General features: G+C 39.7%; 1 protein-coding gene across 2 annotated transcripts; it reads left to right on the top strand.

Moving 5' to 3' along the window:
• The first annotated feature begins 17161 nt into the window (after window positions 1–17161).
• RAB2A (RAB2A, member RAS oncogene family) lies at window positions 17162–106310 on the top strand. 2 transcript variants are annotated; one of them, XM_032315557.1, is made up of 8 exons: window positions 17162–17264; window positions 48879–48950; window positions 57250–57317; window positions 66123–66205; window positions 66612–66704; window positions 77398–77509; window positions 102876–102944; window positions 104986–106309. In XM_032315557.1, exons 1-8 carry the CDS (start codon window positions 17219–17221, stop codon window positions 105079–105081), a joined length of 639 nt encoding a protein of 212 aa, XP_032171448.1. In that variant the 5' UTR covers window positions 17162–17218; the 3' UTR covers window positions 105082–106309. The 2 variants fall into 2 exon arrangements, with proteins under 2 accessions (XP_032171448.1, XP_032171449.1); XM_032315558.1 differs by lacking the exon at window positions 17162–17264 and adding an exon at window positions 36002–36056 and having other exon boundaries at window positions 104986–106310.
• The last annotated feature ends 37869 nt before the right edge of the window (window positions 106311–144179 follow it).

The following is a 144179-nucleotide window of genomic DNA, read 5'->3' on the forward strand; positions in this document are numbered from 1 at the left end:
GAGCCCAATGCAGGACCTGATCCCAGGACCCTGGGATCATGACCTGAGCTGAAGACAGACACTTAACCCATTGACTGTGCAGGCGTCCCAGACTACTGGGACATTATAAACACAGAGCCAGCAGAGGCTTGATGCGCCTGCATAATGGGACTAGACCCCTTGGAATGCACTGTTTAAGAAGCCAGTTGCCACTCTGTGAGGAAGCTCCCTAACTAGTCGCTTTCTCCACCTGGGGCATCCCCCAAGGTCCCAGCGGACAACCCCAGTGGAACTCTCAGTCAGTGGCCAACATGATATGCCTGTCTCCTGACCATTCAGCTGTCTCGTCACCTCAGTTAAGACCACGTGAGTCAGAAGACCCACCTGAACCCAAGAATCATGGGAAAGAATACTGTTAGTAATTACACCATTGAATTTCGGGGCAGTCGGTAACCCAACAGTCGACAACAAAAACAAAGGTTCTGAAAACAAAAACAAAAGGTCCTATCTAGTCTGCAAAATTGGGAGGCCGCCCAGAAAAACTGATGCTTTACATGGACTCTGAAAGAGAAGTATTATCCACTAGAGAGAGAGAACAGAATGTACCTGTGTTTGAAAGGCAAGAAGATGCACTAGAATGAGGGGAATTACGCATCTTTACCTAATTATGGAACATATAGAAAGGCAAACATATGTGTGCATACATATTTTATTTATTATATATAGCAATAGTATATTTAAGAGGGAAATGAAAGCCCAAAGCTAAAGCTGATATGTCTATTCCAGCTTATTAATACAGATTTGCTATTATGAACCATCTGTGACACGAGCACATCGTACAGGCACCATCTGTAATGTTCCTGATCTAATGGTTTCAATGACAGCTCATGCTTTCATTAGCAGATATTAGCACCTCAAAAAAAAAAAAAAAATTTGTTGGAAACAGCAAAGTGCTGATCCCTTCAGATACTATCAAGTGGGTATACTATAAACTAATGCACGAAAGTCCAGGAAGAAAGGAAACACGCTTTGAATCCCTTCTGTGGCCCAGGACATTTGAGACTCTTTGCATCCATTCTCACATTAATCTACTCAGTAGTCTATGGGGTAGCTATTATTCTATTTTTTTTTTTCTTATTCAATAAAATAAGGCTTTTGGGGCACCTGGGTGGCTCAGTGGGTTAAAACCTATGCCTTCGGCTCAGTTCATGATCCCGGGGTCCTGGGATCGAGCCCCACATCGGGCTCTCTGCTCAGCGGGGGACCTGCTTCCTCCTCTCTCTCTGCCTGCCTCTCTGCCTACTTGTGATCTCTGTCTGTCAAATAAATAAATAAATAAATCTTTAAAAAAAGAAAAGAAAAGAAGGCTTCTTTTTTTTTTAAGATTGTATTTATTTATTTGACAGAGATCACAAGTAGGCAGAGCGGCAGGTAGAGAGAGAGGAAGGGAAACAGGCTCCCTGCCTGATCGAGCGAGCTCGATCCCAGGACCCCGTGACCCCAAGCCAAAGGCAGAGGCTTTAACCCACTGAGCCACCCAGGCAACTCAAAAATAAAGCTTTTAAAGACTCATTAACTTGCCCAAGATCTTATAGCAACAAAGAGGTAGAGTCAGGATTTGAACCCCAGGCCCTCTGCTTCTGAGATCTGTGATACTTAGAGTAGTTGCTCTTGATTGACCACGTTGTACCTGCTTATCCCCTCCTTCCAGATTATTGTTCAGATAGCCATATCCTTTTGGGGTGTTTTCCAGCCCCACCAAGGTGTTCTGCAATGCCTAGTAGACATCAACGGGATGTCCTAAAAATTTCACTTGATTTGGTCACTATGTACTCAGAGATACCATCAGATCTTACAGTTTGAGGACTCAGACCCACCAGACTTCCCCCACTTTAGACGCCAATTGCAAGATCCAGGATGACCTTCCTCCAGAAACTCAACTGCCTCCAAGTTAATGCTAGAAGCAAAAGGCAACCTTAGCTTGACATTAGCCCGAACTCCAGGATCCTGTAAGTCTTCCTTAACATATAAAAATCCCTTTGAGGGGCACCTGGGTGGCTCAGTGGGTTAAAGCGTCTGCCTTTGGCTCAGGTCATGATCCCAGGGTCTTGGGATTGAGCTCGGCATCAGGCTCTCTGCTCAGCAGGGAGCCTGCTTCCTCCTCTCTCTCTGCCTGCCTCTCTGCCTACTTGTGATCTCTGTCAAATAAATAAATAAAATCTTTAAAAACATTTTTTTAAATGCCTTTCGAAACTTCCTTTATCTCTATCCTCCCCCACCCCCTGCAAGATACATATTAGCAATCCTCCTCCAAACACATGGTCCACTGATAAACATCTGAAGGGTAGCCTAAGGTTTTTTTTGTTTGTTTTGTTTTCTTACGTTTTTACTAGACAGTAGTAAATGACCCCTCAAGGTCCTAGAAACCTTGCTTCCAAATTCCTTAGAGATTTATGCTATCCCTAACCCCCTCCGAATGTGAAAATATATATTCAGTTACTCCTGACAACCCCAGTGCATCTCTTTCTGCCCATGGGTCCTGCTCTGTGCTTTAACAAAACCACCTTTTTTGTACCAAAGATGTCCCAAGAATTCTTTCTTGACCGTTGGCTCCTGGATCCCAACCTTTCACATCAGTTAGCATTATAAGGTGTGATAAAAGGGGGTCCTTATTGGGGAAAAAAAAAAAAAGACACTCCTATTGCTCAGGGACTTCCAAGGGTTGTAGGAGCTCTAGGTCAGGAAGCAGGGACAAGACCAAACACATGTTTTATTGTACTGCACCTACTCATGAAGCCAGTGAAATTCAAGGGTGGACCCCTTTGTCTATAGCAGTATTTCTATAGCAGTATTTCTATTTCAGGCTGATCAGTTCTTTACTCCGCAAAACCTTGCCATACATCTTAGCATGTTTTTCATCTCGGCTTCCACTGGAAATCATTCTAACAACTCAAAATAACCAACACGCACCTGCGTGTCAGTGTTCTTACTTGAGAATGTCTCTGTCATGGCAAGTGCAGTGCCTTTTGCCGGTGATGGTTCGGGAACTTACTTACCCTGCAGTTGGTAAACCAAGCATGGGACAGAATTTCCCCCCACAGGGCAATGTCCAGGAATGGGAATGCAATTTGGGCCAGTGGGATGCAGGGGGAGGTTTGCTAGCGAGTCCTCAGAAAAGAGCCCACCCGGAGGAAACAGCTTGTTTGCCAGGGAACCTTCCAGGTACGGTAGTACACCCCAGCCTTCCTCAGCCACCGGGCCACCAGCCTGTAGATGAAACCAAATCCTGGAGGCGAGTGGAGCTGAAAAGCTCTTAGAAAGTCAGCGGGGTCTACAACTGACTGCTCACTCATCTCCGGACTTTCTCAGTTGAGCGAACCAATAAGTCATCTTGATTCCTAAAGCTAAGGAAGTTAAATAATAAATCCCAAATGCTGGGCTTTCTGTTGTTTACAGAGGTCAACCTCCTGCCTGATATATCCTTTTGAGGCTTTGAGTTCCTACTGTTCTACCTAAAGTAGAGAACACGTCCCTGCAGGCTAGCGGCAGCAAAGGTCAGGACAAAGGTGTAGATTTCAGTTTGGAAACTTTCCTTTCTGGTTGCTACTCCAGCTTTCTTTCTGCTCTGGCTTCCCCGTCGCTCCGTCCTCCATAGAAGCAGTGTTCCAGTTTCGGTCTAGGGTGGATTCCTCTGCTTGCCCTCTGGGTCTCCATGCCTCCTGCTTCCTCACATGTATGTCTCCTGCTTCCTCACATGAATGTCTCCATCATGTGATTTCCCTCCCTTGACTGTCCAGCTTCTCCCTTTCTACGGCTCTTTTCGCAAAGCACTCTCTCTGTGCCCAGACCTCTTTCCTAGTAACCCAGCCCTCCCTCAGACTAGCATTAGTCTTTTTACACGCGGCCTCGTATTTGCACTCCCGTGCCCCACTCATCCTTAAACTACTGTTATCTGATTTATGCCCTCAACTGCTCTAATGAAACTGCACTGTTTGCTGATGACCTCCTAAATGATAAACCCAATAAACATTTCCATCTTTATAATTTCTAACCTTTCCTCAAAGGGTATTAATCAGTTTCTCTTTCAAAAACTCTGTCTTCTTTTGGTGTCTTCCTACCATCCTCTGATACATAGTTTCCTAATGTGGGTCCCTGAGCCATGTGGATATGGAGAAACTGCATCTTTATTTGTATTAACTCTAGTTGAAATGTACCTTTCTTCCATTATGATTGTTGTTAACAAACCATGGTGGTCTTGGTATCCCTTGCAGCTTTTCACCAATAGAAATACAGATGTTTTCATTATACAATATAATTGGCACAAATGTCTTGTTATATTATTTATGCTCATCCCCGCTGCCACACTATGGGCATTATTAGACCATAAAAAGATGTTAGATCTTTTCAATTAATGTATTAATAAGGAAGCTCATAGATTCTCTAACACAAGTTTGGGGAATATTTGGGTAATAATTCCAATATCATTTAATTTTTTATAATCCACTTTATTTTATTTTGTACCTTTATTTTTTTAAGATTTATTTCTTTATTTTAGAGAGAGAGAGAAAGAGAGAGAGTGAGTGGGGGAGAGGCAGAGAGAGGGAGAGAGAGAGAGAGAGAGAGAGAAGCAGACTTCCCACTGAATGTGAAGCCCCACGCAGAGTTCAGTCTCACAATCCTGAGAATCATGACCTGAGCTGAAATCAAGAGTCAGATGCTCAACGTACTGAGGCACCCAGGGGCCCCTATTTTGTACCTTTAAAATCACTATTTTGAAACGGCATCCATGAGATTTACCAAACTGCTAAAAGGGGGCAATTACAAAAACGAAGGAGGAGGAGAAGGAGGAGGAGGTGGAGGAGCAGAAGCAGTAGAAGGAGGAGGAGGAGGAAGAGGGAAGAATGAGGAGGAGGAGGAGAGGAAGAAGAAAAGGAAGAAGAAGGTAAAGACGAAGGGGAAAGGGAAGAAGAGGAAAGAAAACACTGTATGTTTCCTGCCTAATTTTAAAACATTTCTTTAACTGTTTCTCTATTCAATTTTGAAGCTCATGTACAAAGCCACTGTCCCATTTTTTTTTAGGCTCAAAACCATCTGGGACTGCCATCATAGTGAATGGAATTTAAGAAATGGAAGTGTAGATGGAATCGAAGACTTGGCTACATCACATGGTTGGTAATTAATGAGGCCGAGGGCTTAATATACTGCAAAATAAAGTTATGGGAGTGACCTAAAAATCCAGATTGGATCCCAGGGCCATGGCCTGATTATAATTTGATTGACTCTGTTAAAGTGTCTGAAGTCACTATATCAGAAGGAAGATGGTCAGCCTCTAAGGCTCAAAAAGGAAGACCTTAGAGATAAAAATTGGCCTTCTTTATTGAAATACTACTCAGAGGAGTTTTCACTCATCAGAGTGTTTGATACTTGGTTAAGTCCATTGGGCCAAGGTCATAAATGCCATCAAAGGCCAAACAGATATGTCATGCAGGTCCAAAGGAGACACAATCAGAAGATGAAATGAGAGAGCGAGTGAACTGAGAAGCCAGATGTTCTTCCATGGAAAGCTGATCCCAAAAGTGAGATGCATAGCTCATATCCTCTTAGCTTAAAGGTATTAAATATTTCCATACACTTTATTCATTGTCTTAAAGGTATTAAATATTTCCATACACTTTATTCATTGGATAAGCAAAAACTAATTGTGTGGATTTTACATAGTTGTGTTTCTGGGACAGTGATTTTTCATTGCAATTTGACTTTCTGCATTTAAAAACCAGACTCATAAACTAGGTTAATGGGAGTCCATTCCTGAAAGATGGATTCACTCTTGATATGCAGAGAAATCAGGCTTCTAATCCTGATTTACTACATATACCATCCTGTGAGTTCTCTTGGGAGACCCAATATATCCCTTCTTCGTGAGCAGAAAGCGTCCATCACCTCCTTGTGGAGGACAAATCCGTTTCTCTTAGGTGTTACGTGCTGATGACTTCTAAATTTGTGTGTGGAGGTCAGATCTCTCCTTAGATCCATATATCCAGCTTCCAGCCCTGCCACTTACAAGCTGCCATGACATGAGAAATTATTTAATCTCTCTAAGCCTCCACCTCTTTCTCTTTAAAATAACAACAACAAAAAAAAACTGTATCAGATTTGTTGTGAAGATTGGGTGACTTGGCATGGTTTGCCACACATTTTCAATGGTATTAAGCTGATAGGGAATTTTTAACTTGTCAGAGACTTGGTAAATAAGTAGATGATACAAATACATAATCTGCAATAGAGGAACTCCAAATGTCTGTCGAGCACTTGAACAAACATTTGTCCCCAGCGATCGTACCAGCTGTTTGGTATTTCTCTCTCTGGCTCAGACCATACCTCACAAGCTCCAGGCTCAGATGTCCAGTTGCTTGTCAGACAAGTCCACGTGGATGCCTGTTGGTATTTCAATTCTATATGCCCAAAACAGAAGTCTGATTCTGTCCCCTCTTTCCCACACACCAGGTCTTCTACCTCAACTCGTTGTATCACCCTGTTCATTGGGCAAGATACCTAGGAACTGTGCTTAATTTTTCTCCTGCCATGTCCTTCCATATACACTGTGTTGGCAAGCTGGGGATAGCTAGACTTGGCCTCTTTGGTGGTGCCTGGGTCTACCTGGATGCCAGAGAAGAGTCACCTGGTCAAGTTCCTCAGGGAGCTAGGATGGGCATCTGTCTTTTCTCCTTCCTCACAAAAATCCATTCCCTCCAGAAGTTCACCTCTCAAAGCTACACCACCGGGGCAGAAGAGAGGGGAAAAAGAGCAAGTTCTAGGGACATTGATCTGCCTGGAAGCCCACCTAGTAACTTGGGGTGACCAACTGGAAGCAGCCCCCCTTTCCATGGGCTGGGTTGCAGCTTTCCTCCTAATCCAAACCCTCTCTTCTGCTCTCAGTCACTCTACTCTGGCCTTGGGAACAGGCTTCTTATGCATCTTCTTCTCATAGTGTCTGGTCCTCTGCTGGTTAGCAAACTTTCCTATGAGGTCAAAAAGAACGTTCTTTTTGATGATCTCTGCGCTTCAGTATTTGGGGTTTTGTTTGTTGGTTGGTTTTTTAAAAGATTTTATTTCTTTATCTGAGAGAGAGAGAGAGAGAGAGAGAGAGAAAGAGAGAGAAGGGTGGGAGGAGGGGCAGAGGGAGAAGCAGACACCCTGCTGAGCAGGGCTCCATCCCAGGACCCTGGGATCCTGGCCTGAGCTGCAGGCAGACTTTAACCAACTGAGCCATCCAAGGGTCCCTGTGCTCCAGGATTTGTAATGTGCAAGGTGCTCTCAGGTAGAGGGATCAGGGCAGGGCCCCTCTCCTCTGAATCCAAGACAGGTACTGAGACTACTTATTACCTCTTTTCCAAAATTTACTTCTTCTTTGTAATAAACAACTGGTGTGTTCTGTAAGACTCTTTCTTATAATTTAAGAAAGATACTTTTGGGGCGCCTGGGTGGCTCAGTGGGTTAAGCCGCTGCCTTCAGCTCAGGTCATGATCTCAGAGTCCTGGGATCGAGTCCCGCATCGGGCTCTCTGCTCAGCAGGGAGCCTGCTTCCCTCTCTCTCTCTCTGCCTGCCTCTCTGTCTACTTGTGATCTCTCTCTGTCAAATAAATAAATAAAATATTTAAAAAAAAATTAAAAAAATAAGATACTTTTGATTAATTCTAGCATTCATCTTTATTACTTTTATTGTATAATCTGTTAATTTTTCATGAATGCTTTGTTTTTAATATTTAAAAACCTGTAGGTTTCTAATAAATAAATTAGGAGTCCGTAATTTTGTGTTAGTTGTAATCAAAACATCGCAGTTAAAATTGTATATCAGAGCTGTGTCAAATTTTTGAATAAATTTTCATTTTATTTATGCTGGAATTTTTCTTTTAGGTCTTTGAAGAGATTCTGAGTTGAAAATGTGGGATGTCTGGACTTTTGATCTCAGGGATGTGAATTCAAGCCCTGCCTTGGGCTCTACATTGGGTGTGAAGCCTACTTTAATTAATTTAATCAATCAATTAATTTTTTAAAAAAGCTTTATAAGATGTATACCTTCCAATATCCCACATATGTCCAGTACTAGGCATAATAAGTATGGTAGGCAGAAATAAGAAATAAGATAGCCCCCAATGCCTCCACTCCATTCTATACACAAACCTTCTCCCAGTTCTTCATTCGAATATTTTTTTTTTAAGATTTTATTTATTTATTTGACAGACAGAGAGCACAAGTAGGCAGAGAGGCAGGCAGAGAGAGAGGAAGGGAAGCAGTCTCCCTGCTGAGCAGAGAGCCCAATGCAGGGCTCCATCCCAGGACCCTGGTATCATGACCTGAGCCGAAGACAGAGGCTTTAACCCACTGAGCTACCCAGGCGCCCCTCTTCATTAATGTCCCAAGTCGGTTGCCTTCAAGATAGGACAATTATCCTGGGTGGGCCAGACCCAATCATTTGAGTCCTTAAAAGGAACTGGCCCTTCCTGACAAAAATAAATTCAAAACAGGAGGAACTAAAAACGAAAAGCAGGGACGCTTGGGTAGCTCAGTTGGCTAAGTGTCTGCTTTCAGCTCAGGTCATGATCTCAAGAGTCCTGGGATTGAGCCCATATTGAGCACTCCCCTGCTCAGCGGGGAGTCTGCTTCTCCTTCTCCCTCTACTCCTCCCCGCTGCTTGTGCTCTCTCTATCAAATAAATAAATAATCTTTAAAAAGAAACAAAAAGAAAGAAAGAAAAGCAGATTCTCTATTATTGGCTTGGATGATGGAGTCAGCCTTGTGGCAAGGGACATAGGCAGCCACTAGGTATTAAGAGCAATGCCTGGATAAGAGCCAGCAAGGAAATAGGGATGTCAATCCTACAACAGTAAGAAACTTAATTCTGCCCTACCATGTAATCTGGGAAAGGGACACCAGATGAGAATGCAACTAAGCTGACATCTTGATTTTAACCTTATGAGACCTTGAGTAGAGAACACATCCACACCATGTTCAGACTTCTGCCCTGCACAACTATAACATAATTAATAGGTATATGTTTTTGCCATTAAGATTTATCTGTTTGTTTGCTTATTATTCAGTAATATAAAACGAATCCAGTAGAACTTGCTTATATTGAGGTCTGACCTTCACACCATTTGATGTGGTATGAATCAGCCCAGTAGGGATAGCAATGTTCCTGGAAACCGTTTCTACAATGGGTATCTTAGAATAATTTGGCTATACACACAAGTGATTGAGTAAGTACATTCCATGAGGCCAAATGTGTCCCATTTCAACTCTCCCTTAATCAGAGCCAAAAAAATAATAATAATTGTAGATACTCTAGTGCCCCCCAACACAAAGGCAAATGTGATAAATAGGAACTGAGTGAAGAGCTGACAACCTCATTTATAGAATAAGGTTTAAATGTCTTACTTTTGCTAACTTTTCTCCCCCCTCCCCCACAAAAGAAATTTATCCTGGGGACATATTTGCCTTGGAAAGTTTTCACACAAGTAAGGGACCCTGAATTTCAGTTTCATCAGCTTCATGGTAAATCTCTCTCTTTTTTCTTAGTACCTGGCATCAGAATGGCAGGTCTCAAATAATTCTTTTTCATGTAGCCATATTAAATTAATCATTAAATAGTTGCCTACTTCAGTGACTTCCCAATTTTTAAGTGACTAAATGTTAATTGAGGAATGCCTGTCTATGGAGTCCACTTCCTATTTCTTGTATCCTGCGTCACTCATAATGAGACATATTATGTATATTGACTTCCTCATCTCTGCTTGTTTCCAAGAAAGAAAAGGTAAGTAATTCAGTTTGGGAGTTTCAATTGTAATTAGTTATCAGCCTGTTCTATAGATAAGCAGAATGGCTTATCTCTGGGTTCTGACGAGACAATCTTATACTTCATGTCGGGATTTAATGTCCTTCGGGGTGAAGTGAAAGGATAACCTTCCAGAATTGCAGTCACTTGATTGATGGAGAGGACCCCTCTGGTTACAAAGTTCTGATTATAATCAATTTTTCAAAGGAAAAAGTTAAAGAAAGTATAGTATAACAATGCCAAATAATCTGTTCTTGCTAGAAGACACTTTTGTGTAATTTGTGTCAAATGTGGTTTCAAGAAAATGTAAATATCTATTTACAAGGAGTAAAAAAATGCTCTCCATTAAGTTTAGTAATGAAAACTTCAAAATATGATTTCAAAATTGATTGAAGCTTATAGTTCTTCTAATGAAGATTACTAATCTATAGTATCAGAAAAGACTACTATCAGGGAATAAGATGATGGTCAAATTTCTACTTGTCTGTATCTCAAACTTGCTAAACTAAAGGCTTTCCCTACCCCCGCTTAATCTAGATTTTTTTAAACTTGAAACTTAAAATGAATAATCAACTGCTGTAATATTTGGATACAAGAGGTTCTGTCGGTAAAAAATACTGAGCTCCCATAAAATTATTCAAAGAAGTTAATGAGAAGTTGAAATATAATTTATGCTGTTGAAACACATGAATCATTAAGGATTTGGGATAGGAAGCAAAGAGCAACTTTAAAAAAATCCTATTTGGGAACTACTTTGTCATCATATTGTGTCCTCAAAACAACTGCTCTGAAATGCAATTTTTTACTTTTTTTAAAGATTTTATTATGTATTCGAGAGAGAGTACATGAGGCAGGGAGGGTAGGAGGGAGAAGCAACTCCCCACTCAGCGGGGAGCCCAATGTGGGACTCAATCTCTGAACTCTGGGATCATGACTTGACCGAAAGGCAGACACTTAATGACTGAGCCACCCAGGCACCCCCTCATTTCAATTTTAAAGAACATATCTATTCTTTGAATCACTTTTATTTTGAAAAATTAGAAAGTATGGAAAGTATACTTATGTGTTCTCCAGATTACAAGTGAAATAAAGATTCTGTGGTGGTCATTTTCCCCTCTTTCACTCTGTATGTTAAAAATTCTGATAGTGAGATTATTCAAAGCGGAGATAAAGAGTGCATTGGAGGGAGGGGGGATAACCGAGGGGTGAAATGTGATCTCACAATGCCCTGTACCACTTATTTTCTAAGATCCCTTCTCATTCAAAAGACATCCATGACAGAAGGTTTTCTGTGTCTATATCTCCCACTGGGACACAGCCTGCTTATCATTTCCTCAAAAATGGAGAGAAAATGGATTTCTCTTTATCAAAATTTGAAGACCTTCAGGGATCGAGATTAAAAGAAATTGAGTCACTCATGGGACAGAAAGTGGTTTTGTCTTCAGCCATTGCTCATGCATCGCCTTTCTCTTTCCAGCTCCAACTTGGCCAAAACAAGGAATGCCTACCAGTTAACACAAGGCCTATAACACATTAGAGGTAAATGGATAGCAGGGTCAGAAGCAATTGCATGTTCCAGTTTCAGCAAAGACTAATGCTGCAGATAATAAAATACTGCTGATGTTCTACTATGCTGCAGGAGTTAGTCTTTTATTTACTTAGATACATTTGCAAAAAAATCATTCACCTGCAATTTGGCATCCACACTTGCTCCTGGTAATGACATGCTTTTCAGAGTGCTCTCATGTCCACCTCCCAGGAATTTTATTATGTAAGCAACCAGAATTATTATCTCTATAGAACAGATGTGACAAAAAGTTTCAAAGAATTTTCTTGAAATCAGCTAGATAGTGGCAGGGAAGACTGTAATGCGGGCTTCCTGGAATTCAACACTAGGCCTTTCTCTAGACCACTTTCCCTGCTGAAAACACTGGGCAAACGTAAAGGACTTACAAAAGCAGTTAGTTAGAGCTCCTGGGTGGCTCAGTTGGTTAAGCGTCTGCCTTTGGCTCAGGTCGTGATCCTGTGGTCTTGGGATAGAGCCCTGCTCAGCGGGGAGTCTGCTTCTCTCTCCTTTTGCCCCTCCCCCTGCTTGGGATCTCTCTTGCTCGCTCTCTCTCTCTCAAATAAATGAATTAATAAATAAAATCTTGAAAAAAATAAAAAGGAAAAGTAGTTAATTAAGACCACTATCCTGGGTTTTAAGTCACTTTAAAAGTGTTTAAAATTAATTATTAATTCAAGGTATTTTATGTAATTACAATTTTTAATCTATTATTTTATAACATGAGCTTATTGTTCCAATATTCATTGTTTCATCTGTGCACTTATGTAGGTCTCTTATTACAGATCATCAGTCCATTGGTAAAAATAATAGCCTACATATAAAGCAAAGTTTCTTCAGACACCTACACGCACATTGACTAAGGTTATGAATTTGTAATCATTAAATTTATACTCTTTAAGTAAGCTTTGGAAGGATAAGCAGAATGAATTGGAAGAGAGAAAACAGTAATTTCTGGCTTTGACAAGTGGTCAAAAATGGGCCACAAAGAGAAAATAAAATGGAATATTAAGTGTGTTACCCAGCCAGAATATAAGTGGCCGATGAGGTGGATAAGGTGAGCAAAAGAACAAACGAAAGGGCTGTTGGAACGCCTGAAGGGAATCGGTTAAAGCAATAACTATGAAAGATGATGCCCTTTAAGGCCCAACTTAAATGGCTCTCCCTCTGTAAAAATCTACTCTCATTTTCCAGAACAAAATTCTATCCTTTAAAATGACACATAACCTCTTCTGTGGACTTCATCAGACCAAAGCTATCCATGACTGAGCATAAAGAGACTCTACTTTAAGACACCTGGGTGGCTCTGTGGGTTAAGCCTCTGCCTTCAGCTTGGGCCATGATCCCAGGGTTCTGGGATCGAGCTCCGAGCCTCGCATCCTGCTCTCTGCTCGGCAGGGAGCCTTCTTCCCCCCTCCCTCTCTCTGCCTGCCTCTCTACTTGTGAGCTCTCTCTGTTAAATAAATAAAATCTTTACAAAAAAAAAAAAAAGACACGGTCTCTCTTGGGCTCATTCTTAGTGGCAGGTTGGAGGTGGAGAACAGGGAAAGGATGAAAGGAAGGAGGAAATAATTTTGATGTTTATGTAATGTCTACTATGAGATTAACATTTTGCTGGACACTTTGTGTCATCTCCTGAGACAACTAAGGTTTAGAGCGTTTAGTAATTTATCCATCAAATTATCAATTGCTAAGTACTAAAGTCAAGGTTTGAACCTAGTTCTTTCTTTCTCTAACACTGGTACTGAGCTGGTCAAGTATTTGCTGGAAAATTAGTTTCATTGTGGCATTTACAAACAGCTGAAAGAAAACATTTCACAGTGGTTCTTAATGATTTCTGGGTCACAGCTCTATGCAAGAATCTCTCCCATAAAATTACATATATGCAAACACACACAACATTTTCCATACTATTTCTGGAGGATCCCAGAGCCCCCAGAGTGCATTCAAGGACTAGCTAAGGAACCACGGAAACTAAAAAACCTGTGGATTACACTATTACCTCTCCTACCCCTCTCCTATCCCATCCACCTCACTGCTTCCCTCTTCCCACAGTCTGAGAGCAATCAAAACCAGAGAAAACGTAAACACATGAAACGTCTGATTGGGAACAGTAAATGCAAAACTCCAGCTTAATGCTGTATTTTAAAATGTCGTGGGGAACTTCAATGTGGAGACCTTAGAGAATGTATTCTAACAATCTTTAAACTTCACAGTTTTGACCTTCAGACCAAATATGATGTAAGACTGAGAGATGAGGTTATCAGAATTCATCCCCAAGGGAATGAAATAGCCGAAAATCAAACTGAATGGAAAATCCCAGGAAGTATACTACCATTTAGGGGAAAAGAGGTTTATTTCTGTCATTTTGCCTGAGGAATTTTTCTTGAAAAAATGTTCTTGGATTTTGGGGGCTAAATCAAATGCTTCAAATGAAGTTTGTATGGTTTTTATTTATGCACTGAATTGTTTCAAAGAGGGTTTGAGATGGTATATAGGCACAGAAAAAAATAGCAAATATTATGAATTAGGGCGCCTGGGTGGCTCAGTGGGTTAAGCCGCTGCCTTCGGCTCAGGTCATGATCTCAGGGTCCTGGGATCGAGTCCCGCATCGGGCTCTCTGCTCAGCAGGGAGCCTGCTTCCTCCTCTCTCTCTCTCTCCCTCTCTGCCTGCCTCTCTGCCTACTTGTAATCTCTGTCTGTCAAATAAAATAAATAAAATCTTTAAAAAAAAAATTATGAATTAAATGTAGGAAGAAAGTAAAGGTAGAGACATAAACCCAGGAATGGAGCTGATTTTCAAACATGAACTCTTGGGGCGCCTGGGTGGCTCAGTGGGTTAAGCATCCGCCTTTGGCTCAGGTCATGATCCTGGGGTTCCAGGATGGAGCTCCATGTCAGGCTCCCTCTCAGCAGGGAGTCTGCTTCTTCCCTTGCCCCTCCCCTGCTTGTGCTCTCTCTCTCTCTCAAACAAGTAAATAAAATCTTTTAAAAATAAAATATGAACTCAAAGTAATTTTAAATAATTATTCAGTACTAAGAGTTATATATTAAGTATGTATTTTTCATAGTTATAAAATATCTTCACATACAATATCTTAATTGATCCTAAATTGACTTTGTCACAGAGGCAGTTATTATCTACACTTTTCAGACAAGGAAAATGAGGCTCAAATGACGTAACATGGAGTCTTTGCTCTTTTCATTAGATTACACTGGTAGGTAGCAAGCGATCATCACAACACCTCTGCATCTCAGGAATGGAGGGATGCCACACAGTTCTGTGCAAGAACAACAAGCATTTGACTCCTGGGACCCAGTATTGTTGTGAGAAGATTTCTGATACTCTACAGGTAGCTTCAGATCTGGAGGTTGGAGACACACAGAATTATACTTCAGACTTGGGAATAGACCTTTAAGGTAACACTTAACTCCCTTCAGGTTACAGAGGAGTACACTGAAGCTCTGAGAGGCCAAATGATCTGGCACAATCATCTGATCAGTTAATGGTAGTGCCACTACTAGGGGCCAGCCCTCCTAAGGTTTTGTTTTGTTTTACTCCATAGTTCCACATCCATTTCTATGATTTTTTTTTTTTTTTACATGCCCAATTCTGATTTTCTTTCTCTTCAGTTTCCCCTGTATCCACCTGGCTAAGTACTATATGCGTACTGACATGGCTACAAGACCCTGCAGGACCTGGCACTACGACTTCTCTCCAGCCACTCACCCCCTCTAACAGTCTGGGAACACTCCTGACTCAAAAGGGTGCTCAGCTTGTGTGTGTCACCCGAGAGAGCGGTCCTGCTGAGACTACGAGCAAAGGCCATACCTCTGAGAGTAGAAAACGACTGAGGGGACGCTGTAGATGTCCATCACTCACGAATGACCTGAGTGAAGGCACTTGGATGGGAGTGACAAAATGGCCTCTGGAACCTGGAGGCCATGGGCAGGGACCTCCTTTCACCCAAAGTAAAGATGAGTGAATGCAATTCCAGGTAACTTCTCACGTCAAATCCCTGTGTGCTATCCCTGAAACCTTAGTAAAATCCCCCCCCACCCCGAACACACACATACAAAATACTCCAGAAACAACCAGTGAGTTCATACTTGGCAAGGCCATTCAAACTATGTACTAACCAACAGTAGCCAGCTTGGCATCAAGGTGTCAGTATAATTACATAATAAGAGACATCAAAAGGGAAAGAATATTGGGCCAGAGGAACCAGGGTCACTAAATCCCAGTGACTCTTCCCCTGCAAAGACTGTCCTTCCATTGCCAACGCTAGAGGATATGGGTTAGTAAATGAGCTTCCTCAAGCAACTTTAAATTCCATCAGCAGAGCCACAAACTTTGCACACTCTGCTGCTTTGCCTGAACTTCACTTCCCATTCCCAAACTTTTGTCCTTTCAGCAAACTCTGACTCATCATTCATACTCCTGGTTCAAACATCATTTTTCTCCAGATAACCTATCCTAAAACTTTAACAAACTCTACTACCTCCTCTTCCAAAACTGCGCTCCTTTAGAACAGGTTCTGCCTTCAGTTGCAACGCCTAGCAATGCAGAAACATAGTAGGTACTTAATAAATGTTAGTAGAATGAAAAAAAGAGTTACTTCGTTTTTCCTTTAAACATATTTTTTTCAATAGGTAATTCATGAACACTGCAAAAAAAAAAAGTTCAAACTGCACATGTAAAATTCTGGGAAAAGTAGATCTTTCCTCCATTCCTATCCACTCTCCCCTTGGTTCCCGTCGTGTTTCCTTTCAGGCTGACTACACACATAAGGGTATTTCGGTGCACCCCTGTCATTTTTTGAAAATAAAACTGTAAAATATACATATTACCTATATAACAATAAAATACGATTTACAAATACATGAATATATTTCGCATAATATAATTAATTACAGTAGTATATTGAGCATAACAACATAATTGGTATATATCTTATATATAAGTAATACATGTGATATAAATATGTATGTCTGCATCGATTTCTGTGCCTTGTTTTTGTCAGGCTTTTTTTAAAGAGCCGTGTAATATTCCACCATAGAGCATACCATAATTTACTTCACATCGTCTGATTTACGGTTTGCAATTTACAGGTAAATCCATTTTCCCTCTCAAAACCCCGTCCCCAAACACAGAAATACCACCGCCCTTCAACCCCCCGCGAGCGGCTCCCGCATTTTCAAACACCTTTTCATAACCCCAGGGCGGGGCCCTGCACCGAACGCGACGTCCGCCTTCCCACACGTGCCCCGCGCCTCCACTGCAAGGCGGAAAGACGCGGCGCCCATGCGCGTCGCGGCGACGGAACCGAACCTTCCACTTCCCTCCCCTCCCCCAGCGTCTCCCGGCCGCCGGCGTCGCCCGCTCAAACGTGCCGGAACAACCGGCGCCCGGCCTCGCCCGGCTCACGGTGGACGGGGCGCGGCCGGGGCGCGGCCGGCTCGGCGCTGGGCGGAGCTCCGGCGGGGCGGGGCGGGGCTCTGGCTGGGCGGGGCTCCGGCCGGCGTGCGGAGCTCCTCCCCTTTCCTCCGGAGGCGCCGGCAGCCGCAGCACTTCCGGGTCGGCGCGGAGGCGGGGCGGAGGCGCCGCGGCGGCTGTTATTGTTCGACTGGGCTCGGCCGGGAGCTGTCTCCATCGGCTCTGCGGGTGTCAGTTTGTCCGGCTTCCTCTCGGCCCCTCACTCCCGGTGGCTGACGGCGACGGCTGCGGCGGGCGGGGCCTGGCGTTTCGAGGCCGAGCGGCGCCGGGGTGAGGGGCGCGGAGGAGGAGGAGGAGCAGTAGCGGGAGGAGGAGCCGTGTGCCCTGGCACCGAGCGGCCGCGGCCATGGCGTACGCCTATCTCTTCAAGTACATCATCATCGGCGACACAGGTGAGGGCCCGGGGTGCGGCCAGGCGGGCGTCGGCGGCCTCCCGGCCCGGGCTGAGCAACAAACGGCGTCTGGCAGGGGCGCGGGCGCCAACGCCGCCCGGCGCCTCCCTCCCGGCCGCGCCGCTCCATTTCCGCAGTGCTGGAGCTGGTGACGTGGGCACTGCGAGCGGCCGCGGCCTGGCCAGGCCCTGTCCGCGGCCCCCGCCCTGGGCAGCCCTGCAGCTGGGGGCCTCGGCAGCCGTTTGCGACTTAAGATCTAGGAAGTGTGTGACAGGAGGAGCGGCCCAGCCGAGGGCCGTCAGGGTCTGACTTAGATGATTGCACCCCTTCTCCGGGGCCCCTCACCTTGGGCCTCTTCGCAGCCGTCGAGAAGGAAAAAGGCAGGCAGAGGAGAGCAGAAGGTGATGGGAGAAGGGTCTTGCGTTTCCTGATCAGTCGCTCCCACCTTTTCCATCCTACACGCATCTGTCAGAAGCCGGGCAAGGTGCTCCTGGTGTGGGACGGCCAGCTGAGGAGGAGAGAAGGGAACCTTAAAAAAAAAAAAAAAAAGATGTTTTTTTTAACACCCTCAAATCCCGGGTCAGAATAAGTCCTGTCCCGTCGCTCGGCGGCTGGGGAGTCCCTTTCCAGGTCACTAGAGCGTGAAAGGTCTGTCGATTTTGCCACGTGTAAACTGGGGTTATTTGGTAGTAATGGGAGGCCGTTCAGTGCTCTGGGTGTGTGCTTGCGTATGTGTGCCTGTGCGTGTTGGAGGCACTGTGATTTCTTGGATATATCAGAGTCAGGGTCGCAACTGCCCATTTTTAGGCGACCTCATGTACTTCTGAAGCAGAAAGAAATTCAGCTGTTCTCGCTTGAAGTAACATCTGAGTGTATTTCGCCGATAAGTAAACAAACTTGTAAAATATACTTAATACCTGTGATTTTGGCATTATTTTGAATCTAATAATAAAACTAAGACTTGTTCAGGTGTTACAACTATTTATATACCAGAGTCTGATTTCAGTGAGGACTCTTGCACAACTTTGGCCCCTTTGCACAACTTTGGAAACATAAGCAGCAGCTTGTGATTGCACTAGTGATGTAGCAAATTCAGTAAGTAATACAAGAAGCATGTTGATTGCAGCCTAAAAAACTTGCTGTCCCAAACCTGTCTTTTTAGCAAGGTTTTTTTTGATGTGTGACTGTACAGAATGAATGATTTTCTGTATAATGTCTTGGGTAGAGGAATGCTTTGCAAATGTTTAGTAGCAAATTTTTACACCTTTTACAAAAAGCTGCAGCATGTTTTGAGGGAGAAAGAATTGGTGAAAGCCTATTGGAAAATTTTTATTTAGGCTGTAAACCTGAGCTGGAGAGGAAATTTATGTTAATTATGATATGAATGTGTTTGAGAATTAAAAAGAGGAGTGAATATAGACATATAGAAGTGGTGAAGGTGCAAAATTATCCTTTGCAGGTTGCCTTCTTTCAGCTTACTAATTGAGCATCTACTGTGGGTAGAGTAGTGGAACTACAAATAGTAGAAAGCTGGTGCTGGTGCTTTTGGAACTTGCCCTCATTCAGAAACAACTCCCAGGCAATTTAAAGGGAACACTTTCCCCACTCTAGCCAACCTAGTTTTGCTGTCAGATTAGTCTTTCTGAAACCTGGCTGTTAGGAGACTGACAGCCTCTGCTCACATTCTTTAGTTTGACCTTCTAGGAACTCCAGTATTTTAGCCTCTGTTTGCTTTGGTAGCCTTCTTTCCCACTACTCCCTGCCTTCTGGCAGTGAGGCCTGGTGGCTGATTTCTGTGCTTTTTCCTGGTTCCTACTCTTCCCTCTGCCTCAAGTGCCTTCTCAGTGGAAAGTCTACCAATCTTTCAAAGTCTAACCCAGGTCTTCCATAATGCTCTCAGAGTCAACATATATTAAGCTCTTTTGATGTGTCAGGCTTTTTCTGGTATCCTGGCTGGCAGTGACTACTATTCCTTTATCTGGGTGCATCACACTTTGTATTTTTCTGTTATTAATGCCAGACTGTTTCATAGGTACTTGCGTAGGCATCTGTATTTGATTATGTGCCTCTGGAGGGCAGAAAAGCTGTTCAGTATTGCTTTGTATTTCAGGAAGAGCCTAGTAGAAGGTCTTGTACATTTAGTTAAATTAATGAAAGAATAGCCAAACAACCCACTATGTTCATGTTAATATACATTAATAACTTGACTGTAGGAGGTTTTTAGCCTGCTTCTGCCACTTTTTTTTTTTAAGATTTTATTTATTTATTTGACAGAGAGAGACAGAGAGAGGGAACACAAGCAGGAGGAGTGGGAGAGGAAGAAGCAGGCTTCCCGCCGAGCAGGGAGCCCAGTGTGGGCCTCGATCCCAGGACGCTGGGATTATGACCTTAGCTGACGGCAGATGCTTAACAACTGAGCCACCCAGGCGCCCTGGATTCTGCCACTTTTTTAACTGACTTTGGCCAAAATCATGTACCATGTCTCCTTAATTAAAAATATATGCACAGTTGTAAGTTACACTTAATGTGGCCCTCCCCACAAAAAGATATTAAATCAGTAGTGTGATATCCATCCTGGATGTCTTCAAAATTCATAGTATGAAAAACATATATCCTTAGAATGAAGGAAATTGCTACTTTTCCCATTTCTCTTTCCCTATTTTATAATGTTCTCATTTTTAATTTTTACGTTTCTCTCAATAACGAGATAAAATGGAGACAGATGTGGAAGTACCATGCACACTTTGTTTTTTGGAGTTTCCACTTCATAGAAGAGATTTTTAAAAACTTTCCATGAACATGATGATACCGTTGAAATGCTTGTTTTCTTAACTCTGGAGCCAAGTGCAGTTAAAATGTAGCTTTAATATTTTTCATTGATAGTGTCTTGTTCCTGAAAACTCATTTAGGTAAATGTGTCATTTAAATCTAGATATAGATGGAAATTGGTTTTTAACTAGCCTGGCCTAATAGCATAACCAGATAATTATCAAATAGGGAAAGAGAAAAATTATAATAAGCCTATAATTGTTGCTCCTAAAATTCTAGCAACTGCCTACCATTTTAACCTGATCACTAACCATCCTTGCCCTTTTTGCCACTCAGGTAGGCAAACAGATGCTCAAACCCAGTTGTATTCTATCTGAAGTGACCCTCTTGCCTTGCCCCCCACCCGAAAGGTTAGGTCAAAACTTTTTCACCTGACCAACTCTTGCTTATCCATTCTTTTAAGATTGTTAATAAACCGCACTACTCCGTATTGCATCGTTCTCATCCCCTCCACTGTTCCTTCATTCTTTGTTCCCCCTTCTCCCCACTCGCACATGCTTTTTTTTTTCTTTTTCTTAAAATCTTTTGAGGACAAGTGCTATGTAAGAAAATAAAAAATAATAAAATAATAAAAAATAATAGCTAAGTAGCTGGGCCCTTGGAAGACGTGCTGCAAGACTTTATTTGGAAGGTGGTAGTTGAGCTGAAATTAGAAGGATGCACAGGGATTTGCCAGGTGGGCATGGGGGAAATGTCTGGTAGGTAGTTGGGAGTGCATGTTTGCTGCTTGATCAATCTCACATATACTTCTTACTGGTTTTAGAAAATTAAAAATAGAGCCATAGTGTGAGCCATTTTATTGAGGACTGTGAAAGAGAGGGAAAGGGTGAGAAGTGAAGAGCTGACTGCAAGATCAGGTTGGCAGGAATATGAGGGGCTGGAGTGTGTGAAGGTAGGGGAGACTTGAAGTTGAAAGGTCAAAAACATGCGGCCTAGAGGCAAAATCCTAGAGGACTTGGGGAACCATGGCATTAGATTTTGTAGAGCTTTAGAGCTGTGACAGAAGGAAGACCTATCCTGTGGGAGACTCAAACTTGAGTTTCTTTAGATTCTCATGAGTCACCTAGAGTGGTTTTTCTTTTTTTAAAATAAAGATTCAGTGGTCCAAAGCCCAGAGATTTTGATTCGCTAGGTCTGAGGTGGAGCTCCTTGTCGCAAAACCTGAGGCCAGAAACACCAACCATTTTATTTCATTATATGAACAAGTTTGTTAGATTATCTTCAGAAAACAAACAGGGGAAAAACAACTAAGAAATTTGGAGGTAGAAGAATGCCACTTATTTTATGATGAAATATAGCATGCATATAAAAAGCATATGTATGTATATATTATGTATGTACAGTTTAATAGTTTTAAAGAACAGTAATGAATTATTATACACCCATGCTAAAGAAACACAGATCCTCATCACCTACGTCTTCCTTTCCCAGGGTTCCACCAGCTTGAATTCTGTATTAATCCTTCCATTGCTTTTCTTCGTAGTTGTGGAACTTTTTCATCTCTGTATTGTTTTATTTTGTCTGTTTTTATATGTCTTAGTTTTATTCAGTGAGAGAGCTAAAACATGTCTGAAATATACCTTTTAACATCATCTAGAATTTAGACAGTTTATTCTTTTTCTATTTTTAAAGATTGTATTTATTTATTTATTTAGAAGAGAGAAAGAGAGAGAGAATATGAATATCTTATGCTCAGTCCCAGGACCCTGAGATCATGACTTGAGCCAAAATCAAGAGTCAAGATGCTTAACCAGCTGTGTCACCCAGGTGCTGTAGACAGTTATTCTGGTCTACTTAAATTGTTGCTTTCAAGATTTTTGAGTATCCCTTTCCTTTTTTCTTTCTCTCTTAACCAGTTTGCTTGCTGCTTGCTTCCCCTAACATTTATAATGCTACTGGGACTTCTGTTGAATCCCAGAGGTCATGGTGCTGTTGTTCTCGTCCTTTTTCCTTTCATCTCCTGGTGACCCTGCCTCCTCCTTATCTCAGATAATGCCCCTCTCTTCTTCCTCAGTGCTCTTGTCTCTTTTGTTTTCATTCTGTTCCTGCTCCACCATGAAATGAATTTTCTCTTCTCTCTCATCCTTCTCCCCCACTCTATCTCGACAGCTCGCTGCCTTTTGCAGTAGCCAGTAATTTTGCTAGTTTTTTGAGCAGATTCTAATTTTGCCAGCTTAGCTGTTTTTCCCTCTCATTTTGGCCCAGCTGTGCTTGCTCCATTTTGTTATTCTTTGCTTATCCTGAACTGCAAGGCTGTGTCCTTTGCTATAAAAGATAGAGCCAAATACTGACCTACCTTGTCCTCTTTTCTAACTTTGCTTTCTATGTGAAAATTTCCTATTTGGTTCATCAACCTCATTTCTTTGCAAGTTTTAGAATACATTCTAGCTGCTGTTCTTCACTTGAAAATAAAAGACACCTGGCAAAAAGATACTGGATTCCCTTTGCTATCATTCACTTGTAGTCATCTTCCTTTTAATTCCTACTGAACTTCTCAATGCAAGCAACTTGGGTCTTATCCTGAAGATGCTGTTTAAGAAGACCTGCAGTGAGTCCTGGACTTCTATATTTTTTAAAAGCACTATTATTTACTTATTTATTTTTTTACGTTTGAAGATTTTATTTATTAGAGAGAGCACAAGCAGGAGGAGAGGGAGGGGGAGAAGCAGGCTTCCTACTGAGCAGGGAACCCGATGTCCAGCTCTGTCCTAGGACCCTGGGATCATGATCTAAGGCAGATGCTTAACCGACTGAGCCACCCAGCGCCCTTAAAAGCACTATTTTTTAGGGGTAGTACTGTGGCATTCCTCTGCAGGTCTGTCATGGGCCTTTTGTGTATATTTTTCTAGAATTTATCTTTTTTTTTTTTTTTTCCTGTTGTCAGATTTTCTGCTTTCTGAAATTTAAGTTAATCCATAAAGTATATCCAGGCTGAAGTTATGTGGAACTCTTCATCACATGAGTTTTTGGCACCATCTGTGTAGTAGATTAGGAACCATTCTTCACACTTCTTATAGTTTGTATACAATATCAAAAGGTTTTCACTTTTCATTGCTTCAAAAGATATGTGAGGTTACCATTTTATAGATAAAGAAACTGAGCATCATTTGGGGCGTTACTTTTCTCTTCTCTTGTAAGTTTTTACTCTTCACAGCTATGATGTAGCTCTCTAAATTTCTCCTAGTTTGCTCTTCAGAATGTACCTATTTTCAGGTGTAGCCAACAGTTAGTGTGTGTCTGGTCAAATCTGAGAGAGAAAGGAAGGACATGAGTATTGATGGATGCATGCCACAGTGAAGCTCTTGGAGCAGGAGAGAGCCTGGTGCAGAGTTTGTGCTTCAGAACATGGGACTGCGTGCTAGGTAGCCTCCACTGGGTGGGCTACATGCATTGGCCAGTTTGGTTCTTTTTGTTTCAAAAAGGATTTAAGGACATTTATATAAAATTTTGTGATCATTTTATTCAGATGGGAGAAAGAAGGTACATTAGTTTTGTGTTGCTGTCATAACAAACCACTGTACTCTAAAGCAGCTAAGAGAACACAAATTTGTTATCTTACAGTGTGAAAGAAAGTTCTGTATAAGTTGATAGTACATAACAGCATATGTCAGAAGTCTGCCATGTTTCTTAGTGGGCTAACATCCAGGTTTCAGCGGGACCAGGTTCCCTTTTTGAGGCATTCAGGTTGCTTTTTCAGGTTGTTGGTAGAATATACTTTCTTGCAACCGTGCGGCTAAGCTCTTCATTTTCTTGTTGTCATCTGAGGGCTGCTCTCAGCTTCTAGAACCCACTACATACCCAGTTCCTTGGCTTCTGGTCTCCTTCCTCCATTTTCAAGGACAGCAGCAGCCAGCCAAGTCCTCTTCCTGGGTCATCCCATTTCTCTGACCAAAGTTGGGAAATGTTCTCTGTGTGTAAAGACTTGTGTGATTAAATTGGACTTATCTGGATAATCTAGGATAATCTCATCTCAAAGTCTGTACTTTTAATCACATCTGCAAAGTGCCTTTTGCCGTGTAGAGTAACATAGTCACAGGTTCTAGGGAATTAGGGTATAATTTCTTGAGTGGCATCCTTCTGCCTACCACTGAAGGAGAAACAGTAAGTTGAAGCCAGAAGCAGCATTAATACTTGATTTTTTGTGTGCACGTTTTTGAAGTGGGCATTGTATTAAGCTATGCAAAGAGAAAACTCTGCTTATTTACTTTAATTATAGTACACATTATTTTTTTAAAAGCATGTATGCGTATACTTAATTATTCCTGATCATGGGTCTTGAAAGGCATTTTCCCTCTGATTTCCTCTTTAAAAGACTACAGTGTGGTGTAGTGAAGAATGTAAATATACAGCTAGTATATTTATATATTTATAGGGCCTTTTCTGCTGGTACAGGTCTTCGAATCTGAACAGTAATACCCATGATGAAGGCTCCATTTTACAGGTGAGGAAAGAGAAGCTGTCATATCCCAGAGCTAGGAACTGACTAAACTGGAGTTTGGAATTTGAACCCAGGTCTTTCTGACTCCAAAGTCCATACTCTCCTGTATCATAGGTATTTCTGGATTCCCACAAATTCCATTCAGACCTCTTTTGTTGGCCTCAGTCCCCTTTACTAAAAGATACCACATCCACTTAGACAAAATGGGGATAAAGGATAAAATAACAGTGAAGTCCTCTATAAAACAAGAATAAAGTCCTTTCTCTGCTTCTTACCAGCTATATGAGCTTAGGCAGCATCTTTCATCTGCCTTGTTGTCCTCATCTATAAAACGGAATGAATAAATGAGATAAGTAATAGTGACTTGAATGAGAAATGGTTACTGTTTCATCTTAACTTTATGTGCTGCTTCTTGAAATGTTACCATAATTTCCTGATGTCCATTGAAAGAGTAACACAAACTTGACCAGTGCTATGTAGGTTTGAGTGATGCTGTTCATAGCAAAAATAGTCTTTTGTCCCCTGTGAATCCTAACATGTTGATCTTCCCCTCCACCATCCCTGGTTAGCTTACTAGTTGGTGGCCAGCTGATACTTTGAGACATCTACTATCCTTGATCTAATTGTTTCTTTGTAACTGTATTGTGTTTTCTTGCACTTAATATATTTTCCCTGTATTTGTTTGCATGTAGCAGAAACTTTTTATGGAAGGCTCCTTATCGTATCAACATTGTTTTAACAGCATCCAAAGTTGTTCAAGATACATTCTATTCCAGGTGTATTTATATATATTTAGCACCTTTGCTTAATCTAGTCTACATGATCATTCAAGTCCAGTCATGATTCAGAAGGACTCCGTAGGGTTTTGTTCTAGAAGGACCTGTTTGATAATAAAAGAACAGAAACCTACTCCTACAAATCTGCTAGCTCAGGAAAAGAAGTTTTGATAATGATTTAAAGAGTGCCCATAGGAAACTAAGAAAAATTGTAAACAAGTGTTAGGGAACTGGTTACTCTGAAATGTTTTCCTCTCATGGCTTCTCTTTCAACCCTTGAGATAATTAGGGATATGTGTTTTTTGGTTTTGGGGGTTTTGTTTACAAAGATTTTATTTATTTTAGAGAGCATGTGCGTGTGTGCGTGCATTTGCACACAGGAGAGCACAAGCAGGGGAGAGGGGGAGAGGATGAAGGAGAAGCCAACTCCCTGCTGAGCAGGAAGCCGGATCCTGTGGCGCTCTGTTCCTCTATTCCTGGGGCCTGGGATCATGACCTGAGCTGAAAGCAGACGCTTAACTGACAGAGCCACCCAGGTGCTTCATGTGGTTTTTTTGTTTGTTTGTTTTTTAAGATTTTATTTTATACCAGTGTGGGGCTAAACTCACAACCCTGAGATCAGAAGTTATATGCTCTACCAACTGGGACTGCCAGGCACCCCTTGTGTTTTTTGTTTTAAACATGGTTTTTTTTTCCTTTTGAACAATGTTTTTATTATTGATTTCTGACTTTATTCACATAGGTAAGAGCATGTAGACTATGTTGATTATTTAGTTTTTTAAGCTAATTTTGTAGCCAGTTACTTGGTTAGCGAGTGTACATATTCTGTGTGTGCTTGAAAAGTGTACTGTTGGTTCATGGTTGGTTCTGGTTTCCATACATGTTCATGAGATGAGACTTACTATCTGTATATTCTTGATAGTCCCTTGAGTTTTGGGGTAAGATGTTAGTATCTATTATGACATGGTTTTGTTTAGTTTTTAGTTTTGTCAGAGTGGTTTTTTTCCTTCCAGTAAATTTGAGGGCTGATTTGTAAGGTATTTATGGGGCTCAGGTCTTCACAGCTTACTGAAGAGTTGCTCTTTGTCATTAAGTTACTCTTTACTTTTTACATACTGTGGAGTTGTTTGTTTGTGTTTTATATATATATATATATATATATTTTTTTTTTTTTTTTTGTAGTGCAGTTTTGGGTACTGAAGTGTTTGATATTAATTTTGAATCTTATTTTTTGGTTTATATTTGCCTAGTATAGACTTTTTCATCATTCTCTTTTCTTTGGAAAAGAAAGAAGGGTTTATTTTGTTGTGCTTTGTTTAGGAAACAAATATTACAGATACAGTTGAAGCCCTTTGTATATACTCTTCACTGTTCTTTGTCGCTAGAGGTAACCACTCTCCTGAATTTGGTGTTTATTATTTCTATGAAAGTTTCCAAATGATTACTACTTATGTTTGTGAGTATTTGTAAAAAGTGTATAATCGTTTATGTATCTTTTCAACTTTATATTAATGAAATTTTACTGTACATGCTCTCAAACTTTTTTGTTCGATATTATTTTGGGAAATTTATTGGTATTAATATATTTTGTTCTATTTTATTGGTATTAATTGCTAGGTTAGTTTAATTTTAACTACATTCTGTTGGTTTAATTTAATTATATCCTATTGTTTGACTATACCACAATTTTCCCACTCTTTTCCCCTAAGGGAATTTTAGGCTGAGTTGTGTGTCATCTTATAAAAGACAGTATGGGGCACCTGGGTGGCTCAGCAGCTATCTTCGGCTCAGGTCATGATCCCAGGGTCCTGGGATGGAGCCCTGCATCTGCTTCCTGCTCAGCCTGCTTCTCCCTTTGGGGTTCACCCCACTTGTATTCTTTCTGTCAAAGAAATAAAATTAAAAAAAAAAAAAAGAAAAAATAGTATACTATGTGGATTTTTTGGTGTGTGCCTCCTTGAACATATATGCTGAGTTCTGGAGCCACACCTTGAAGTGGAATTGTGGGTGCGAGGTGTGCACATCTTTTGCTTTATCTGTGAATCTGTGAATCGAAATCATTCTTTAATCAGTTAAATCTCACTCTTGTTCTTTCAGCCCTTTTTTTTTTTTTAAAGCTTGTGTTTTTTATAAAGCCCATTGCTGTATTATTAAAAGATTCAGTCTTAGAGGCTTTTACTAGGAGAATTTAATCATTGATGTATGTATGTATATATGTTTTTTTAAGTGGAGCCCATCACAGGGCTTGAACTCAGGACCCTAAGATCAAGAGCTGAGCCAAGATCAGGAGTTGGACACTTAACCTCCTGAGCCACCCAGGCACCCCAATCTTTGATGAATTTGAATTAATTTATACTATCAGGTCCCACACTTGTTCAGTCACATGGGCAGGGATCAAGACATAGATCATAAGCATGTCCCTTTGCCATGATCTTTTGGATAAGGTGGGCACTGTGTCCTGTTAATGTCCTAACTATGTCCTACATAGGAGGCAATATGGTGGTCAGATTTCCCAAGCATATATAATGTCATCTATTATATTCCTATATATGTAATGTCACCTATATATTCTTTTTAGGACAATGTAGAAAGAGTCTAATGGAAAGAGGATACCTGTCACTAATTCCTATTCGTGCAAATGAACAATGAACTAAAATTCCCGAGTTTCCTGTTTGTGAAATGAATAAAGTACCTGCCAGGTGCACCCTGTAGGCTTGTTCATCAGTGCTGTGGGGTTTTGGTTTTTCGTTCTTTGTTTCCCCAAACTTTATAGCTGTCTTTGAAATTCAAGTGTCAGTAATTTGTCTCCCTTCATTTATTTACAGTTGATATGTCAGTGTAAGTGGTATGTTCACGCTTGTTCTGTGGCCCCCGGTGTTGCTAACGCCGATGAATAATTCCTTTAGCATTTGTCCCCCTTAGCAATAATTATGTGCATCTAGGAGGGAAATAGAGTTGATCCTTGAATAGTGTGGAGACTAGGGGCACCAACCCCCACACAGTCAAATCCACAATGACTTTGACTCCTCTAAAATGTAACTACTAATTTGTACTGTTGATCAGAAGCCTTACCAATAATATAAAGAGCCAATTCACAAATATTTTTTATGTTGTATGTATGATATGCTGTATTCTTTTTTTTTTTTTTTTTAAGATTTTATTTATTTATTTATTTATTTGTCAGAGAGAGAGAGAGAGCGAGCGAGCGAGCACACAAGCAGGCAGAGGTAGAGAGAGAAGCAGACTCCCTGCGGAGCAAGGAGCCCGAGACAGGACTTGATCCCAGGACCCTGGGATCCTGACCTAGGCTCAAGGCAGCCGCTAAACCAACTGAGCTACCCAGGTGTCCCTATATACTGTATTCTTAAGATAAAGTCAACTAAAAATAAAATGTTATTAAGAAAACCATAGGAAAGAGAAAATACATTTACAGTACTCTCTTTATTGAAAAAAATCCACGTATGGACTTAAGCAGTTCAAACCCATTTTGTTCGAAGGTAGACTGTAGTAGGTTATTCTAAGTCCTCTGTGGTCATTTTAGCCTAGACAGCACTCTTGAAAATTTTCCAAGAGCCTAGTATTTGTAATTCCAATATCTTGATTACTTCAGGGGCTCCTCTGCTTGCTACCTTAGTGAAGTTCAAACATCTTCAGCTTCAGTTTTCTCATCTAGAAAAAGACAGCAGGAATGCCTGGCTTGTATCTACAGGATTTTTATTTGAAGTAAAAAAAGGTGTGCAGGTCCCTTTTAAGCTGCAAAGTACTTTATTAATAGTAATATCTTAGAGATAATTTTTCTAATTGGTTGAGCATCCTAAAATTAATTTAGTTGGGGAGGTCTTGTCTATAGAAAAAGCGATTCATTGTGCTGACTTCAGACTGTAATTACTTGAGTTGAAGGAAATAAATAAGATCACGTGTTAATATGCAAAATGGCGATTCTTTGATCCTGAAATTTTCTTTGGACTCCCTAAAGGAAAGTCATTTCCTATCTCATACCCTCACAGGCCTCTTGAGATTAAGAATAATATCAAGTAGGAGGTACTCTTTTTTAGTAGTCTTCAGGAAAAAGATGTTAAGATCAATAGTTGTTTCCTCAATTTTTTCCATACCCCCTCTTGGTACCTTGAGATACCTTGAGGTACCTTGATTTTGAACTCCTTTGGAAAGAGGCAGGTTTTTTTTAGGTTTACAGAAGTCTTCAGTGTAATGAATCGATTGATCAAAGGTTATCTTTTTATCTCCTTGGACAAAGTATTATTAGTTTAGTTTAGTCTTAACCATTTCAAAGGTCAAAGTAAAAGTACACGTTTCCAAAATTACTTATGCTCAAAGCTTTACTTAACTGGATATAAAAATTAATAAATACAGAAATGAGTTATTAATTATAAATTAAAGCAGTAATCGTATACTTGGTGAATTGATTCACCTGTCTTTAAAGTAAAAGTATGTGTTAACACTTTTTCAGTAATACAACCTTTGGTATAAGGTGAAGAAGTTCTACTGGTTTCACTGCTAGGTGGATTTTTAAGTGGCTGAATAAATGGATCCATGAAGGGCTGCCCTTGTAGGCAAGCTGGAAGGAGCATGCTGCTGCATTCAGTTCTGGTTTTTTTATATTTTATATTTGTAACAACTTGGATAAAATCCAATTTGGTTGAAAGAGCTAATGTGTGGATTAGAATCCAAAACGACCTTGACAGGCAGAACGATTGACTAAAGTTAGCAAAATGGAAATTAATGAAATTAAAGCCTTGTATTTACTGTAAAAACAACCATACAGGGGCACCTGAGTGTCTCAGTCAGTTGAGCATGTGACTCTTGATTTTTGGCCCAGGTCACGATCTCATGGTCATGGGATCAGGGCCTGCATTGGGCTAAGTATGAATTCTGCTTGGGATGCTCTCTCCTGAAATAAATATATAAAATCTTAAAAAAATAAAATAAAATAAAAACAACCATACAAATACAAGATGGAGGTCACCTGGTAAATAGCACACTTCTAAACACTTAAACTTTTACATGACTTGGTTCAGTATGAGTCACAGGATTGATAAAGCCAACAAAGGAATAAATGTGATGCTGGATTAGTAAAAGTATAATGTACAGACAAGGCAGATTATAATTCTACTCTACAACTCAATTATGAAAATTTGTTTTAGAGGGATACTACACATTGGAGCTTGCTCAGAAGACCAGTCAAGATAGTATGAAAGCTATATCAACCATGATATTATAGGAACAACTAACGGAAACATTTTTTTAAGATTTTTATTTAGAGATTTTTATTTTTATTTTAAGATCTTTATTTGAGAGAGCCGGGGTTGGGGAGGAGAAGGTGCACAGGAGCAGGAGGGAGGGACAGAGGGAGAGGGAAAAGTGGACTCTCCACTGAACAGGGAGCTCCATTCGAGACTCTGTCCCAGGATCCTGGGATCATGAACTGAGCCAAAGGCAGATACTTAACCAACTGAGTCACCCAGGCTCGGGAAACATTTTTGTTTGTAACTGCCCCCCCCTCCACACAAATAATAGAAACATTTTAATCTAAAATAGAGAAGATCTAAAGGAGCACATAATAATGACTTTTGACACTTGGGTATTTAAATAAAAGAGACTTAAGCCTACCCTTTGTGGCTTTTCATGGGCAGAACCAGGACCATGAGTAAAGGAGATAGATTTGGACTCCCTATGAAATAGAAAGAGGTAGGGAGCACCTGGCTGGCTCAGCTGGAAGAGCATGCAATTCATGGTCTCGGAGTTGTGAGTTCAAGGCCCATACTGGGTATAGAGATTACTTAAAAATAAAAACAAAAATTTTTTTTTTTAAAGATGGAAAGAGCTTGTTATGTGGTGAGTTGGTTTGTTACTGGAGTTGTTCAGATAGAGGTTTGATTGACACATATTAGGGCTTGGAGGATGGCATTTATGTGAAGATTAGAGGATTGGATTCATTTTAATTCTTTTGGTTTTGTTTTTTGGGTTTTTTAGAGAGAGTGTGGTTGCACACACATATGTGTTAGGGGATGAGGAGGAGAGGGAGAGAGAAAATCCCAAGTAGGCTCCGTGCCCAGTGTGGGGCATGGTGCAGGGCTCAATCCCACAATCCTAAGATCACTACCTGAGCGGAAATCAAGAGTTAGACACTCAGCCGAGCCGTCCAGGTGCCTCTCATTTTTTTTTTTAAATTAATTTATTTATTTATTTGACGGAGATCATAAGTAGGCAGAGCGGCAGGCAGAGAGAGAAGAAGGGAAGCAGGCTCCCTGCTGAGCAGAGAGCCAGATGCAGGGGCTCGATCCCAGGACCCTGGGATCATGACTTGAGCCAAAGGCAGAGGCTTTAACCCACTGAGCCACCCAGGCGCCCCTGTTTTTATTTATTTTTTATTAAAGATTTATTATTTGAGAAAGAGTGCGAGAGCACAGCAGGAGGGGCAGAAGGAGGGGGAAAGAGAATCCCAAGTACACCCCATGCTGAGCACAGAGCCCCCACTCAAGGCTCGATCCCATGACTCTGAGATCAAGTCAAAACCCAAGAGTCAGACAGTGAACCACCTGTGCCACCCAGGTCTCCCCAACCTCGTTTTTGTTTTTAAGGACATTTAAGATACTATGTGGGCAGTCCTTGAGCTAGAGTTAGAAAAATGAATAGAACTATCTTATCCTACTGGGAAGATGAATTTGCCACAGTAATTACAAGACAATGTAATGCACTAGGCACAAAGTACTGAAGGAACATGGAGAGGATTCATTCTAATTGCAGTGAATGGCTCATAACATACTCAGATTTTCAGCAAACATTTATTGAGCACCAATGTGTGCTGAGTGCTGTGCTTTGGCTTTCATATATGTTCTCACAATAATCTTAGGTACCTACTGGCTCCATTTTACAAATTATACATCAGGTATGATATCATCAGACATGGTCTCATTTGTTTGAATAATTCCCTCACCTAACAACCCTCTAGAATCAGTTTTTATTTTTGCCCCTATTTTTTGTATTTGTTATGTGGAGAACAGAGAATTGAACTGAGCTCCTCGCAGTCAGATTGAACAGAGTGTAGCAGGATAGGGTTTTTGTCAGCATTCTGTGGCGACTTAAGACTAAAGGAGATCTGGGGACCGTACTGTGAAGAGCACTGTGTGGCACTGAGTTGGTTTGCTTATCCTCTGGATAGCTTCACAGAAGCCTTATTCCCCATCTCTCAGTGGTGTAAATCTCTACCCTTCACTCAGAATTCTGGCGGGAATTAGTGATCCCTTTCCACCTTGTAGTCTTGTTTTCTTTTTTGGCCTCCCCCCCCTCATTCTTTCCGGCTTCAGAAAGAATTTACCTTAGGAATGGAAAAACTATGTTGGATTTGAGCATGGATATGTGAATTTTTGGCCTTAGCTATGAGTAAATCTTGTTAAAAAGTACTACTGATTAGTATTCTTGAGCGGCTCTTAGGAGTTTTAAAAAAAGGAAATCAAAATCTTCTCATAGCACATTATTTTACTCACAGGCTCTCATAATTTTCTCTGCAGACCGACATTTAATATAACTATTTTTGGTCACACAAGAAATTTTGCTAATTATTTAAAAGCCACATCAATATGGAGGTTGTTAGACAAGGCCCATTAAAATATTGCTTATGTAGTGTTTGATGCAAAAGTAGGTCCTTTGAAAAACTTCTCTATGTATTTTTTTAATGGTCTAAGTAATAAATGCTTATGATAAAAGATGAAAATATTCAATCACTTTAAGTATGGTGAACAGTGGTTTTCTGTATCCTTCCAGAAATTTTCTATCCATCTGTAAGCTTGTGTGTATGGGTGTGTCCCAGTTTTAGCAGTAGGATTATACATTTAGTACTGTTCTACGCCTTTATTTTTTTTTTTCTCCTGAGGGTACATCTTAGGTGTCTTAACATATCACATATATAAATCTATCATTCTTTCTAAACACCTGCATAGCTCAACCATAATGTATTCAGTTCCTGATTCTGTTATTCCTGGTCTGTGGTAGGTAGCAAACAGCAGAAACCTGTGGTTAATTTAAGCAGATTTCATTAGAAAGATTGAATGTTCATAGATTGATAGGAAAGCAATATAATCCGGCCTGGAAATGGCAAAGCCAAGGAAGGCAAGGCACAGTCAAATCCTGCTGTCAGTATATCCTGCTGAAGAAGATACTGGGGACATATCAGTGGTCTCTCATCTCCACTGTAGCCACCATGGATTCTCTATGGTCCCTGATATTGGAGCATTCTTTCAAGATTCCAGATTCTGGACAAGAACATCTGATTGGCTGAGTCTAGATTACATGTTTTGCCCTAGCTGCCGGGGAGTTCAAAGAAAAGTGCTCTGATGCTAGGTTGCCAGAAATAACAAATGTTCATCTAGACCTGTTGATGAATATTGTTATACACAGTATAACACAGTTCTTGCAGGCTTGTGTAAGAAGTAAAATCTGTGGCCGACTAGGATTTATATTTGTATTTTGATAGATACTGCCAAATCACCTTTTATTAAAAATAGTGGACTTAGAAAGAATATCTGATTTTGAGTGTGGTATATATTTTGTGTACTTAATTCAGCAGGCTAATCTCAACATTGTCTGTGTTGACTGATGCCTAGTCTGTGTTTAGGAATTTAGCAGTTCTGTTTAGTTGCTATTATCATGTGCTTTCTTGGGCTCTTGCCGGTTTCATGTAGCAACTGCATGAAATAGTTCTTTTTGCTTATAGTCTTTAACTTTGATATCATTTATATCATGGCATACTGCTTAGAGATCATGTACAGTAAATTTATTTTATAAGTATCATGTACATTCACATCACAAAGCACCTTCTTCCATAACATCATGGAAAAATTTCCTCTACAAGCTACTTCATTGAAATGTGATTTTGAGATGCTGCAGTTCTTATTTGGAGTCTTTGCTTATGAAAGGATTAGAAAAATGGTCAGATTAAAGTGTAATATACCTGATCTGTTAACTGAAACTTGTTGGGATAAAGTTAGTGTCAAGGAAACTATGTTTATTTTTTGAAACCTTTTTTCCTTATTACATTTCTGCCCTGTCAGTCATTTAGTTACAGAGTATTCCCTTCTTTCTCTTAGTATTACTACTAGTAATACCTGGAAAGTGAGATAACATTATTTTTAGTTAGGAAAGATATTGGTTGCAGTCTGTCAGAAAGAATAAATTAAGGAGGTTGGGTGGTAGAGTGGAAAAATACAATTTACGGGGCACCTGGGTGGCTCAATCAGTTGGGCACCAGACTCTTGATTTTGGCTTAGGGTGTAATCTGAGGGTTGTGAAATTGAGCCTCAGGTTGGTCTCTGTGCTTAGCACAGCTCTTCCCCTCTTCCCCTCTGCCCCTCCCCTCACATTTTCTCTCTCTCTCTCTCTCTCAAATAAATAAATATTTATTTATCATTCCTGCTTTACTAACCTCACAGGCTTAGTATCATGGTTTGATAAGATTGCATGCAAGGAAGGAGCATAGTTAGACCTGCAGACAGTCAAAAGCCACTCAGATATTTTAAATAAGACAAAAGTATATTAGCATAAAGCATAACTTGATTACAGGGGTCCTTAGATGCAATAAAAAAGAAAGGAAGACTGTCTGTATTGAAGTGAGTCCTTTGGATATTTGGCAGGTGGCATGTAGCCCATCTGTTCCAAGCCAGGTAATTGCCGAAGGTGCTAAGTGGAAACCAGGATAACAATGTTTTGGACTTTGCTGTGGGGAACCTATCTTTAGTATTTTCAGTTATTTATGTTAATACCAACTGTGCAGGGGCTTCACATTAGTTATAACTGAAAAAGTAAACTGAAGAGGATTTGCCACTGAAACCAGCTTTTTTTTTTTTTTTTTTTTTTTGGCTACATGTAAGGGCACTGGTTATTGAACTTCACCCATCAGCAACATCTGGACAACTTGGTGAAACACAGATTGCAGGGCTTCACCCCAGTTTCTGATTCAATAAGATGGGGCTGATCATTTGCATTCTAATAAGTTTCCAGGTAATACGTAAGCTTCTGGTGTGAGAACCATATTTTGAGAATCTGTTTTTTAGGGAAACCATATAATTTATCATATTAGCTGATCCATAATTTATTAGGGAAACATGAGTTACTGAGCCTTCCCTGGCAAACCAGGGTTTAGGGTTTTTCCCAGTTTTACTGGGAGAATCTTTTTACAGAGAGGTTTCTGTAATAGAATTATCACCTGCTGGTTGACTCATGATACCTAAGTTGTATTTATTTATTTGTGTCGGTAGGTACATTAAATTCCCAAAAGATGATTCAGTCAGATTTTCCCCTTGATCTCTGTCCTTTTAAATGTTAATTAAAAGAGAATATAAGTATTCTGGATTCTTCAGCTGACTTATTTTGCCGTGAATGATAGCAAAAGTATTGTAGATGAGTTCTTTCAATGGATGTGTGGTTGGATTAGACACTAGAGAGTAATTTCCAAGTTTGTTTTTGTCAGTCATGGTAAGAAGTATTTGATTGCTCAGGGTTCAGATATGTGTGTAAGTGCATATATCTCTTTAAAATAGAAGTTTCTAAATAGTATTTATGCTTGTATAGTATATACAGTCTCATATTTGCTGTTTTCTAGGTCTTTTTTTATGCTGGTTGTGATCCACTAAATTGATTCCATGATGTAACTGGTTACAGTCTACTGGTTAAAAAACACAGCACAGAGGACCTCTATGGTTCCAGCAAATTGTGGTACTCTTAAAATTCTGAGAGGTAATTGTACTTCAGCGTTCTTCATTCTGATGTTTCTCAAACACTCCAGCCATTTACCAACATTAAAATAGGTGGTGGTGGGGGGAAGCCCCATGAGTTGGGAAGAAGAAAGGAAAGGTATGTTATTTTTAGCACATGGTGCTGCCTTACTTCCTGTTAGATCTAGTATTTGATCACTTATTCCCTATGGAAAGTAGCAAATGCTTCATTTTATTTTACAATTTTTAAAAATTTAAATTGTATCTGGCTTTGTAGTTTTTGAACATATTGCACTAAAAAGCAAAAACAAACAAAAAAACACCTAGGCCTTCTCTGAGAAAATCTAACCTTGGCTCATATTCAGAATCCCTCCACTTTACCAACTTAAATTTGGTTTGTCTTAATGAAGGATCTGTTAACCATACTGGTTGGATCAGTCAGAGTTGAGCTAGGAGACTGAAACCACACAGGAATTTGCATAGGGAAAGTCTAATGTAAAGAAACATTAACTATATCATGGGATTAGAGTAACAGGGAATTGGCTTAGCGGTAAGGAGAACTCTAAAGAGTACAATAACAGCAGATAGAAGACCCAGGCAGAGCATGGAAGGAAGGAGCCAATCTGGCATCCAGACCTTCTTGGAGGGGCACGGCTGAGGCCCACTGAGGGGCTGTGATGGATTGGAAAGCTGCCGTCTGTGTGCTGTGGGAAGCCTTCCATGGGGAGGAGCTGTGTTGGGACCTTCATGGGAAGCAGCCTGAAGGAGTGCTGGGGGAAGTTGGCTGCGGAGAGGTGCGGAGTGCTGCCTTCTGCTGATGACACTTGCTGTCACGCCAGCTGGCATGGGAGAAATGTTCTAGTGTCTCCAGCAGGGCAGTGAAGGTTTGGAGCTAGGAGGCGCTTGATTGATAACTCATGTACACACTAAAAAGCTGAACTTTTCAGAGGAAAATTACACTTAAGTTAGGGGCTGATGATAGAGATGGAATTCTGATTCAGCACAGTCAGGTTTTCATTCTCTAAATATCTGAAAAATTCACTGTTGAGTAAAAAAATTTTGACTTATTATTTTTTGAGAAATTGATTTTTTTAAACGTTGATTAGAGTTTGTCGCATCATAGAAATGACTAGTCTCACTTTGTGACCTTTTCAGTGAGCATGCGGTATATTAATCTAGTATTCACTGAGCATCTGTCTTCTAAACTGGGCCACAGTGCAGGTGGTTTTCAAAATACAAAAAGGTGAATATTACTGCCCCTGAAGGAGGAAGGTGGATGCGTAAACTGATAATAAAAGTATAACGTGATAAGTGGTTAATGAAGTATGTATAGAGTACTGTGGTCTTAACACGGGATAAAGTGTCAGCCTGCCTTTCAGCGCTGGGGAAGGAAAAAGAAGCACAGACATGTGATCTGCATGCTATCTCCTGTATTCCTCAAAATAGCCTTATGAATAAAGTGGGTGGTATGATTACCATTATACAAAGAAGCAAACAAGGTCTGGAGACCTGAAACAGCTGTTCCTTCCCGAGTCACACACAGGATCTTAATCTAGTCCAGAAGATTTGTTATCTCTTAAATTAGTGGTGTACTTTGAAATGCAGAAGGCTTCACAATTTAAGTTTCTAAATGTAAAGCACGGGACTACTACTGTGAACGATTTAAAAAGTGAAGTAAATATGCCCCTGCCTTTAAGGGGTATATAGTCTAGCAGTGCTGATTAAATGTGATAAAGGCTCTGATGGAGGTACTGAAGAAAGCTTGGAATTTCATGAGAAGTTGCAGAATGCAGAATGCCTGTCCTCCTCCATTGAAACCTTAGGTAGGGTAAGATGACATTTGAAAGAAAAAAATTTGAGCATTGAAAGAAAAGAGAAAAAAAAAAAGATGGCATTTGAGCTGGTCCTTGAAAAATGGGTAGAGTTTAGACAAGTAGAAATGGTAAATAAACAAAATGTAAAAATAGGAGGGAAAAAGTTGTCATTTATCATGTATCTTTCAAGTGCCACACCTTGTAGTTCCTCAGTATAAACCTTCCAATTTATAGTATAGTTTCCTATCAGACAATTACTAATATAAGACTGGAAAGATAAATTCATTAAACATATTGGACTTAGGCTGTGATACAGTGTGGTTGAATTTGAACTTTAATCTGTAGGCAGTAGAAAAGGTAGACTTTTTTAAAAGAAAATAGTACCAGACTGGAGTTATGATTACATTAGGAACTAAATATACATGTGTATATATTCAGATTATCATACAGTGGCAGAGACATTCTGGACGTTACATGTAATTCTTTCTTTCTGTCTTTTCTCATCCATCCCTGGTGCAGCCATATGTAGGACAGATTCGGAAGCCGGAGCATATATAGTTAGGTGGTTATTATAGCGGTCCAGGTAGGAGATAATAAAGGTCTTATGTAGGGCAGTGGTAGTGAAAATGATGAGGTGGTTACTGGTGAGAATTGGAATTAACAGAGATTAGAGAAGGACATTGTAGGGAGTGAAAAAATTAAAGATGAAGGTAATTTTTCCTTTTCAGAAGACTACTTCAGATACAGGCTATTTTCCATTTATTTTTAAATATAAAGTAGTAAGTACACATAACAATGTTAAAGCACTGTGAAGGGCAGAAGGTTGGCTATGGGCAACAGGACATGGTGGTGAAAGATGACGACAGAAAAAAGAAATGGGTCAGTGGTTAAAATTTTGGTAAGGTCCACTCCGCAAAGCAGTGGACTATGCGTAGTGGTGTCCTTTGGAAGAGTGTAGTGTGGAAATAGAAGGAGATGGTTACTTTGCAGTGGAGAAAGCTATCAAACTACCTCAGGCAAGTGACCAAGGTTAATGTCAACAGTAATCAGTCATGTGGTTGGTATGTACTCATGTAATGATAGTGGGTACCTTTGTAGAGGTGAGATAATGTATCTCTGTGATCTTCCTTGCAAACTTCAGTAACTCCAGTCAGTCATGGGGGAAAAGTGTGACAGATCCCAATTTGAGGGTACACTCTGCAATGCCTTCACCATACTCCTCAAAGCTGTTATGGTCTTCAAAACAGGGAGAATCTTGAGAAACTATCATAGCATAGAAGAGCCTAAGGAGACAACATCACCAGATGTTGTATGAGTCTTCTATGGGATCCTGGGACAGAAAAAGGACAGTAGGTGAAACACAAGGGAAAAAACTCAAAACTTGGGGAGAGGTAAAAGCAAAGAGTTTTCATAAAGTGCAGGGTAAAGATTGGCTCTGAAGATAAGGCTTCTTCACTCACTATTATGTGTCCATCATAGGTCCTCAGCAAATAGTGGCTGCATAAATAGTAGGGTTGGAGCTCTTCCTAGCCGGTTTTTAGAATGAATTGTGCTCCTCAGTGAAGCCTGACTTCATCTTCTGGTCTTGAGCTCAGCCATACCCAGGGCAGGTGAGGTCGTCATAGGTCATCAGTGTTCTTCCTTCCCAGCATTTACGGCAGAGGATATTGTTTTTTTCCCCTGAAACCCGGCAGTTATATTGTTTATTTTATACACACAGCGAGAAAGTCTTCATATTTTAAAATCAGAATACCTAACTCACTTTGTGAAGGTAAGTGTGTATTACAGAAGCTTCCGAGTGGTTATGGCACTTGAGTTAAGTTGCAAAGATGAGTAGCTGTTAGCTAAGTGGAACAAAGTCACCGAGTATTGGGGAAAGAACATTTAAAGTATGCTAGATGAATGTGTGCAAACAGCCAGATGTGTAAGAAATACTGGCATTATCTGCTTTAGTCATTTTCATTTTTGGTCTCATCCCAGAAGTGTTTAAAGTATTTAAGGTACTTTAATATTGTAAAACCAAAGATACAGAAATGGGAGTAGATGATTTGCTTCAAGAGAAGTATGGCTGTATCCCAATAACGTCCTATTTCCTTTCACTTTATCAATTCTTTTCTTTCTTTAAAGCTTTATTTATTTATTTGAGAGAGAGAAAGCACACACGAGCATGAGCACAGGCGAGCATGTGTGCTGTGCGCATGCTAGTGGAGGGAGGGGCAGCAGGGAAGAAGAGATGCAGACTCCCTGCTGAGCACGGATTTTTCCCCATGCAGGGCTTGATCCTGTCCCCCTAAGATCATGATGTGAGCTGAAATCAAGAGTCCGACACTCAGCCAACTGAGCCATCCAGGTGTCCCTCACTTTATTGATTCTTTAGCAGCTCTTTCAGCCTTGTCAGCATAATTGTTTCCATACCTTCCATTTTCAGGGAAAAGAGATCTTGCGTTTTGAAAGCTACATCTTCTTGGAAACTTTCTTTAATTTCTTTGTTTTTATTACTAATTTATTTATACTAGTGTCTGGTCTACAGGAAGTACTCCATAAATATTTAAAAAAAATTTTTTTTTTTTTAAGATTTCACCTATTCATTTGACAGAGATCACAAGTAGGCAGAGAGGCAGCCAGAGAGAGGGGGGGAAGCAGGCTCCCTGCTGAGCAGAGAGCCCGAAGTGGGGCTCGATCCCAGGACCCTGAGATCATCACCTGAGCCCAAGGCAGACACTTAACCCACTGAGCCACCCAGGCGCCCCTCCGTAAATATTTTTTTGAGTGACTGTCTCTTAACCTTTCCACCTAGCCTTCACTGACAGATTTCTCAAATAAATGTTCTATATCCCCTGTTTTCTCTTCCCTTACTGCTCTTAATATTTCTGGTGTTTGAAGCACTTACAGATTATAGTAGGAATTATTACAGATGATGTCAACAAGCCTGGAAGACTAACAACAGGAAAGTCCCAGGAGGAGGAATGAAAAATGACTCTTCATACGTGTATTGGTTTCCTAGGGCTGCTGTAACAGATTATCACAAACTTGTTTTAGGGCTTGAAACAATGGAAATCTCTTGTAGCTCTGGAGGCCAGAAGTCCAGAATCTGGGTATCTGCAGGGCTGCTGTCCCTCTGAAGCCTCCAGGGAAAATCCTTCCTTGCCTCTTGTAGCTTTTGGTGGCGGCCTAACTCAGTCTCTGCCTCTGTCTTTGCATAGCCTGTCACCTGTATCTGTCTTTGTCTCCCCCTGCCTTTCTCTTATGAGTACATTTGTCATGGGATTTAGGCCCCAGACAAAATCCAGACTGAAATTATCTCAGAATATATATCCTAATTATATCTGCAAAGATCCTTTTCCTATATAAGGTCCCTGATTCTAGGGGTTAGTACTCGGACATACCTCTTCAGGGGCCACTCTTCCGCCTACTACAATAAGGAACCAGATCAGTATCTAATTGAATTAGTTGAGAGGATTGCTGTCTTAGGGAGGACAATGTATGGAGGGTCAATAGGATAAGAACAACTCTGAAATCATTTTATTTGAAAGAATATCATAGATTTGTGAATATTTTCTTCATTTAATTTTAGAACATAATGTGTTTAAAATTTTGAACTCAAGATTGGATGGGTTTGGTGGGAGAGTTGTTCCTTAGCTGTAGTTATCTTGAAGAATCCTCAATATTTTTATTAAAACTTTTTGAATTTGTGAGACTTGAAAATTTTGAGCCTTATGATAGAACTTTGAAGTAGGAATACTATATATTCTTTTTCCCATTTTACACATGGAGAAATGGAGCATAGTTTCTATATCTAATTTGTCCAGGTTCACAGGTTATGAAATGATACAGATGGACTTGAACACTGGTGTTTCAACTGTAAAGCTTGTGTTCTAATATACCATGCTGAGTTTATTAATTTCCTGTTTAAAAAGAACAGACTTTATTGTTTTTTCTTTACGTGTCTTTCAATTTGGAATGTTAGTGCAAAGAAGAGTAAGATTTTCTATGTTGGCTAAATAAGCTACTGATATTTCAGCCAGCTCACCACATCTCTGAATGATCTGTGTTAGAGGTCTGTCATTTTTTTGGTATGACTTTAAAACATACAGTTCTGGAAAAAAAAAAAAACCCCAACAACAAAAACAAAAAATAGTAGGCAGATCGGTAAAACAAGCTAGTTCTTTGAAAAGACCAGCGAAATTGATAAACCTTTGCCAGACTCCTCAGAAGAGAGGCCTCAAATAAACAAAATCATAAAAATAAAATACACAGTTCTTCAGCGTGTTACTTTTAGTCATGAGATAGGCCATTCATTCATGGAACTTTTGTTACATTTTGTTTTTGAGAGCCAAGTGTGGTAGATGAAAATGCAGCCATGATTTCAGAATGGTAGTTGGACAAAACTTATCTTCAGTGGTTAGGAATTGGCTCTGGTACTTTTCATACCCTTGCTTTTGTAAATTTTAAATCCGTGTGTGTTAATGATTTTTAAAAGTAGAGCCATTACCAGTTTTTAAAAATGACGTTGAAATTGGTGGAAGTCAATTTAGGCGTAAGCAAATGAACCACCGTAGAATACTTGGCACTAGGCCATTGTTTCATATGGAGAAGGACACACTGCCTAAAAACCACTGGAGGTCTTATTAATTTAATTTTTGTGTCCAAGCAAAGAGTTCCTGAATTAGAAGCTCTGGGGTGGGCTGTAGGAATTCAGTTTAATGAATATTACTTGTAATTGTTTGGCACTCACCTGGTACTTAGGTACTCACTTCTCACCACAGTACAGTCCTACTGAGTAGATGGCAATGTGGACCCAAAGTAAAAGGAAAAGTTAAGGTGACATCATCGTAGGAACTCTAACAGTGGTATTATTAAGTATATTAATTTGTATTGAAGAATTAATAGCCAAAGCAGTCTTGAGAAAGAAAAAAGCTGGAGGTTTCACCATGTTTCCCGATTTCAAATTATATTACAAAGCCATAGTAATCTAAACAGTATAGTATTGGCATAAAAACAGAGACAAGGATCAATAGAACAGGATAGAGAGCCCGATAAACCATGCATATATGGTAAATTCACCTACAGCAAAGGAGCCAAGCATATTCCGTGGGGAAAGGGCAGTCTCTTTAATAAATGTCATTAGGAAAACTAGACAGCCACATACAAAAGCATGAAACTGGACCGCTAACTTAACATCATACATAAAAATTAACTCAGAATGTATTAAAGACCTCATTGTAAGACCCCAAACCATAAAACTTATAGAAGGAAACATGGGCAATAACTTCCTGGACATTGGTCTTGGTGATGATTTTTGAATCTGACACCAAAAGCAAAGCAGTAAAAGCAAAAATAAATGAGTGGGACTGCATCAAACTCAAAAGCTTCTACATGGCAGGGGCACCTGGGTGGCTCAGTGGGTTAAGGCCTCTGGCCTCTGCCTTCAGCTCAGGTCATGATCCCAGGATCCTGGGATTGGCCCCTGCATCAGGCTCTCTGCTTGGTAGCAAGCCTGCTTCCCTCCCTCTCTCTCTGCCTGCCTCTCTGCCTACTTGTTATCTCTGTCTGTCAAATAAATAATAAATAAAACCTTTAAAAAACAAAACAAAAAAACCCACAAAAGCTTCTACATAGCAGAAAACCCATGGAGGTCAGTGGTTCATCCAAGCCCACCCAGGTAGTGCTTTTAACCACTACATAATGCTGACAATTCAGTCAGAACCTCTGGGGTTGAGATCTGATAACAGATTTGGTGATTTTTATGGTAAAGATAAAAAAACTTCTAGTGGGTAGAAAGTGGGAGCTACTTTACACAGAATGGTCAGGGAAGGAAGGCATCTGTGGTGGTGAGAAACCAGCCATGGGAGTCTGTCTGCATGGAAAGAGGGAAGAGAGGATCCTTGAAGGCCTTGCAGGTTCCAGATATAGAATGAAAACCAGTGATAGAAGGATTGGGAGAGGCCACTTTCACGTTTTTTTTGTTTGTTTGTTTGTTTTTCCGTTTAATTCTGCTATTACATAAAACAAATGTGTTTTTTAAAACCTATCTTTTTTGCTGGTTCCTCTCTTTCTGTGGCTCTAAGTACTATCTTATGCTGACAGTTCTAAGTTACATCTCCAACCCCAGTATCCTTCCTGAAGTCTAAACTCATATATTCTGTTGCCTACCCAGCCTTACCACTGGGATGTCTAATAAACATCTCAAAATAACTAAACTGGAATTGATAGTCCTTCCTACTCCACTTATAATTTTCCCCCGTCTTCATTGATTCTTCCATTTGATCTGGCAAAAATATTGGAGCCATTCTTAATGCAGTTCTCCTTCTCCCAAAACCCACATCCACACTATCAACAAATTCTCTTGGCTGTGCTTCAGAATGTATATAGAATTCAGTCACTTCAGACCCCCTCCACTGCTCCTGCCCTTGTCCAAGACACCATTTCTTGCCTCATTGAGAAAGCCTCCTTAACCAGTCCCTGCTTCTCTTATCTGCTATACTTAACAGGTCGTTCCCAATGTTGCAGCCACAATGATTGTTTTAGAATTTAGGTGAAATTATATGACTCTGCTCATCAAAACGCTGCAGTGAATTGCCCATTTTATCACAAGTAAATTTTAAAATTCATGGAGTCAGCGTGATCAGACCCTATGATGCCTGCCACCTCATTTCTTAGGGGCAGGGCCCTTCCTTGGTTTCTGAGCAGTAGCCATATTTGGCTTCACGACAGTTTCTCTAACACATCCCATTTACATCTTTTCCTCTAGCCATTTCCTTAGCCCAGAGTGCTCTTCTCTCAGTAAGCCACTTGTCTGTTTCCTCACCTCCTCAAGTCTTGACTTAAGTCTCACCTTCCGAGTGAGAGAGCACCTCATTTAAGCACCACTCTCTTTCCTTCCCTCCAGTATTCCAGGGCCCATATATTAGCTCAGCTTTTTCTCTGTGCCATAACACATAAGGCTCTGCACTGCCACGTCCTCTTCATCCCTCCATCCATCCACGTTCCCCACCTCCCCAGTATATACACACGCATACAAACATGCTCACAGACATTTTAAAAAAAAAGGTTTTTTCATAGTCTCTTCTCACTCCAGAAGAACAGAGGCCTTTATCTTATTATTTACTGATATCCAAGTTATTTAGCCTTAGAACACAGTACATGCTCAAATATTTCTAGAGAGTTTGAGTTTGGGCATGCATTAGAAGTACATGTGGTTTAAAAAAAAAAAGAAGTACATGTGGTTAAACTAAAAATGAATAAAATGTGCTTCCTGCCTTTAGGGAGCCTGAATTACATATAGACATAGTAATAAGTGATAGTAATATTAATAGTAACAAACATTTGTTGAATTCTTTACTGAATTTTATTATGTGCCAGATACTGTTTTAAGCACTTAATGTGTGAACTCATTTAATAATCCCAATAACATATGAAGTAGGTATTATTAGCCTACTTTTTACAGATTAGGAAGATGAGGCCCTGAGAAGATAGCTAATTTGAGGTTCTGTTGATAGTGATTGATTGGCAAGGCTGGGGTTGGAACCCAAGGAGTATGGTGTGGCTTTGGAGTCAGAAATTACAACCACTGTGTTATGCTGTTCTTAAGCATTAAATGAGCTGACATGTAAATCGCTTAAAACAATATCTGGCATGAGAGAAGCTTTATATAAGTTTATCTGTTGGGAATCATAAATTTTAAATATTTCAAGGTTCTTGGCTATATAATACAGTTACAAAAACATGAAAATATTCATTGGCCACTTTAAGTATTCTTCATTCAATTATCTTTTCTAAGTGTCTCCCCTCAGGTGACTATCAGTCTCTATGAAAATGAAGGATGAATCCATTCCAAGTCCCACAAAATATATAGGGTTGCATCAACTATGTAAAAATGTTGGAGCACTGCTTGGATTCCATATAATGCCATTGATGAATGGGGATCTGATATTTACACTAATAAATAGCTGAACAAGAGGAAAGATATGGAGCATGCTTTTAAAGAACTATCTGAATATTAAGAATTAAGAGAGGTTCTTGGGAAAATTGTGAAAAAAATCTTGGAGATTTTTGCAAAATTTATACTATAAAAAGGACAAGTATTAAATTAAGGATTTGCAAAGGATGCAAATTACCCAGAACCTCTAACTTGAAAGATACTTTGATTACCTGAAGGAAGAATATGGAGTCTTTAAAATGAAGAACCAAACAGCACACCTTTTCTATACGCAACTAGCAGAATAAATGGTATTAATTTATCAGAATAAATGCTATTAATATCACTAAAGCAATACATATTCTGTTGTGAGGTAAGGAAGTTTTTTAGGCTCTTATATCACTTACATGATTGCCAGTCTTTTAGATGATTCTTGAGGTTTCTCCGTAATAAAAATCTGTGATTTCTAATTAATCATAATTTTTTCTAAAAATAAAAATGAAGAAAAGACACAGAGAAATCTTAAATTAAGCATCTTACTGAGTGAAAGAACCCAATCTGAAAAGGCTATATACTGTTGACTCCAGCTAAATGACATTCTGGAAAAGGCAAAACTATGGAGACAGTAAAAAGATTAGCATTTGCCAGGGACTGAGGGTGAGAGAGGGACTAATAATCAGAGCATTGGGGATATTTAGATAAGTGGAACTCTTCTATAAGATACCATAGTAGTAGGGGCACCTGGGTGGCTCAGAGGGTTAAGCCTCTGCCTTCGGCTCAGGTCATGATCCCAGGGTCCTGGGATCGAGCCCCGCATCGGGAATCTATGCTCAGCAGGGAGCCTGCTTCCTCCTCTCTCTCTGCCTGCCTCTCTGCCTGCTTGTGATCCCTGTCTGTCAAATAAATAAATAAATAAAATCTTAAAAAAAAAAAAAAGACACCATAGTAGTAAATATATTATACATTTGTCAAAACCCATAGAATAGACAACACCAAGAGTGAGCCCATACGTAAACTATGGACTTTGAGAGTGATAATTATGTGTAGGTTCATGAATTATAGCGAGTCTTAGGGCTCTGGTGTAGATAGTGGTGGTGGAAGAGGCTGTGTTCCCGTGCAGCAGGGCGTATATGGGAACTTTTACTTTCTGCTCATGCTCAGTTTTCCTGTGAAACCGAAAACTGCTCTTGAAAATAGAAAGGGGGGGATGTACTGCCTGGGTGGCTCAGTCAGTTAAGTGTTTGCCTCTTGATTTCAGCTCAGGTCATGATCTCAGGGTTGGGGAGCCTGCTGAAGATTGTCTCTTCTTCTCCTTCTGCCCTCCCCTCTCCCCCGCCCCAACTCTGGAAAAAACAACAACAAACCCTTGGGGCTGGCTGTCAGTAGAGCCTATGGGGTCATGAGTTCAAACCCCACATTGAGGGGTAGATTGTACTTCAAAAATTTTTTTTTAATCTTATAAAAATACCTAAAGGTTCATATCTCAGCTGTTTGCTAATTTTACTTTCACACTTAAAAAATAATAATTTTTCTTTCTAGCCTACATCTGAAAGGCTATTCAGAGGAGCTAGAAATCTGATAAAATGAGTTTGGCTTTACACCTTTTGTAATGTAAAAGAAGAAATTATGGATAAAAGAAAAGAGAAGAAAACTAAGATAAAATGTTTTGAAATTCCAGTTTATTTTTAGTTAAAACATTTAGAAAACTTTGAACAAATAAAGTATTTCCAAAAGCATAACCACACACACATATTTCTTTGATTTGTTTACTGAGCATTTTGACAGTCTTTGTAACATTTGATACTAGGGCTAGTCATTCAGTGAAATCATTAATTGCCTTATCTCTGCCATAAGACAGCAAGATAGTCCTCATCTTCTCTCATGGAGGTTATAATCTAGAAGACCTTGAACAGCTTAGTTTAAGTGTCACTTCAGAAAGACCTTCTCCAGCCCTTCAGTCTAAATTAATCTTGTCACTCGTCCTCATAGTGCTCTCTTCTTTCAAATGGCAGTTATTATAATTATTTCAAATTACAGTTCATATAGATTGTCACTAGTAATGTTTAATTTTTCTACCTATACCCGACTATAAGGAAGGAAGCATTCCACATGATTGTATCCTCAAGTCCCAACTGCGGAGCACCATTAGCATTCAGTAAAGCCTTTTGAGTGCAAGAGTAGACGAAGTGCAGGATGCTCTTGAGTAAGCAGACTTGGTCTACTGTGAAAATAAGGGCCTGAGAATGAGTAGGAAGATGATAGGGAGTTCCGTAACCAGTTCTCACATGGTGAGTAGGGTGAGTACGGAAAATCTATCTTTAATTAGGACTGTGGAAGTTATTCATGACCTTAATGAAGTGAAATTTGGTGATAGAGTGAAGGGATGCAGTTCAGATTAGAGTTGATCCTGGGGACGCGTGGGTTAAGCATCTGCCTTTGGCTCCGGTCATGATTCTGGGGTCCTGGGATCAGGCTCCCTGCTCAGTGGGAAGTGTGCTCCTCCCTCTGCCCCTCCCCTTTCCCCTCTGTCTGCTCAAGCTCTCTCTCTCAAATAAATAAATAAACCTTAAGAAAAAAAAAATATTAGAGTTGATCCTGAAATGAATTAGCCACAAGATAGAGCAAAGTAGATCACACACATTTAACTGCCAGTTTGTTTGTAGGAAAAGTAAGATGAATTACAAAAAGAGATAACTTTGTTTTTAATATTTTCACTACTACACAAAAAACAAAGTGCATGAACTTAACCTTAATTGCTGGAGTACTATAGTACTCTATAGTAGCTAGTAGCTACTACTCTATAGTAGCTAGTAGTACTAGCTACTAAGGGGACCTGCTTGGTTGTCTCCTAAGAGTACCTGCTAATTCTGTCTTTCAGATTAAAATGTCAAATGAATAACAAAGGATGAAAAGCTGTTTTGGATTGGTTAAGACCTTCCACTTAAATCATCGATCCCGTAATTTCCTATGAAATCAGAGCTCTGAGATTTTGTGGTAGATTGTTTATAGAGCACCAAAAACCCTAGCTGCATCTTTTCTGTGTGCTTTTGTTAAGTGTTTCTTAATTTGGGGGAGTTTTGTCTCATAAATTTTTTTTTTTTTTAACTTTCAGGTGTTGGTAAATCATGCTTATTGCTACAGTTTACAGACAAGAGGTTTCAGCCAGTGCATGACCTGACTATCGGTAAGTTTTATGCAAGAGATGAGAAACGTTCAGAAGTTTTGGGCAGTAGAAATAGAATGTGCTAAAGGGGGTCCATTCTATTAATGATGAATCAAAAAGAATCTGTGAAACTAGATTTGTTGCTGCACAGTTTCATCCCATCACTTTTTGAAAATGTATAAGTATGGTAAAAATATTATCCAACTTTGTAAAAGTGGTCAGAAGACAACAGGAAGATATAAATATTTAAGATTGTGATTGTATTTAATAATGAAACAAATAATTGCAAGACAGTATAAAATATGGGTATGATCAGAGACTGGACCAGCTTGCCAGAGTTCAAATCAAGGCTGTGCCACTAACTAGCTGCCAGCAGTCATTTTTAGTGTCCTGTGTATTTTTAGAATACCAAATCAAACACAGAGTTTGTTAATCAAGTTATTTAGATGACTTAATAGTTTTCAGCCAAGCCACATGTACTTTGTGGAGGTATGGAAATCTTTTTCCAAGTGGCTGCTATCCATGAGAAAATTCAGATTCCATTTTAATTTTGCTAGTTGTAAGGATATACAATAACGAAGGGTAGAACAGGTACTGTTGTTTCATGCCGGCCCTTATTTCATTTCATAGTTTACCTTCAGTGAGCCCAGTTTTGTGTAGGATCTGCTCTTTGCCCAGATGGTCTAAACCTGGGTAGCTCTCTCTTAAGCCTGACTCAGGCCTGACACAACTAGCCACACGGTTGCTTTTAGTATAGGGGACTAACCAAAAGTATGTCCCCTTCCATGAAGCTTTCATATACATTTCTGAGGGTTGTGGTACACCTGATGGAGAGGATGGCCCCACGCCTGCTGTCAGAAATCGGCAAGGCCTGTGCCTGTGGAGAGAGAGAAGGAGATGGACCAAAGGGAGTTGTTTGCAACTGTAACTCCCACAGGTGTACCAGATGGGTCCCCTCTGGGTTTACTGGTGTGTGGTTGTGGGAGGTCAGAGGTTAAAAGCAAAGGGAAGCCAAACATCTTCTTTCCTCTGTCTGCCTGGGTTAACTGTGTGTCCTCCAAGACTCTAGCCCCAGCCTCTGATGGTGACAGGCCCACTGATGATCTGGTTTATAAGGTCTGCCAACCCCAGTTTCTCTGTTCCCCCAGCCTCGGGATGGTAGCACTTCCCCGCAGGTGCTAATCTCTCGGCTTCTTCACCATTCCTTCTTTGAGCTTCTTAGCTCTTTCTTTCCTGTAACTAACTCCCTACATTAAATTCCCTTGATTTTAAAACTTTAATATGGTTTGTGTTTTTCTGGTTGGACCTTGGCTGCTACACCTTATGACACCATCACAGCAATTTATTTTTCAGGTTATTAACATGTATTTATTTTAAAGGAACATTGGAAAGTTTGCCGTAATAGGTGTAAGACATTATCTTGATTCTGCTGCATACTTTCCTTTGCCTGAGGAGTAGAAGAGGGTGAAAAAGCTAAGGTCAGGTCCTGACTAAGAAGTATTAAACAGTCAAACAGAGGAAGTAAAAGACAAGGATGAGTCGATGAAATACTCCTTGCCCTTTGACTACTCTCTCAGTGAGAATTGTTAATGTGGGAATCAAAGAAGCAGTGAAGCAGTTTACTGAGAGCTTCCTGGATCCAGTTACACTGAAGCTCAGGACTAGAGCCTTGCTACTCAGGTGTGTTCACGCACTATTACACTGACCAGCAGCATCAGTATTCTCTGTGAGCTTGTTCAAGAGTCTACAGAGTCAGATTCTGTGTTTGAACAGGATCTCCAAGTGATACATCTGAAAAGTTGGAGAAGCATCGGAGCAGTGGCTTTTAGATACTGATTACCCAGCTAGGAATTTGTTTTGTATTGTTGACTTATGTATGCATACATGTGAGCCCACCCTCCCGCACACATCCTAGCCTCTCAGTTGCTTTACTTCCTGTGATCTTACCTCCCCCTCTCCCTCAGCTACTCACTCCCATAGTCACACCCAGGACCTGGTCATTACCAGTGCCTGGAAGCACTCCAGAATCTCAGTTTCATGCATCTGGCCTTTTGACTCTTCTCCTGTCCTTCTAACTTACACCCTCTAGTTGCTCTCCCTAATGATTTATTTGCCCCATCGGTCCTATAATCCATTGATCCTGCTATCTTTCTACTCTGACCCCTCTGGGAGTCATGCTTCCCTCCTTACCCAGCTTTAATTCTAGCCATTGTAATTATGTCATTATAATCACTCCCACATGTACCCTCAATCCCCCACCCACTCCTTTGCTCCATCACATGCTTATGGCTAACCCATAGGTTAAATCGGCTACTTATTCTATCCTGCTTGGAGAAAAACACAGAGCCATGCTAACTAACCTCATAGTAATTTCTTAGACACTAATTTCTAACTGCTTGACAATTACACCTTATTTCCAGTCCACTCATTTTCCACTGTCCTGTACAACTGTGTTATACCGTCTTGCTCTTTAAGCATGCACTACCTTCCCTATCTTCACTCTCAGATAATAACCTTCATCTATTTCAGAAAATAGAGTCAAGCAGAAGAGCCATTTTTACAGGTCTCCATCACCACATAGACTCACCAACCCTCACCACCACCTACCATGAACTCATAAACTCCTCCTTTTCCTTGCTACCTGGATGAACCAGGAGTCGCTAGCCAAGGCCTGCTCAAGAACACGGCTTGGCAGTTCTTCGTTCTCCCAGGTGTCATTCATTTATCCCTTTTTGATTGTCATTTTTCATGACTGTTATCTTTTTCAGCTTTCAATCCTTTTGTTTCCTTTTAGCAAAAGTCCTCAGAAAGAATTGTTTGTATTTTCTGTCTCTGGTTTTTCTCCTCCCCTCATTGTTTTTTGAATTTACTCCAACTAAGCTCTCTCCTCCCCATGTGCACATATCCAGCTGCTTCTTCAACATCTCCTTTCTCTTAGATGACTAATAGGCATCTCAAATTTAAAGTGATCCAAATTGCTCTTGATTTTTTTCCTCCTAGATCTTCACAAGTGTACCTGTATGCACACACACACACACCCTCATACCCATCCTCTTGCCTAGATTTTTCTCCTTAACTTTTTATACAAGTGATTATAAATGAATATTGTCTGCCACTACTATAGAAGTAAAGTTCATGATAACAGATCTGTTTTGTTCATTGCTGTATCTCCGGGGCCTGGTACATATAAAGGGCCTATAAATGTTTTCTGAATTTAGAATATACTATCTGGGGAGAAAGCTTCAGAAAGTAACATTTAACATTACAGTGCTTGATACATGCATTTGTCTAATGCTGTTTAATTATATTGTGTAGAAATAATGCTTATTACAACCCACTAATTCCCACTGTGTTTATTTGGCTACCTAGTAATAGACAACTTGACAAACACTGATCTAGGGGTCAAACCATTTATATGTTGATGCCACCTTCCTGCCTATCTCCCCCAAGTCTTTAAACTAGTCATCCTATAAGAAGTGACTGCAGGGAGTCATGGGGGGAAGAGGTGGTAGAATCAAAGCATTATTTCTTGTACGTGACTTCCCACAAATCAGTTGAAAACACACCTCTTTTATTTGGGACTCAGTTTTCAGAGATAATTCGAGTTACCTAAAATAACATTGCCAAGAACTAGGAAGGTAGCTTAGAGGACCTGGGAATATCTAATTTAGATCTCACAAAGTCTGTGTTATCTGAATAATAAAATGTAAATGTATTTTCTTGAGAGGGTGTGGTTATTATGAAAACATTGTTAAAAATCCAGAGAAAGTTAAATTTCCCTTCTGACTTGTCTTTGGCCTTCATCATCCACTGTTGTGTATGTCACCTTCTAGAGTTTTAAAATGTATCCATAAACACACGGAGCTGTTCCGATTTGCACTCCCTCTGTGGGAGTACTGAACAGAGTACCTGGTTCTGCTCATCCTTGCCCTTCACTGCTGCTTCTGAGTTCTTGCTCTTTGTGAAATAGAGAAAAGTGTTTTTTTTTACTTTCCAGTTCCTGAATTTTTCGTGAGGCTGAGCATTTTTCTGTATGTTTTAGAACTGCTTCTATATCTTTTCTCTTTGAATTAACCTGTTTTTATCTTTGCCTCTTCTAATATTAGTTTGTGTTTTGTTTTATCGCTCAGATCCTTTGATGTTTTTCTTATGACTTTCAGGCCTCACTAAGGAAGACTCCCCAATACAAAACTTATATAATATTCTCTTAATTATTCTTCAAATACTATAAATTTGTACCCTATCTGGTATATGGCCATGTATATGATTTTCTTTAATCTGTGTGTCCCCACACCATTAATTAAATAAGCCATCTTTCTTTCCCGTTTGAACAGGAACCTTTATCATATGCTAAATCTCCATATGTAAGCAAGCCTGTTCAGGGCCTCTCAAATCTATTCCATTTATGTTTTGGGGGGTTTTTTGTTTGGGTTTTTTTTCCTCCTCTATTTCATGAGAAAATATCGCATGGGTATTTATAGTAATTGTAGTCTACTTCATAAGTGGTTGGCATTTTTTCCTGTTCTAAGTTTTCTTGATCATTCTTGTGAATTCATTCTTCCAAATGAAGTGTAGTCTCAGTTTGCCAAATGCAAAATTTTTAGTGAAGTTCTTAAAGTTTGAGAAGAATTTTATTAAATTTATTGGTTAACTTGGAGACAATTTATGTTTTTAGTATATTAAAATCACCTATTTATATACACATGTGTTTGCATTTTTTCCAAACTTTTAAGTGCCCTTCAGTAAAGTTTAACGAATTTCTTCATACAGACCTTGTGCTTTCTTTAAGTTTATTTTGGCATATTATATATTTTGTTACTGTTGTGGATAAGGTTTTTTTTTTCACCATTATTTTTTTTACTTAGTTTGCATGCTCTGGATAGACTGGTCTTATCTGTAAGTCATAATTTTTTCTTTGGCTACAATTTGTACCTTTTAGTTTAGTTTTTGTAATTTGTGACCTAAATCTCTAGAATAATTTACAAGCTGAGGACGTTATAATCGTTTTCTCTGTAATTTGAATTCCTCTAGTGGTTTACCTTTGAGTATGGCATATGCTGTTCACTTTTCATAGAAAATTAGGGAAATCGCTCTTTAATATCTAGTTTTCCCCTTGTTTCTCGAATTAGGGGAATAGAGCCTTCTTCCCACAAGTCTCTGTTTTGAACATCCATAACATCTACATCCCAGAACACGTCCCTGTGTTCTCTCTGCTTTGGCACCCCGTGATCACCTGGCCCTAATAGGTGGCCCTTTCTCGACAGGCTGTCATCATTAGTTTATATGTGAATGGTGGTTTAGAAATTTTGGTGTATAGTATAGAATAATAATAATAATAGCTCATACATACTGAATACTTACAGTATGCCAGACACTGTTGTATTTTGTGTATAACCCTTTTAATCTTGGTAAAAATCTTAGGAGATGGGTATCATTAATACCATTTTACAGGTAAGAAAACTATGACACAGAAGCAATTTAACAATTTGCCCAAGGTTCCACAGTTAGTAGGTATCGATCACTGAATGCTCAATAAATTGTTACTCTGCAAAGTTTCAAGTTCTTACGATGTAAGGATGATAATGATCTAGAGAGAGTTAAAAAGTGTATGTATTTACATTCAGAGTATTTTGTTCTGGAAGGTTTCAAGTGAATAACCTTTCTGAAAAAATCAGAATCTCTCCCTAACAATGTCAGGTAAATGAGGCCTTCTTGCATTTGGCTCCACAGACAATTTCTCTGGCAGCCAAATTGGCTGTTAATTGAAAATGTATCTGGAAAGAGAGCCTCAAGGGCATAGGGGATGATGGTTTATCCCTTGGAAAAAAGATAGGGAAAATGGGATTTTCAAGCATATGTACATACTTAAGGAAAAAGATTAAAAAATTTTAATAATGCAGAAGAGAAATTGGTTTTCAGTTTTTTGTGTTACCGAATCTTACAGGACTTTCAGGTTTCAGTATTTTCTTTTGCTGCATCGACTAGAAAGGCAAAACCCATGTTGAACCCAGTTACAAGTAGGTAAATGAGAAAGAATTATGGTTCTGAAGCTGAAATCAGATTCTGTTTCTGTTTCATTTCAAACAACCTTTATTACTTTTTGAATAAAGAGATAAATGTACCGAAATGCAGTTGTGGCTAGTAAGTTAAACAAAAGGGGATCTATATTAGAGTACCTCTGGTTTTATATAGAACCTGCAGAAGAGGGAAGCCTTGGACTTGGGCAGGAATGAAGCATCTGAGGGTCCAGGAAGCAGGGGCTGTAGCTGCTGTCTTGCAGCAGTAAAGCTGTCGGGAGCCTTTCATCTGCTGGGACAGAATGCATGCCGGTCACTTGTCATATCTGCGTCCCTCTGCTCAAGATGTCAGTTCCCGAGAAGGAGCATCTGCTTGCCCTTGTTTGCCTTGCCTGTCCAACCTTGGTATCCATCCAAGGGTCTATTTCTAGTTTTTTTGGTTTTGTTGTTGTTGTTGTTGTTGATTGTCAAATTTGACATTATATATTGGGTTGAAGAAATCTTTAATCCCAGTGAACAGTGCAGCATTTTTAGATTATGGTTAAAAGCTCACCTCTGACAATGACAGGAAAAACAGGATTTCTATCTCTAGTTTATGGCTAGAAACAGTAGAGTCATGAAAAGACTCCCTTTTTAGTTGGTTAAATGTCTAGCTGTGTAGAATTTTGTACATTAGTACGTTCCTTTTAAATATTAACACCTCAAAGAACATTTGTTTGGTATTTAGCCACTGGTTTCCTCCCCTCAGCTCTTTGCATTTTCATGTCATTAATGGTAAGCTGGTGGATGGTTGTTTTGGGTGTCTCCCACCCTGTGGCACAGAATACATGTGAAAATATGTATGTATATATTTATATGCATTTGTAATGAATCTTTAGATAGGTAGATAAAAAATGTTTTTATATGGAATAAATTTGGAATTTTGCATTTTTCATTCTAGTACCTCATGACTCCTGGGGCCTCTTTTTTATTTCTGAGTCTGAGAAACAGACCATTAGTTTTTTGATATTGACTATGTCTCTCAGATGGAATCAGTATTAAAATGCAGACTGAAACCTTCAAGTTACATATCCTGAAAGAACAAATTACCTGTCTGTCCCATCCTCCTGATCGTGGTTGGGGGAATTACAGGAAATGCTGAAATGGAATTCTGACACTGGGCAGTGTGCCCTTCTCTGGGCAACTAGAAGCTGTTTTTCTGCCAGGATGACATCTGGTTTCTGAGGACCATGTGTGTCTTCCCTTCACCCTGACTCTGATCTAAATACTGATAGAGCACACTCCAAGCAGTAATGACTTGGTGTAATATAAGTGATAGACTTCTTTCAGCATCTCCTTCACAGCTGTGTGCTGTTCCGAAATTATCCCCTTTTTTCCTCCTCCTCCTGTTTTGATGATTGCCTGAGTGCTTTCAAAAAGGATGACAAATGAAGGAAAAGAGCCAAAGTAGTTAACTTACAAGTGTAAAGTCTGTACTCCCTTTGACCTGCAATTCTGTTTCCTATAATTTGCCTAAAATCATAATCATGGGCTGAAAAATGTATGCAGAAAATTCATTTCGGTTTTAACTACTTATTGAAAATTTGGGAATGACCTGAACTTGTAGCAGTAGAATACCAATTCAGTAAAGTTGGCTTATTATGCAGCTATCAAAAATAATGACATAGCTTTATAGATTTATTGATTTGTAGTGAGATTTGTGATATGGAATAATATTTATGTTATTGACTGAAAAGCAAATTAGAGAACAGCATTTCTGTGCTCCCTTTTATATAAATTGTACAGTTCTGTGTATATACACAGAATATGCTACTTATGGAGCAATGTCTGGAAGTATGTTTAAACAGTGGTTCTCTCTAGCTGGTAGATTTAGATTTTCTAGTTAATAACCCACACTAGGAATCAAAACTGTGATGCTGAAATGCATTTATCCCTTTCAGTAATTTTTATACCACATTAATAGTTCTTAAGAAATTTTAGTATTTGTTAACTAATAGTGATGGTTCTTGAATCTCATTTCTAGTTTTTATATTATTGATCCTCTGAAACAGGAAGACCACAGTTTGTTTTCTAACTATACTAGACTTGAATTTCTTAGTATTTTAATTGTGTCTTTAGCTTACGCCTTTTAGCACGTCTGCCTTAGATTATATGTTTTCTGAGGGAAGGAGTGGTATTTGATAAAGTTCATCTGTGTATCACCTGGCTTAGTATGTCCTGGAAATAGACATCCTTTTTAAAAAATCCTTAAATGTGAAATACAGTCCCTCGTTTGTGTAACAAATCGTTTTTTGTCTGTTCAGGTGTAGAGTTTGGTGCTCGAATGATAACTATTGACGGGAAACAGATAAAACTTCAGATATGGGATACGGTAAGTATAGTAAATACCTTGTATGCCCTAAATAAAGTTGTTTTTTGAAAGTACAGTATATGTTTTGTTTTGTTTTACTGTCCTTTTTATGCCTGTTATGGTTCATTGGTACCAACACCCCTGCAACCGTGAGATGAAGTGTGGTAAAAGATTAGGTTTTCTTATGCAGTGTTTTCAACAGGTGTACTGCAGATGTTGAGTGTTAGTGAACATATCTGAACAAATGCTTGGGCTATGGGGTCCAAACGGAAATGCACTGGAAACTGTGCTTTTAAGAAAATAAAGCGCCATTGCATGGAGCGCCTAGGTGACTCAGTGGGTTAAGCCTCTGCTTTTGGCTCAGGTCATGATCTCAGGGTCCTGGGATGGAAACCTGCATTGGGCTCTCTGCTCAGCAGGGAGCCTGCTTCCTCCTCTCTCTCTGCTTGCTGTTCTGCCTACTTGTGATCTCTCTCTGTCAAATAAATAGATAAAAATCTTTAAAAAAAAAAAAAGTGCCATAGCAAAGGACATGTATGAGATAAAATATAAATGTAAATACTATAGAGTCACTTGATCTGACAGTTTGTTAATTTTAAAAGTTTGATATAAAAGTTTGAGGGACTCCTGGGTGGCTCAGTTGGTGAAGCATCTGCCTTCGGCTCAGATCATGATCCCAGGGTCCTCGGATTGAGCCCCACATCAGGCTCTCTGCTTGGCTGGGATCCTGCTTCTCCCTCTCTCTCTGCCACAATCTCTCACTCTTTGTCAAATAAATTTTTTTTAAGAAAAAATATAAAGTTTGATTTAGTCCCAGCCACTTGAAGCCACCTTGCTTCTCTTACTTAATATTCGTTGAGTGCCTGTTCTGTGTCATGCCTTATAGCTTTTAGTAAGTTTGTCATCTGACCACAGAACAGGATTTGAGTGACTATTTTCTTTATCCTCCCAACTTAAATGCATAAAAGAGAAGTTACCTTACTGTATACAATGGATGCTGTAAGGTAGTGGTTCTCAAACTTTTTGGTCTCAGAATCCCTTTCTTTTTCCTTTTAAAAATTAATGAGGACCCTAAGAGCCTTCGCTTATGAGCCTTATAGCTATCAGTATTTACCATGTTAGAACAAAACTGAAAAACTTATTTTAGAGAGGGGGAGGGGGGCAGGGGAAGAGGGAGAGTAAATCTCAAGTAGGCTCCTTTGCCCAGTGCAGATGTTTAAAGATGAGTGTAATAGGGGAGCCTGGCTGGCTTATTAGTGAAGCATCTGCCTTTGGCTCAGATCATGCATGACCCCAGGGTCCTGGGATCCAGTCCCTTGTCGAGCTCCCTGCTCAGCAGAGAGTCTGCCTTTCCCTCCCCCCTTCTCGTGCGTGCACATGTTCGCCCGTTCTCTCTCTCTCTCTCAAATGAAATCTTTTAAAAAAATAAGCATAATAAACTCATTATATGTTGGGATAAGCAAAGCAGTTTTTATGGGAATTGACTATGTTTTTCCAAAACAAAAAAATTGACTGTGTTTCCAAAACAAAACTTTATTTTTCTAGTGAGAAGAATGTCGTTTTGTTACATTTTGAAAAAATCTCTTCATTGTCTGCTTGATAGAAAACAGCTTGGATTCTCATATCTGTTTCTGCATTGAGTCTTTTTTTTTTTTTTTTTAAGATTTTATTTATTTATTTGACAGAGAGAGACACAGCAAGAGAGGGAACACAAGCTGGGGGAGTGGGAGAGGGAGAAGCAGGCTCCCTGCTGAGCAAGCAGGCCGATGGGAGTTGATCCCAGGACCCTGGGATCATGACCTGAGCCGATGGCAGATGCTTAACGACTGAGCTACCCAGGTGTCCTGCTTCTGCATTGAGTCTTATGTGTGTTGTTTAGTTGGAGTATATGAAGAAAATGCAATTCCACATAACTAGGTAGTTGGGAAACAGAAGACCTCATCTACCCTTAAGAAGACAGGGACCCTGGGGGTCCTGGGGAATCACACTTTGAGAACCACTGCCATAGGTCAATAAGACTTAATTCTTCACAGATCCCCAGTTGAGAAAGATCAAACAAGGTCACCTGTTATGACAAAGAGCATGTTCTCTAAACTAGTAAATGAAATATAAAATATGAGGAATTTTATCATTATATACCCATGTTTTATTCTGTTTTTTTTCCTCTTGTCACTCAGTCTTGGTTTCTTACCTGTCACCCATAATAGTTACTAAGGGAAGCAGCCTTGGAGAATACAGTCTCACAGACTGGATTCTCAGGAAAACCAAGCAAGTTTCTTCAGGCTGTCATGAGACCTAGGTTTCCTGATACGTATCCCATAATTGTCCCCCAAATGGAAAACCGTGAATCTCTATTTTGCGCTGTTCCAGAGTTATACAGTGTTCTTAGGTTCTTGTGGTTTCTTAGCTCTGCTTTTGAAGTGGAGACTTAGGCTTTTACTGTTTCTTAGGCCCCTCCTACGCCCACCCCAAGCGTGTAGTGTCTCATTACCTTTTTTGATATATATTCTCTTAGGCAACATGATTTCAGAACTGCATGGAAAAGAGAAAAATGAAATATGCAAAGTCCCTTCCTTCCTAGAGATTTAAAAATTAAAGCTCTCCAGCCAAAAAAAAAAAAAAGTATTTTCTACTTTTGTATTAAGAGAGTTTATTCCTTTTTCAGAACTGATTGTTGTGCATAAGCTAGGTTGCTTTCTTAGCCAGGGAACTCATGCAGCACAGTGTGCTGTGAACCAGCCTACCTGCTATTCTGTAATAAACATGTTTATCATACCTTATACTGTGCATGAATACTTGTTTTGCTTGAAGTACTTTACCCCCTTTTTGCATTGAAGACCAACTCAGATGTCACCTGTTGTGGAGCCTTTCTGACACCCATGGGATAACTGATTCCCCCCTCAGTATTTTATGCATATTTCTGTTAAGAGCTCTTATCCTATTGTTACAGTAGTTGTTTACCCTTCTCCGAATAATCATGAGGGAAAGTACCATATGTATCCTACTCAGCTTTGTGCTTTAGATTAATAGATGATTGACTGATACAATGTTTGGTGAATTTTCTTGAATGAATGAGTAAAGCGTCTCATTCTAAGCAGTTTGTAGGATCATTGGATTTGTTCAGGAGATAGCATTACTAAAGTACATAGTTCCAAAGGGAAGGTTGATACTGTAATGAAAATTATGTGAAATTAGAGGCACAAACCACTTCATTGTAGTTTATTCTAGTGTATTCAGTCGTTCTTCTGTCCTTAAGGTATTTTCTTAAATAATCCCCTGCCCTCCAATTTTTTTTTTTTTAATTTCTTTTCAGCGTAACAGTATTCATTGTTTTTGCACCACACCCAGTGCTCCATGCAATACGTGCCCTCCATAATAACCATCACCTGGATCCCCCCCGCCCCGCCCTCCAATTTTTGAAACTTGAACGAGTCATTCATTTCCCAGTTGTTTAGTTTGTGGGTTAACTAGTCCTGCCTTTTTTTTCCCCTTAGCTTATGGGTTGATTATTTTGTACTGCGGTGATCTTTCAGAAGAGATCTGTAGTAATTACTTATTTTGTACTTGTATGAAAGGGAAATAGAAACAAGCAAACAAAACCCTTGTTCATACTTCCTCTGTAGAGGCAGAGGAACAGCTTCTCTGTATCTAAAAGAGAGAGACTGGTACCTTTGAAGACATCATAACTCCCAAAAAAGAATTCTGGGGCTTCCACATGAAGGGTGCTGGGAACACAATAGCCTCTTTCAGATGAAAGAATGGAAAAGGAAAGAATGTTCAAGCAATTCTGTTAACTTACTACTTTTGACAGTTGCTTCTTGAGTCTCGCCTTAGAGGTTTGCTTGGTTTTCTTCTTTTCACCTAACTTCTAAAAGTCTTTAATAGATGTTATCACACACATAAAGGTTCATTCCACACTTAGTTTTATATTCGAATGGAACATTGTTTCCTGTATCATCAAATGTCTATACTTTTGGATAGGAAACTACATTTTTAGTAGCACGGATCATGTCTGTTCCTGGCCCAGGACATTTACAAAACCATCCTACTATCCTTTAGGCAAAAATTTGCCAAATATTAGTATTTGTTTTATCAGCCTTAAATGATTTTTCCCCCAGTGAATAAGTCCCAGTATCTTAGGATATTTGTCATCCTTTGCATATCCACTTCTGTTCACAAAAAATAAAAATAAGGAATTTTCCTTGCGAAATTTCCATATCCTCCATCCAACATCTTTGCTTTGAAAATAGTTGCCAGAGATCTCCCTTAGAGGCTTTGTTGCAAGCAGAGGTAACTGTATCCTTTGGCTCTCTGTAAATTTCTTTCGTCAGAAGTCAGATGAGTGATATTCTTAGTCTCTGTGTGAGTCAAAGAAGAAAACACATTGCACCCAGTTCTTACTCCTTGGCTAATGGAAGGAGGGTGTAAGAAGTCCATTCTCACTCTTAGACTCTTAGACTCTCATCCAGCCTTTACCCACCAGTTTTTCTTACTCCTCTTACTCCTTACTCCTCTTACTTCTTACTCCTCTTTTTGTTTTGTTTATTTGTTTGTTTTTGTCAAATTTTCAGTTACCTTCCCAGTATATCCAAATAAATTTTACTCTCTCGGCCTATATATTTATAGTGTGAATGTTCTAAGTCCCATGTTTCTGCCCAACTTCCCTCAAAACATTTTAGATTTACCAGTATTTTCCCTCTCAAATATGACATTGGAACTGCATTAAAAAAACACTCATGTGCTTCCTACATGCTCAAAGTACCTTTTCAGCCAATCACAGGCATTTTTTTGGCCCTTTATAAAATGTGTCCATTTATACCCAACTTCTTACCCCAAAGAATGGGTGTTTTTATATGTCAGTGGGGTGGTAAGGATGGATGACCAGAATTCAGTGGGACCAGGGAAAGGGACTAGAACCAACCACCAGGCCACAGTTCTACCTCTTCCACTCCTCTCCGCTCCCATCCCCACAAGCCAAGGAGTAGAGAAGCTTTGTCTTCTGCGGCAGCTGTTCGTCATCCCTCTCTTAAACAACTACAGGGACAGGAATCTCTCAAACATTCCATTCTACACTATTATTTACTTCCCACCTGTGTATAAGATGGGAAGTAAATATAAGCCATTTCTTACATGGCAGTGTTAAAAGAATCTGAAATCCTCTTTTTCATGGTAAATATGCTTAGTTTTTTAAAAAAAATTTACATCTTTGTTCTTTCTAGATATTTACAATCCTGTTTCTCTTCACAGAAGGATCTACTTTTGTTCCTTTGGAGACTCCCTTAGAAAGCCTAGACTTAAGTAGTCCAGGTTGACTTTTTCTCTGTGCTTGCTGTGGTGGACACAGGCTAAAAATCAATCTGATTTTTACTAATGTTCTTGTCTTCCAAACCAAAGTCTTGTTCATATGTGTAGATTTCAGTATCTTTTTTCTGAATCTTTATATTGTGAGGGCCAGGAAGAACAATCATGGGGATTTTTTTTAAGTTGAATCTTGAGTAAAGTACCTGAGATTTCATCCTTGGGCACTGGACAACTTATTTGGCTACGTAGAAATCCTTTTATCCTTTTGGTTCTTGGCTGGGTTCTTTATAGCTGGAATTGTTAGATAAATCATTAGCAGTGAAAGTAGAGGTATTACCATAATACTGATTCTCACAGATCTTAATTTTCTAACTTTATTGGCCCTTTGGGATCAGTCATGATAACATAATGTGAATACCTACTGTGCATACTTCAGTGGCTATTTAACAGTTTGAGTATAGTTAAAGAAGCCATAGTTCAAAACTGAACTGGGCACGGTTTGTTTCCAGACTATCAATACCATTAACAGAGAGACTAGGCCAATGTGTGGGGTATCTTTCTTACCAGGCAGGTCTCAAGAATTCAAAACTATTCTGAATATTGATCTTTGCTTATTATAAAGTAATCATAGATTTTAGGATGCATGGTTATGTTCATAGACCTCACTTGGAATGTTTGGATTTTTTTTAGCTTGAGTTTTTAATTTGTAATGGTAGGCAAAAGCAGATTGAATGGATTCAGTATAAAGTGATCCATTATATACAGCATTTCCATATTATAACATGTTCCTGGTAAAACAATACAAGAGGAATGAGAGTGGTGTGTAGGCATATGCTATTTTCCTTTTTAAAAATCTATTCTCCCGGGATGCCTGGGTAGCTCAGTCGGTTAAGCATCTGCCTTCAGCTCAGGTCATGATTCCAGGGTCCTGGAATTGAGTCCCGCATCTCTCTCCTTGCTCAGCAGAGAGCCCACTTCTCCCTCTGTTTGCTGCTCCCCCTGCTTGTGCTCACTTGTTAATAATGTCTCTCTCTGACAAATAAAATATTAAAATTAATTAATTAATAATAGACTGTTTTTCACTGTTTTTTTAATCTGAGCTATAAACACTATAGTTTTAAATCTTATAGTGGTCTTTTTCTGGACAGTATTCATTTTAACTCCTCCCATAGAATGCCCCTGCAAGATTGTTTTAAAGGACTTTTGCCTTTTCTCAATATTTAGAGCAATAAACCTGATTACAAACTAAAGAAAAAATTACCTTTTTTGTATTATTACCCAGACTCCTTCATTGGTGTATATATAATTCACAGTGAAATAAATCTCTTAAAAATGTAGTCCTACTTGGGGGGCGTGGGTGTGCTATGGTAAGTGCTGTGAAGTGTGTAAACCTGGCAATTCACAGGTCTGTACCCCTGGGGCTAAAAATACCTTATATGTTTATAAAAAAAAATTAAATTTTAAAAAATGTATTCCTAAGTTTTCCTGTGCTAAGCAGTTGAAAAATAAATTCTCATAATGCATAATGCTTATGTTTTGAACTTGGATTTATTCAAAAACTTTTTTGGAAAGCTACATCTCAGTAAATTATGGTAAAATAATTTTAGTGAAATTTCATGCTTCTAACTAGTATCATCTAATGTTTTAACCTCACACTATGAAATGAGTTGATTATTTGTATAGTTCTTTTATGTGATGGCTTTCTCAGTAATTTAGTTTAGCATTAGGCACTATTTGAAGTGGCAGAATTGTTTGCAGGGTACCAAGAGAGGGCCTAATCTTTAGTTTCCACATAAGAAAAGTTATTTTTACTGACTCTTAGCATGTTAGGATTTACTGATATCCACTTATTTAGGTGGGATGGAGTAATGACCCATTTTGTGCGCTTGATTAGGACATTAGGATTCATTCTTTCATTGGAAAGGCTTTCTCTGCATGCCTGCTGTGTGCCAGGCCCAGTGCTAGGTGCTGGGGATGGGGGATATGGGAGGGAGGGAGTATATTGTGAGGGCCAGGAAGAACAAGAAGTTAATGTGGAGTGTTAGAAGAAGGTGGAACTTGAGTTGTCTTTGTGAATTCTGAGGGTTGGAAGGGCTTAGTAGTTAACTGAAAGGTCAAAGCTCAGCATAAAAACATGAATATTTTCCAGGTTAGTAGATTTTGAATGCAAAAATTGTGAAAACTGGCTTTGTGTTTATTTAATTTACATACTTTTTAAAAAAATTTTATTTATTGGGGTGCCCCCGTGGCTCAGTTGTTAAGCATCTGCCTTCGGCTCAGGTTGTGATCCCAGAGACCTGGGATCGAGTCCCACATCGGGCTCTCTGCTCAGTGGGAATCCTCCCTCTTCCACTCCCTCTGCTTGTATTCCCTCTCTCACTGTCTCCCTCTCTGTCAAATAAATAAATAAAATCTTTAAAAGAAAAAAAAAAGATTTTATTTATCTGAGAGAGTAAGAGAAAAAGAGAGAAGGAGTAGGGGGAGGGGCAGAAGCAGGACCCCTCCCCCCCACTGAACAGGGAACCCCATGTGGGACTCGATCCCATGACCCTGAGATCATGACCTGAGCTGAAGGCAGATGCTTAGCCTGCTGAGCCACCCAGATGCCCCCCCATACTTATTTTTTCTCAAAAGTAGAAAAGTGAGTAAAAATGCAGAAGTGTTTTTGGTAAGAACCGTCTCAATTTTAAACTCAGAGGCAATATGTATATCCTTCACCAGCCTTCTTAAAAAACAGAACATTAGTGCCACTAGTAAAAGAAAGAAATTAACTAATTTTGCATAATCTCTGAAGTCTGTTTTCACAAGTGGATATAAAGATGACTTCTACATCCTGTTGCTGTTTGACAAGCATTATATATCACATACAGAGGAAGTTGATTAAGTGTGCAGAAAAAATTATATAAATTAAATTCAGAGCCATTTTCTGTTTTTCATAATAAAATGATTGCTCAAAGAATTCCATCTGATGACTGTTGAAAGCTCACTGCAGTTTATGATATAACTGATAAAATCTGCATCCTTGGCCTTCCAACAACCTTTACACCAGCAGATGGTGGGCGTAAAGATGTCATTCATCATTTATTTACAATGGACTTTATTTATTCTAGTGTCAACAGCTGCCCCAGGGAGTGGGTTATTGAATTCAAATGTGAGGCTCTGGGTTATTTGCTTCCTTTCAAATTTGTCTTCAGAGCTTAGTTGCTAGGAGTCCATTCTGTGTTCTAATAATGATTCATGTATTGTGAAGCCATTCAGTAAATTGGGTTGTCAGGGATTGCCAAAAAAGGTTTAGAGGTCTTGTTGTTTGGGGGGGGGGGGGCGGGGGCGGGGGCGGGGGGGGGCATGTGTGTCTGGTTGACTTTGAGCAATAGTGGTATTTTGTGACTTTTTCCTGAGACTGGTGAAGTTAACTTTTCTTTTACACACTCATTCCCTACCTGCCCATATTCTGTATATGAATAAAAAGAAAATATAGATGACAGTTTATTAAAGAAAGCTCCCAACCTTTTTCTTTCCTGACAGGCAGGGCAAGAGTCCTTTCGTTCCATCACAAGGTCATACTACAGAGGTGCCGCAGGGGCTTTGCTAGTGTATGATATTACAAGGTGAGAACTTGGAAATGTATCTGTTCATTTGGTCAGTGCAGAGACTTTCTCTAAATAAACATGATTGCCAGTTATAAAAGTATGGTTTTGCCTTTATTCCCTGGCTGTTTGACTTTAAAACTTGTGTCTTTAATTAAATTTAAATTTACTACAGAGATCTACAATGAAATTATTTTCTTATATAAATAAGCATCCCCAAGTTAATCAATTTGATAATATAGTTTATACATTGGAATTTTCCAAAGCGAAGTTACATTTAATTTCCAGATATTGTACTTGAGATCTGTTTCTCATTACATAAGTGGATATGGCTAAAAATAGTTACCTTATGGAATGTATACAGTTCATTGTACACTACTAGGGGAAACACTTTGAAAATAGTAATCAAATTTTCTTCTATATTTAGGAGAGATACATTCAACCACTTGACAACCTGGTTAGAGGATGCCCGCCAGCATTCCAATTCCAACATGGTCATTATGCTTATTGGAAATAAAAGGTAAAAAGACTAATTTAAATCTTTTTTGCATTAATGATGAAAACTATGGATAGCTGTTTATGCAATAATTGATTTTCCTACATATTTGTCCAAATGTACGTTATTGGTTTCTTAAATTATAAAATTTTGAAAATCCCAGGATGTTTCTTTTGGTTTTTAAAATACAGTTAATAAGCTTTAGCATTGGAAATCATTATCGTCATCATCATCATTATTATTAAAAGAAATAGTTTGTGTTGGAAGGTAAACTTGAAAGAATAATTTGAAGGAAGTTTATCTAGTAGTTGAAAGAAAACCCACTGATGTATTTGGGGGATGAGTCACTGTTAAATATTATCCAAATTATTTTAAATACTTCACAGTAGAAATAGGTGTGCAGAACTCAAAGGAGTATTTTTTCTCTTTTATGACTTAATGTGCATTACGAATTTGTGCAATACATCTCTTGGGTTTATTTACACTTAAAGTTCTGAAACACTTTTAATATTGTTCAGTAGATACCATATTAGTACTTTTAAGCTTATTTCTAAGCTTTTGTATTAGTGTCATCCTAATTTTTTTTTTTTAATCTTATTTCATTTTATAACTCTAGGGAGCATTATTTGCAATGAATGCCCTTGTGCTCTACATTTAAAATAATAGTACATGAGAAAACAGTTTTTTGGACATAGTTTCTCTAAAGTTTGAAGTAAGAAAGTTTTCACAATTTTGTTTGAAAATTACAGTGGCAACAAATAAAATGTTCATACTTTCAAATGTTCATACTTACATCTTACCAGTGTCGTCTTTTTGTCTGAAAGATGGTGAGTAGGTTCTTGCTGATGACTTAAAATTGGTTGTTGCCCATGAGAAACTTCTAATCCCTGTATGAAAAAGAAAAACATAGTATTTACAAAGGTGTTTTCTACTACAGAATGAAGTGATAATTACATGATGTGATAGAGGTGCTCGCCAAGGCCTGTGGTTGTAGTCATATTGTGTTATATAAATGTACACCTTAAACTTAAGTGTTATGTGTCAGTTATATCGCAATAAAAAATAATCCCTGGGGCACTGGGTGGTTCGTTTGGTTAAGCTTCTATCTTCGGTTCAGATCATGATCCCAGGGTCCTAGGATCGAGTGCTGCATTGGGTTCCCTGCTCAGTGGAGAACCCACTTCTCCCTCCCCTTCCCCTCCTCCCCCTAGCTCATGGTCGCTCACTTGCTCTCGCTCTCTCTCCCCCTCAAATAAATAAATAAAATATTTAAAAATAAATAAATAATTCCTCAATAATTTTTAAGGAAGTATTTTTTTCACAGCTAGTTTATCCCCCAACTCTAAGCTGTAGTTACTTACCATGGTCTTCCTAAACTTCCTATGTGAGATGACTACTTTCTTAACTGTAGAGTCCTTTAGTGAAAAAAAAAAAACAAAACCCTAAATAAATGGAGGGATATACTATATTCACTGATTGGAAAACTAAGTATTTTTAAGATGGCAGGTCTTCCCAAATTGACCTAAAGATTCATTGCGATCCCAGTCAAAATTCTTTAGGCTTATTTCAAGATTTATTATAAGGTATTGTAATCAGTTTTGTCTGGTTTTGGCATAGATAGATGTAAATCAGTGGAACAGAGTAAGATGCCCAGAAGTATATTCATACACGCATACACACGTCAAGTTAATTTTTTGACAAAGGTGCCAAGGCAGTTCAGTTGGGAAAGGATAATATTTCTTCAAATGGTGCTAGAACAGTTGAGTAGCCATGTATCCAAAAATGAATCTTGACCCTTACCTCACACTATATACAGAAGTTAACTTGAAGTGGATCATAAACCTAAATGTAAGAGATAAAAATGTTTAAAAATTCTAGAAGAAAACAATTTTAGTGACTGTGGTTTTGTCAAACATTTTTTCTTTTTTTCTTTCCTTTCAGATTTTATTTAAATTCAAGTTAGTTAACGTACAGTGTAGTATTAGTTACAGTGGTAGAATTTAGTGATTCATCACTTGCATATAACGTGCAGTGCTCATTACAGGTGTTCTCCTTAATGCCCATCACCCAGTTACCCCATCCCCCTACCCACCTCCTGTCCCAGCTCCCTCAGTTCCTTATATTTAAGAGTCCCTTCTGGCTTGCCTCCCTCCCTGTTTTTATCTTAACTTTATTTTTTCTTTCCTTCCTGTATGTTCATCTGTTTCGTTTTCTTAATTTCCACGTGAGTGAAATCAAATGGTATTTGTCTTTGACTTATTTCACTTACCATAATGCTCTAATTCCATCCATGTTGTTGCAAATGGCAAGATTTCATTCTTTTTGATGGCTGAGAAATATTTTAGTATATATTTTTATATATTCATAGAATTTTTATAATTTTTATTTTTCTATGATTTATATAGTTTTGTATTATAAAATTATAATATATAATTATATATATATATATCTTCTTTATCCATTCATCCATCTATGGACGTCTGGTCTCTTTCCATATTTTGGCTTATTGTGGACCTTGCTGCTATAAACATTTGGGTGCGTGTGCCCCTTTGAATCACTGTTTGTATCCTTTGGATAAATATCTAGCAGTATAATTGCTGGGTAATAGGGTAGTTCTGTTTTCAACTTTTTGAGGAACCTCCATACTGTTTTCCAGAGTGACTGCATCACTTTGCATTCCCACTAACATTGTGAGAGGGTTCCTCCTTCTCTGCATCCTCGCCAACGTCCATTATTTTCTGAGTTGCTAATTTTAGCCATTCTGACCGGTGTGAGGTAGTATTTCACTGTGGGGTTTTGTTTTTCTTTTTTTTTTTTTTTTAGATTCTCTTTATTTATTTAAGATAGAGAGGACACGGGAAAGGGCAGAGGGAGAGGGAGAAGCAGACCGCCTGCTGAGCAGGGAGCCGGACTCCGGGCTTGATCCTAGGACCCTGAGACCATGACCTGAGCCAAAGACAGACAATTAACTGACTGAGCCACCTAGGCACCCCCTCATTGTGGTTTTAATTTGTATTTCCCTGATGATGAGTGATGTTGAGCATTATTTCATGTCTGTTAGCCATTTTTGTATGTCTTCCTTTCAGAAATGTCTGTTCATGTCTTTCCCCATTTTGTAACTGGATTATGTATTTTCTGAGTATTAAGTGGTTAATTTCTTCATAGATTATAGATACTAGCCCTTTATCTGATACATTACAAATATCTCCTCTCATTCCATTGGTTGCCTTTTAGTTTTGTTGATTTGTCAAACATTTTTTAAATGGGACAGAAAAAAGGCGTAAAAGAGAGAAAACCAACTATATATTTGACTCTTGAACAACACACAGTCCAAAATTTGCATTTGATTACCAAAAACTTAACTGCTAATAGGCTACTGTTGACTAGAAGCCTTACTGAGAGCAAATAGTTGATTAACACATATTTTGTATTTATATGTCTTATATATTGTACTCTTACCATAAAGTAAGCTAGGGAAAAGAAAATGTTATTAAGAACATCATAAGGGAGAAAAATACATTTGCAGTACCATACAGTAATGGGGGCAAAGCAAAGTGAGAGAGTGAGTCTTAAGCAGGCTCCACACCCAGTATGGAACCTTATGCAGGGCTCAGTCTCACAACCTGGAGATCATGACTTGAGCCGAAATCAAAGAGTCAGACACTTAACCAACTGGCCATAAAGGCACTCCCCTGTACAATACTGTATTTATTGAAAAAAATTCACATGTAAATGGACCCTTGCAGTTAAAATCTATGTTGTTTAAGGTTCAAATTCAACCAAATTAAAAACTTTTGCTTTAAAAAAAAAAAAGTTTCAAAAATGAAAGGGAAGCTACAGACTAGGAGAAAATATTACAACATAAAACCTATATCCAACAAAATGTTTGTTTCTAGAAATATATGAAGAATTGTTACAATTCATTAATAAAAAGATAACCCAGTTTTTTTTTAATGTGCAAAAGAAAAAGTGTGCAGCACTTTACTAAAGAAGATATGTATTGTTGGCAAGTAAACACATAAAAAATACTTAACACCACTAATCATGAAGGAAATGCAGATTAAAACCTCAGTGATGGGGCTTCTGGGTGGCTCATTTGGTTACACATCTGCCTTTGGCTCAGGTCATGATCCTGGAGTCCCTGGATGGAGCACCTCATCGGTCTCCCTGCTCAGCAGGGTGTCTGCTTCTTCCTCTCCTGCCTGTCCCCCACTCATGTTCTCTCTCTCTCTCTCCCCCAAATAAATAAAAATCTTAAAAAAAAATAAAATCCCTATGATGTACATACAATTATGTACTCCTTAAAATAGCTAAAATTAAAAAGATTAACATACTGAGTGTTGGCAAGGATGTAGAACTGAAATCCTTATACTGCTTTTGGGAGTGTAAAATGATAACAACTACACTGCAAGATGTAAACATACATCTAACATACTGCCTGCACATTCCATTCCTAGATATTTATCCATAGGGCCACACAAAGAATTATACACACACACACTACCAGCTTTATTTGTAATAGCCCCAAAGTGGGAAACAACCCATATTACAAATAATAAGCGAATGGGTAAGTTGTGATATAGTTATGCAGTGGAATACCACTCAGCAATAAAGAATGAGCTATTGGTATGTGCAACAAAGTAGATGAATCTCAAAATAATTATGCAGAGTGCAAAAACCCAGACAAAAATGAAGACATATCATGTGATTCCATTTATATAAAATCCTGGAAAATTCAAAAAGCAGATCGTTAGTTGCCTGGGGTAAAGTAGGAGGAAAGGATGGATTATAGTGTGGGGTGTGAGAAAACCTATGGGAGGTGAATGGCTTCATAGATAAACATGTCAAACTCATCATTTTATATTAAATGTGCAGTTTCTTTTATGTCAATTATACTGCAGTAAAGCTGGAAAAATAGATAGCAAATAGCATTTTACTGTATAGATTTAATTTTAGAAAGTTATTTTAATAGAAATCAAGGTTTGCTGTTTAAGAGAAGATATTTACTTATATGATATTTCAATTGGAAAAGGCCAATTATTGATTACTTCTTTGTAACTGGAAATATCTTTCATCTTGGCCTTTGCTCAAGGCTTTTCATGGTTATTCTTTCCTCATTTAAATTATTTCAACCTTTCAAGATTAAAGCTATTGTAGGGAAACTTTAGTCTTTGTGATATAGAAGCATTCATACACACAATGGAATACTATGCAGCCATCAAAAGAAATGAAATCTTGCCATTTGTGACGACATGGAAGGAACTAGAGGGTATCATGCTTAGCGAAATAAGTCAATCGGAGAAAGACAACTATCATATGATCTTCCTGATATGAGGAAGTTGAGATGCAACATGGGGGGTTAAAGGAGTAGGAGAAGAATAAATGAAACAAGATGGGATTGGGAGGGAGACAAACCATAAGTGGGTGTTGTGGACATTGGGGGAGGGTATGTGCTATGGTGAGTGCTGTGAAGTGTGTAAACCTGGCAATTCACAGACCTGTACCCCTGGGGATAAAAATACATTATATGTTTATAAAAAATTTAAAAATAAAAAAAAAAGAAGCATTCATACTACCATTCAGTAGTGATGTGTGAAATAATAAGAGGAGAATATTTGGAGAATAAAGAGAATTTTCATACTTTTAATTTTACTAGTGTTTTCTTTGGGTCTCAGACATGGTAGATGGCAACTTACTGATGGTTTAAAATTTTGTTCCTGCCCATGAGGAACTTATAGTCTAAATGTAAAAGGAAAAATCATATACAAGAGGTGTTTCTAATGATTGTAGGTTGGTGGCCTTTATAATTAAGAGTATAATAGCTATGGAAAGACATTTTAAGGGAAAACTAGGAGACGGGAACAAAGGATGTATGACATACAGAGAGTGAATGGGAATGAACAGAGATAAATGAGGTGATTATTATTAGATGAGGTGAATTGGGGTAGACATGGAAACAGGGAATAGGCGATTTTTGAATTAGATGCATTAAGCAGTAGGGAGCCAATGAAGGGATTTGAGGAGGGCAGTGACCTAGTCAGAGTGACAGATGACACAGATTTTTCTTAACTATGGCATTTTAAATTGGTTATACAAGAAATAGGGAGCAGGGTCCACAAAGATGAAAAATTCTTAATAGTCAAGGGTTATACTACAAACCCTCAACAAAAAGGGTGTGAATTAAGAGAATGATTTAGGAAAGAAGAGTAATTAACTAATGAAAACAGTTTAAATGTTTTATGATGTTTATGCCTGGAAGACTGAGGAAACAACCAAAGTAAGGAAGGGTGTGATGAAAAAAAGATCATGCATCCTAAATTGGCATATTTTTTTTTTTGAACAGTCCCTCAAAAGTACATGTCTTTAACCCTCTTTGCTAAGATAACATTTGCAAATGCAAATGTAATCAGAGATAATGGTGTGGAAAACAGAGTAATTTTATCCCCAAATAAGGTATTGTTTAAATAAGATATAGCATATGCTTAAAATAGGATAAAGGGTACTTAAGGGAAGAGGTTTTTCTTGAATATTTTGCGCAATTGAAAGCTAATTTTCCCTTAAGAATGACTGTCAGATAAGGGGGATGAATTCCAGGAGCTTGTTACCACATCACTGTTGCTAGGGTTCCCCCCCACCATTTTTTTATTCCTACTAGAATATAAGCTCCTTGCGGCCTGTGGGGTTTGGGATTTTTGTCTATTTTGCCGAGTAGTCTGTCCCCAGATGTAGGAAAGGGCTTGGCACCTAGGAGGCCCTCGGATTATAGTTGGGTATATTACCCTGCCTGTGCTATAATATTTGTAAACTTAGTTTGCCCTCCTTTTTGTTCTCATCTTAAACCACTAATATTTCATAGCATGGACATCTAAACAGCATGTCACATTCTTGTGGTTCCCTTTGTAATATTTTATATCAAACTTTCTAACATTTCACATTTTTAGGAGTGTTTTTTGAGCACTTGCACTAAATGCTTAGATGGCTTTTTATGAATTGCAAATTATTTTTAAAATGTAACAACTGAAAGTTACAAAATCACTCAGAAGTTTCAATTACTTAAACAATGGTTACTGAGGGGTGCCTGGGTGGCTCAGTGGGTTAAAGCCTCTGCCTTCGGCTCAGGTCATGATCCCAGGGTCCTAGGATCAATCCCTGCATAGCATCAGGCTCTGCTCAATAGGGAGCCTGCTTCCCTTCCTCTCTCTTTGCTTGCCTCTCTGCCTACTTGTGATCTCTGTCAAATAAATAAATAAAATCTTTAAAAAAAAAAAAAACCAACAACGGTTACTGATAATGAGCTAAGTGACAACTTTGTAAACATAATTGACAGCTTATCGATAATTATAAAATCTTTTTAAAAGATTTTATTTATGTATTTGAGAGGCAGATATCACAAGTAGGCAGAGAGAGAGAGAAAGAGAGAGAGAGGTGGAAGCAGGCGCCCCGCTGAGCAGAGAGCCTGATGCAGGGCTCGATCCCGGGACCCTGGGATCATGACCTGAGCGGAAAGCAGAGGCTTTAACCCACTGAGCCACCCAGGTGCCCCTGGTCAGCCAGCTTTTTAAAGGCATTCAATTCCTGGTGAATTTTGTAACGTTCAAACAGTGATGTAACTTAATATTAGATGGATGAGACTTTAACATCTGTGTTTTGCTTTATCCCTAGTTTGTGTGATATAAATTTGCATAAAAAACCACCATTCTTTACACTCAGTAAAAATTATACTGAAGGACTCCAAATGGGAAAATGATAAAAAACGCAAAATACAGTAGTGGGTATGAGCATCTTCCAGTAGGAAGAAAGAGACAAAGGAGCAGTATGGGATTGTATTCAAGATGTTAGTTACCTTTGGAAATTGAAATTATGGGTCTTTTTTTTTTCTTTGTATTTTTCCATATTTGACAAAAACTTCTTCAGTTTTTATCAGAAAAAGTAATCCCTATATGACACAGTCATCTGGGTCGTGGTTCCATCTCCTCCATCAGCTCTTCCTAGACTGTGAACTTGGTTGTTTTAACCTGCCCTCTTTTTTCCTCCATTTCCTCATCTGTCAGGTACATTAAATGAAATAATCCATGTAAAACACTTCACAGTACTAGGTTTATACTGTGTTACTCATCATCCAAGGAAATGGTTAAATGAACTGTGATGCAATATTAATTAATCACTAAAAATAGTGTTTGTGAAAAAGATATAATGATATAGATTCTAATATTAAGTGAAAAAATTAGGACATGGAGTTACAGATACAGCATGGTTATGCACATATGTGAAAAAGGTCACTTTTCGGTAGAAAAACAGGACCAAGAACAATGATTAAGTAAGTCAATTTTAGGATGACTACACTATTTATAGAGTAACCTCCCTCCTCTCCCTGGCACTTCTGATTCTGCTTACTCTGCTTTTCCACATTTACCACTTTCTAACATACTATATTCTTTACTCAGTATTATTGTCTGTCCTCTACTGGAATGTACACTTTTTTGTTGACTTCTTCATTAATACATCCCAAGGGCTTACCAAAATTCCTGGCTTATAAAAGGCATTCAGTAGATATTTGTTGAATGAAGGAATGATTTACTTTTCTTAGAATTTTCTGTATTTCTAATTTAATAATGATGATAATGGATATTTGTGAAACTGATAACCAAATTAAAAGAAAAACTAACATTAATGTGCAGTACCTTTCACAGTCATCAGAGTGACATATATTAACAAGTGTGATCTTACCACATGTTGGTGAGGAGGTGATACAATGGGAACTTTCAAACATTGCCACTAAGAGTATCAATTATGCAGCTGTTTTGGAAGACATCTTTGTACCAAGTATATATTCAAGTGCAGTGGCTTTTGAGCTTTCTCATTTGACTTAAATACATTTTCTATCATGTCTTAGTGCACAAATTTTATGTATACATACATAAAAAACAAAATTCCATATAACAGTGGGTGATACAGTCTGATATTTTCTCTTCTTTTCCATACTAATTCACTGAGTCATGGCACATGTATACCAGATACTGTACTTGGAAAATACAGTACTTTCTAACATTTTACTACCTTGGAAAAGTTTTGGCACATGTACACAAAAAATGTATAACTTTTTATTGTAACGCTGTTTTTAATAATGAAAAATTATAAATAACTTTTTCAAATGGAAATTAAAAATAAATTGTGTTGCATTCATTCACTAGACTACATAATATGGCAATAAAACATTAAGAAACTAGATCTACATAGAGTATGTCAGTAACCCCAAAAAAATCATGTTGACCAAAACTAACAAGTTGAAGAATGATAGCTAAATCTGAATTTTTCTTAATGTGCAAAAACCCTTTCTTGTATGGCTATAAACATGAGTATACATATAAAAAACATGCATGAGAGTGGAAACATTAAATACAGAGAAGTGGTTACCTTTGAGGTAAAAGGAAAGAATGAGATCAGGAGCAGACAGGTACAGAAGTGGTGAATCAACTATAACTTGATTTTGTTTCTCAACAGTGAAGAAATCTGATATAAATGTGTCTGAATAATCAGGGCTAGATGGAAGTACATGGGTATTCTATTCTCCATCCTTTTCTATGTGCTTTAAATATTTTATAGTAATAAAAACTATAAGTTTTTATAATAAGACACTTTTTTAAAGATTTTATTTATTGGGCGCCTGGGTGGCTCAGTGGGTTAAGCCGCTGCCTTCGGCTCAGGTCATGATCTCAGGTCCTGGGATCGAGTTCCACATCGGGCTCTCTGCTCGACAGGGAGCCTGCTTCCTCCCCTCTCTCTGCCTGCCTCTCTGCCTACTTGTGATCTCTCTCTGTCAAATAAATAAATAAAATCTTTAAAAAAAAAAAAGATTTTATTTATTTATTTGACAGACAGATCACAAGTAGAGAGGCAGGTAGGAAAGATGAGGAAGCAGGCTCCCTGCTGAGCAGAGAGCCCGATCTGGGGCTCGATTCTAGGACCCTGGGGTCTTGACCTGAGCTGAAGGCAGAGGCTTGAACCCACTGAGCCACCCAGGCGCCCATAAAACACACTTTAAAGAGACCACTGCTTCCCCCCACCTTCCTAATACAGTTCCTGTACAAAAAAAATGAGTACTGTTCTTTCCCCCCGAAACTTCTAGATTAGACTTTTGTTTCTCTCTCCCTTTTTCTATTAACAGTTTTACTGTTTAATAGTTTAACAGTTTTACTGTTAATAGTAACTTGGTTTAACTGGGAGTTAAACCAAGTAAGATTAATAATCTAATTAATGTGTCTTTAGTACTTTGGATTTTATTAATCAATTTCCTAGAGCTTCTGGAAATTAAGTGATTTGTTTTTAAATCACATTCATAGAAACTCAGTCTGGCTGAAAGTTTAGACTAGTGTTCTCTCTTGAATTGTTATTTTGAGTAAGAGATTTCCCTTCATTGGGAACCCACTATACTCTAGAGCTGGATGTTGATAGATGTTTCATTTAGGTTTCTCTTACTTACAGTGTTCTAGGATTCTAACTCCGGATCTTGTGTTGGATAATTTATTCCTTGAAACTAAGCACATTCTAGCCATTTGACCTTCATAATACCCAGAATAAGTCAGTTGTTATTATTATGTGTTAAAAATTAATCAAAAGAATAGTCAGCACAACTTTGAATCTTTTGTTACACTTTTCACAGATAACTCTATTTATACTGTGCTGGTTAATAACATGGCCTTTTATTTCCTATATTTAGTGATTTAGAATCTAGAAGAGAAGTAAAAAAAGAAGAAGGTGAAGCTTTTGCACGAGAACATGGACTTATCTTCATGGAAACTTCCGCCAAGACTGCTTCCAATGTAGAAGAGGTAAATAAGAGACCCTTTTAAATGTTCATCTTTTCACTTAATTGAAATGTATTGTATACTTAATATTACTTTATTGGTATATCTCCGGTAAGCTTTTTAGTCTTTGAATATCGTAGAGTAGGAAAATTTCTTCTGTTTGAAATGTTTTGCCTTGTAACATTCATCTTAAACTCTTAAATCATATTCTGAGCCTTCTCTTGACGCCGAAATGCTTTAACACATCTTTGCATGTATTTATCCTGAGAGAAAAAAGGAACACTAATGAAATTTGGAAATATATCAAGATATGTTTGTAGCTATTGTATCTACTCTTGCTTCAATAGGGAAGGTATTTTATTATTTTTCTGTAACATTATACAAAGCATAAAGTATCTCAATTATTTCCATTGATCAGGCTGAACTGCTACAAGCTTTCTGAACACATCATAAAAAGAACACATGTTCTTTTTATGCTTTCTGTATTTGGATATGGTATTTATATACTATATGTAGATGAGTAGATAGTTAATTCTCCCTAAGGATAAGAATCACCTCCCTAAGGTGAAAGTATTGCTACACTCTATTTTATAAAAGTCAGGAAAGAGGCTAAAGAAGTAAGTAGTTTGCCTAGAGTAATGCTGTACTTTCCACCTCTGGGTAAGACTCTCAGCAGCAGTTACGAAAAGGGATTTGAGAAAATAAATGATTTTAAAATGTCATTTTTCTAAGGATAGCAGAGAATAAGATGCTAGGCAGCAGCTTAACAGTATGCCTTTAACATAATAAGCAGTGAGTAAATAAATTGACTATAGTAATTCAACAGCATTGGTATTTTCACTGAAAAATTCTTCCTAAAGTATGACATTATACCTATCTATACTTGATGAAGTGCTCTGTGACTGTTCTTTAATGCATTTCCTACAGCTACCAATTAATGCTTTACTTCTTGTTGCTAGTAATTACAATTTAATTACATACAAGAGTAATATTGCACTTTGCACAGTGAACCCAGAGAGAAATTTGTTCTGCCCCTTTGTTCAGCTTAAAATAGACAGGTAAAGCTGCCTGTTTCAGAGAGGCACTCTTTATTAGAGGTGTTGTATTTAGAAACAGTAATAGCCAATGTATTGTGAGGGTTTCAGGACCTCTGAAACATATCCTATGGATTATTATTGATTTTCTTATTGATTTTAAGAAACTCTAAGGCCAAAATTGAATACATTTTGGTTTAAAAAAAACCTTATACTATGGGGCTCCTGGCCAGCTCAGTCAGAAGAGCATACAAGTCTTGATTTCTGGGTTGTGAGTTTGAGGCCAAGGGTGTAGAGATTACTTAAATAAATAAAATTTAAAAAGAAAAGAAAATACTATAAAGTCAGATGATAAAGCATCAAGTACTAGAAAATAATCATAGATTTCTAGTTCTGTTTCTGATGCCTTTGTGTTCATTTTCTTTATTCTTAACTAGTAACAGTAGGTATATATTTGTAAACAGCAAATTACTGTTGTCATTTGGCTGAACACTAAAGTAAATTCCATTAATGTTTTAGCAGCACTTATTACAGAAATTTTGTGTTAATAATTAAAATAATTGTTTAAATTTGATCTGGGCAGGAATTTCCTACATTCATGAGGGAACTTTACTTAGTTATGTAAATTAACTTGCTTCTCAGAAACCAAGGATATTAAGAAATAATCTTTTCTAATTCCATTTTTAAAAGATTTATAGACAAGCACTACATAATATCATCATCCATCAGATTTTACCTGAAAGCTAAAAATACTTCATGATCAGGTGTTTTGAGGAGGTAGAGTACCATTCTGTGATCCACAAAGAGCAAAATCGAATCTTAATCTCTACAGGACTTAGGAACTAATTAAAACATGAACGCAACAACCAAAGGGCTTCAGCATCTAGAAGAATGCTCTCCTATCTGCCAAGTACATCTAAAACTTTGAATATTATATGTAAAACAATTACAAGAAGACTGAAAGTTAGAGTGAAGAAGGCTGACCAGCTTAGAGGCCTTGGGATCTGAGGAAAGTGACATATCAGTGATTTCCCTTGATTTTCTTCAGATTGGGTTCTAGAGAAACTGGCAATCCAGAAAGGCCAGCAGGTGCAGCGGGAAAAAAGAAGCCTACTTTCTAGCCAAAGGACCAGGAAAGCAAACCATTCTATTATACCCAAACATGGCAGAAAAACTTATGGTTCTGCTTCTACCGTTAGCTTACTTTAATGAGGTTTCCGATACTCATTTTTCTGTGGGATTGGTATCAGGGGAAGCCAGCAAAAGTGCAGGTTTAAATTAGATCCAGAATCTCATAACACAGTGCCCCAAATGTCCAGATATCATTAGAAAATCACTCTTCATACCCAGAACCAGGAAGATCTCAAACTGAATGGGGGGGGGGGTCAATAGATACTAGATGACAGAGGTGTTAGAACTGATTAAAAAAATGTTTAAGCAACCATCATAAAAATGCCTCAGCAAACAATTAACATGCTTAAAACAAGTGGAAAAAAAAGTCTCAGCAAAGGTAGTATAAGTAAGAAGAACCAGATAGAAATTTTAGAATGAAAAATATAATTAACATAAAAAAGGCTCAGTGGATGGGGTCAACAGCAGAATGAAGGGACAGAGTAAAGAAATAGTGAACTGGATGATAGAAAAATAGAAATTACTCAGTCTATACTAGAGAGAGAAGACAGACTGGAAAAAAAATGAGCAGTGCCTCAGGGACCTGTGAAACCATAACACAAACTCTAACATTGTGTTATCAGATTCCTAGAAGGAAAGCAGAAGGAAGATGGCTCTGAAAGTACTCAAATAATGACCAAAAATTTGCCAAATGTGGCGGAAGACATAAACCTAGATTTAAGAGGCTGAGCTAACTCCAGACAGGATAAATCCAGACAAATCCACACCATACCAAATTTGTCAATGGTCAAATCTCTGAAAGCTAAAGACAAAGAAAAATTACAACAGCAGCAAGAAGCAACTTACTAATTCAAATGACAGCAGACTTCTCATCAGAAACAGTGGAGGTCAAAGAAATACACAGTAGTTTCAGGAACTGAAAGAGAATAATTTTCAGGATGCTAGAACTAGCAAAAATACTTTCAAGAATGAAGAAAAATAAAGACATTATCAGGGTGAAAGAAAGCTAAGAACTTATTAATAGCAGATCTACAAAACAGTGGCTAATGGAAGTTATCTAACAAATGAAATGATAAAGAATCTTTGAAGGAACACTGGTAACATAAAGTATGGATAATTACGATAGACTTCTCTTAAAACTTAGAAGTCTTACAAATTATGCTTGACAAATGAAGCAGAACAGTAATGTCTAGTGTGTTCTTGGTGTACATATAGGAAATACCATAAACCATGGTGAAGAAAGGGCCATCAGGGGAGCTAAGGGTACTATACTTCACCTGATTTGGTAAAAAGACAACACTAGTAGACTGTGATTATATATATATATGCAATACCTGGAGTAACTACCAAAGAATATACAAAGAGATAGACTAATAAACAATAGGTAAATCAGTATCGAATTTTTAAAAAGGTTCAAATTAACCCTCAGAAAGGTAGGAAAAATAAAACCAAAATCAGCCATAGAAAACAAAATGACAGACTTAAGCCCTCACATTGCAAAAATGACATGAAATGTACATGATCTAAATATATGAATAAAAAAAAAATGGCAGAGAGGATTAAAGAACATGACCCAACTGTATGGGTATCTGTAAGAAATTCACTTCAAATATAATGATACAGGCAAGTTGAAAATAAAATTATTGGAAAGATACATCATATAAACATTAATCAGAAGCAAGAGTGACTTTATTTATATAAAATAGAATAGACCTACAAGCAAAGAAAATTGCCAGAGACAGAGTGGGACATTATTTTAGAGTCTGCTGGGAAGACCTGGCAATCCTAAATGCATATATATCAAAAAATAGAGATGCAAGATATGTGAAGCAAAAACCAGTAGAAAACTGGAAATAAACTAAACAGTGGAATTAAACTAGAAATCAGTAATAGCCTCCAATTATGATTATGGATTTGTTTATTTCTCCTTTGAGTTTTGTTAATCTGATTATCAGTAAGCAATAACTGGAAAAAAAAATCTCCAAAAGACTTGGAAACTAAACAACACACTTCTAAATAATCTGTGTCTAGTGGACGTCTTAAAGGAAACTTAAAAATACATTGAACTGAATGAAAATGAAACTATAACATATCAGAAATTATAGGTGACGGGTACTTCAGTACAGACAGGGAATTGTATAGCTTTAAAGGCATATAATAGAATAAAAGTCGTCTCGTCTCAAGTTAAGAATCTTAGCTTCCACCTCAGGAACCCAAAGCAAATAGAAGAAAGGAATAATAAAGATAAGAGCAGAAACCAGTGAAATTGAAAACAGGTAAATTATGATAGAGAAAATGAATGAAAAACTTCTTTTCAAGGTCATTAAGACTGACAGACCTCTGTCAAGATTGATCAGTGCAGAAAAAGGATTTGACAAAATTCAATACCCATATGTTTTAAAACTAAAAAGGAATTAAAGAATACTTCCTCAGCTCGTTAAAAAGCATCAACAAAACCACAGTTAACATTATACATATGATAAAGGCTAAATCTTTTAGCCCTTAGATCAGGAACAAGGCAAGGATGTCTGCTCTCACTATTATTGAAGATATTGGTGGAAGTTCTAATTAGTGCAATAAAGCAGGAAAGGGAAATAAAGGCAGACAGCTCAGAAAGAAAGAAATAAAACTTTTTATTTGTGGCTGACGTGGCTGACATGATTGTCTCTAGGAAAACCTATGGAATTTACACACATATACACACACACACACACATACACACATACACAAACTAGTTAATGAGTGAGTTCAAGAAAATTACAGGATACAAGACAAATGTATAAAAAATCTCTTATATTTATGGTGCTCAGTTGGTAGAGCATGTGACTCTTGAACTCAGGGTTGTGAGTTGAAGCCCCATGTTGGGCATAGAGCTTACTTTTTAAAAGAAAACTATTGTATTTCTATATATAGCAAAGAACACCAAAATTTAAAATACAGTACCATCTATAATCACACAAAAAGAAAAATACCTAGGTTTAAATCTAAAAATAACATGTACAGAACAGGACATATATGCTAAAAACTGCAAAATGCTGATGAAAAAAAAATACAAATAAATGAGGAAACATACTATGTTCATTGTTTGGAGTACTCAACCTAGTAAAGATGTCACTTCACAGATTGATCCAGAGGTTTAATCCAATACCTATCAAAGTTGCAGTAATATTTTTTGATAGATATTTGACAATATTATTTTAAAATATAGATAGAGGGGCAAAGGGCCTAGAACAACTAAAGCCATTTTGAAAAAGAATTTAAAAAGTAGGGAAATCGTTCTTTGATTTCAAACCTTCACGTAGACTGTGTGATGCTGGTAAAGGAATAGATACATACAGCAGTGGGACAGAATAGAGAAACAATAAATAGACCCATACAGATATGCCCTAATGATTTAACAGAGGTACAGAAGTAGCTCACAGAGGAAGATAGCCATTTCAGTAAATGCTCTAGCAATTGGATGTTCCTAGACAAGTAAATGAACCCGAGTCTCACACCTTATACAAAAACTAACCCAAAACAGATCCTGTAGTTAAAAGTAAAACATTTAGCTATTTATATTTTAGCAGGGGAAAGGGAGAAAATCTTCAGGCTATCGTGATAGATATGCTTTTCAATAAAAGCATTTATGCTTATGGATCATGATTCATAAAAGGAAAAATTGATGTTTGCCTTTTATAACCTGTGCTCTGTGAATGATCCTGGTAAAAAGATGAAAGACTGCAGACTGGGATAAAATACTTGTAAGCCAAATAACAGCAAAGGACTAGTATCTAGAATAAAAAACTCTCAAAACTCAATAGTTTAAAGAAGAAATCAATCCATCTAGGAAACAGGCAAAAGACATGACCAGAGATTTCATCAAAAAGGATTTATAAACAAATAAGCACTTGAAAAGATACTCAGCATCAACCAGCTGTTAGGGAAATACAAACTTAAGACTTCCATGAATTATCACTATATATCCATCAGAGTCGCCAAAATTTAAAGTGACAACACCAAATGCTGACAAGGATATGGAGAAACTAGATCACTCACACATTGCTGGTGGGAATGTAAAATGAAAGGGCCACTCTAGAAAGTTTGACAGTTTCTTTAAAAACTGTACATTTCAGGGATGCCTGACTGGCTCAGTCAGTAGAGCATGCAACTCTTGACCTCAGGCCCATGAGTTCAAGCCCCACATGACCTCAGGCCCATGAGTTCAAGCCCCACATTGGGGGTAGAGTTTACATAGTAAAAATAAATAAAATGTGGAAGGAGGGAAGAGAGGAAGTGAGGGAGGGAAAAGAGAGAAAAGAAAAGAAACAAGACATTCAACTACCATGCTCTCTAGCAGTTGCTCCTCTGAGCATTTATCCCAAAAAAATGAAAATTTCCAGAAACCAGAACATAGATGTTCATTGCATCTTTATTCACAATATGGCCAAACACTGAAAACAACCTGGATGTCCTTCAACAGATGAATGATTAGACGGAGTAATAATAGTACATCCACAGTACAGAATACTACTCAACAGTAAAAAGGAATGAACTAGGGGACCCTGGGTGGCTCAGATGGTTAAGCATTTGCCTTTGGCTCAGGTCATGACCCCAGGGTACTAGGATCAAGTCCTACATTGGATACTCTGCTCAGCTGGGTGCCTGTTTCTGCCTCTCCCACTCCCCCTGCTTGTGCTTGCTCTGTCAGATAAAATCTTAAAAAAAAAAAAAAAAAGGATGAACTATTGATATATGCACAACCTAGATGAGTCTCCAGAAATCTATGCTTAGTGAATTAAGTTAATCCCAAAAGATTGCATATCGTATTGTTCTATTTATATTACTTCCTTTAAATGACAAAATTAGAGAAATGGAGAACAGCTTAGTCACGGCCAGGTTTAAGAGGGGGTGTCAGGGTGGAAGGAAAGAGGATATGTTTACAAAGAAGACCAACACGAAGGATCCTTATAATAATGGAAATGTTCTGTATCATATATCAACATTTTGATTATATCAGTGTCCTAACAGTGTCCAGTACGTTTCCAAGATTCTACCATTAGAGGAAACCAGGTAAAGGTTACATAAGATCTCTTTGTATTATCTCTTAAACATGCATGTAAATCTATGATTACTTCAGAAAGTTTTATCAAAACACAATAATAGTAACCACATACAAACAACTTTAATTAAAGTTAACCTGTTCTTAAAGATCACAGTGACAATTTTTTTTTTTTTAAATAAAGGTTTAGGGGTGCCTGGGTGGCTCAGTGGGTTAAAGCCTCCGCCTTTGGCTCAGGTCATGATCCCAAGGTCCTGGGATGGAGCCCCACATCAGCCTCTCTGCTCCACCGGGAGCCTGCTTCCTCCTCTCTCTCTTTGCCTGCCTCTCTGCCTGCTTGTGATCTCTGTCAAATAAATAAATAAAATCTTTTAAAAAATAAAAAATAAAAAAAGATAAAGAAGCCTCACGATTGTATTACCAAAAAATACAAATGTGAGAATATGGAGGAGCATAGTTACAAAAGCTTAAGTGATATTTTTTGAATTTATTAAAAACACAATTTCTTTTTCAAATTATTAAGTTAATAATTTATTTTAAGGGGGCACCTGGGTGGTTCAGATGATTAAGCATCTGCCTTGAGCTCAGGTCATGATCCCAGGGTCCTGAGAATCAAGCCCTGCTTTGGGCTCCCTGCCTGGTGGGAAGCATGCTTTCCCTCTCCCACTCCCCCTGCTGTGTCCTGCTCTCGCTCTGTCTCTCACTCTGTCAAATAAATAAATAAAATCTTTATATATTTTTTTAAGATTTTATTTATTTATTTGTCAGACAGAGTGAGCACAGGCAGACAGAGTGGCAGGCAGAGGCAAAGGGAGAAGCAGGCTCCCTGCTGAGCAAGGAGCCTGATGTGGGACTTGATCCCAGGATGCTGGGATCATGACCTGATCCAAAGGCAGCCGCTTAACTAACTGAACCACCCAGGCGTCCCTAAATAAAATCTTAAAAAAAAAAAATCTTTTAAGTATGGCTCTTCAGGAACTCTCACATTTTTGCATAGAGCAGTTTTTTTTTTTTACAACAACCAAGTTCTTCTATGCTGTATATTATGTATTTTAGCTTATGCCTAACAATAAAGTTACTGTTCAGATTTTCATTATGCATACATAGACTTTCTTAGTAAGATTGTTCAGAAGTAAGAAGAAATTATACTAGTATTCATGAAAGAGACCCCTGAGCTATATAGAATAAGGAAGACCTGGTCAGAAGATAATAATGAGTTTCACATGGGGCAAAGTAACTGAGGGAAGAACTCCAAAATTAAAGTGCAAGATGTCTTGCACTTTAATAAATAACCGAGTATTTTTAAAACAAACAAGTTCATTTATGACCCTTTGTGCATGTCAGACTTTAAAACACAATTAAGTACATCATTAAGTAATGAGTATTTCAGGGACAATATACTTTTATCCATTAGTTTATTTTTCTACATCACCTGTATTAAAGGATTTTGCTCAGCTCACAGTGAGGTTGATGGCACTATTTTAAATCAATTTAAACAGTTGTCACCACTTAAAAAAGTAAACCCGTATACCCATCATCTGGCTTCAGAAGTTACCACCATTTTGACATTTTGATGTTTTTTTTATTATGTCCTCTGTTTTTTTTTTTTTTAAGGAAATTCCAGAAATATTTTACCAATAAATATTTCAGTGACAATAGTTTAAAAAACATATAACCATGATACCATTATTATACATAGCAAACTTAGCAGTAATTCCTTTATAATATCTGATAATCAAGTATGAATGGCATCCTTTTTATTTCATTCAATTGATGTTGAAAAACAAGTACTTGTTTCTTTCTTTGAGGTCAGAAAACACTAATAGGTGTTGTTTCTGCTTTGAGGAGAGGGAAGGAGGAGAGCTAAGCATTCATCAGGCATCTGCCTTGGGATAGGTACTCTTTTGCACCAGTGCCTTTGGCAGGAGTGCCAATACCTCAGTGGGAAAGTATACAGCTCATAAAATTGCAATATACGATCTCCAGGATTTCAGAAAAAATTAGCCTGCTAGAATTAAATCCAAAGAGGAATCATGATGAAACACGGGAGATAAATATGCTGGTTTTACAGGGTCTAGAGGTTCTTAGTGACTTAGACTTGGCATTGGAGCACACAGGAATGAATTTCAGGGAAATTTCTTCTAAGTACTGTGTCTTATCATTGCCTTCCTCTGTGAGAGAGGCAGTTCAGGACAGTGGGTAGAACCTTAGGCTCTGAGCTCAGACAGGAAATTATTGTCAGCTTACCGCTTAACCTTGGAGGACCCATTTCTGGAAGAGTGGATCATGTTAGGAGATAAAAGAGTAGGATAGCTATCCTAATGACACATCCTACTCACCCAGTGAGAGTGGTAGTTGATTTTTGGGCAGCTCACAGAAGGTCATTATCTCCCCTCTTACTTTGTTTAAATTTATTTGAGAGAGAGTGCATGTGCTGCGCGTGTGCTAGTAGGAGGGGCAGAAGGGGGAGGAGAGGGAATCTCAGGCGAACTCCACGTGGAGCACAGAGCCCAGCATAGGTGTTGATCCCATGCCCCTGAGATCATGACCTGATATGAAATGAAAATTTGGACACTCAACAGACTGAGCCACCCCCATTATCCCCTTTTTGTAATCTATGAGAGTTACTCAATTCCTAGCCAGTCTTGGATTGTAATACATAGAGAAGAACTTGGGAAACCCCTGCATTGAAAGACTATAACATAGTCTCTTAAAGGCCATTTTTTTAAAATATAAAATAAAAGAGAATTACAGTCGTTTCTCCTTATCTATGGGGGGATATGTTCCAGGACCCACGGTAGATGTCTGAAACTGCAGGTGGCACCAAACCCTATGTGGAACTATGTATAAAACACTATATATATAATACATATATAACATATATCTGTTTCTATACATATATACCAGTGAAAGTTTAATTCATAAATTAGGCATAGTAAGAGATTAATAACAATAACTTAATTGATAGAGCAATTATAATAATATACCACAATAAAAGTTTTGTGAATATGGTTTCTGAAAACGTCGTCCTATACTATACTCACCTTGGTGATGATGCAAGCTGGTACGTTGTCTGTGTTATAAGATGACGTGCGGGGCGTGACATAGGCATTGTGATATAGCGTTAGGCTGCTCTTGACCTGATTGTACATCAAAAGGAGGATCATCTATTTCTGGAACATGGTTGACCGAGGATAATAGAAACCATGGAAAGCGGAACCGCGGATAAGGGGGACTACTGTATGTTAAAAGATAGAAAGATTTATAGAGAGCCAGTGTCCTAATCATGGACCATTTGACTAAAAGTTCTTTTAGAAATTTAAACCCAGGGGTATCTGGGTGGCCAGGTCGGTTAAGCGTTCGCATTCGGCTCAGATAATGATCCCAGGATGCTGACATCGAGCTCCACATCAGGCTCCCTTTTCAGTAAGGAGCCTGCTTTTCCCTCTCCCACTCCCCGTGCTTATGTTCCCTGTCTCACGTGTGTGTCCATCTCTCTGTCAAATAAATAAATAAAATCTTTTAGAAAAATTAAGAAGAAAAGTTTTTTTAAAAATTTAAAACTACATCGTTGTTTAATTAAGGTTAAACCTGGTAGTATGATGATTCCTTTCTGTTTATAACCAGACCTGTTGACTTTTGCTGTTATGCTGTAATCTATTTTTATATTTTAGTCAAGATCTAATTACTGTCATGCAAGTAGAGACCATGACATTTTTAACTCTTGTACTTCCCTGGAAGAGGTTGGTTAATTTGCAGCATAAGATGACAGCATTTTTCTGACCTTAGTTGAGTTGTTGCTGAAAGTAAGTTTACTATTAATCTGTGGATCTCTTGATTTACTATTCTGTTTAATGATTTCATCCATGAGAGATCTTTTGAGGGGAAGAACAGCCAAACTGGTGTTAGAGAAAAATGCATAGGATAGCCCACAACAAAGAATTACGTGGTATAAAGATCAGTAGTATTGAGGTTGAAAAACACTGAGCCAGAGTAATAGGATACAGTTAAAATCAGTGAAGTGAAGCACCAACAGCTCTGTGTCATACACGCGTCCTCTTTATTCATTTAGAAGTGCGTGGGATGGTGTATGATGATCTTAAAAATACTTTATTTAGGGGCACCTGGGTGCCTCCGTCGGTTTAGCATCTGCCTTCAGCTCAGGTCATGATCCCAGGACCCTGGAATCAAGCCCCAAAGTGGGCTACCAGGTTGGGGATTCTGCTTGTTCTTCTGCCCATCCCTCTCCCTAACACATGCTTTTTCTCACTCACTCGTGTTCTCTCTCTCTCTCTTTCTCTCTCAAATAAATAAAATTGTTTTTTAAAAATGCTTTATTTCAGAGCCACCTGCATGGCTCAGTTGATTTGAGCATCTGACTCTCGATTTCAACTCAGATCATGATCTCAGGGTGGTAAGATCAAGCTATCAGGCTTCAAGCTCAGTGCAGACTCTGCTGAGATTCTCTCTCTCCCTTTCCCTCAACTCCCCATCCCCCCATAAACATGCTCGCTCACTCTAAAATAAGTAAATAAAATCTTTTTTAAAAAGTGTTTTAGTTCAATGACAATCAGGAAGAAAGTGAGGACAGAGTGCTCTTAGGAAGTGACACCACTCCTGCTTCTGTTTGGTGGGCTGTCTCTGACCTGTGAGTTCTGCAGTGAGTATCCTCAGGTGTTTTCAGCATCTTCCTGATGATTTGATACCTGGATCCAGGTTCATTCTGTCCCTAATCACTCCTGACCTCCTTCCACGTCAGCCACTATTAACACCATCATTCCGCACTGCTCTACTTCAATACCTTGAACTTTTTATTTTCCTTAACTCTGCCCTCTCCCATTCCAGTTGTTTTGCTCTTGCCCAAATTTATGCTGCTGTTCTTCAACTGGGATCTTAAATCTAAAATGACACCAAGACTGTACTTTCCAGTATTTTGGGAGGGGCGCCTGGCTGACTCAGTCAGTTAAGCATCTGACTTGATTTTGGCTCTGGACACGATCTCAGGGTCGTGAGATTTGAGTGTCACATCAGGCTCCATTCCCGGCATGAGTCTGCTTGGGGTTCTCTCTCCCTTTCCCTCTGCCCTTCCCCTGCTCAAAAAAGATTATTTTTCAGAATATTTTTTAGAGAGTATAAAAATAAAATACCTTAGTCTGCCTAAACAAGACATGACTTACAAAGGTAAGAATTCCTCAGACTAAGATCTACTGTTTATAAAGTCATATAAGATTAATACCACACACATGTAAACATTAGCTATACACAAATATAGAACGCTTTTCCATGTATAACCTCTATTAGCAAACTGCTATAGTATACAGATATTATGTTTAAGTATTTTGATTTCTAAACTTTAAGTTATAATTTCTGAGTTACAGATTATAATAAGGGAATTCATTCTTCCCATGAAGTGGATTTTAGTCACTCTTACACAACTTGGAATAGTTCTAGATGTGCTATTATCATTTATCCTTTTTGTTATTCACTGAGGAAGTACACCCATATCTGTGATAGTAGAAATACACCCCAGAGTTCATCTCCTAAATGTCAATTAAATCAGAAAGCCAAATTCAACCAAAATAGTCTTGTCTATATGGTATTTTCCATAGTAATAGGAGACCAGAGCCTAACTCTGAATTTTCAGTTTCTAGTACTGATTTTTTAAAATATGATATTTGGATACTGTACTCCTACATCTGAGTTCCTAGCATATGGAGGGGAAAACCCATTTAGTTGCCTATCATTTATTCAAGTAATATTTATACTGAGTATACAGAGCATTTATAGTGAAATGAGGAAAATGATATTTTTTAGGAAATGGATTTTTAGGAAATCCATTGTAGCATTTTTTTTTTTTAGGAAAATGAGTTTAATCTCTATTTCTGACAAAAAAAAAAATCCCCTTGACTTCCATTTTACTAAAGATTTTGCTGATAAGAAAATAAGAATCAGCTATGTGACCAGCAGTAAATATTTTTGAATATTAGTTTTGGCTTCTCTTGTCAACCGAGACCTGAAGGTCATTGAGGACACTCAAGATACCGTGTGTACCTGGTAACTGTCTGGCTCCTCAGGGAAACACCTCGTCAGCTGCTACCGGCTGGTAGTTCATTCTAGAACCACAGCTTTGTTGAGTGTCCTACTCTGCAGTGTCCCAGGAAAATCTGGCCTCTGTCGTCTACCCTGTGACAAACTGAGGAGTTGGTATGAAGATGACAGGAAACTCCTTCTGTCACTGGAATCCAGTGATGTTGGCTCCACACTTGTGGTGTCAGCATTTAGAAGAGTGTCTCATAAGTGGAAAATGTATTTCAGAAGAATTTTCAGGTGATTAAAACATGCCAAGTACCTGAAACAATGCAGTTGTATATTTGTATGGCATGTTGTCAGAGTTCTTTCACGTATGTTATCCCCTTTCCGCTGCACCACACAGTAGAGAATAGCAGTAGTAAAGACTATTCAATCTTCTTTAAGGAGCATTAATTAAAATGATCACCTCTAGAGGTGCCTGGGTGGCTCAGCTGGTTAAGTGTCTGCCTTCAGCTGGGGTCTTGATCCCCAGGGTCCTGGGATCGGGTGCTTCATTAGGCTCCCTGCTCAGCAGAGAGTCTGCTTCTCCTTCTCCCTCTGTCGCTCCCCCTGCTTGTGCTCTCTCTCTCTCTCTCTCAAATAAAATCTTTTTAAAAAATTAAATAATAGAGGGGTTGCCTGGGTGGCTCAGTGGGTTGAGCCTCTGCCTTCAGCTCGGGTCATGATCCCAGGGTCCTGGGATTGAGCCCTGCATCAGGCTCTCTGCTTGGCAGGGAGACTGCTTCCTCCTCTCTGCCTGCCTCTCTGCCTACTTGTGATCTCTCTCTCTCTCTCTGTCAAATAAATAAATAAATATTTAAAATAAAATAATAGAATAAAATTGTCACCTCTGCATAAGGTTTCATGAAAAACGTGTTTAGGAGGAGCTGGTATGTATCCCCCTTGTAGAAAACCAGAATTCCCAGTAGTTTATTAGTTTCTGAGGAACTCCTGTTAAGAAGCTTGTTCACTTTTTATTTAACCCAGAGATTTCCCAGTGTGATTTAACCATTCTCCCCCCAAAAATGGAATTGGGGTAGGGAATATGTAATATCTGAAAAATGAATGGACCTGTCTGGCTCTTTCAATGGAGAATATGACTCTTGACCTTGGGGTCATGAGTTCCAGCCCCACATTGGATGGAGAGCTTACTTTAAAAATAAATAATAGGAACAATCCCTCCCCCGCAAAATCAGTTGTATTTAGAGCTGTGCTTCTCAAACATTAATGTGTGCTCAGATCACCTAGGAATCCTGTTAAAAATGCAGATTCTGATTTCGTAGGTCAGGGGTGTGGCCTGAAAGCTTGCATTTGGAACCTGCTGTCTAGTGTTGCAGATGCTGCTGCGCCTAGGGCCGGGCTCTGAGGAGGGCACAGACTGTGGAGTTCCTTCAGCTCTGTTAACTAACGGAAGAAACTGGAAGGCTACTCTCTTTTTCTGTTCCTTAGAAACATTCCTTCAAACGAATTCATCCTCTCCTTCTCTAGTGATTCTTGGCTCTCAGCATATAATTAAATAATCAAGTTTCAATCATTTTAAAAACAAAAACCTGTCATTCCCAGTTCTGGATATGTTCTCTTCTATCTTCTTGTAAACTCCATCTCCATTTCCTCATTCTTTTTCACACCTCAGTTCACAGGTCAACTTCCTCTGCCCATGGCCAAAGTTACCCTGGACCTCCTAATTGCCTGTTCTAACAAATACTTTTCTGTTCTTGCCTGAACCAGTTCCTTTGGGTATTTGAATCTTCAGTAGCCTATGTCTTGAAGTGTTTCTTTTTCCCTGACCCTACATATAGTCATTTATTCAGTGAATATATATTGCTTTCCACTTGTGTCTTGTTATTTCTACCTGTGAAATATCTTCCCAAGTTGCTCTCTTCTCTCATTGCTATTGGATTCCCTGTCTTAATTTTTCAATCCTCTACATTGTTGCCTCTGAGATGTTTAGAATGAAAATTGAATGTCACTCCCCAGTTTTACTAACCCGATGTGTAGTGGGCTCCCCACAGCTTCAGAATCAAGCTCATTAGCTTGGAAGACAAGTCCCTTTATTGGTCAGCTCCATACAGTGTGCTCTCTGTATTCTACTAAGAGCTTACCAGCTGGGTGGTACTCTCTCAGCCTGCTTCCACAGAAAGTGTTCTCTACCCTTGAGATGCCCTTCCTTCCTACCTGATCCTTCAAGGATATAACAAAGTCTCATACCTCCTCTTGGAATGCCATGACATACAACACACCTTCCCTGCCCTCTCCACCACCAGCACCAGGCACATGCCCACATAGTCAGCAATTATGTGCTCTTTTCTCTGTGTTCATTCTTGTATCTTCCTGAGCATGAATTTATCTTAGCACTCTATCATGATTGTTGTTTTTCATGTTGGTTCAACATAAGGGCAGCATTCCTTGAAAACACAGACTATCTTTTCATCTCTGCATTCCCAGCACCTAGCACAGTTTCTCCCCTGTATAGTAGATAATAAATGTTTGGATGGTGAAGTATTTATTTAATTACTTCAATCTTGTCCTTTTTCCTTCAGTCTTAATCTTTCATGCTTTGGTCTCACTTGTTAATATGCAGATGGAATTCTGTCTTAAACTTTCTTTGCTCTAAGCATTCTAAAACCCAGGAGATTTTTGAAATCCCAGAACAAATTGCCTTCTCCTTTGATAGGAACTTCTTTCAGTAGCTACCTAGGGTCTTGGTAGTTTGAAAAGATTTTTTTTTTTAGACCCAGGAATAAATGTCACAGGGATTATAGCAGGCTAGGAAAAATACCCCTTCCCAAAAGCCTCATGCTAACTTCATGAAGATGTCAAAATGCCTCAGAAGTGATGTATTATTGTATTATAATTATATATGTAACTGTGTGTATAGTTTTATTTATATATATTTATTTATAAATATATATAAATGTATATATAAATATGTTTAATATATAAATATATTTATATATATATTTAAATATATATTTTATTTTATATATATAAATATATAAATAGATATATAAAGGAAGTGTATCTGTGTCTATGTCCTTCCCTATCTTTCTTCCTAAGAAAATTCAGTTTTCTCAGAGTTGTACATTACCAAAACCCATAGTATTATATTCTCTCTAGGGACTAAAGATGATTGTGGTGTGAATTGCGATTAAACTTGCCATTTGTTTAACAGTTGTCTCCTTATCAGATATTCTCACTCTCTCAGCCATTTGATGGGTTATTTTGCTCTGTGTGCATCAATTTTACTTATAGGAAACCAGAAAAATATATAAACATCAAACAGTGTTGAGGCAAAAGTCTAGTAATTTAAAATAGCTTTTAAAAAGTCTTAAACTCTTTGGGTCCCTGGCTGGCTCAGTCAGTGGAGCACTCAATTCTTGAACTCAGGGCTGTGAATTTGAGCTCTATGCTGGGTGTAGAGATTGCTTAAAATCTTGAGGGGCACCTGACTGGCTCAATTGGAAGAGCATGTGACTGAGTCTTCATCTTGGAGTCATGTGTTCGAGCCCCATGTTGGCTGTAGAGATGACTTGAATAAATAAAGAAATTTTTTAAAAATTTTAAAATATCTTAAACTGTTGAAAAAATCTATTGAAAAAAGTTCCTGGCTTAGCTGCTAAAGTACTGAAAGATAGAACCAAGGGCACCTGGTTGACATAGTTAATCGTCTGCCTTCAGCTCAGCTCATGATTCTGGGGTCCTGGGATCATGTCCCGCATCGGGCTCCCTGCTTGGTGGGGAGTCTGTTTCTCCTTCCACCCATCTCCCTTGTGTGCTCATGCGTGTGCCTCTCTCTCATGCTCTCTCTGTCTCAAAATCTAAGCATAAATAAATAAATGATAGATATAGCCAAGATAATAGCTGAAAGCATAGTCAACTAGCTAGCCCTAAGACAGATTGCAGTAGCTTGCCAAGCCATCTGACAGGGTTGGTGAATTTCTATGTCTAGGGAAAGCACATGACTTGCTAACCAAAAACACCCAATTTCAAGGCCCCTTGCTAATGTTTGTGTCCTGTCCCAGTACCTCCAAATTTAATTTGTGTTGAGAGGACATCTTACTTGCCTTGGGCTGTATTATAAGTGGTGGAACAGATATTTCTGTAAAACTGAAATGTGGTATAAACTGAAGCGTTCTTGTCCCTTAACCCTATTCTCAGTGTCAAGGGTACCACACGACTTTTTCACTGGAAATTTGACCTGTCTTTATCAGGTTTCCAGCATCCTTGGAGGAGTGTTTAATAAATACTTAGACCCTAATAGGAAGATTTTGCTGACCATCATCTGTTTCTCTACCCCTTTCTTGGCCATCACCCAGCAGAACTTGGATCATCCAAGCCAAACTAACTTTGAAATTTGCATCCACTTTCTTTACTGAACTAAGGGAGCTAAACATTCTTGGAGAAAGTCCTGCTGATGTGTGCATATCACACACTGACATACTCATGCACTTACAGTGCATAGTCATATAAGCACACAATTATCTAGATCACCAGCTGCCAAGACTTTCCACCTGTATCTGATAAAAGCATTAGAATTCCGTGTGTCTAAAATAAACTCTTCATTCTCTCCTTGAAACCTGATTTTTTTCCTTTTTATTTTTCTTAAAGATTTATTGGTTTGTTTTAGAGAGCGAGTATTAGCAGAGGGAGGGGGAGAGGAAGAGAGAGAGTCATACTCCCCAATGACCATGGAGCCCAACACAGGGCTTGATCTCACAACCCTGAGATCATGGCCTGAGCCGAGCAAAGAGTTGGACGCTTAACTGACTGAGCCACCCACGTGTCCCCTCCTGTTTTATTTATCTCAATTCATAGCGTACCCTTCCATGTCAGGCATTTTAGCCAAAAGTAGAGTCACCCTTAAATACCTCACCATTCTTTCCCTGTTATTTACCAAGTCCTGTTAATTTTTCCAAAGTAGATACTAAGTTTGATCTTGCTTTCCATTCTTGTTGCCACAGTTAATTTGTCGGGCCTTCATTTCTTATCTAGATTATTGTTTTAGACTCTCTACTGGTCTCTGTGTTGCCACCCTTGCATCCTTATAAATTCATTATAGAATAAAATGAACACATAAAATAAAAGAAAATTCCTTTAAGCTGTGTTAAAGATAAGTGATCCTGATAAAGGGAAGGTAAATGTGGCAGAGTGTCAGTCCTGCTGCTGTTGCTTCTGCTGCAGCTATGTGTGGTCTGGGACAGATCATTTCTTCTTCTGCAGCTCAGTCCTATCTATAAAGTGAGAGTTACTATAGACCAGATTTAGCAGTGGACCTCTTTCTTCTAATGAAACACACGAAGCCGTGTGAAAGAAAAGCAGAGTGGGATGCCATGAAGATGAGGGGGAAAGAGCAGTTTCATTCTCCTTTCACTGGGCTCTCCCTACTTCTCCCTCATCCCCTACACGGTGTCCATGAAATACAATTTGAAAGCTATTTATTGTATTGGATGTTGTATGTATCTTGAGTTTCTTACTGACACTAAATGAGATAGACTCAGAACATTTTAAAGCCACAGAATTTGAAGGAGTTTGTGTTTAAACTGCCTAATCTTGAGGTCTAGTCTGATGTTCCTTTCACATGACTTCCCTGTCTTTGCATAACATTTAAGCCTTATCTTACTGTATTTTCAGGGCTCACTGTACATGTTGTATGTTGTTAATTTATTTTTTTAATGTTCATTTTTTTTAAATCAAGATGCTTTAATTCACTGAAGAATAGAGATAACCATTTTTTTACCTTTCTTTTTTTTAAGATTTTATTTATTTGCGAGGGAGAGTGAGAGACAGCACAAGTGGGATGAGGAGCAGAGGGAGAAACAGACTCCCCGCTGAGCAGGGAGCCTAGTGTGGGGTTCTATCCCGGGACTTAGGGATCATGACCTAAGCCGAAGGCAGACACTTAACCAGCTGAGCCTTCCAGATGCCCCTTGATCTTGATCACCATTTCTCTCCTTTACTCTGCTGTGTTTCAGGACACATTCGCATTTCACATGTGTACGTTCTTCTCTGTTGCTCCCCACACATCATCGCACTCACACATTTATGATGCTGAAGGCTAACAAGCCATGAGTGCTTACTACTTGCCAAGCACCATTCTCAGTGCTCTACACATTCATCCTCCCAACGATTCTGTGAAGTAGGCATTAATATCATCAGTATCCTCATGCTACAGAGACAGTAAGCAGTGCGTTCAAAGCAACACATCTAGTAAGAGGTGGTGCTAGAGTTAGAACCTAGACAGTCTGGTTCTAGAGCTCTACCCTTGGCCATTCTGCTAATAGTATAGGGAGAATGTCATCCCACAGATCTTCTTGGAAGCAGATGAAAGCAAATTAAAGTTAATTTCCTTATTTTTACATGTATTTTGAATTTCTTTCAGAAATCATGAAAACCTGTGCAAATTACTTAGCATAGTAAATATTGGTTATTATTAGCATCATCACATGGACACCTGTAATGTTCATAGCATTGATTAGGAATTGAGAAGAAAATTAAACATTTTAGTTACCTCACATTCCCCAGTTCTAAGAAAAAAACTGAAGAATCAACTGATTGCACAGCATATTTTGCTGTCATCTAAGATGTTTATTTATAAATAAAGACTTACTTTTATGCAGGCTTTGCACCCAGCATGGGGCTTGAACTCACAACCTTTTGATCAGGAGCCACATGCTCTACCAACTGAGCCATCCGGGCATACCCCTGTTCGGGATGTTTCAATGAAACTAAAATACTTTGATTTGTTTTGAATTCTTACCTATCAGATGGTATAGTTTTTCTCTTGCCACCAGGTGGCAGCATGTGACATAAAGAAATAACAAATCTTTTTACTTTATTATAGACAGTCTTCAGTATTTTGCTTTAAAAACTGTTAAACTATAATAAAAATGAAACATTGTTCTGTGTTTGCCTCTGCCTCTGTTCTCTCTCATTGGCTGTGAAGGAATGCCCTTGAAGCATTTGATGTCCTTGGCCTACATCTAGACCTGCCTCAGTCCTGCCCTGCACACATTCTCCCTCTGTCAGTGCAGAAAGTGTCATTTTCCTGCATCTTCAACAGAGATTTAAGCCCTTGTTCTTAGATTCTCCCAACTGAATTGTTTCAGTTCAGCAACGACAGGAACTATCCTCCTCTTCCCTATTATCTTCCATAGGACCAGGGAAGTACTGAGTCTAAGGTAACAATTTAACTGCTGCCACTGGGTGAATGACACCTGGCAAGATAGGCGTGGGCTAGTGTGTTGAATATTTCTTAGAATTATGATGCATTTTGTGGTTATGTTTATTTTAATTTTTGCTAGGGAAGTCACTGAAAATGGACTTAAATTTAGGTATTATTAATGCCAGGGGCTGAAAGATTAGTGTCTGAGATAGAGGGCAATTAATGGCTAATGAAGGTAAAGAACTGACCGTGGCAGTTCATCAAAGTAGGGCAAAGGGGAGAGCTAATGGTAAAATGAAGAGAGAGTCAGGCCTTTCTGATCCTGGAGTGCAGTTCTGCATGGGAAAGCAAGAGGCTCACAAATTAAGTTGGCTACACAGAAATCTATTTCTACTTCATAATTGTGGATCTGCCTAGATACTGTTTGTTCCACAGTGTGAATAATGAAATCTTCTGACATCGGTTTCTCAGCAAATGTTTTTTCCTGTTCTATAACCTATTAATATTCAGATTTGATTGTATTGGTGGAATATAGAAGTGTACAGTGTTCTTGCTTACAGTTCTGACTTATGTGGCAAAAAAGAGGGATCTTTAGGTTGTCATGCTTTGACAGTATTTAACTAATGCTAAAAATTTTCTGTAGGTGTGCCATCAACTTGCTTCATTTTTCTGATAATAAATAAGTGTTCAAGGTAGATTAATTTACTGGGTTGCAGCCTCTCTCCTTAATGACATGGACCATCGTCATTAGCACTTGTACTCTTCCATGAGGAGCTGTGAGATGTCCCCAAGTTTGCTGTCCCCACACCTGCCGCCATATGCAGGCTCCCCCATTGCCTCTGCCCCTAATACTGCTTGGGTTCATCCCCGCCTACCACTCACAGACATGCCCTCATGCATGCTTCCCTTTTCTTCCCCCCCCCCCAAGATTTTATTTATTTATTTGTCAGAGAGAAAGAGCACCAGTGGGGGGATGGCAGGCAGAGGGAGAAGCAGGCTCCCCTGCTGAGCAGAGAGAGAGCCCGATGCAGGACTCAGTCTCAGGACTCTGGGATCATGACCTGAGCCGAAGGCAGATGCTTTAACCATAAGAGCCACCCAGGTGTGCTTCCTCTTTTCTTTATCCTACCCCCTCCTCAAAAATTGTTTCTATAGCCTGGGAAATAGAAGAAGTGAAACTGGTTTAAATTACATTTAGAACTGGAAGGAATTTCAAGTTAAGACTGTCCTATGAAAACAGGAGAGCTTTAGTGTAAAGGCTTTGTAGTATCTAGTTAAATTGTTGCTCATTTCTTCATTGTTGTCTGTGTTCTAGAGGTGTTTCACATCGTTATATTGCAACCTTGAAAAATATATGTGGGGATTGCTTTTTAGTGACTTGAGTGAAATGAGCAATTAAAATCTAGCCAGTTATTGTAAGAGGTATCTCTTACCCTTCTGAGTTCTTGAAATGCTTGCAGCTCTGAGGGACAGATACTGTTTCTAACACCCAAGACTCTTCTCTTAGAAGTTTCATTTCATCTCTAATAAGCCTTAACAATATTTGTTTAATGTTCATTGTATTTGGGGATTCAACAGTTTCAGTCGATAGCCACAGGCTTTTAAAACATGTGAACTAATTTCTGCATTGTCACATCGGCCTTTAAACTAAGGCCTCATTAAGATTGATAATAAATCACTTAATAATACATTTTAAATATAATTAATTTTGCCATCATGTAAACAAAACAACCTGTTTATATACTATTATCTTTTTAATACAGTGGAGTAGAAGATTTTATTTCAGTATTTTCAGTATATAATCATTAGTTGGAAGGCAAGTAAATGTAGCATTGTCCAAAGACTATTTCATGGGGCACCTGGGTGGCTCAGTAGGTTGGGCCTCTGCCTTCGGCTCGGGTCATGATCTTAGGGTCCTGGGATCGAGCCCCGTGTCAGGCTCCTTGCTCAGCGGGGAGCCTACTTCTCCCTCTGCCTCTGCCTGCCTCTCTGCCTGCCTGTGTGCTCTCTCTCTCTGACAAATAAACAAATTAAAAAAAAAAAAAAAAAGACTATTTCACTGAGATGATGAGAATTATGAAAGGAAATATAACTATTTATACATTTCAATTTGTAATGAAATTAATTGCATGTCATTCTGATATACATCCTTTTTTTTTTTTTTTTGTAAGATTTTAAAATTTATTTATATGACAGAGAGACAGCGAGAGAGGGAACACAAGCAGGGGGAGTGGGAGAGGGAGAAGCAGGCTTCCCTCGGAGTAGGGAGCCTGATATGGGCCTTGATCCCAGGACCCTGGGATCATGACCTGAGCCAAAGGCAGATGCTTAACGACTGAGCCACCCAGGCACCCCAGATATAAAATACATCTTAAGTCCATTGAGTACAACTGTTCTTAAAGGTACTTAAATATTAAGTACTATTCAGGACTACAAAATTAGTAGTGACTTAAAAATCTTAATATCGCATAGCTTTCTTGAGCCAGTTTTTAAAATGATTCATCAACACTTTCGCAAAAATGTCCACTTTTTGTACATAAATTGGCACATTTAGTGTCTTTTATAATACAGACTCTTGTTTAGGGACGCCTGGGTCACTCAGTCATTAAGCGTCTACCTTCAGCTCAGGTCATGATCCTGGAGTCCCTGGACTGAGCTCCACATCAGCTCCCTACTCAGTGGGGAGCCTGCTTTTCCCTCTCTGCCTGCCTGCCTGCCGCTCCTCCTGCTTATGCTCTCTGTCTTTCTCACTGTCAAATAAATAAAAATTTTAAAAAAAAATGCTTGTTTATATGAAGTTGTAACTTCTTTATGGGATCTTGTAGTTCTGTCTGATGTTCTAGGGAGATGTATACATGCAGGGGCCCCTTTAAGGATTTCGAGCCCTGTGAATTTATGAATCTGTTGACTTCAATATTTAGTTAGTCCGGGTTCTGAGACCATCAACCGTAATTGACATATTATTGGAAATAAAGTTAAGTTTTCCCTTATTTATAAGGGTAACTTCAATTTTGAGGAATGTGAATCAATTCAGAGTTGGCTGGAAGCCAGTTTTTCCTTCACTGTAACTCCAGCGCACACTAAAAGCGCACTCGCTTCCTAAGTGCCTTGTGAATCTGCAGTGATTAATTCTTCTCATTATTTTGCTGCAAATTCTCATGACCCTCTCTGATGATTCGATCAGCCACTTAGAGTTTATGCATATTCATATCTCCGCGCCCCTGCCGTAGTCACTCACGTCTCCGCTGCCGACTGGTGTGTTCTTGGTGCAGTAATTGAGCTGCGGTAGATTGATTACTCTGGGGAGCTGTAAGGCCTTTAAAGGTGAAAACATATCAGTCCTGTTAATTAGGAAACAAAAGCTCCGGTGGCAAGTTCAGCCGAGAAATGTTTCCAGTGTGGAAAAGATGAAAAGTAGGATTGGTTCCTTTCCATGAACCTGTTTACTTTTTAAATTTGGACTTAAATCTGTGGTCATGCTAGCAGAGAATTGCCTTGTTTTATGAATTTTCAGAGAACGCTTGCTGAAGGGGGCCCAACTTAGAAAATGAATGCTGTTATCTGTGCTTTCTCAGATGAGATAGTTTAGAACGTGAATTTATGAACACCTTCGGTAACACTGGCACTATTCGTATAAAACATCTCAATATTTATTTGTATTTGTTTGTGTTTTTAGTAATCTTTACCGTCACCGTGGGGCTAGACCTCACAAACCCAAGATCCAGAGTCACATGCTCTCCTGACTGAGCCAGGTGCCCCCTAATAGCTTACTGTTTTACATAGAGAATCCTTGTGGATTCATTTGGTGTTTAGAGGCTTAATTTGATCAGTGTTTTAACACTGATTTTTTTTTTTTTTTTTTTTTTTTTTTTTTTTTTGGTCAGTTTAGTAGTATGCTACATGGGAAAAGGGTGAAACTTCATTCAACACAGCATAAAAATTGAGCTGCTTTTTATCTCTTTATCATAAGCATCCTTTGATTTTTTAAACTGTATATTAAGTAATACATTGCCCTGGTGAAAAGGGTCGTGTATGGAACAGTGGTCTCTAAGAGTAACCTCGTTTCAGCATGGAAGTTCATGCACTGTATCAGACTGACATCTTTTTTCTTATGTGTGGTATCCCTGCCTGCCCCCTCCACTGATGAATTTTTCTTTTGGGATATAGTTCATATGCCATAAAATTTACCCTTATTTTAAAGAATACACATCAGTAGGTTTTAGTATATTCACAGAGTTGTTCAACCATCACCAATATCTGACTCAGGAACATTTTTATCACCCCAAAAGAAACCCCATACCGCATTATCAGTCACTCCCCATTTCCCTAATCCTTGGCAACCAATAATCTCTTTCTATGGATTGACCTTTTCTGGACATTTCAATAAATGGAATCGTGCTATGTGTGGTTTTTTTTACATCTGGTTTCTTTTAGCGTAATGTTTTCAAGATTCATCCACATTATAGTATGAATGAATACTTCTTTTTTTTTATGGCTGAGTAATAATTGCATTGTAAGGTTATACCACCTTTTGCTTTTTACTCATCAGTAGATTAACATTTATGTTGTTTCCACTTTTTGGCTTTTGCTGCTGATAATGAACATTCGTATACATCCTTGCCTTGTTCTTGATCTTTAAGGAAGCTTTCGGTCTTCACCACTTGGTATGATGATAGCTGTAAGTTTTTCATAGATGCTGCTGAGGAAGTCCCCTCCTAATCCTATCTTGTTGAGTGTTTTTATCATGAAAGGTTATTGGATTTTGTTAAATGCTGCTTCTGCCTCTGTTGAAGTGATCACATGGTTTTTGTCCTTTATTAATTAACATGCTGTATTACATTGGTTGATTTTCTTACATGGAACATAATGAAATTCTACAGAGTTTTTACATAATGTTCTTTTACTGTTGTGATTTTAAATAATTTGAATCAATTTCTCTACTTTATATTTCAGGCATTTATTAATACAGCAAAAGAAATTTATGAGAAAATCCAAGAAGGAGTCTTTGACATTAATAACGAGGTATATATACATATATATATGTACAAATAAATATTATTGGCTAATATTAATTTAGAGTTGAATTTTAATTATGACATGGATTTAGAAGTTTGGATTTTTTGAAATTCTTAAAAATGGGTCTGTGATGTCCGTTAACACATTGTTAGTTTATAACTCTCTAACTGAAGATTTGTTCAGTGTTCTATAGTAGGTAAATGTTTATGTTCTAGTAGGGCATCACTTTGTGAAAATGGATTAAAATAAGTGACCATTTATTGCACACACTGCAAAAAAAAAGATAAACCCTCCAAAAAGAGAAGAAAATCCACTTTCATCCGTGTGTCCATATGGTGTCCTCTGCTTTGGGGAATAATTTTCTAGTGTGTAAATGCACATACTATGTTACTAATGCACGAGGCTCTCTCTGTTGTCTAGCTTGAAAGAGGGAAATACCCAATTTGGAAATGACTCCCAGTATAGCATAGCATGTTTTCAGGAGACTAATATATGTACTTGGCAATTGGCATTGTTTTTTATTTGGTTTTTTTTGTAAAATTATTTGACGAATATGATTAGGATGAAATGTAAAGCTTTGAAGCATATAATTCAGTGTTTACCAAAGTTATCCTTCTGACCTAACTCCCCACTATGCACTTATTTATTTCAGAACGTTTATGTGGATATTTGGTATATTATTTACTTTGACATAAATATCTTTGCCATTCCATATTGAGACTTGGTGCTCCCAAGAGAAAAACCCTTATCCCTCCCACAGTTGCAATAAGGAAAGCACAGTGTTAGGAATCCTTTATTGTGTGTGTGGCTCCTGGCCTGTACATACATGAGGCTCTTCCCTATAGGTCTCAGTATTCCTTGCTAAAACAGACAGCAGTCTACCTAAGGTTTCCAAAATGTACTTGATTTTCTTGTTTCTTTTAATTTGGAGGTACTGTATTTCCTAAATCCTATCTACTAGGCTTCTGTGCAGCAGATTTGGAGTTACTTTAAAGACAGCAGTCAGAGACTAATGCCAGATAACTGGAACAGTAATCGGGCCTCCGTTTAAAAGGGAACACTCACTGTGTCTGTCTGGTTTCATATAGTAGCTGACTGCTTTGCTGTGTGCGGGGCCTCTTCGAGTGTAATGTGCTGTCAGGAGCCAACAGGCCGTGCGATTTATTTGGCCCAGTGCCAAGTCTGACTCCTTGATTCCTCAAGAAGTTGCTACCAGCCCAGAGGGGGCAAAACCAATGAGCCATAGGGCATGCTTTTTATTAAAGAGGAGTCAAAAGAGCGAGAAGAAACCACATCAGCTGCTGTCAATACTGAGCGAGTGCCAGAAACCCCCAGGCTACTACCGGGGCAGAGCAACTGCCAAGCACTATAAAGCTGAGATTTACTGTGACGGAAAGTTTCCTTCAGAGCTTAATTTCTGAAGCTACTGTATTACTTTTCTCCAAGTGTTGTGTTTGTAGGTAAAAATCCACTTGAGGGAGTGAGGGCTGAGACAGAAGTGTGAGTTTGATGAATGAAAGAACTACTCTGTGTGTGGGTTCTTGGCGAGCTGCCATGTCTTTGGGGATCATAGAAATTATTGATGACACAGAACACTCATATGCCCTTAGCCCGCGCAGCTGATTCAACATGGGGCAGAAACGCCGTCTAGAGAAAAGCTTGGACGTCATCTTAGAGCAGTACAGGGCTGTGCGTATTTTTACCCTTTAAAGATGACTTGCAGTAATCGTTTTAAACAGCGTCTCCATTCTGGGAACACCCCGCCAAGCGGCACTTCGGGTTCTGACTACTCACAAGTACCTGGGAGGATAAAGGATTCTTTTCAGAAAGATTTCCACAGTATTATTTTCAAAAGGAAGGAACATCCCCCTCAGAGATACTGTTGTAATGGCGGCAAAAACCCGCTTAATGTCTTTTTTTTCCCCCCAGTCATTTGTGGAGAAATTATGTCATTAAGAATTCAATAGAGTTCTTTAAATTTAGTTAAACTCTACTATCTGGTTGGGGCCCGTTGACATTTTTTATCCCTTTACCCTTTCTCTTTCAGGCAAACGGCATTAAAATTGGCCCTCAGCACGCTGCTACTAACGCCACACACGCAGGCAATCAGGGAGGACAGCAGGCCGGGGGAGGCTGCTGTTGAGTCCGTTTTTACTGTCTCGCTGCCCAAATGTGGCTCCTCACTTCCTCTTTCACTCTCTCCTCCTGCTCAGCTGAGACATGAAGCTATTTGAAATGGCTTTATGTCACAGGAGACTTTAATCCTTCAAATTCTTGTATAACTTTGAATAAATGGTTAATGTTCACTTAAAAAAGACAGATTTTGGAGATTGTATTCATATCTATTTGCATTTGATTTCTAGGTCAATTGATGTGATTATTTTTGTTAAATGTTGTCTTGTGCCCTTACCTACGAACTGAACTGTATTAAACACTACAAAGTCATCTTGAGTATTTTAAATCAGTTTGTGTGGTTAGGTTTCACACCTGTGGTGACCTAATGTTTAATATTCTAGAACTGTCCTCAAAAAGTTTGTCAATTTTCAAGGCTATAAGGAAAACCAGAAGGACTCTTTTAATTCTGTATTTATCATTTACTTTCTGTATATACAGTTTAACCTGCTTGGGTGTACTTTGCCAAGCTTGAATTCTTTAATGCATTTGCATAAATTCTATACTGTTTAGAGCTTAAAGCTACAGAAGCATTGTTAGGAATTGCTTGGACACTGAATTTTAAACTTTTTGACATTGTTAACAAGCATGTTCATCTTTTCTTGTCACTAGTCCAAGAAAATATGCTTAATGTACATTACTAAAGGCTATGTATGTGTTAACCTGTTTTAATGCCAAAAGTTTGCTATATGTCCACAGTTTCTTTAAGACCTCTTCAGAAAAGGATTTGTTTGCCTTAATGAATACTGTTGGGTACAAACACAGTATAATGAGTGAAATGGGCAGAAGCAAGAACTCCCTACACCTAAGCGACTCCAAGAAGAATGAATGTCCACATTTAGATGGCACATTATGAGGACTTTAATCTTTCCTTAAACACAATAATGTTTTCTTTTGCTTTTATTCACATGATTTCTAAGTATATTTTTCATGCAGGACAGTTTTTCAACCTTGATGTACAGTGACTGTGTAAAATTTTTCTTTCAGTGGCAACCTATAATCTTTAAAATATGGTAAGCATCTTGTCTGTTTTGAAGGGGATATGACAATAAATCTACCAGATGGAAAATCCTGTCAAAAGTAGAAAAGCTTTAGTAATTTACTCAGTGTGGTGGTTTTATCCTTTTTTTTTTTTTTTCCCTCCCTTGGTCTATAATGAAATTGTTACAGCAGTGCAAAATAAAATCCTATGTATAAAAGTGTTCCTTTTTTTATTATGACCACATCATTTAAAAAAAAATTTTTTTTAGTACATCCACATGTATTTATTTGAGCATATTTTTTAAAGGGTCAGCATGTTTTAACACCTTTTTAAAAATTTTTGCTTAAATGTGATCGGACTTAACAATATTGAAATCCTTTTTGTGACGGATGATGTAAGCAAGTATTTCCTGCTTTTCAGCCAGCATAAAAGTGCATTCAAACTAGAAGAAGGGTTTGTAAAGAAGTTCTAAGTATGAAACTGCTTTCAGTTCACTCACTGACTTCAACCTTCTGCGGGTCTTCCTTGAAGATTCAGCAATACTCTCGTCAGAGCCCTGCCATTACTTTTTTGGGAAAACACCTAATGTCATCTTAGGTTTGTTTTAATGAACCCCCTGTGGCAAGAGGGAAAGGTGAGAGGAAACCAAGTTTCTTGCGGATCGTTATTATAAACTTGTCTCTCCTTAAAGTGGTCATATAAAATTCACTGTCATTAATGATGAGTAAAAAATGTTGAGACAACCAAGACTTGTTCTGCTCTGTACTGGGAAGAGGGTGCTTTTTTGGAAATTGTTATTTTGAAGCCGCTGTTAACTTTACCCGAAGTTCACTGTGTTTCTTTTCCATCCATCTCCCTTAATTCTTCTATAAATCAAGTATAGGAGGAGAAACAAATGGTAAACACAAACAGTAGCGGACTAGCACATGTATTTTAATACCCTAAGAAAAGACGGAGCCCTCCTACAGCCCTTACCACAGACCCTTAATCTGCTTCCAACTTGGGCAGCAGGGTGAGTAGTAGACTTCTCTATAATTCATTACCACTTCTCCACAAAGCTCATCTACTATTAAAGAATATGTGTAATGAACCCTTTACATTGGTTGACAAAGAAAACAGTATTGGCTTCTACTCTTTGCGCATTTTATTCCTATATTCCTATCATAAATACTATAATATTGGCACCTGTAATTGAATCTCTAATACTATAATTGAGTCTTTAATTGAACTTTGATCAATTTCTGCAGCATCTGTGGACACACTTAAGAGGAAAAATCAGTCACTAAAAACTAAATACAACTTTTAATGTCTTAACATGTAACATTCCAAAGTTGTAATCTTCATAAAGACAGTGTTAATATTTGTCTTCTGAATTGAAGACAACTGAATCGGGAGCAAATTTTTGAAAGAGTAGCATATAATTTGGTATATAATTCAAACAACATGGGAGCTGAACCAAAACTTCATACACAGTTTGTTTTTCATTTTAAAATAGCCTGTTAACAGGAAAATAGCCCCTATTTGTCCTCATAGTCAAGAGGGGTAGAAATGTAAATGATACCAAAATGTGTTTAATCACTCAAGCAGTGACTTATGTCTGGCTTTGGCACACATTAAATATTCTCTCATAGGTAGTTGAACCCTTTCAAAGCTCAGTACTAAGATTGACAGGATAGGGTTTGACTATATAAGCTAAAAAAATAATGAAAAAATCTTATTTCATAATAAACAAGAATTGACTACAAAGAGACTGAAATACCGACCTGTATATCTTAGAAAAAAGAGTTTACGTGTGTTTTGGTGTTCAAATGAAAATGGAACCTAGCCCCATGGTAGAGCATTTGATAATTACATTGATATTTACTAGATAATAGTACTTACTTGGTTGAAGTCATGATGGGAAGCTTTAAAGGGCCAGTATGTTTATTTCAGTATTCAAAAGCTTTTTAATATCATGAGGCCAACTCTTAAAATTGAAGGATGAAGGATGAAAGTCCTGATGAGGGGGAAAAAAAAAACCAGTTCACCCTTAAGATTCTTAAGTATCCCTAAAATATAAAAATTCAAGCATACAGAAATAAAACAGGAAACATTTCTCACCTGTGAGACTGGAAGACGTTTAAAGTATGACAGCACATTCTGTTGGTCAAACACTCTCAGATGTTGCCAGTGGAAGTGCAAATGTAATGTGTTGCTGGAGAGGAACTCGGTCATACCTAAGATTGTTGTTTGTTTTTTCTTTTTAAGATTTTTATTTATTCATTTGCCAGAGAGAGAGTGCTGTTGATCCAGCAATCTCACTTCTAGGAAAATACCCTGATGATAACCTTGCAACAATGCAAAAGCACATAGGCATGAAGTTGCTCATTGCAGCATTGGTTGTAATTGCAAAATAATTGGAGATGACCTAAATGTGCATAGAATGATTGAATAAACCATGGGACGTCCACCCAAGGGAGCCCTACACAGCTGTACAAAGCATGAAGAAGAGCTCTATGAACTGATGTCATTTCCAAGATATATAAAGGGAGAAAAGTGAAGTTCAAGGGTGTCTACAGGTTACCATAATGGAATCAAGAAGGTAATATAAGAAAGTATGCATGTATCTGCTCATTTGTGCAAAAGAAACAAGCAAGAATAAACTAAAAAGACTGGTTACCTACAGAGGGTGAGTAGGATTGGTATAGAAAGTAAGGAGGATTGGGAATGGGGTATTTGGGCTAAGTGACCTCTCTTTCAGTAAACATTTTTCTTTAGTCTGACTCAGAACCATAGTAGTGTTTTCAGTACTCCAAAAATAATTAAAACCAACCATGATGTTCAGGGAACTTGGAATGAATGATCCTGCCTATATTACAAATGAGCGACATTACCACACTGAAGGGGACAGGAAAGAAAACTAGCATACAAGCAGCAACTTTGGGAAACAGGTTATGACTCTATAAGGCTAAAGATAATTGCTATACACAATTATGTTGTAGGTAGTAGAGATGTATGGATTAGCAATTCTAAAAACACCTTTAGCATATTTAGATTGAGCCAAATAAATATATTGTGGATAATGAAAGGTCCATAATGAAAGCAGGTTTTCATTATTGAATAAAGTCACAAATAAAAGTTGGGAAAGACTAGAATGGACCCTGTGGTGTTGGATTGAAATTGGAGGTGTTAGGAACTCAACGGTTTTTCTGTGTATGGATGCACAGAGAAATACAGGTAGATGAGTGAGAAAATACACCTTTCCTAGTTTTGTCTACTCTGAGAAGGGCCCAAAAGTAAAGACACCCCAGCAGCTGTGAGCACACCTAGTATGCAGGTACTGGTTTCTATTAAGGGAACTAGGACACTCTGGAGAAATGGTTGATTCCAGGGCTGGGGCAGGAAAGTCATAAAATAAGTCCAGAATATCTTGATGCCAGAAAAATAAGGGAGTGCTCATAAAGTGACGGGAATGGAAAGGGGGGCATTACTAGGGACTCAGGCGCCAACTTAATGCTTCTGATGGCCAAATCGGGAATGCTTTGAAAAAAGTAACTCGTGTTAGTAGTAAGATCGTAAACCATGGGACCAAATATCCATGGTACAAATGAATAATTGCATAAATAAATGAGGGAAAGAGGCAGCTTTTCCTTACAGTAGAATACCAATCAGTGGAGCTAGAAAGCATGATGCAAACAAAATCCTCAAAAACACATTAACTGTTAAAGATAGGCATCATTGATGAATGTTGAATGCAATGGGCAAAAGAATGACAAGAAATAAGATATGTACGTAGGCTCAGTGTATCCCCATAAGATACTGTTACAGAAGGAAAACTACTAACTTGGTAGTTAGCCAACTTGACACCACCTTAATCAAATGATCAAGATGTGAGGACATCATGTACCATTGATGGGATGTGCTGAGAAGGGCAGGGTTCTGTGGGATTCTTGCCAAAAAATGTACAACCTTAACAAAATCATTAGGAAACCTCAGAAAAACCCACACTGAGGAACATTGTTAAAATAAGTGACTAGTGGGGTGCCTGGGTGGCTCAGTCAGTTGAGCTGCTGACTCTCGATTTAGGCTTCAGGTCATGGGATTGAGCCCCATGTTGGGCTCTGCTCTGCTTGTCCCTCTTCCTCTGCTCCTCTCGCCACACCTGTTCTTTCTCCAGTAAGATCTTTAAAAAAAAAGACTAGTACTCTTCAAAAATATCAAGGTCATGGAAGATAAAGAATGAAAAACTGGCACAGATTCAAGGAGACGTGACAACTAAATTCAGTGTGGGATGCTGGGTGGACCCTGGAGGAGGGTTCTGATGAAGGAAGGGTGTGCAGGGGCCTTCTCTGGTACTAGCAAGATTCTTTTCTTTTTTTTTTTCTTTTTTTTTTTAAGATTTTATTTATTCATTTGCCAGAGAGAGAGAGCACAAGCAAGGGGAGCGACAGAGGGAGAAGCAGTTTTCCTGCTGAGCAAGGAGCCTGATGTGGGACTCGATCCCAGGACCCTGGAATCCCAACCCGGCCAAAGGCAGACACTGAACCAAGCGAGCAAACTCAAGCACCCCAAGATTCTGTTTCTTGACCCAAGTTGGGGGTTACATAGATATTTGCCTTACGATTTTTAAACTATGCTTATGTGTTTTACGCACGTTCTGATAAATAAGATTTTGTCTCATTAAATGAAATTGCTGCCATATGAGCTGTCCTCAAAACACAAATATGTGAAGTTTATCTTATCCCTTGGTAATGGGTTGAATTGCACCGTCCCACCCCCAAAAGAATATACTGAAGTCCTAACGCCCAGTATGTTAGAATTTGTCTTTATTTGGAAATAGGTTTATTACCTATGTTAATTAGAATGAAGTCAGTGTGCCTGGGGTCCTGAGAAGAAGATAGCTATGTGAGGACACAGAGACCCAGGGAGAAGGCCACGTGACGGTGAGGGCAGAGGCTGGAGTTCTGCAGCCTCAAACCAAGGAATGCCGGAGATGACCCCCAAGCCAGCAGAAGCCAGGATGAGGCAAGGAAGGGCACCCTTCCAGCATCAGAGGGAGTGCAGCCCTGCTGACATCCTGACCTGGAGCTTAGTCTAGCCTTCTGAACTGTAAAAGAGTGCGTTTCCATTTTCAGCCATGCCCTCTGTGGCCCTTTGTTACAGCCCCCCTAGGAAATTGACACATCCCTTATATCCTGTGAATGGGGACATATTTCGAAGTCTGAAGGTCTGCGTGCCTTCAGTAAAAGGTAGCATTGCATCTGGCGGCTGATGGGAGGGTAAGAGCTGCTTCACCACCCAGCCTGTGGGGAGTTCGCCCCCGGAGAAACATTCATCTCCAGGGGCTATTACATCTCCCTGCCTCACATTAACTTAATCTGCACATCAAGGTGCTATTCGGAACATGAAAGATTTGTACACATTAGACTTTCTTGATAGGACATTGGAGATAGAATATTTATCATTCCTTTCGCCAGGAATTTAGCTCCAAATCCCAGCAGGTGTCAGAGGTATACAGCTCTGATCTTCGGATGGGGACTGAGGACAGAAGGCTGGCACCTAGCTAGAGGCTGAGCTGGCCACCAGAGAGCAGGCCTGCCGCAGTCTTATACATGACAATTTTGCATTAAAATAGCCACATTCCAGTCCCCAGGAGCTGCAGCTGCACGGAATTCACATTTACAGGAACTTGGTAAGTGGCCACAAAGTCAACCCTCCACCACGTCTTTTAACATATGCCTGTGCGTGACTTGGGAGCTGCTGGTGTACAAGTTAGCCAGACCCCGCATCCTCTTTCCAATTAGTATAATAAAAGTACTTATCGAGGACTGTCATCATAGATCGCTCGGTCAGAGACTGTGGTCCCAGAGTCACCTATTCCTAGGACCTGGTTATATTCCTGTAATGGCATTTATTGAGGTCTTGGGAGGGAGATAAGGTCATGTGCTCAAACCACCTTGCTGAACTAGAAGTCCAGGAAGTTTCTTTAAAACAACAGCACTGTCTTCTTTTATAACTTGTTAAAACACAGAGTCTGCTGCAGAAAACATTAAGAAAACAAACAAAAGGCGGCAAATTAAAATTAGTCTCCACGTTCGGATTCCCCCCAAGCCAATTCTGAGACAAGATTGAGGTGCAAGGAATTTGGAGAGGTAGTGCTCCCAGGAGCACAGGGAAGGTGTGCAGAAATGAGATAGCGAGAGGACGAGAGACAGTCAGCAGGGGCGCCTGGCTAAGCGTCTGACTTCAGCTCGGGTCATGATCTCCAAAGGAGCCCCCCAACCAGTGTTGGGCCCCACGCTCAGAAGGGAATCTGCTTGTCTCTTTCCCTCTCCCTTTCCCTCAGCCTCTCTGCTCACGCTCTCTTTCCCTCTCTCTCAAATCAATAAATAAAATCTTTAAAAAAGAAAAAAATCTAAGGTGCACTATTGGATGCATTACTTCTATGGACTGCTATGGGTAACACAGGACTCATTCCCATCGAGGACCCTCTAGGAAACTGACAAGAACCCACCCCAGCAAAGGGTGACTTCCATCATTGGTGGGAGTTGCTCTGGGGACATCAGTTCCCTAGCACTCTCTCCTGCCCCGCACAATACCAGACATGCCCTTAAGCAGCGAGACTAGGAAACTTAGGGCCCGAGATAAAGGACTGCAAATGAGGACTTGCGGCTGGAGACCAGGGCACCAACAGCCTTTGTTCAAATGACCTAGAATCCCAGCCCCCAGAGAAAACAACATCTTGCTGTGTTTCTCTCCAGTTTCTTTCTGTGAGTATACATACGTATGTTCTTTTATGAAAATAGAATCATATAGCGCATACCACTCTTTTCACCTATTCTGTCGTATGAATTTTCCATTGTTACTAACTAAGCTCCTCAGTTGTAATGATTAGGAATGTGAGCTCAGGAGCCCCACCGTCTAGTTCCGATACAGGCTCTACCACTTACTAGCAAGGCTTCGGACGCCCTCATTCAGGTTCTTCATCTGTAAAATGGAAGTGGTAATCGCCCTACCTCATGGGGGTGGGGTGGGAGGTGAAATGCTCTGTTACCTGGAAAGTTCTTAGAGATGGACTTGGCACATGGTGAGTACTCAATACGTGTTACCTCATTGATTTTATACATATTTTTTATGACTGTATAGTACTTCATTGTGCAAGTGTGCTATAATTTATCTATCCTCTCCTTCTGCTGACTAGGTTTATAAATAATTTAGACAAATAATCGTGATTCTGTTAACGTTCTTATAGCTAAATCTTTAAACACACAAACAGTTATTTTTTTAAAGTACATTCTTAGGAGAGGTACTGGTTCATAAAGTATAGATATATTTTTTTAAGATTTTATTTGTTTATTTGTCAGAGAGAGAAGAGAGAGAATGAACACAAGCAGGGGGAGTGGCAGGCAGAAGGAGAAGCAGGCTCCCCTCTGAGCAGGGAGCCTGATGTGGGACTTGATCCCAGGTCCCTGGGATCATGACCTAAGCTGGAGGCAGACGCTTAACCAACTGAGCCACCCAGGCATCCCAAAGTATACATATTCTTAAAGATTCTATATATGTAATTTCTCTCCAGAAATGTATCAGTTTAGGGGCACCTGGTTGGCTTAGTCCACAGAGCATGTGACACCTGATCTCAAGGTTGTGAGTTCGAGCCCCGAGTTAGGTGTTGCCACTGCTTAAAAACAAAATCTTTTATTTATATAAATAACAACTTATTTATGTAAATTTAAAAAAATCTTTTATTTATATAAATTGATACATAAAAATGTATCAATTTATATTCCACCTAGACCTCAAGAGTGTCCTGTTTTCTGTACTGTATTACCAGCAATGGAAATTTTTATTTAAAAAAATTTTTTTGCAACTTGATGGGGCACCCCCAAATTTTTGGTTCGTGTCATTTATTGAGCAATTCATCTTTCCCCCATTATATCTAAATGCTTTAATTTCAGATGGCAAAAATTTTATATGCATGTTTGGACTTGTTTCTGACATTTTTATTGTGTCACAGATTTCTACATTTCTGTTACCACTACCTCTCAAACCCCTCCAATTGTTTTTTTTAAGATTTATTTTTTTATTTGAGAGAGAGAGAGAAAGTGCATAGGGGAGGGGCAAAAGGAGAAGAATCTTAAGCAGACTTTGCATAGAGTCCGGAGCTCATGAGGGGACTCGAACTCACCACCCTGGGATCATGACCTGGGCAGAAACAAAAGGCGGTCGCTTAACCGAATGTACCATCCAGGCACCCCAAAACCCTCCAAACTCTATTGGAATTTTTTTATAAATTACACTTAATGTATAGTTTAATTTGGGGGAAAGTTGATCCTGTTCTGATATTAAATGTTCCCATCCAGAAACAAGTTATGTCTATCTGTGCAACAAGGACTTTTAAGATAACGATGTTCATTCTAAAAATATAATTTTGAGGAGCTCAATTTTTTCAAGATGTAAAATTAATCTCACTTCCACATTTTCAAATTCAGTGCAACTTAAGGGAGGAAATTTCTGCCCATTTTGCTCTTTGTTTGGCCAATCTAAGACATTTCACAATTTCTACTAATTTTTACCATTTCTCATCTACTTTTCTCTTTCAACTGCTGGTTTTCTCTTCTATACATCTCCTAGTTCTGTATCCTAAAAAATAGCCTTTCTCTTCTTTTAGCTGTAAAATATCATCCAAAAAGAAACAGCAAATGTTCACTCTGTATGCATTTCATTCAATTCAATATGAGTGAACATTCTGCAAATACTGAGTATTTGCCAAGTAAACAGAGTAAAACCATATTAATATGCTACTTGATAACATAATGTGATATTCTTTCATATTTAGCATCCAAATTATTGAAAAATAATGACTATCAGGTCTTCGCCTGTGGCCTAATAATCAAGTTTACCACATGGTAGCTTGCCCAGCAGCCTAGCTCTTGTTGACCTTGTCCTCAAGACAAATTGCACTTGATGGGCTCCACGGTCTACTCCTTCCTTAGAAAAGCTGTAAAGATGTGTTCTTTCTGTAGACTGCCCATGGACATACCAGGTCCCCTTAGCCCTTCTTTCTCCTGCCTGTTTTGGCACCTCCTTCCAACCTTCTCAACCCTTGTGGACCTGACTTCCTGCCACTCCCTTCCTCAAGCTTCTCACTGGGTCCCGTGGGTGTTTCTTGCAGACTACACAAAAGAGCAAAAAGTTGGAAACAACTTAAGCCTATTAATATGGGAATTTTCAAGTCAAAAAATTTTTAAAGATTTTATTTATTTATTTGACAGACAGAGATCACAAGTAGGCAGAGAGGCAGGCGGGGTGGTGGGGGGCGGGGAAAGCAGGCTCCCTGCTGAGCAGAGATCCCATTGTGGGGCTCCATCCTAGCACCCTGAGATCATGACCTGAACTGAAGGCAGAGGCTTAACCCACTCAGCCACCCAGGTGCCCCTCAAGTCACATTTTAATCTATTCTGCAAATGACCAGCAGTGTGATCTCGATCAAGCAAGTACTTAACCTTTTTGTAACTTAGTTTCCTTGATAAAAATGGGGATCCCAGTAATATCTACTCCATGGAATAGTTGTGATGATGAAATGGTCTAATTTTTATCAAGCACTGGAAGGTTACCTCATGCACAGTAAATAGGATATATTTGTTCATTCAATAGGAATGAAAAAAAGAAGAAAAATTATGGAATACGAAATAATGGTTAAAAAATCAAGATTCTACATAGATATATATGGCATATTATTAAATAAAACCATTTATATAATATATAAATCTATACAAAGTATATTGTTGAGTTAAAAATGTGATGGAGACTAATATATGTATTGTGATCACGTACACATATATACATTGTTTATGTATGTATCCCACATACAGAGGAAATTAGCTAGAGAAATACATCTCAACTTTTGACTATAACTAATTTCTGGATGGAGAATTTTTTTTCTTTAATTCTTTACACTTCTACACTGTTTGAATTTTTAAATCATAATATTACATTAATGTATGACTTATGCAAAAGAAAATTACATTAAGAGAAAATACAAGCAAATAGTCTGGACAGACATTTCACAGAAGAAGAAGTACAAATAGCTTCCAAACTTATGAAAATACATTCAAGATCAGAAAACTTAAGTTGAAACAAAGAGATACCCATTTTTTGTCTTTCAAATTGGCAAAAAATAAAAAGGCTTAATAACATCCAGGATTAAGGATTTACTTGTTCACGAAATGCTGATGGAATTTAAATAGGGGAAATTGTGTATATGAGTGAGTGTGTGTATGTGTGTGTGTGTGTAAAAAATGACCAGATGATAACAATTTTATTCTTCCTAATTTACAGAAGTTTTAGCACAAATGCATAAAGATGATATATGAATATATAGAATGTTTATGTAAACATAACTTATAATGCAAAACTGTTTAAATTTCCACACTAGGAGAAGGGCTCAACTAAGGAATACAATCCAGCCTTTAAAAAAATAAGGTTTAGGGACACCTGGCTCAGTTGGTAGAGCATGTGACTCTTGATCTCAGGGTTGGGAGTTTGAGCCCACGCTGGGTGTGGAGATACCTTAAAATTAAAATCTTTTTTGAAAATAGTTTTTAGGGGCGCCTGGGTGACTCATTGGGTTAAAGCCTCTGCCTTCGGCTCAGGTCATGATCTCAGGGTCCTGGGATCGAGCCCCGCATCGGGCTCTCTGCTCAGCAAGGAGCCTGCTTCCCAGCCCCCGCCCCCCCCCCCACCTACTTGTGAACTCCGTCAAATGAATAAATAAAATCTTTTAAAAAAATAAATAAATAAAGTTTTTATGCACTAAGCTGAAAGTTCATAATAAAAAGAAAACAAATCATGCTAGCAGGACAATAATTATAGGATTCCCATTTCTGTGAAAATAATGACAAAAGAAAACCCTACTTCTGTGTAGATATGTTTGCAAAGCATGAACAAATGCTGTCAAGCTTACACACAGACTGAGTGATGGCCGAGGCAGGGAGTGGGAGCAGGAGAAATGCTGCTTATGTCACCCAGGTGCGCTTCGAGTACTCTTGTTTCTGTGAGCTGCTATTGTTCTTGAATTTTAGAAGTTGTAGAGTTTCTTTTTAATCAACATTTCCCTTAATCAATCTATGTGTAGCTATATTTTTATAAATAACAGTGTTAAAAGGGATGCCTGGATGGCTCAGTCGGTTAAGCGTCTACCTTCAGTTCATGATCCTAGGGCCCTGGGATGGAGTCCCACATCGGGCTCCTTACTCACTGGGGAGCCTGTTTCTCCCTCTGCTGCTCCCCCTGCTTGTGCTCTCTCTCTCGCCTTCTCTCTCTCTGACAAGTAAATAAATAAAATCTTTTTTTAAAATGACAGCATTAGAGGTGCCTGGGTGGCTCAGTCCTTAAGTGTCTGCCTTTGGCTCAGGTTATGATCCCAGGGTCCTGGGATCGAGCCCCACATCAGACTCACTGCTTGGCAGGGAGCCGGCTTCTCCCTTTCCCATTCCCTCTGCTTGTGTTCTCTCTCACGCTGTGTTTCTCTCTGTCAAACAAATAAAATCTTTAAGAAAAAAAAATTTTTAAATGACAGCATTAAAAAGCAAATGTGGGGAGGAATATATGAGAATCTCAATTTTTTTGTGAACGTAAAAGTGTTCTAAAAAATAGTCTATTTTTAAAGCCAAATGACCAAAAGTTGTGCTAAAAACATTTTTTTAGCTTTGTGTTGCGATGTGAAATGCAGTTTCCTAAACTGACGAGCTGATATCAAGAAAAAAATTACACGTAATGTAGTATTTTATGACAAAATGCTGTGCTGTATTTTTTTTTCTGGATTCAATTTTGACATAAAGGGAAGAGTTTCTTGAAGGAAAAGTATAAATGTTAAACATTTGCTTATCATGTGCTCCTTAGCATTTACCCATATAAGCTGAACATTTATCTTCACACAAAAACCTGCATAGAAAAGGTTATAACAGCTTTGTTCATGATTGCCGAAACTTAGAAGCAACCAAAACGTCCTTTAATAGATGAAAGGAAACACAAATATTGTCCGTCCAGATGATGGAATAATATATAGTCCGAGAAAAAAATTGAGCTTTTAAACACAAAAAGACATGATATCCACATATAACATAGCATATACATTAAATGTATATCACTAAGGGAAAGAGAACAATCTGAAAAGGCCACATACTGTATGGTTCCAGCTATGTGACATCCTGAAAAAGGCAAAAGCTATGGAGTTGGTAGAAAGATCAGTGGTTACCCGGGTTCAGCAGGAGGGAGGGATGAATAGGCAGAGCACAGGGGGTTTAGGGCAGTGAAATCATTCCATAGGATACTACCATGGTGGATACACGTCATTCTACATTTGTCAAAACCCACATTCTTGATCTCGGTTGTGAGTGAGCCCCACGTTGGCTGTAGAGATGATTTAAAAATACAATCTCACGGTCCTGGGATACATTCCCACATCGGGCTCCCGGCTCCTCCGTGGGGAGCCTGCCTCTCCCTCTACCGCTCCCCCTGCTTGTGTTCCCTCTCTCATCGTCTCTCTCTGCCAAATAAATAAAATACAATCTTTTTTTAAAAATAAAAATAAATAAAATCTTGAAAAAAAAAAAAAAAACTCACAGAAGGTACACCACAAAGAGGGAAGCCTAATGTAAACTATTGACTTTACTTAGTAATTATGTATCAATATGCATTCATCGATTGAAAGAAATCATCATATTAACACAAGATGGTAATAACAGGAGAAATTGGGATGGATGAGGACATATACAAAAGCTTTTCTATAAATCTAGAACTAGGGACCGCTGGGTGGCTCAGTGGGTTAAGCCTCTGGCTTCAGCTCAGGTCATGATCTCAGGGTCCAGGGATTGAGCCCCTCATCAGCCTCCCTGCTCAGTGGGGAGCCTGTTTCTCCCTTTGCCTCTGCCTCTTTCTCAGTCTCTCATGAATAAATACATAAAATGTTTTTTAAAAATACACCTAAAACTACTTTTTTTTTTTCTAAAACTGCTTTTTTAAAAATGTCCATTAATTTCAAAAAAGTGTAAAGATTGAGGTCAACGCTTCCCACCCCATGTCCTGGTTGGAGAGCCATCCACAGAGACCCAGTAATTCATCACAGCTCAGCCGCCAACTCGGTTGAGGGGCATGCCCAGATACTGGGAGCATGAAGAAGGAAGCATGCAAATGGCAAACAGATTGAACTGGTTTCTTTGCATGGACAGAAATCCTATCAAAGAATTACAATCACTCTCCTCTCTGCTCCTTAAGGCTGCTTGCATCTCACCAGTCATCTCTCGCACTTGTAGTCAAATCTGGACCAAATTCTATTGTCAGGATCTGCTTCTCACCAGACGTGAAGTCCTTCATCTGGTCTGGCTGGCGTAGCCTCTGAACAGTCCTGGTGTGGCTGGGCAGTTTCTAAGGGCATGCCCACCTTTGTACCCTTGTGCCTGGAGGACACCAGGGTCCTCTGGGTTGGCTGGGACATCCTCTTCCTTTAGCTTCCGTTGGCTTCTCCCTGTTCAAAGGGCTTGGATTTCCATGTCCCAATTCCAGATTCAGTTCAGTTCCCACAGGAATGTAAGTCCAAGAAAGCAGGGAATGGTGTTTTCATTGTTTTGTTCTCTGATGTACTCCTCATATCTGGAACAATGCCTCATTCATGAAAGGAGTGTGGAAATACTTGGAAAAAAGTATTTTTTTAAAAAAAAAGAAAAAAAGAAAAAACATACACACATTTTTTTTTTCTTAACTGTTCCCTTTTGGGAAAAGCTCTCTTTTTCCCAAAGATTATGTCCTTCTTACTTCTTTGGTGTTAAAAATGGTTTTTCTCAAGTAACAGCAGTCGCCTCTGTGGGAGAGATATTCACCTTGCACTGTCATCCTCCGTAACTTTCGGTTTTACCTATTCAGAAATAAATACATACAAATTAAAAATAAAATCACTGATGGCAATTTTTGCACATCCATAATTGGCAGAATAAAAATGTATTAATTGCAATCTTATATTAATTTCCTAAACTTATTTAATTTTTTAAAAATTAAGAGCAATCCACCCCAAATACCAAAGCACTGAGCACAACTTGGAACTGAGTATTTGATGAATGAATGAACCATCTCGATTTTGAAATGGTCGAGGTTAGTGTGTAGTTGTCACGACAATAAAACTTTCTGTCATGGCACTGTGAAGGGCTCTTGTCACCTGTCACTATACTCTAACAACCAGTTCCTGATTGCTTTCTCCACAACAAGGGTCTCCTGCTCAGATTCATTCTTACACACGCGTGCACACACACACACACACACACACACACTCGTGTGCTCACACACATACCATCGTCTGTCTGTAAGCATTCTTAGGGTCCACTCTGGGCAAGTTGGGCAGCATGGAGATCTCTGTTAGATCCTGATGCCTCTGGAGGTAGGTTGTAAGAGAGGCTGTCTACCTCAGAATCGCTTGGGATTTGTTACACTTCCAAGTTCCAGGGCCGCGGAATCAATGTGGGAGTTGGGGGTAGCCTGAAGTCTGGCTGGAAAGATACCCTAGGAGCCCCTCCTGCTGCTCTGCTGTCCCTGCCCCCCAAGACTTGGACTTCCTCCAAAGGCCACGTCTTCCTCATCACAGGATCCCCAGGTCTGGCGGAATATGGCATTACTTGGAAAGCACATCATTGCCAGTGATACTGGAGCTGGGGCTTAATCCACGATCACCAGTTTCCACAGAAGGGGAAGAGAGCCCCACTAAGAAGCAAGGCAGCGGAGCATCATGTACCGAGGCAGGCACAAGGCTGAGTGGGGCGGCTGCAGGCCAAGGGCGTCCAGGAGCTGCAGAGCTAGGAGAGGAAAGGCTGTCCCCAGAGACTCAGAGGAAGCATGAGGGTCAGATTTCCAGCCTCCAGACCCAGACGATGCTCTGTCACTGAAGTCAGCCAGCCTGTGGCACTTTGTCACAGTAACCCTAGGAAACCAACAAAGATTCGAAATGTAACCCTTCTCCATGGAATGACGCCTGGGTTTTAAAACTTTTTTAAATTTAAATTCAATTAACTAACATATAATATATTACTGGTTTTGGAGGTAGAGGTCAGTGATTCATCAATCTTATATAATAGCCAGTGGTTAAGAGTCTCAGGGTTCGCCTCCTCTGATTTTGTCTTGTATTCTTTTTTTTTTTTTTTTTTTTAAAGATTTTATTTATTCATTTGACACAGAGAGATCACAAGTAGGCAGAGAGGCAGGCAGAGAGAGAGAGAGGAGGAAGCAGGCTCCCCGCGGAGCAGAGAACCCGATGCGGGACTCGATCCCAGGACCCTGAGATCATGACCTGAGCCGAAGGCAGCGGCTTAACCCACTGAGCCACCCAGGCGCCCCTCTTGTATTCTTTTTTATTCTCGTCTCCTATGCTTCTCCATTTTGTTTTTTTAAACAAAAACATGACTGAGTGAGATCAGATGATAATTGTCTTTCTCTGATTTATTTTGCTTTGAATAATGCCCTCTAGTTCCTTTCACATCATTACAAATGGCAAGATTTTGTTTTTTGATGACTGAGTAGTATTCCATTGTGTATATATACCACATCTTCTTTATCCATCCATCTGTCAGTGGACATCTGGGCTCTCTCCATAGTTTGGCTGTTGTGGACATTGCTGTTATAAACATTCAGGTTCCATTGCTTTTTTTTTTCAGATTCTGACTCACTCATGAGGAAAAGGTTAAAATGCCTTGCACATAATCATAAGGATTGTGTTGTCAACTCCCCTGCTACCTGCTTGCCAGTGCCTCTGATTTCTCTCTGGGATTTTAAACCTCTTCCAAAGTCCAGATGCCCTCAACGCTTAAAGGTACTTCATTCATAATGACAGTGGCGGTAATCATCATATTGACTATAACACCAGTAAATTAAGTAACAATTTTAAAGGAAATCTATATTTTTTTCAATTGTCCAATATCTAATTATTGAAACAGAGAAAGTTACTTTGGGACACTTTAACCACCTCCTAGAAGTAATTGCAAGGGTGGATAAAATATAAGCTCGTGTTGCTTTTTTATATTAACATTTCACAACGTGATAAATAAATTTCATCAGATTAAAAATAGCCTTCCCAATATATTGGAAGCATGTACCTCGAAAACGCTTTTGTTCTTTCTTAGGATACAACATTAAATTTAACCAGAATGTCCCACTTCCAACACAGCATGAAGAGCTGAACACTGAGGGGCCAAACTGTCCTGGGGTGGCGCTGGCAGGTAACTCTTGCCCTATGCAGAAGTCATTAATTCTAGATCTATAGTGGGTTTTATTACTGTGAAGAAAACCTTTTCATTTCTACCACATGATTTGACACTAAAAAATTATTAAAAGGAACTTAACAAACCAAAGCCATGACAAAAAAACAATGTGTTGTGTATGGATCATTTTTATGCTTGGGACCCGCTTTATTATTTTTGGAACTATTACAAGACTTCTGTTAAACATGTTGAATGTTAAGAGGAAACAGACTCTTGGCAAATGTGGAAAACCAATTACAGAAAATGTCTCTGCTAGAGCTAGAGAAGCACGGGTAAGGGACAGGGGAGAAGCTGGTCCGCCCCCTGCTCTCACTGCCGAAAACACACAGACGGTGGTGTTGTCTTGAAAAGAACAGAACTGTTAAATTGTTCTTGTTATTTTTTCATTTACAGGCAAAAAATAGCAAAAATGATACTTCTCAGTTAAATCTACTTACGTAGATAAGTAGGGGAAGGGGCCCCTCAGAATTCCTTTTCTTAAGGCAAATCTGATACAAAGAAAGCAGCATTTCCCAAATAAATAACCTAGAAAGTTACTTTTATGCAGAAGAAAAAGCTTAGGGCGCCTGGGTGGCTCAGTCATTTAAGCGGCTGCCTTTGGCTCAGGTCATGATCCCAAGGTCTTGGGATGCAGCCCCACATCGGGCTCCCTGCTTGGCAGAAAGCCTGCTTCTCCCTCTCCCACTCCCCCTGCTTGTGTTTCCTCTCTCGCTGTCAAATAAATAAATAAAATCTTAAAAAAAAAAAAAAGAAAGAAAAGAAAAAGCTTCACCACTACTAAAGAAATCAGATTACCTTAAATTGTAAACACTTGAATTAGAAATATTAATTTACTCACGTTTTGAGAGCATATCTGGTGTATCCAGCATAGTAAAAGCTCGCTATTGTGTAAATGTTAATTAAAGGGTATCATTTTGTCTACATCAATATTGACAAGATTGAAATAAATATAACTTCAATTTCGAATTGATTAAATTTTGAAAAAGCCAGACAGCTGATCTGGAAAAAGAATCCATAGAGGAAATGAAACATTTTCTATTTGTCTTTAGCTGTTCCTTCATCATGTTCTTGCATGTGTTCGGTACAATGCGAAGCATCAAGATGTCAGATGAACGACACGAGCTCTGACCTCCAGGAACTTCCATTTTGGGAAGGGGCCAAGCAGCAATTCCAATATAATGCGGTCAAGGTTGTAAGAGATGCGGCCCATGTGGAAGGAGGCCAAGGAAGTCTTCACAGAGTTTTCCCCACAGAAAGAACAGCATCCTCGAGGGGCGGAGTGTGTGGGGGACAGGAGTAGTTTGCGGTGTGAGGGGGGGGCAAGGCCACAAAGGAAACTGGCGGTGTCAGTACTAGGGCCAGCTCATGATGGATGTCCGAGGCAGACCCCATCCAAGGAGGGAAGGAAAGGCACAGTCACTTGGACTTTTGGAAAAGACTAGTAAGAAATGTGGGCTCAGCGAAAGGAATCAGCAAGGTGAGGCATCGGGGGTGGTAACCTTTGGAAGCCATCCCCACGCCAGGCTGAAGGGTTAAAGAAAGAAGATGGTGCACTAGAATCTGGTTGTGTGCGGGATCCCAGGAAGAGAGGGTGGCCACCTGTTGAGTGCGAAGTATGAGTACAAAGGTACACGAGTAGGTGTTTGCTATTAGATTTAAAATAGTTTTACACATTCATAAGATGTTTAAATATTTGAATTTGAAAAATATCATATGGTAAGAGCTTAGTTATAGAACACTGTAGAACTATAATAAATAAAAAGACAGCCCCTGGCTAATGAGGTCAGTCTTCAGTTAGACCTGCCCCGCTAGGCGCCTTAGGACCAAGAGACCGATTGTGGCTGTGCCCATTACCCACTGATGGCAGGAGGACTTGTGGATCGGGTCGCCCAGTGCTGGCCTGTCCTCCGTGTTGGGCTGTCTGCCCCCGTCAGGGTTTTACAGGAGACGGAGAAGCACTTTTGGCCAAGGACAAAGAGCACTGGGTGCGGAGTGGTGGGGGTGGAAGACGGCTGAGCACAATCCTTTCCTCCTCGATGTCCCCAGAACCTCAAATCCTAATGCTGATCCTTAATCACAAAAGTTAAACAGACTTACGCAACTCAATTCTCGGTGATAATGAACATCAGAAATCACATGGATTAATGAGTCGCAAGTGATCCCGTTCAGAATAATTTTATTTCTAATTCCTTAACCCTCTGGATGCATGCCCGGTGAACAAGCACTGACAGGGAATGGTTTGAGCCTGACTGCGCCCTTTCCCCGCTCGGTGGCAGAGCTACACTGTAGAATGAGGCCTAAGGAGGCCAAGGTCAATGCAAGTGGCAGCAGCCTTTACTCTTGTCATGAAGCACATGCCACTTCTCTGCCAAAGGTTCAGACTGAGGAAGAAAGGGGGGAAACCGTCTGGAAGGTGCCACCCCTTTTCTCTCAGCTTTATGCTACTGAATCCCCACATTCCAGTCATGCATTCTTGTTGCCTCCTCCCTTCTCTGTCTTCTGAGAACTGAGTGACTGGGCAGCCTTCGGCTGATACTGGCTAAGGACATCAGCACCTGTGCGGGGAAGGACACCAGCTCGAGGCACCCCAAACGGCCAGCTGGTCTTCTGTTCTCGGGGTCCCATGAAGCCACAGGCCTAAAAGAAGAAAAAGAATGAAAAGAAAGAAAAGGGAGCGGACTTTCTCATGTGCTGCTGCCCATATCCATGTCTGCTTAAAAGAGAAGAGAGATACAAATTTCAGGGGCGTTTCTCTTCAAAGGTGACAGGCCTGCTTGTCTTTCTCTAGCAGACTAAGCACAAATGACACTCCGGTGGCCACAGGCTCACCTGAAATATAAATGGATGAAAGCGCAAAATATTTAAATGTGTAACCGTTGAAACAATCTGATCAAAAGTGCATTAATGATCACATCCATAGAAATAACTAAGTCAGCTCAGTGAGGAATTGAGAACACTTAGCCACATGGCTTTGAGCAGAGTCAGAATTCTAGGCCTGATTCCCAGCTCTGTCCCCCCAGCTGTCTGACCTCAGGCAAGCTACCCAACCTTTCTGCATCTTTAAAATGGGGAGAATACAGGGAGGGGACAGCCCTGTGGGACAGACCCGCACCCAGAAGAGGAGGAGGTGTGGGAAACTGCAGGGACCTGTGAGCCGAGAAAATGATAGAAACCAGTGGAAAGAATAATATACTGGATATACAGTTGGAAAAAACTATTCATTAAAAGTAATGCAAACAAAGGAGATCTCAATTGAAGAATGTGCTGTTCTTCGTAATATGATAAAAGGGCTACAACAGACCATTAAATCTCAACATGATTTGAAAAGTGAAAATGAGGGACGCCTGGGTGGCTCAGTTGGTTAAGCGGCTGCCTTTGACTCAGGTCATGATCCCAGCGTCCTGGGATCGAGTCCCACATCAGGCTCCTTGCTCGGCAGGGAGCCTGCTTCTCCCTCTGCCTCTAGCCTGCCACTCTGTCTGCCTGTGCTTGCGCTCTCTAACAAATAAATAAAATCTTTAAAAAAAAAAAAAAAAAAAGAAAAGTGAAAATGAACAACTAAAAAGAAATGTTGATCTTATGAAAGAACATTTAAAATCTCATGAACAGGAATATAAGAATACTATTGCCAAACTTATGAGTGAAATGAAAATCAAAGAGCAGGGACATAAGATAGAAATAAGGAAACTTCGTCAGGATATGCGGGAAAACATTGAGTCAAAAGAAGAAAAGCATAAAGACCTGATAGAGAAAAAGGAGGTAGAAATTTCAGAGTTAAATGCAAAGTTAAGAACTCAAGAAAAGGAGAAACAAAGTGAAATTATCAAATTACAGTTAGAGTTTGATGCCAAACCAGCAAGACTTCAAACTAAATCAAACTCATACCCATATTCTACTGTTTTGCCACAGAGCATCTACAGAAGGAAGCTTTAACATCTTCAAGAAGGAAAAAACAAGGAGATCGCAGTTCTTCGTAATACCATTCATGATTCAGAGCAACCTCTCTCCCTTGACAAAGATTCTCAACTTAAACCTACTGGCAAAGGTTCTTACCTTAAGTGTAGACAGTTTTGAGTAGCACAGTAAATTCATTAGTCGCTACCTAATTTCTTTAAAAGCAGTTGAAAATACACTTCTATCATGAATATAACCTACTGCCTAAATAATAACAAAGAAAGAGGAGAGCTTCAGACTTTTTAAATTGAGTTTATTTAAACAAATCCATATTTGGCCAATTGTGTACTACATTCTTGCTGAACAGTATTACCCGTAAAGGAGTTCAGGTTTATAGGCCTTAGTCTACCTATTGAACCATAACTGACTATGGAAATACTTTCTAAACAATCAAGACATAGCATTCTTTTATCTTTTCTATTACAACTCTCAAGACAGACTATCTCAAATTCAAGAGTATGATATAATGCTAGATAAAGAAAATAAGATACAAGGCCTTCATTCATATGTGATAGTGAAAATTAAGATAGGACTCTTAGATATACAAAGTATAAGTGGATATTTAAAATGTAGTCCTAGCAAAATAGTCATTTCAGTATTTCTGGAACTTAAAAGACAAAGTCACTGAGTTCTTTAAAGATTTAGTCAATTAAAATGTAAGATTAAAAAGACTAAGATAAGATTTTTTTGAGAAATAAGTAAAGAAAAAATGGGGAAAAAAAAAACAAAAATAAAATAAAATGGGGATAATAGGGACGCCTGGGTGGCTCAGTCAATTGAGCGTCTGCCTTCAGCTCAGGTCGTGATCCCAGGGTTCTGGGATGGAGCCCCGCACTGGGCTCCCTGCTCGGCAGGGAATCTGCTTCTCCTTCTCCTGTTCCGCTTCTCGTGTGCTCTGTCAAATAAATGAAATCTGAAAGAAGGAGGAGGAGGAGGAGGAGGAGGAGGAGGGGAGAATAGAAGGAGAAGGAGAAGAGAGAAGAAGAAGATACTTAAAACAGTGTTTGGTATATACTAAGTGTTGGGTAAACGTTATGATTGTATACAGATTATTCTATAGTTATATGTGGAATACCAAACCAAAAGTCCTGAGGAAAAGACTTGCTGGAAAAAATCTCACTTACTTGGCTAGTCATTTCATGCTTTATAGACTATATCATATAACCTGCTGCTTGTGTTTATTATAAACAGCTTATTTCACTCAGCTTAATCCCTAACTTTTAATCACTTCTTCAATAACTTTTAAGTAAAATTAGCTTAATTCTAGAAATCAACAATTTAAATTCTATAAGTTTAAGTGATCACAACTAAACTTGCATTATTCACAGACATCCACACAACTATTCGTGCTTCACTTCTGGGGACAACTAGAATCTTTATGCTAATGATTTCTGCTTTTTTATTCCTATATTATGACGGGTGAGGTAAAGGAGATTGGAACAACTGTTATTTAAGGAAACTGCAACAGGGGCACCTGGGTGGCTCAGTGGGTTAAGCCGCTGCCTTCAGCTCAGGTCATGATCTCAGAGTTCTGGGATCGAGCCCCACATTGGGCTCTCTGCTCAGCAAGGAGCCTGCTTCCTCCTCTCTCTCTCTCTCTGCCTGCCACTCTGCCTACTTGTGATCTCTATCTGTCAAATAAATAAATAAAATCTTAAAAAAAAAAAAAGGAAACTGCAACAATGTTTTAAATTTTTCATTGTATCTCTTTTCTTTTCCCTTTTTTCCATTCCACAAAACAACGACAACAATTAAAAAAAATTAAATTAGTATAATTTTGAGGAAAGTCTGTAAAATAAATTTATTTAACATCAAATCTGGTTTAGTGGAAATCCCACTAATAAGGAATGAGGTCATGTCTCTTACAATGAATCATGTCCATTAAATTTATCTTGTTTTCTGGATGTTTTCCGTCCTTCATTTGTCATTTCCAAGTCTCTAATTCTTGTTGATTTTTCAATTAAATGAAATTATTTTTTTTTAAATTCTGAAGACGGCATTAAACTGAAGCTATACTATAATATAATCTATATTGGTGATGCCTGAAGTTGTCGAATCACTATGTTGTTCACCTGAAACTAATGCAACACTGTATGTTAACTATACTGGAATTAAAATAAAATCCTTTAAAAAGTTAAACAGATTTAAAATATATATATATATATATATATACACACACACACATACACATACATAAATACATAAACACACAGATAATCTGTATTAACACAAGTCTGCTTTTAACTCTACAATAATTTTTCCTATCCAGCTTTTTCAAAAGAAATACAACTTAGTTTTATTCAAAACTCTCCAAACATTTTATTTGTGTATCTCTTATTTCATATGTGTCTTCTTTCTTTTGCCATCTTTCTACCCCTTTGATACTGGGAACAAAATAGGAAAGATGACTATTCTTTATTATAATACTCCATTACCTAGAAAACTTCTTTAGGATGAAAGAAAACCCTGCTCTTGATCTCCATACATTTCTCTACTGCTCTCATTTCCCTTTACTCCAAAATTACACAGGGAGAGATTACAACTCCACTTAAATAACTCCCACGTATATTCAAAGATGATCTGAGAACTGACATCTCGAGGGCTCTTTAAGAGATCTCATTTATTTCAAGACCTTGAGATGTGATCCAACACATAGGACGTATCATGATTTTAAGGCTAGAGTCAGAATCGGAGTTATTTTAACAATAGAAACAAACTTGGAAAGCTACCAGTCCAGTCTTTTTTACAATATGGAAACTAAGACCCAGAGAGGATGTCCTGAACAAGGTGATTTCATATCCGTAAGACTGTATGCATGAATATACAGCTTAAAATTTTATGAAGGATATTCAGATGAATTATCATAGGTCTTAGAGAACTCTTGCAGACCAAACTAATCCGTTTTTATGGCGGCCCTTTTCAGTTACCTTAGTATTTTTAATCTTAAAGGAAACCTTTCTATCAAACACCATGATTTTATTTCCTTGTTGAGAATGATTTTGTATTTTGAAACAGCACCTTTTGCCATTTTCAGAACCCACGATCTCGTAAAAGTTACGTTTCCCTCACTGTGGTGTTCCCCGCATTGAAGGCGCTCCCTGGCCGGGGGCACCTTGGCGACCAGAGCCCTCGCTCCGCACCCATCTTGGTCTGTGGAAGGGCGGCGGGCAGGGACGGAGACGGCCGCGACCAGACAATGTCCTGCATTCACGGCGGCCTCGGCCAATCACAGCCCGGCGCCTCCCGGCCCCGCGCGGCGCCACCGGCCACGGCTCGGGCCCGAGAAAACCCGGCCTCTGGCGGCCATCTGCGGCCATCCCGGGGCAGGGCGCGCGGAGCTCCAACTGCACCCCGCCCGGAGGAGGGGGCCCGTGGTGCGGGCGCCGCGGCACCCCCTCGGGACATGGGTCGCGCACGGAGGGCAGGATGCGCCGCCCATTCCGGACGAACACGGCGCGGTCCCTTTAAGACGAGCCTCCTCCCGGGGCCGAGAGGAGCGTCTGCGGCCCCGCCGCGGGGGGCAGCGACATCCGGGCTACCGGGCTGGCGACGACGACGGCCCCTCGGGCAGCTCCCAGTCCCTGCGGGACGCCCGACTGGCCGCGGCTAGGGAGCGCGGCCGGGGCAAGGTGGGGGGAGCTTCGGGGCCATGTGAGTCCCCAGGCCGGGTACAGCCCCGCCGCCGCCGCCGCCGCCGCCGCCCGCCCCCACCTCGCGGACGCCGGGGCCCGAACGCGGAGGCCGGCACGCGGGTCACGGACGCTCCGCCCGCGGGACCGCGCCGCGCGCGCCCGCTTCGGGGCCCGCCCCACCTCCTGCGCGTGCACGGGGGGGCGGGGCGCCGGGAGATAGCCAATCAGCGCCGGCCGGCCAGGGACCGCCTCTGAAGTCCTCGCGGGGGGCGGTGAGGGAGGGAGAACTTCGTGGGGGGCGCGGCGCCCGAGGGCGGGCGGGGAAAAGCAGGAGTGCGGGAGGGGCTGGGAAGCTAGGCTCGCAGCGGTCCTGCTCGGGTCCTGAGGCACCGAGGAGGTGAAAGGGGCGGGAGCGGCGGGGAGGGCCGCGGGCCGCGCGTGAGAACCGGCGCGGGCGTGCAAACGGGAGGAGAGGGGGAGGCGCCGGGAGCAGGTGGTGCGGCCGGAGGGGGGGCGGGGGAGAGAGGGAGAGGGACGGGGAGGGGTGAGCGATTAGGCAAGTCCTCGAGATAGGAGGACGGGGGATGGACGTGCCGAGTTAATAAGCGTAAAGCCAGAGTCTGTCAAGGTTTATTTATGCAGCTCAGAGAACTTGAAGAAGTTGTGAGCTTACTGGTGGAGATAGGTTCTAAAATTTTCCTCTATCTGATTTTTTTTTTTTTTACATATTTTTGATGTCTGGTAATATTTATTAAAACTGAAAGTTGATCACAGTATTTCACGAGGACTGGGAGAAAAGGAACAAAAGGCACTTAAAAAGTAAGAAGTCCTATTTCTGTGATCCACTCTGCCGAAATGTTGAGAAATAATATGTTTCAGCAATCCGATCCACTGAGTTAATTTTTAGGGTAGAGGAGGGTCTCTGTTGGCTGGGTGACGGAAAGTCGAGACTCTCCGTCAGGTGATCATGAACAAACCCTACCCTAAAGTCTCATTTTTCTCACCTGAAGAAATGAGAGCAATGAACTCCCCTACGGTCTCGCAGCGTGTTTTGTGATTCGGCGTATATTTGAAGAAGTGTAGTTTAGAAGCCTTGTCCAGTTGCATGGGTGGTGTTCCCCGGGGAGCCGTCCAGGGCTGTCTCCTCCACCGTGCGCACTCTGGGAGGTGTCTGGTCCATCCGCAGAGGGTCGTCCTGCTTCCAGACCGCCCTGCTGAGAGCTCGCATATCTAACTTGGGTGTCACAGAAATCTGACAATCTGTGTGTCCTAAGCGGAGCTCCGCACCTTTCTTCCGAACTGCCCGAGTCTCCCATCTCAGCAACTGCTTCACTACAGTTCGGTCATCAGCCCCCAACCCCGTGCCGCAGCCATGAAGCCCCAGGATCTGTTTTACTTTCGTCCTTCAGGTCGTCAGGTTGTCGCTCCTGCCACGCTCTGACTTCCTCTGTACAGGCCACCAGCGTCCTCCACCTGGACTGTCGTGGTTTTGTGCTCACTAGTCTTTCGGCCTCGGGCTTTGCCCCTCCCCCATCTCGACATTGCCACCGGAGAGGTATACTTTATTGCAAAGTAAATCCGGTCGTGTTCACGTTTAAAACCTTTTAGAAAATCTCCGTTGCCCTCAGGATAAGTCCTATCTCCTTAAATTCGCTTTGTAAGGCCCTCCTAATCCCGTTTCCATCGGTGTCTCCAGCGGGATCTTTGCCACCGGCCACTCCTCCCACCGTTCCCCGAGGTCCAGCCTACTTGAATTGCTTTCAGTTCTCCGAGGCAGGAGAATCCACCTAGCTTCTGCAATACTTCCCGGTCTCCTGCTTTCTGAAGACGTGGCTTCCCTCCCTTCCCTCACCTAGCTCAAAGTGAAGGACCAGTTTGCATCCCTACGTCCACCGTGCACCCAGAAACCTACGCTGCCGTTGCCTGTTGTGCCGCCGGAGTGTTACATCCCACAGCAGCTCTTCCTGCCTCCTGCTCACCATTGTTCCCAATTCCCAGGATGGTCCTGGGCAGTACTGGTCGGAGCCCAGTAACCCTTTAAATTCTTAAATACACAGTGATCGGCTCAGGAAAACAAAAATCAGAGTAGCCTTAGGTATAAATTTATTTTATATTGCTGTGTTTTTCAGTTTTGAATGCCCCTCTCTCAGTAAGTTTCTCTATTAAGCATAACTTTTTAAAAAAAATGATATAATAAATTTTACTTAAACCATCCGGATGTTTTTGTCACAATTAACTTCTAAAACTCTTTTAGCAGCAATAGTGTGTGTGGTTTTGAAGTGAAATTCTGGAACAGTGATTTCCTGTTTAAGGCTAATGGGCAGAAATACTCATTTTAAACCAGAGATCTGTAACTTTAAAATTGAGCTGAAACTAATGCACCAGTAATGATAGTGGAAGAAAAGAGTATTATGGTGAGAGTTCTGATCCTTGATTATTAGTACTAGTTTTTAGAAGAGCAATTATCAATATATTAAGGAACTGTCCTGATACTGACTTAAAAAAAATCCTGTACTCTTAATATTTTTCTTTTGTCTAGGAGATGTCATGGTAACAAATTGAAATTCTCATTTTCCTTGTGCTCACTCTGAGTTAGCAATGCTACGTATGTACATTTAGATCTGTAGTATTTCTAAACACCACCCTGCTACACACTTTCAATAAGGCTAAACAAGAATTCTTTGTTGAGAGTTGTAATATTTGGAGGGGAGGATAAGGGAATAAATCTTTACTACAAATTGTTTCCCTTCAGCCTTACTCTGAAGGAGATCCTTGTTTGTTTTCTCATTACTGTACAAGTAGCCTGTTGACTTTGTTACACTTTGGTGGAAGGGAGTATAATTTAGAAAGAAATAAAATTTTCTAAAAGAAGAGAAAGTTTCTTTAGTAAAATAAGCAAAAAATAAATGATATAAAGGTATTATATAAAGGTAAAAGCAAGAAATATATTTGAAGCAGAAAAAAATGGGCATAATTATTTACCATTTCTGTAGGTAAGTATTCTCCTAGTATGTATCATATCTATTTACAGGACAAACCAAGTGATTCTTGTAAATAAATGATAAGGGAAAAATAAATCCCAAAGAGCTTCTCTTTGTGTATGTAGGCTTGGGTAATTTCGAGTTTAGAAAACATTTTAGACACTGATTTGGTAAAAGTCCTATAAGTACACTTTACTGACGTTTTAGCTAGCTGCATTTTTTTGGTTTTAAACCTTTTTAAAAATCTTATTTCCCAATTTTGTGGATTGGTAAATAATATTTAAAAGTGTTTATAGTGGAACTTTTTTTTTTTTAATAGCCCACTTTAAGAATGTATCTACAGGGGCGCCTGGGTGCCTCAGTGGGTTAAAGCCTCTGCCTTTGGCTCAAGTCATGATCCCAGGGTCCTGGGATAGAGCCCCGCGTCAGGCTCTCTCCTCCACGGGGAGCCTGCTTCCTCCTCTCTCTCTTTCTGCCTGCCTCTCTGCCTGCTTGTGATCTCTGTCTGTCAAATAAATAAATAAAATCTTAAAAAAAAAAAAAGAATGTATCTACAATGATATACATTTCATTCTTTTTTTGACCATGGCAAATCTGATTAGGCAACCACTTGAAAGAAACACACATTTGAGATAAGATAGAAGATTCCATTTGCTAGTTTGTTGGTTCTGGCAGAGAGTTCAAGTTAATTGGGCATCGAGACTAAACTGCCAGTCTAGTAGAGATATGCAGATAGTGATGACTAGCTCATAATATAGTGAGAAAAGGTTGGGATTTGGAAGGAAGACCCAGGTCCAAATCAGCTAGCTTTATGCCTTCTCCAAGTTATGTATAAGAGTTAGTTTCCACATTATAAATTAGCAACTATTTACCATCTTGACCAGCTCACACTGCTGATGTGAGAATTAAATGAGGATAATGTATATTACCAACCTTAAAACACTGGCCAAATAGTAGTAACCTTACTGTTTCATACATTCTGCTTTGGACCTGGAGACATTTGGTTTTCACAGAAATCATACACACACACACACACACACACACACACACACACACATACACACAAAGTCCGAATAAAATCTAAGAAGAAAATAAAATTACTTTCTCATAAACTCTGATTCCCTAAGTAGGGATTGTGTGCTTGCATTTATTCATGGGTAACTCTGATGTTAGAGGCAACTGGAGCACTCTATATAAAAAATAATCATTCGAGCAAGTTTAAGAGGATTCTGGTACAGTCTGGATTTTGTTATGCTCTACATATTATACAAGAGCTAGGTGATGTGTGTATGTGTGTGTGACACTAATAAAAATGGATAAAGAAAAATAAAGCAAATACTTAAGGAAGCATATTCTATTCAAAGGTTAAAAGAGGAAGATGTTCTTCAATGACAATATTTTACATATTATTGACCCATGATAAATCTGAAGGATAAAGTAGCAACAAAAGCCCTTCTATTATCCCTGGCTCCTTCATGCAAGTCTGAAATATTTGGCCAGTGGTTAATCGTCCTCCCAGGTTTGACCCAGAACTTACCATGCTCAGAAAGCGACAATGCATGCTGTATGGATGGCAAATAAACACAAGATGCATCCCCACCCCCCCCCACGCAAGGAAGCTAAAATCATGTTCTGAGAAAGAAAAAAAAACAAAGCCCTAGTGCATCTGTGAGTGAGCCTCCTATTTTTCCACGGAGGGGTAGCAGGGCGGACACTTCCCCACCCACTTCCTTCTGCAACCTTCTCACCCCACTCCTACCAGAATAGGGCACTCTCACCCCCTCCGCTGTTCTACTGTTACAGTCCCATTCTCTGGGCTCCTAAAATTTTCGATTTCCTGAAGCTGCCCCTTAAAATGTAAATCTCCTGGGAGGGGCACAGATAGTGCTTTAAGCTAACTTCTGAATAGTCTTTTACCTGGTCAGCAGAGATCGTTTCTATCCTGCTGAGATGAAGAAAGGGGACAAGATGGCTACAGAGAGCGTGAACAGCAAAGGTAGAAAGGAAGAAAAGATCAATGACCCAGTGAGGTGGGACCCAAAAGAGCTTCCACAGTTTTGCCTGGGAACAGTCTCTCCAGCTCCCTTTCTGTGCTGGTGTGGCATCATGCTGTGGGATTTCCAGCCCCTGGTCAGACTTCAGGATCTGTTCATCTGCCCCACCCCTAGTCCTCCTCGGGTCAGGGAATTCGGCTGAATTCAGACTAGCTTGGGGGTAAACACGGGACCAGAAGAAAAAGCAGTCTGAAGGTCAGAAGACTTGAATTCTTTATGACTTTGAGCCATTCAGACCTTCCACAGACTACAGTTTCCACATTTCTATGTAAAATGAGAGTGGATTACATTCCTCTCCTGCTCTGGGTTTCTCCCCTTCCCTGCTAACTTCTCCTGACTCTTTTTACTCCAAAGGTAAAGTACCCTGGACAAATGCATGAATAAAATGTGGTATGTACCTACAATGAAATACTGCTCAGCCTTAAAAAGGAAGGAAAGCCTGACACAGGCTGCTGCATGGATGAGCCTTGAAGGCATGATGGGAAGTGAAATAAGCCAGACACAAAAGGAGACATTGTATGATTCCCCTCCTATGAGGTACTTAGAGAAGGCAAATTTAGAACAGGAAGTAGAACAGAGGTTCCCAGGCACTGAAGTGGGGAGGTAATGGGGAGCTATTGTTGAATGGGTACAGATTTTTGGTTTGGGAAGATGAAAAAACTCTGGAGAGGGCTAGTGGTGACAGTCACGCAGCAATGGGAATATAATGTCGCTGAACTGTACCTTTAAATGGTTAACACGGTACATTTCATACTATGTATATTTCACCACAAAAAATCTTATTTAATTTCATTTTTAAGGTTTGATTTATTTGAGAGAGAGAGCGCGTGCACAAGCAGAGGGAGGGGCAGAGGGAGAAGCAGACTCCCCACTGAGCAGGGAGCCCCAAGCAGGGCTGGATCTTAGGGCCTGGAATCATGCCCTAAGCCAAAGGCAGATGCTTAACTGACTGAGCCACCCAGAGGCACCACCACCACCACCACCACCACTAAATAAAAAAACAAATAAATAAAATGTATTTGTTTATTTATTTAAACAAAGAGACTTGGAAGCCCAGAGTAGGATTGCTGCTTGAAGACCTGTTTTGTGCCATCTGCCTCATACCTTGCCCCTGAATTTTCTGTGGGGCAGCTGGAGTTTTGACCCACCCTCGATCTCTCCGTAGTCCCCTTCAGGGACCGCTCCTCACTCTTCCTCCCTCAGACACACTCCTGGACTCCCCTGGTTCTTCTCAAGCTCTCTCTCTCTCTCTCTCTCTCTCTCTCTCTCATTTTTTTAAAGATTTTATTTATTTATTTGACAGAGAGAGACACAGCGAGAGGGAGCACAAGCAGGGGGAGTGGGAGAGGGAGAAGCAGGCTTCCCGCTGAGCAGGGAGCCCCATATAGAACTTGATCTTAGGACCCTGGGATCAGGACCTGAGCCATAGGCAGATGCTTAACAACAAAGCCACCCAGGTGCCGCAAGCAAATTCTCTTCTCCTTCTCCTTCTCTTCCTCCTCCTCCTCCTCCTCCTTCTTCTTCTTCTCCGGTTCATTTTAATTTATTCTGTGCAGTTTAAGGGAAACTCTCTTCTTAAAGTGCTCTGCCTCCATGCCAGAGCTGTCAGCCCAACCCCGAGCCTTGTTCTCCCATGTACAGCAGGGACATTGCCTGGAGCCACCGCATTTTGGAAGTGCACCCACGTGTAGCCTACACCCACAGCCTTCATCCTTCCCCCATGGCTTTGCTTTAATTACACTTGCTCTTCAACCTCATGGAGACCCCATCCCCTTAGCCTCTCCCCCAGAACTGCTCTGTACTTTGGGGATTGTACTCTGGCACCCGACATACTAGATTACTGGCTGCAACCCCACCTGAGCCCAAAGTGAAGTGTATCAGTGCTTTTCTCCAACACCCTTAATGACTTCCTCTTATACTCTAAAACTGCACAGTCTGAAGCCTCGTTCTAGGTCACTTTCAGCCTCTCCTAATGCAGGGGGATAGAGCACTGCTTTGTCATGTCCCACGTCACTCTGCACAAATGGACCTCCCTTCCTGCAGCCCTCCAAAATGCCACACTCCCCCCTGTTCCAAGTTTCTGCACCAGCAGATCCCACTGCCTGGCTAGCTGATTCTTTCCTCTTCTTCGACCAGATCCTGTTTGTTCTTCAGGTCTCTACTGGGACCTCATCTCTGAAAGAGCATTCACTGGGCCCTACTTCAGTCTGCAGGAAGAGGGTACTGTGCCCCTAGCACCTGCTGCTTGACCCCATTATTGTAGTCAGATTTCAAGTTCCCCAGATGTGGGGTTCATTGGGCTGGGGCAGTTGCTTATTCATTACGGCCTCCCCAGAGTCCGACACAGGACCCAAAACAAGAAAACTGGTTGAAAGTTGGTCACTGAATATACTTTTAAGAACACATGGGGTAAAAAAGAACACATGGTTATAGGTTTGATCTAATAGATGATCATCAATGTTACTTGTGTGATTTTAATATATTCTTATAAATAGCAAATCATTACCTTTGACATTAGTGGGGTTGTTTTTTGTTTTTTGTTTGTTTTTACCGAGAACTAGTTAATTTTAATACTTTGTATATCAGTTGGAATTAGGTTTGGCTGCCTATAATAGAGAATCCTCAAATCACGTTAACATAAACAATACAGAAATTTTATCCCAGTTCTGTACAAGTTCAAGGACAGATGGTGTTGGGCTGATGTGTGTTTCACTTCAAATCTTTAGGCATCAATTTTCTTTGACTTTGCTATTCAGAGGCTTTGCTCCTATCTGTGCAGTCTGAGATAGAGGTTGGACTCATCTTCTGGACAGCAGGGTAGAGGGAGGACTAAAGAAAGGGTGAAGGGTGTGCACCAACTGTCTTTCTGGAAAGTTCTTCTGAAGCTCACATCCAGCATGTTTGTTTACACACTGGTGGGCTGATTGAATGACCATTAGCTGCAAGGGAGGCTGAGATATTCTGTCTTTGTTTTGAGCAGTCACATGCCCAGCTAAAAATTCTAGTGGTATAGAAGAAGAGGACCAATGAGTACTGGGGGCCAAAAGAAGGGTGGGCCACCCCTGAGTTTGAAAATAAATGTAGATATGTCAAAATCAGCATCCAGATGAATCTAGATTTGAAATGTATTCTTCCCAAATCTTAATCTCCTTTGTTGAAAGGTCATGACATTTAGACTCAGGAGTTTTTACAACAAGCAGGTCATTAAATTTCCAGGGTCTCTCCTATTAGCAGGCAATGTAAGAAACAAGTGCTACCGATTCAGTTTGTCTTTAGGATGAGGCTCGGAGGTGAGGTGATGGTGGGGGAAGGGTTGGAAGTGAAGGGTGTGTGTAGAGTGGAGGGCTCAGAAATAATAGAGAAAGGATGGCTCATTTTAACCTTCCTAATATGACCCTGAGTCTCCCTGGCTGGATTGGTTTTGTGCTGTGTTTTCCACTTGGCTCTCTGGGGAGTGTTCTAGCCCTTCCTTCCTCGAGCCCCTGCAATTCCTCCCTGGGGAAACTGGAGGTCTCTGTTCCACCACTGGCTGCCAGGGATGCCGCTTTAGTCTGGGTGCCAGTGACCGCCTTTCACCCATGGCCCCCCACCTTCTCCCATTGTTCCAGTTGAGGAGTCTAACAGAGCAACAGGACAGGTTGTACACGCCGCCTGCTTGACCCTCCGATAGTGTTTGGGACCCCAGTCTGCACTCCATAAACCTGCCCTCGCTCAGCCCCAGCCTGGTTGTCCTTGTCATTCTCGGCCCCTCACCCAGACGCCAAGCCCCGTCCTCAGCTAGTCTCTCTTTCGTTCTCCTTTCCATGCTTCTCTTGTTTCTCCCTTATCTGACCTTTTCTCTCTCTCCTTCACAGTCCTTCCAGTGCTCTTGGAAACCCCGATTCCTCTGGAGGCTTCATCCCGTTTTTATTCTCTACACCTCACTCACTGTGAATCAGCTTCCCTGAATAACCTCACCCAAAGGTCAGCTCTCCATCTCACTTCCTGAGCTGAGGACACCGGTCCTGCCTCTGGGCTGGGTTACTTGCCCTCCATGGGCTGCTTCCTCTCTTCCCATGGACTTGCCAGAGCTCCCTCACTTTGAGAAAGGGCTCCCTTATCTTTGCTGCTCTATCTCTTTCCTTTCTTTCGTGGCCAAATGGGGAGATACACAGACTCCATCGCCCCTCCCCCCCCTTGCTTCCCCAGTCCTCCAGCTCAAGTCCCAGTCATCTGGTTGTACTGGCCTCATCTTCATGAAACTAAGATGTTGCCATCATCCATGACCTCCAAACCACCTAATCAGATGAAGGCATCAGATTCCTTGATTGTAACCTGGCACCATTGTTATTGCCCTGTCTTTAATTAGTTAATTAATTTATTTACTTGAGAGAGAGAGAGAGCAAGAGATCACATGCATGGAGGTGGGGAGGGGAAGAAGGAAAGAGAGACTCTTAAGCAGGCTCCGCACCCAGCACAGAGCCTGACAAGGGGCTCAATCTCATGACCCTGAGATCATGACCTGAGCCAAATCAAGAGTCAGATACTTAACTCATTGAGTCACCCAGGCACCCCTATTATGGAACATTTTAAATGTATGCAAAGGTGGGGAGACTTATGTGATGATGCTCCCCTCCCCCCCAGGTATTACCAGCCACACCCAACAATCACCCATTTATGGGCACTCCCATTTCCTCTGTACCCCCACCATTCCCTATGTCTCCTCCCACTGGATTCTTTTGAAGCAAATCTCAGAAATTTGATTAGTTCATTTGCAAATATTCCTCTATATATTTTTAGATTTTAAGGACTCTTTCTTTAAGTCTTAACTATAAAAATATTAATATGTTTAAAAACATCCAAATTTGATCTAATCAGATCAAATTTCCTCAGTTATCTCATAAATATTTTGAAGAGTCAGTTTGTTCAGAGCAAGATCCAAATAAAGTCCACAAATTGCACTTGGTTGATGTGTTTTTTTAAAAAATCTCTTTTAATCTTTAGATTCTCTTTCCCTCTCTTTTTCTTCCCCCTTGCAATGTATTTGTAGCACACACTAGCTCATTTGTCCTGTGCCATGTCCCACATTCTGGAGTTTGCTGATCACATCCCCACCGTGTTGTTTAACACATATCATCCCTCCACCCACCCGAGTTTCCAGTAAACTGTAGAGGTGCGATCTGATTCGAGTTGATTTTTTGGCAAGAAGATTTCATAGGTGAAATGATGCACTTCCATCAGGAATCTCACTCATTTGGATAGCTTCATTCTTTTATCATCAGCTAACGGCTGGATCATTTCCCTGGGATGAACTGCCGTCAACTCAACATCAGCATGTCTAAAAACAAATGTATCTTCCCCCACACAAACGATCCCTCCTGACACGACGCCTGTTTCTGCAGTTTCTATGGTCCTCTTAAATCACGTGGGCTCCCGGTCTCAGAGCCGGCCTCCACATTCCGTCCGCTCTCGTGTTCTTCCGTCGGGAAGACCTGCCAGTTCTCTCTCTACAGAATGTGACGGATTTTCCCTTCGATTCTCATACCTATTGCCCTACTACAGGCTTCAGAAATATTTCAATACCTTCTCCCTTCTGGTCTCTTTTTCCTCAATTCCACTCGAAACTGCCCCTGGCTTAACCACCCACACATCACATGCTCCTTCCCATGTACTTCCTACTTGCAAACCTTTGATGGCTACCCATTACCTTTGAAGTGAAGTGAACTATTGAGAGTACTCTATATAGGTTTGGTCCCAAGCTCCATTCCCAACCTACATCCCCCTACTCCCTCAGTTTATCTTGCTTAGCATTAGATGTTTTTCTTTTCTTTTCTTTAAAGATTGTATTTATTTATTTGACACACAGAGAGAGAGAAAGAGAGCACACACAAGCAGGGAGAGCGGCAGGCAAGGGGAAACAGACTCCACACTGAGTAAGGAGCCCCATGTGGGACTCCATCCCAGGACCCCAGGATCATGACCTGAGCTGAAGGCAGCCACTTAACCGACTGAGCCACCCAGGCTCCCCAGTATTAGATGTTTTTCTAGAGCCATGAAAACCAAGTGACTTGAAAACGTGTAGACCAATGTCCTATCTGACATCCTCTTTTAGTGCTGAGCACCAGAGAGTCAAGTGGACAAAGATCCAAGGACTGTAATAAGGCAAAACTTCTCTCTGAGGATAATTCTGGATTTTTCTCAAGTGACACCTGTGGCCCCATGCTGGGGAAGGAGAAATTGCCTGTCATTCTGGCAAAACACCACTTGCTAGCTTTCTCAGCTTTCCTAATAAGATGTTCACACTCCTACCTATTGTCTGGTCTTAAAACATGTGGCTGACCATTGACAAGTAATACAGAATGCCAACCACTTAGGCTCTGTCCTGTTACCTGTTTTCTGGCTCTGATTGTAAGTCAAACACACAAACCACCTTCCTTCCCCCTCACCCAACACAAAGAACTCCCAGCTAAGAGAAGGATATTCAGGCAAAATTCTCTAGGAGACATGATATTCACCCAGTCCTTAAAGAACTTTCTTTTTTTTTTTTTTTTAAGATTTTATTTATTCATTCAATAGAGATTACAAGTAGTTAAAGAGGCAGGCAGGGAGAGAGGAGGAAGCAGGCTCCCTGCTGAGCAGAGAGCCAGATGCGGGGCTCGATCCCAGGACCCTGAGATCATGACCTGAGTCAAAGGCAGAGGCTTTAACCCACTGAGCTACCCAGGCACCCCGTCTAGAACTTTCTTGAGACAGACCACTGAACATCTGCATCCTGGGTGACCTTCAACCAAGACGCTCCTCATCATGATGCTGGCTTACACGGATCCTGCCCTGGGTCATGACTCACTGCCTTCTGTGTGAATTCTCATGCGATACTTTCTTACAGTTTTTTAAAAAAGATTTTACTTATTAGTTTGAGACAGAGAGAGAGTGTGGGTGTTTTCGAGCAGAGAAAGACAGAGAAGGAGAAACAGACTCCTTGTGGAGTGCTGAGCTCGATGCGGGGCTGGATCCCAGGACCCTGAGTTCAAGACCTGAGCTGAAGGTAGATGCTAAACTGACGAAGCCACCTGGGCACCCCACTTTCTTATGAAATTCGACTGAAAGAACTAGTACTCAGAAAACTGCCCTGCATCCTTCCTTACATAGCAAAAGCCATGTGTTTATGGTTTTCTTTCTTTACTCTGGCCATCAAGAGGCACAGCCCCAAGTGCAAAGCTTAATAACTGGTTACTTCAAAAGTTTGATATTTCCCCCTAAGTCGTGATTTAAGTTTCTATTTTTAGAATTTTGTGTTGCTTTTTATTTTAAAGATTTGTTTATTTACTTGACAGAGAGAGAGAGATCACAAGTAGGCAGAGAGGCAGGCAGAGAGAGAGAGGGGAAGCAGGCTCCCCAATGAGCAGAGAGCCCGATGCGGGGCTCGATCCCAGGACCCTGAGATCATGACATGAGCAGAAGGTAGAGGCTTAACTCACTGAGCCACCCAGGCGCCCCTCTTTTTCACCTTGTAAGTGTCTTCAAATGCGTGTTGGAATGAGCCAGTATATATATTAAGTAAATAAAATATTGCTACATTCCTCCACCCAGGCAAAGGTCAACGGATTTACTTCCTAGACTCTAAGTTTGCTTATTGTGTGCCTTCTCTTTGGACGGCTGTCCCACCCTATCTGCCAACACTCCTCCCCTTGCCCAAAGCCTGCCTGTTTGCCCTTCTCCCTTGAAGGACCGCTCCACTTCCAAGAACCTTCCTGAAGCTCCCCCGCCACGAACCAGCCTTCCTTCCTCTGAGAGCCTTTCATTTTGTTTATACACGATTCATTTACCACTTCCCATACTCTGTCTTCTGTTGTTAGTTTTAGAAACATTTTCTTTTTTAATTGGAAGTGATGTGTGCACACAGTCAAAAATTTAAGCTGTCCAAGAAAAGCTGCCTGGGAAAAAGGTATTCCGTCGTCCACAACTGCCTGAGAGGCAACCATGAGTGTTGGTTCTTTGTTCGTCATTACAGAAATATCTGTGCATTTACAAACGCACACACAAATGCACATATTTTATGTGCATACATAAAGTACATATGCATACACTTCTGTGTGTGTGTGTGAGCGCATTTATAAATTCGTTGGTCCTTTCCCCCCCAACTATGAACATACCATATGCATTCTTCTGCATCTAGACCTTTTTTCCCCCCTTATAACAGTAAAGCTTGGAGATTATAGCACAACAGCCCAAAAATGTATACCTTAGTCTAATGCTTTTGTAGCTTCTATTGTAAAGATAAACCATAATTTATTTGATTAGTTAGACCATCATGGTCCATATCTGAGACTAAACATACTCTCTCTGAGGGCAGTGGAGGGAATATGTCTACGTTTAGTCTATTCCTCCAGAAATCCCATAGAAAATGCTTAATAGGGGTGCCTGGATGGGTCAGTTGGTTAAGCGTCTGCCTTTGGCTCAGATCATGATTCTGGAGTCGCAGGACTGAGCCCATGTTGGGCTTCCTGATGAGTGGGGAGCCAGCTTTTGCTGCTTCTTCTGCCCCTCTCCCTGCTCCTTCTCTCTCTTTTTCCCCTCACTGTCTCTCTCTCAAATAAATAAATAAAATGTTTCAAAAAGGGAACAGCTTACTAAATGATTGTCAGTTTTTATCAGTAAATAATCAAGTAGCAAGCAATCCTATTTTATAAAAAATATTTAACTTAAAAAAAATATTTAACTTGAAAAAGTCTTACCGCATTATCCAATCAACCACATCTGCCTTTCACTAAAATTTTCCCTGTTGTGGTATACTTTTGCTATTATCTACAGCACGTTTTGAAAAGGTCTGACCTTGAGGCATACTAAGCTTTAGCTCATGAAGAGAAGGGCTGGATATGCCTGATGTTGTGGCAATGGCTTCCAGGGAAGGCAAGGAATAGGTCAAGCTGAGCCCACATCCAGAGACAGGGAGCAGAGAATCTGCAAGGCCAAGTGCAAGAGAACCACTCCAAGGAGAGAGCGTAGTAGTACATGAGGAAGCCAGCCTCAGTTTTGCTCACAGGAGGTGAGGCCTTCACCGTGGAGTAGGCAGAGCGACAGGGGAGCTGGAGTGAACCGGTCTGAGAAGGAGGAGTTACAGAGTGGCAGGACCTTGGATCAGTGAGTCCTGGTCTTAAAAAAGATGAGGCAGGTGGTGGGTATTATAGAGGGCACAGATTGCATGGAGCA

Source organism: Mustela erminea, chromosome 16 (genome assembly GCF_009829155.1).
Source record: "Mustela erminea isolate mMusErm1 chromosome 16, mMusErm1.Pri, whole genome shotgun sequence".
NCBI lineage: Eukaryota > Metazoa > Chordata > Mammalia > Carnivora > Mustelidae > Mustela > Mustela erminea.

Coding starts and splice junctions, on each gene's coding strand:
- RAB2A (XM_032315557.1), top strand. CDS start 17,219: ATGGCGTACGCCTATCTCTTCAAGTACATCATCATCGGCGACACAG. Junction 17,265..48,878: donor CATCATCATCGGCGACACAG/GTGAGGGCCCGG, acceptor TTTAACTTTCAG/GTGTTGGTAAATCATGCTTA. Junction 77,510..102,875: donor CTGCTTCCAATGTAGAAGAG/GTAAATAAGAGA, acceptor TTTATATTTCAG/GCATTTATTAATACAGCAAA.